General features: G+C 38.8%; 1 protein-coding gene across 6 annotated transcripts; it reads right to left on the bottom strand.

Annotated features, from left to right (window-relative positions):
• Positions 1 to 31,589: 31,589 nt before the first annotated feature.
• Positions 31,590 to 125,261, bottom strand: TSGA10 (testis specific 10). Of its 6 annotated transcripts, none has more exons than XM_088841653.1 (20): positions 124,837 to 124,995; positions 111,666 to 111,794; positions 100,239 to 100,454; positions 90,183 to 90,248; positions 88,908 to 89,075; positions 88,118 to 88,273; positions 84,605 to 84,775; positions 84,437 to 84,514; positions 83,335 to 83,486; positions 66,653 to 66,768; positions 63,678 to 63,832; positions 59,946 to 60,001; positions 58,679 to 58,847; positions 56,231 to 56,341; positions 54,155 to 54,340; positions 42,948 to 43,157; positions 39,942 to 40,144; positions 37,389 to 37,493; positions 37,078 to 37,227; positions 31,590 to 32,354 (listed from the first exon to the last, which is right to left on the bottom strand). In XM_088841653.1, exons 1-20 carry the CDS (start codon positions 124,978 to 124,980, stop codon positions 32,330 to 32,332), a joined length of 2,766 nt encoding a protein of 921 aa, XP_088697779.1. In that variant the 5' UTR covers positions 124,981 to 124,995; the 3' UTR covers positions 31,590 to 32,329. The 6 variants fall into 6 exon arrangements, with proteins under 6 accessions (XP_088697779.1, XP_088697778.1, XP_055255807.1 ...); XM_088841652.1 differs by lacking the exon at positions 124,837 to 124,995 and adding an exon at positions 125,250 to 125,261 and having other exon boundaries at positions 31,591 to 32,354; XM_055399832.2 differs by lacking the exon at positions 124,837 to 124,995 and adding an exon at positions 125,167 to 125,254 and having other exon boundaries at positions 31,591 to 32,354.
• Between the last annotated feature and the right edge of the window lie 403 nt (positions 125,262 to 125,664).

Genomic DNA, 125,664 nt, shown 5'->3' with positions numbered 1-125,664 from the left:
GGGCGACCCCGACGGTCCCGTGCACGAGGTGCCCCCGCTTCGCGCCCCTGCGGCCCCGACTGCACCCTCGCCCTCGGGGGTCACCTGAGGGCTCCGCTGCCCGACGGCGCTGGACCTGGGATGCTCATCATCCGCCTCGTCAGGCCGGCCACGGGCCGGAGGGAGGGCGCCGCCAGTGGGAATGGTGTGTTTGAATAAAACGAAAAGTTGTTTTCTATATAACCTTGTGTGTCCGGAGCGTCTCCAGGCTAATTAGGGAAGCTGCCGCCCTGTCGTGGGGTGAATCATTGTTGTGACACTGCAGATGGGGAGGAAAGGCTGCCAGCGGCCTCGCAGCCTCTCCCTACTTTCTTGTGGAGACGGGCCGGTCCAGGCAAGGAGATTGTCTTAGGAAACGTGCTGGCCTTGGGTGGTCGCTCAGCGGCGACCAGAGAGCTGGCCCTGAAGCCTGGGCCTGCCAGTCACACAGCCCCAGACGCCCCCGCCCCGGCCACGTGCCTGCAGAGCAGGGAGCTTAACCTCCAGGGAGGAAAGACCCACGTGAATTGTGACCCGCAGGGAACGGAGGCCGCTGCTGCCGACCCTTGAGAAGCTTCCATGCCAGCTAGAAGAGCCCATGCTAGCAGCACGTCGATTGATGGCCAACGGCTGAACCTTCAGCTCTGTTGGCGCCTTTATATGGGCACACCTGGAATCTGCACCACGTCTTAGGCGGTGGGTTTGGGGATTTTCCCTGGGGCACTGAAGACCCAAGAAGTCCGCGTTTGTACCGCTATGTGCAAAGAGCCATGGGAGAAGCTTGGAAGGGTCTCTCTCCACTCTTGGCTTTTACGGAGCAAAATCCCAAATAAAAGCATCAGAGGCAGGGTAAGGAGGTTAAGGGGCTTCCGAGGTGGCACAGTGGTAAAGAATCCACCTGCAATGCAGGAGACATGGGTTCGGTCCCTGGATCAGGTAGATCCCCTGGAGGAGGAAATGGTAACCCACTCCAGAATTCTTGCCTGGAGAATTTCGTGGACAGAGGAGCCTGGCGGGCTACATAAAACCCATGGGGTCATAAAGAGTTGGACACGCTGAAAGCGACTGAGCACCGCAGGGCACAGAAAGAAGTTAAAGACAGATCGCACTTACTTGAGCAGATAAAGAGAAGTTTACTTATGAAAATAAAATTTGTATAATCTCTTTGGACTAAGCCATTCTCTTAAAAACCCCTTTTGCTGTTAAGTGCTTTAAATTTCCTGTGTGGAAGGAATAAAAATATATTGTGAATCAGTCTATAGCCCCCCAATTTAATAACCTGCATTCACAATGGGTAGGTGAGTCATGAAGATAAGAAACAAGGACTCAGTTAGGGGGTGTGTGCTTTTTTCAGAATCCTCAAGCTGAACTGAACAACTACAAACAAACCTGCATCCCCTTCTCTTCTCTCCCACCTTGAGCCTCTGCTCCTTGCTGTCAAAAATCGCATTTATTTTGTTGTAACTCCTAAATATTTACTGACTCCATAAAGCGCCTTTCTAAGTAAGGATTTCATTTGTTTCTGTAGTATCTTAAACTTCTGGCTTTATTTGTGTGTGTTGTGGGTGGCTTTTGAAGTTCCTAGAGGTTTTGAGAGGACAAAACCGAAAGTTCTTGGTGATTAGTTAAGGCTAAGAAAGAACATGGTGTCAACACCCAAAATAGAAAGGGCAGGGGAACTTTGTGAACAGGCTAGAAAAATGGGAAAATATCAGGTTCTGGTAGAGCAAGCTTTAAAAGTGTTGAAAGGACGAACGCCCTCCCCATTCCTCAGCCCCCAGAGCTCCTCCAGTGCCATTCAAGGGAGTTCTTTTCCTCTGTAATGCCTCTTGGACCAAACCTTGAAGCCAGGTTGAGAAAAGGCTAAAATGTCAGTAACCATTTGCCAACGGTTTCAAGGAAACAGCCCCCACGTAGAGTTTTTGGAATCTTGCACAGACAACCAGAAAGCAAAGAGCAGAGGGTTGGTTTTGGGTTTTGTTTCTTTGTTTTTTCTGGAACTCCAGAAAAATCTTGCCCATCTATCCCTGAACGCTCCCTCCTGGGGAAGGAGAACCTCACTGATAAGGCAAAAGAAAGAGCTAAAGCTGTGCTACCTCAGGACTTCCCTGTGGTCCAGTGGTGAAGACTCTGTCTTCCAATGCAAGGGCGTGTGGGTTCGATCCCTGGTTGGGGAGCTATGATCCCACATGCCTCACAGTCAAAAAACCAAAACATAAAACAAAAACAATATGGTAACAAATTCAATAAAAAACTTCAAAAGTGGTCCATGTCAATCAGTGAATATATTGCATCTCACTCGGGAACGCATTTCTATCAAACGAGACCCACTATTACCCCATTTTACAGATGAGGCACTGCTGGCATCTCCCTGTTGTGGAGAAATGAGGTGGGTGCCCAAGGTCGGGCAGGAAGGAAGTGGCAGAGCCAGGATTTGAACCCACAGCCTGCAGTCCTGGCACTGAATAGGCTGCCTTTCTGCTGTGTGTGCTCAGTCGTTCAGTCGTGTCCGACTCTGCGACCCTGTGGACTGTAGCCCACCAGGCTCCTCTGTCTGTGGGATTTTCCAGCCAAGAATACTTGAGCAGGTTGCCATTTCCTCCTCCAGGGGATCTTCCTGACCCAGGGATCGAACTGGTGTCTCCTGCAGTGGCAGGAGGATTCTTTACCAGTGCGCCCCCTGGGAAACCCACCTTTCTACCAACAGCATCTAATGCTGCAACTGAAAATGCTTAAAAAAGAAAGGACATTCACACTTCCCCACTCTCAGGAAGAAGCATCTTTTGGGATCTCAGAAAGCAAGATTATTTAAGTCTAGTCTGCTCTCTACTGAATAATCACTTAGACCAGAGGGCTGTCACTGGTGGGATGGAGAAGGGGGTCCACCAGAGGCGCCAGGCTCAGTAGCCCAGGCTGGTACTGAGACACTCTTCTGCAGGAAACGGCTTCACCCCTGGCTTCTGCTCTGAGGTCTTCATAAAACACTCGTTCTGCCTGTTTCCCCTTGGGTTCCAAAAATACAGATCTCTATCTGGTCAGATGAGGATTGGAGTCAAGGACCAGCCAGGAGCCAACTAGCCAAAAAAGATGTCAACTTTCTCATGACACCAAGCCCATTGCCTGGGTGAGCCTTGATGACAGAAGTGGAATTGAACTGCCTCACCGTCCTCCTTCCTTGCCTGTATTCACAAGGCATCATCTGCCACCACACACCCAGTCAGGTACATTTTTGTCCACACAATCAAGCAGATTCATGCATTTGTGCATTTTCGCTCTAACTAGTGATTAACTATTTTTAAGACCAACACAAGAGTCACAATGCTCTGCCTTGAAATCACACCTTTATTTCAGTGGTTCTGAATGTTTTTTCATAAATGTATAAGACATTTTATTTTGTAAATTAGATGTCACGTTAAGAGACCAAGTAGGCTTATGTTCAGAACAAGTTCAAGGAATTCTGATTTTTTCCCTGATGGGATATTTTTTTCCTAATGTAGATACTATTTATCCTTTTGGAGAAGGCAATGGCAACCCACTCCAGTACTCTTGCCTGGAAAATCCCCTGGACGGAGGAGCCTAGTAGGTTGCTAAGAGTCAGGCACAACTGAGCGATTTCACTTTTACTTTTCACTTTCATGCACTGGAGAAGGAAATGGCAACCCACTCCAGTATTCTTGCCTGGAGAATCCCAGGGACAGAGGAGTCTGGTGGGCTGTTTGGCCAGTCCATTGATCTGTAGGAAGGTATTTCAGGTTTAGTGAGGTAGAGATATTTGATAATTCTGGCTTAGCATTAGCTAGGGCTGGAGGTTACACTTCTGCTAGAAATTTATCATGGATGATAAGTTTCATAAAATCTTACAGTCTCAGTTCAGTCGCTCAGTTGTGTCCGACTCTTTGCGACCCCATGAATCGCAGCACACCAGGCCTCCCTGTCCATCACCAACTCCCGGAGTACACTCAAACTCATATCCATCGAGTCGGTGATGCCATCCAGCCATCTCATCCTCTGTCGTCCCCTTCTCCTCCTACCCCCAATCCCTCCCAGCATCCAGGTCTTTTCCAGTGAGTCAACTCGTCACATGAGGTGGCCAAAGTATTGGAGTTTCAGCTTCAACATCAGTCATTCCAATGAACACCTAGGACTGATCTCCTTTAGGATGGACTGGTTGGATCTCCTTGCAGTCCAAGGGACTCTCAAGAGTCTTCTCCAACAACACAGTTCAAAAGCATCAATTCTTCGGCGATCAGCTTTCTTCACAGTCCAACTCTCACGTTCATACATGACCACTGGAAAAACCATAGCCTTGACTAGACAGACTTTGTTGGCAAAGTAATGTCTCTGCTTTTTAATATGATATCTAGGTTGGTCATAACTTTCCTTCCAAGGAGTAAGCGTCTTTTAATTTCATGGCTGCAATCAGCATCTGCAGTGATTTTGGAGCCCCAAAAAATAAAGTCTGACACTGTTTCCACTGTTTCCCCATCTATTTCCCATGAAGTGATGGGACCAGATGCCATGACGTTAAGTTTTCTGAATGTTGAGCTTTAAGCTAACTTTTTCACTCTCCTCCTTCACTTTCATCAAGAGGCTTTTGAGTTCCTCTTCACTTTCTGCCATAAGGGTGGTGTCCTCTGCATATCTGAGGTTATTGATACTTCTCCCGGCAATCTTGATTCCAGCTTGTGCTTCTTCCAGCCCAGCGTTCCTCATGATGTACTCTGCATATAAGTTAAATAAGTAGGGTGACAATATACAGCCTTGACGTACTCCTTTTCCTATTTGGAACCAGCCTGTTGTTCCATGTCCAGTTCTAACTGTTGCTTCCTGACCTGCATACAGGTTTCTCAAGAGGCAGGTCAGGTGGTCTGGTATTCCCATCTCTTTCAGAATTTTCCAGTTTATTGTGATCCACACAGTCAAAGGCTTTGGCATAGTCAATAAAGCAGAAATAGATGTTTTTCTGGAACTCTCTTGCCTTTTCGATGATCCAGGGGATGTTGGCAATTTGATCTCTGGTTCCTCTGCCTTTTCTAAAACCAGCTTGAACATCTGGAAGTTCATGGTTCACGTAAACAGTCTCAGGGTGGGCTAAATCTTGCCAGTGGTTTTTGCTGTTGTTGTTTGCAGGATTTGGTCTTGTTTTTATTTTCTGAGGTATAACTGACCTAAAGGACCCACATCTCTGTGTTTAGCTTGAATTTTCAGTTACATATCATTTCTCTCATGCAACCATCATCCACATCAAGATCTAGAACATTCTTAGCACCCTGGGACGCTCTCTTGTACCCTCTGCAGTCAGTGTACTCACCTCAGCTAACCACTATTTCACGTTCTGTTACCATAGATCTATTACCATAGTGACCTATGGCATTAAGGCTCATGAATAGGTATATGTAGACTGACACAGTATGTCTTCTTTTGTATCTGACTTCTGTAATTCAACATGATGTCTGTGAGATTCATCCATGTTGTATCAGTTCATTCCTTTTGCATTGCTGCACAGTACTCCACTGTATGGATATACCACAGCTTACCCATTCTACTCTTCTTAGGCATTTGGATTGTTTTCAAGCTTGGTATGTTATAATGAATCTGCTATTAACATTCTCATATATGTTTTGGTGGGCATAAGCACTCGGTTTTGCTGGTTATTATCCAAGAGTGGAATCATGGATCATAAGACATATGCAGGTTCAACTTTAGTACATACTACCAAACATTTTCCTGGAGTTGTTGGACCAATTCACATGACCATGATACACACGTTTCAGTTTCTCCACATCCTTGCATATATGGTATTGTCAATCTCTAATTTTAGTGATTCCAGTGTTGTAGTGGTATCCCATTGTGGTTTTAATTTTCATTGCTCTAATGACTAATGATGAGCATCTTTTTATTGGCTGTTTTGATATCCTATTTTTGAAGTGCTTATTCAAATCTTTGGCTCCTCTATCGGACTTTTACTTACATAGCAGTAGGAATTCTTTATATATTCTTGATATGATTCTTATATTGAAATTCAATTTTTATATTGAAAATGCTGTTGGCATTTTATTGGTTTTCCTTCCAATTTTTCTTTTATAAAAAGACACTGGGGTTAACCTGCAGACTCAGATGTCTCCTGCCTAGTTGAGATTAAGCCAAATACACAATTTTTCTTCATTTTTTCAGCTCTATCATAACACAAGTATCGTCCCATGTGATCATCAAGTGTTCATAAATTTACTTTTTAATAACTTACTGATATCCATTAGATAGATATGTCATCATTTATCTTACTATATCTCTCAACTGCATATTTTCCAGTTTGAAAGTATAATACAAAATTATCTGACGAATGCCTTGTCCATAATTTGTCTGTGTGTCCATAATTTCTCTGAATTTACATCTTTAGGAGAGATCCAGAGAGGAGTTCCTGAGTCCATGGCTGTGAATGGGTCGAAGGCACTACTGAGTCACAGGGTATGAAGGCTTCTTAGGCTGTAGGGTCTGAATGACACAATTGAACAGTACTTCCATCCATCCCTGGGCAGCAGCTTCTCCTGTTCTTCAGAGCAATAGCTCTTACTGCTCTCATGCACCACCCATCACACTCTTCCAAACAAATGGCTCTGCTTCTTTATTCCATAGAAAATTAGAGTTACCAGGCATAGAAGTAAGTCTGCTAAGCAGCTGACCTTAACGTGGGGAGATTTTCCTGGATGATCTGGGTGGGCCCAGTATCATCACAAGGGTACTAAAAGGAAGGAGGGAGGCAGTGAAGACCAGAGACATGGAGCCTGGGATGGTTTCAGCTCAATAGCGCTGACCTTGAAGGTGGAGGAGGGGGCCACAAGCCAAGAAAAGTGGGCTCAAGGCAAGGAAATGGATTCTCCCCTCATGGATTCAGAAAGAACAGAATCCTTCAGACACCTTTACTTTTTAGCTTAATGAGACAAACAGCAGATTTCAGACCTGTAAGGGCCTCCAGACCTATAAAATCATTGAACTGTGTTGTTTAAACCTCTAAGTCTGTGGCAGTCTGTTACTACAACAATAGGATACTAATACTCAATTTATTTTGGAATCCCCTCGTCTTTTTGCTGGAAAGTCTGTTTCTCCATGCCTACTCACTGGCACAGTCTAGAGAAGAGGTCCCATTAGACATGCATTGACTGAATCCTAGTTGCATAAGCTTAATATTTTTAAAATTTAAAAAATTGGGATCTAGTGTCCTGACCAGGGATTGAACCTGAGCACCTTGCATTGGGAGTGTGGAGTCTTAACACTGGACCACCAGGGAAGCTCCAAGCTTAATATTTTAAATGGAGGTTATCGTTCAAACTAGGATTCAGACTCTTAACTAAGGCTCTTCCATGCACTTTTTTGCGGGGAGGGGGCAAATGCGGAACACTGACAGTCTGAAATTTTGAAGCCTTGGGCAGTCATTTGAATACCATCAGCAATTTATTGGAGAAGGAAACAGCAACCCACTCCACTATTCTTGCCTGAGAAATCCCATGGACAGAGGAGCCTGGCGGGCTACAGTCCATGAGGTCATAAAGTCGGACACAACTGAGCAACTGAGCACACACAGACAGCAATCTATAGATCTTTCAGTGATGCCCACAACAGTATCTTCTGATAACTCAAAAATGCTTTTCATTTTAATTCACCCCAATTTTATAAGATTTATTTTAAATTATTCCCTCTTTTTTTAAAAAGTGTGTTCTCTTGTAACAGCTTCTAAAAATCATAGTTTTGTTGGTTTTTTATCAGTAGTTATGTTATTTTCCATGAAATTCTGCACTTTCATACTTAACCCTTACTCTAACCCCAAAAGAATTTCCTATCCAAAGATATCAGCTTTCTGGACTGGGGATGAAACTGGAAGATTATTTTGGAACCCCTCGTAGTACTGATGCTGTGTTTATATGGAATGATATTTTCCATAAGAAAAATGAGAACTTTAATTACTCTTAGAAAGAAGAAGTCTAAACCACTACTTTTCTTTTGGTTTTATCCCAGAGAAATAAAATAAGCATGTATCTGATTTATGTGCTGGCCCACATAGCTCCTTTTGCAAATGTGGCTTTAAACCAGCTAATCTTTTAAAAGTCTTTACACTGACTAATTTAGAAGCAAGGAGAACAAATGTGGGAGTATAAATGCAAGGCACTGAATAAGAGCGATCTTTCCTGCCAATGAACACACTGCTGTGTTTCTGAGTACCCAATGCAGTTCACGACTTTCATTTAGATGAAGCTTCCCTGGGGCTGGTCTTGCCTCCCCAGCACGATGTGCTACGTGACTAGAATTACAGTTTGGGAGATGAGATCTGTCCAGGATCTTAGTGATCAGACTCTTCAACCTCACGTTGTAGGGGACGAGAACAGCCCAAGGTTACATGCTGATGGCTGGACTTTGCTAAAGGCAGGTGTGTTAACAGCATCTGCTTACCTCTGCCTGATTGTGTAGCCTCCTGAATCTCTGGAAATCACCAGCAAAACTTGACAGAGAGCTTATCTTCTTGGTAGGACAAATGAGAGACACTCCTATTCATTTAATAGGAGCTTACTATTTGACAGTGGCATCTTATTCATTTGACAGATTGTAAATATAAATAAAGTATAAATAAATATGTAGAGGAGGTTTTTTACGTATTTTTTAAAATTTTTAACTGGAGGATAATTGCTTTAAATGTTGTTGGTTTCCGCCATACAACAACTCCAATCAGCCTTAAGTATACATATATCTCCTCCCTTCTGAATCTCCCTCCCACCCCTCTAGGCTGTTGCAGAGAACCGAGTTGAGCTCCCTGAGTTACACAGCAACTTCGCACTAGCTCTCTGTTTCACATGTGGTAATATATATATACGTCAATGCTACTCTCTCAAATTGTCGCACCCTCTCCTTCCCCCTGGGTGTTCATTGGAAGGACTGATGCTAAAGCTGAAACTCCAATACTTTGGCCACCTCATGCGATGAGTTGACTCACTGGAAAAGACTCTGATGCTGGGAAAGGTTGGGGGCGGGAAGAGAAGGGGACGACCGAGAATGAGATGGCTGGATGGCATCACCGACTCTGTGGACATGAGTTGAGTGAACTCCGGGAGTTGGTGATGGACAGGGAGGCCTGGCGTGCTGTGATTCATGGGGTCGCGGAGAGTTGGACACGACTGAGCGACTGAACTGAACTGAACTCCTTCCCCCGCTGTGTCCACAAGTCTGTCCTCTATGTCTGCGTCTCTATTCCTGCCCTGCAAATAGGTTCATCAGTACCATTCTTCTAGATTGCACATATACGCATTAATATACGATATTTGTTTTTCTCTTTCTGACTTACATCACTCTGTACAACAGGCTCTAGGTTCATCCACCATAGATTTTTTTTTTTAATTACAGAAAGATTTTCTAACTGTCACTGTTTGGGCAGGTCCTTATTTTTGCTTGAGTTAGAACAAAAACATGTTCATAAGGCAACCCTCTTCTGCTAACTGCCAGAGCAGCTCTTCTGTGGCTCCGTCAGTGAAATTATGACATTCAGGTGAAAGAATGAAGGGAGTGTTTCTATAGCAAATGGCAATACTAAAAATAGTGTCTGGAATGAAAACAGGATGAGGACTAATTTCTTCGTTGTTTCCATGGAAAAAGAGGAAAGTGGGAATGATGTATGGGCTTGCAAGGCCTTAGTGGATCTGAAGACTTTCTTCAAAGAATGGGAGGGCCTCTCTCTGACATGATAACTCTCTAGGCAGCTGCTCATCATTTCACTGCCAGCTCTACGATATCTTGCTATTCTGCATGTCTGTGAATCTGATTTATTTCATGTATATTTGCAAGTTTTATTGATTGTATTTTACTTTGTTTTTTGTTTTTTTAAGGCTGCACCATGCAGCATGTGGGATCTTAGTTCCCCAACCAGGGATTGAACCTGTGCCCCTTGTATTGGGAGCACAGAGTTTTAACCACTGGACCACCAGGAAAGTCCCTATTGACTGTATTTTTTTTTTATCTAGTTGCTATGGTTTGATCCATGTTGCTTCTATGCCTGCTTCAGTCATGTCTGACTCTTTTCGACTTCATGGACTGTAGCCCACAAGGCTCCTCTGTCCATGGGATTCTCCAGGCAAGAATACTGGAGTGGGTTGCCATTTCCTATTCCAGGGGATCTTCCTGACCCAGGGATCGAAACTGCATCTCTTACGTCTCCCGCATTGGCAGGCGGGTTCTTCACCACTAGTGCCTCTTGGGAAGCCCCATACAAAGTGGTACAAGGGTGCGTTTTCCTGTGGCTTATCTTCCCTTGTGACCTGAGAGCAGACTTCACTAAACTAACACATTTCTGCTCACTCACCACAAACAGATTATGATGGAGAGAAAACCCGCAATGAAGGTCAGTCATGAGCCACTGTGAACCTCTCAGAAGATGCTCTGCTATTCTGTGAGCTGAGCCGTGATGCACAAGGAACACATTCAGGAGTCCGTGCTCCAAAGACATTTCAAAGTTGTGAATTTTATATCAACCCAGGTGACTTCATAGCTCAGTTTTTTAAAGTTCATTCTGAATTTCTACAAAACTACAGAAGTCAAGACAGCGTGGTGCTGGCAATGGACAGGAATATATATTGAGGGAACAGAACTGATAGTACAGAAATAAACACTCATGGTTAATTTATTTTTGACAACAATGCTGAGATGATTCAATGAGAAAAAAATAGTCTTTTCAACACATGTTGCTAAACAACTGGGTATTCATATGCCAAAGAATGGATTTAGATTCTTTCCTCATATCATACACAAAAATTACCTTGCGTGAATCAAGACTAAAACTGTAAAACTCTTTAGCAGAAAACACACAGTTAAATCTTGGTGACCTTGATTTACGAACTGATCTCTTATATATGACACCAGAAGTCACAAGTGATAAAAGAGAAGTTGGAATTCATCACAAATTATAAACTTTCATGTTTCAAAGTATACCATCAACAAAGTAAAAAGTGATAAATGTTACTTTTAAGTAAATTCTACTTAAAAGTAAATATGTAAAAAATATTTAAAACTATGTTTTACTCTTTGTACCATATTGTACAGAAACCACTATAGCAGACATGTTTTAATAGAACTATATGAATGCATATACAGCAGGCTTATTTAGTTCCTGGATACAAAACATCACATAAATATTGCATAAAAGGATCTTGAGGAAGTATTGGCCACTAAGCAGCTGGACCACTGAATTTTGCTTCCAAAAATACCTCTTCATCTCAGAATTTCATAACATACCATAGACATCACCAGAATCTCTCTTCAGTAAACTGACATTAGAATCCCAATAAATTTAGAAAAATAGAAAAGCAACCAAAATATTTGCAAATTATATATTTGATAAAAGATTTGCATGCAGAATATTAAAAGAACTCATAACTCACTATCTTAAAAAACAAGCCCATTAAAAGTGGGCACAAGATTTAAACAGTCATTTCTTTATATGAATGGCTAATAAATATATTAAAAGACGTTCAACATGATTATTCATTGGGGAAATGCAAATCAAAGCCACTTCACATGCACAAGAATGGGTATAATAGGGACTTCCCTGTTGGTCCAGTGGTTAAGAACCTGCCTGGCAGGCACATGGGTTCAACACTAGCCCAGGAAGATCCCACCTGCCAGGCAACGAAGCCCGTACAACAGGGCCCATGCAACACAACTACTGAAGCCCGAGCTCTGGAGCTCGCAAGACCCAACTGCTGAAGCCCACGTGCCTAGAGTCTGTGCTCTGCAACAAGAGAAGCCACCACAATGAGAAGCCCACACAGCTCAGCTAGAGAGAAGCCCCTGCTCGCTGCAACTAGGGAGAGCCCACACACAGCAACGAAGACCCAGCACACCCGAAAATAAATTATCTTTTTAATAAAAAGAATGGGTATAATAAAAAAACTCTAGATCTTTGGTAATTAAGAAATAATCCATGGGTCAAAGTGGAATCACAATGGAAGTTGGAAATTATTTTTAACCAGTCATTAATGAAAATATGACATATCAAAACTTATGCACCTAAATACTTTGTCTTAGTAGAAAAGTATTACTTGCCCAAAACACTTACATGAGAAAAGAAGAAAGACTGAAAACCTGATTTCAGCATCCCTCCTCAAAAATCTAGGCAGAATATTAGCAAATGATACTGAAAATGGAAAATAGAAAAAAAGAGAAATTAATGAAATAGAAAACAAAAAACACAGTAGAAAGGATTTACAAAACCAAAAATTGAGATTCTTTGAAAAGATTAATAAAATTGATATATTCCTGGTGACACTGAAAAAAATGACAGAAGGCAAAAATAGTCAATATTAGGAACAAAAAAGGGGATCTGTAGATCCTGTTATATTAAAGAGATATATGAACAATACTGGGCTTCCCAGGTGGTGCGGTGGTAAAGCATCCACCTGCCAATGTAGGAGTCACAAGAGATGTGGATTTGATCCCTGGGTGGGGAAGATCCCCTAGAGGAGGAATTGGCAACCCATTCCAGTATTCCAGCCTGGAAAATCCACGGGAGAGAAGCGTGTCGAGCTACAGTCCACGGGGTCGCAAAGTCAGACATGACTCAGCAACTGAGCACACAAATGCACACATGAAAAATTTTATGTCTAAAAATGTGTCTAAATTAAATGGTCAAATTCCTATTAAAGGAATTCAAATACCTAACACCAACTTAAGAAGAATGATATCTGAAGAGTCCTATTACTATTAAAGATGCATTTGTAATTGAAAACCTTCCCACAATGGAAACTACAGGCTCAGATGCTTTCACCAATGTAATTCTACTGAACATTTAAGGAAGAAATCACTTCACTCTTATCTCTTCCTGAAAGTTCCTAATTTATTCTTTGAGCCTGGCTTAATCTTAATATCCAAATCTGACAAGGCCATTATAAGGATGAAATTTTACACAACTCAACTTCATTCAGTTTTATCAAATTAAATATTAACAAACCAAATCTAGCTGTATATAAAAAGGTTCCATGTGAAAACCAAGTTGATTACATGGTTAAATTAACTTCTGAAACTCAATCAACATAATAAAGGAGAAAGTGATATGATAATCAAAATATTTTTACAGATACAGAAAAACATTTGATAGATTTCAACATCCATTCAAGGATTAAATCTCTTAAATTAGGAACTGCAGTTAACTTTGTTAATCTGATAAATAGTATCTTTGAAGAAAAAAAAAAGGACATTAACCCACAGAAAGTATCATGCTCAATGGTGAAATGCTGAAAAGTTTTCCTCTGTGATTATAAAGACAAAGATATCCATTATCATCACTTCTATTCAGCTTCATATAGGTGGTCTTAGCCAGTGTACTCGATCAGGAAAAATTAAATGTAAAGAATTATGACAGAATAAAAATTTTTCCACAGATGATATGATTGAATATATATGAAGTCCTAAAGAATTTACCACTAAATTATCAGAATGAGTAAATGACTTTTAGCAAGGTTGCTAAATACAAGTATAAGGTCAAAATGCAAAATCCAAATGAATTTTATGTCAGCAAGAAGTTAAAAATTAAACATTTAAAATGACACATACTCATGTATAAAAGCATCAAAAATTAAAATGCCTAGTGACAAATAATTAAAAATTAGTGTATGAACCTCTTAACACAGAAAACTATGAAATATTACCAAGAAAATAAATAAATAGAAGAACATATATTCATGGACTAGAAGACTCAGTATTAGAAAGATGTCTATTCTCCCAAATGTATCCATAATTTGATGTAGTAGGTTAAAAATCATAACATATTTTATATGGAATGTCACTAAATGATTTTTAAATTACATGGAAATGTGAAAGAAAAAGTCAAGATACTTTTGAAGAACAACAATATGATAGGACCTGCTCTAGTGGGTATCGGGACTTTTTTGTAAAGATACAATAATTATAAAAATGAGATGTTTGTCAGGTAGAAAAACAGACCCGTGGAGTCGTATAGAGAGCCCAAAACAAAGACACACACATTTAGGCACTTCAGAGGACAAGGTGGTAACAGAAAGACAGTCTTTTCAATGCGCAGTGCTGAGTTAACTGGAAATCTACATGAAGTTTTAAAAAATCTCAATACTTAAACCTCAATTCTACATAAAAATCAATTCCAGATATCTAAAACTAACAAGAAAATAATGTTTATAGATGAAAATATGAAACACCAGTATAACCTTAAGGTAGGAAAATTTTCTTAAAACAGGGCAGAAAAAATGCATATCCATAGAGGAAATTATTGATAAGTTGGACATTATTAAAATTTTTTAAAGTTTATTAAAAGATACCATTGAGTGAGTGAAAAAAACAAGTCTTAGTGGAAGGTTATTTGGAACACATATATGGGCTTGTTTCCAGAATATATCAGTTCAGTTCAGTCGCTCAGTCGTGTCCGACTCTCCGCGACCCCATGAATCACAGCACGCCAGGCCTCCCTGTCCATCACCAACTCCTGGAGTTCACTCAAACTCATGTCCATCGAGTCGGTGATGCCATCCAGCCATCTCATTCTCTGTCATCCCCGTCTCCTCCCGCCCCCAATCCCTCCCAGCATCAGAGTCTTTTCCAGTGAGTCAACTCGTCGCATGAGGTGGCCAAAGTACTGCAGTTTCAGCTTTAACATCAGTCCTTCCAATGAACACCCAGGATTGATCTCCTTTAGAATGGACTGGTTGTATATCCTTGCAGAATATATAGAGAACTGTAAATTAATAAGATAGAAAACCCAACAGAAAAGTAAGTAAAACCAGTTGGGTATAAGCATCTGAAAAGGGGTTCAACCACATTAAGTCACTAGGGAATCTGAATCACAGCCACAGTGATGTAACATTTTATATCCACTGCTGTTGCTGCTAAGTTGCTTCAGTCGTGTCTGACTCTCTTGTGACTCCATGTACTGTAACCCACCAGGCTCCTCTGTCCATTGGATTCTCCAGGCAAGAATACTGGAGTGGGTTGCCATGCCCTCCTCCAGGGGATCTTCCTGACCCAGGGATCGAACCCGAATCTTATGTCTCCTGCGTTGGCAGGCATGTTCTTTATCACTAGCGCCACTTGGGGACCCCTTTATACCCACCACCATGACAAAAAATAAAAAGATGGATACTACCAAGCTTGTGGAGCACTGTGAATTCCCTTGGTCTGTTGGTGGGTGTGTAAATTAGTGCAATTACCTTGAATAAGTTTGGCATTATTTACTAAGGTGAACATACTCATACTCTTAAACCCAGTAATTCCACTTCTAAATGTATCATATGTGCACCAAGAGATATGTACATACCTGTTCACATAGTAGCATTCTTTTTTTTCTAATTTGTTTTGTATTGCTATTTTTTTGAACTTTTAATCTTGTACTAGGGTATACCTAATTAACAATGTCGTGACAGTTTCAGGGGAACAGCAAAGGGACTCAGCCATACATATTCATGGATTCATTCTCCTCCAACTCCCCTCCCATCCAGGCTGCCAAATAACATTAAGCAGAGCTCCAAGTAGGTCCTTGTTTATCCATTTTAAATACAGGAGTGTATACATGACCATCCCAAACTCCCTAACTATCCCTTCCCCTCAGGCAACTGTAAGTTCACTTTCTAAGTCTATGAGTCTGTTTCTGTTTTGTAAATAACTTCACTTGTATAATTTCTCTTTAGATTCTGCATATAAGGGATGTCATACGGTATTTCTCCTTCTCTGACTTCCTTCACTCAGTATGACACTCTCTGTGACTATTCATGTTGCTGCTGCTGCTGCTGCTAAGTCACTTCAGTCGTGTCCGACTCTGTGTGACCCCCTAGACGGAAGCCCACCAGGCTCCCCCTTCCCTGGGATTCTCCAGGCAAGAACACTGGAGTGGGCTGCCATTTCCTTCTCCATTACTCCCCATACTAGGCATTATTTCATTCTTTTTAATAGCTGAGTAATATTCCATTGTATATATGTGCCACATCTAAGATTTTTTTTGATGTTGACAATTGTTAAAGTCTTTTATTGAATTTGTTACAATATTGCTTCTGCTTTATGTTTTGGTTTTTTGGCCTTAAGGTATGTGGGATCTTAGTTCCCTGATCAGGGACTAATACCCACTGCATTGGAAGGTGAAGTCTGAACCATTGGACCTCCAGGTTAGTCCCCAGCATCATTCTTAAGAGCCCCAATTAGGAAGCAATCCATATATCTCTACCAGAGAATGCATAAATAACTTGTGTCATATCTGTACAATGGAATAATACACAACAAAGAAAATGAAATAATACATACACTAGGATTCCATTTATACCGGTCTCCAAATATGCTATACTAAACTAGGAGTCTTTGACATCAGGACCCTGGTTATTTGGTGAGAAAGGAAGAGCGACTGGGATAGGGCATCATAGAAACTGCTAAGATGCTGATGCACTCTGGATCTTGACCCAGCCAGGCAGGGACTTTATGGGTATTTTTTCATTGTCCTTTTCTATATGGTTATATTTATAGCCAAAAATGCACTCTATGAAGTATTGCTAAGATTTTAATTTAGAGTTTTCTAATAAGGAAATACAGAAAATTAGAAATCAAATACTTCTTCCCTCATCCCTATTCAGCAGGCCCCAACCTTTTTTGCACCAAGGACCAGTTTCATGGAAGACAATTTTTCCCATGGACCGGGGTGGGGGTGTTGGTGGGGGGATAGTTTTGGGATTAAACTTTTACATTACATTACTTGTGCACTTTATTTCTATTATTATTAATCAGCTCCACCTCAGATCATCAGGCATTAGATCCCAGAAGTTGGGGACCCCTGATGTAGGTGACATTTTCTAACCTTTCTAAGTATATCTGACATTATCAGATACTAGACTTATGATCCTATAAGATCATGGTCACAAAGACATTGTTTGCCAGAAAAGGAAAAAGTCCTACTTCTCATTGTAGAATTCAGAGATGTCTGCTCCATTTTACCCCAGAGAGTTCTGAAACAATAAGCAACAAAGAGAATAGCACAGAGAAGCACCCAGAGAGATGACAGTCTTCCCAGTTTGGTTCTGATGATGTGGCAACTCCTCAAATAGGCGATTCCTATACATTCTCATCAGAACTAACCTGCATAAATCTTCCATTCATGGCTACAAAGGGAGATACTGTTCTTTTGCTTCATGTATGAATGAACCACTTGCCCCAGTGAAGGTGTTTATTTCAAAACCTTTGAAGGCTAACCTACTGCAAGATGGGAGCTTGGTGAAGCCTGAAGTTATTTATCTTTGATCTACTTGCAGAAAACCCTTGTCTCGGAACAATTCAAACTTCACAAATGACTGAGGTGTGTAGGTAAGCAGGGGGATTTGAAAGATGCTGAGAGGGTGCAATAATCAAATAGCAGTCACTGTAATTCAATCAAGGTACAGAACTGGAAGAAAAAAAAATCTTTTTCTTTTACATGGACCAAATGTAAAATTCTAACCATAACACAGCTTAGAACTTTTTAACATATGGAAGGGGACTTCCCTGATGGTCCGGGGGTTAAAGCTTTGCCTTCCAATGCGGGTGCTGCAGGTTCGACTTCTGGTCAGGAAGATATGATCCCAGATACCTCATGGCCAAAAACCCCAAACACAGAACAGAAACACGGGGAAAGTTCTTGCAAGAGGAAACTGAAAGTTGTGGGTTTATGTGGACACATACTATATAAATTTATGTGAGTTCATACAGAAAACCAAAACTTTCAATTACTTATTATAAAAAGTATTCACTTGTCTGTGGAGCTACTAAAGGTTTTGTGTTTTTTTTTAAGGCATTCAATATAGCTTTTTTTCTAATAGAGGCAATCAAATCCTTGCATCAGTGCCTACAAAACCTAGGATGAACTGTCTGGTTCTGTACAGAAGATCTGAAAATATCACAGACTTGTTTTATCATGGATTAACTTGATTACTGAATCGTACAACCCTGAGCTACTAAGGAAGAGTTCCTGAATTGTTTCCTGTCTGTGACCATCTTCTTCAGATCTGCCTTCAGCACTCACTTCTGCCAAGACCCACTGTCTGCTTTTTTCTGAGGAAATTACTAAATAAGTAACTACATTAGATGGGCTTCCCTGGTGGCTCAGTGGTAAAGAATCTGCCTGCCAATGCAGGAGACGCAGGTTCAATCCCTGGATCGGGAAGATCCCCTGGAGTAGGAAATGGCAACCCACTCCGGTATTCTTGCCTGGGAAATCCCATGGACAGAGGAGCCTAGAGGGCTGTAGTCCATAGGATCACAAAGAGTCAGACACGACTTAGTGACTGAACAACAACTACATACATGTACCTAAGCTATGTTTTGTTGAGCTAGAAAATTTTCAAAGGTGGAAAGAAATAAGCCATGTTTCAAAAATGTAAATGCAGTTGAAAAGAATCCCTCAGCTGAGCAGAGTCTTTACCGGCCATTTGGCAGAAGTTCGGGAAATGCATGAAGGTTGCCTGCACTGCAGCTCAATTCCAGTGAGCTCTCAGAGTTACAGGGAAGTTCTGAGGTAAACCTTTCACCCTCATGAATGTAAAAAATAGGTTTCGCTCATTTGTTCATTCGGCAAATATTTATTGAACATCTCACTTCGCTTCACTTTCACTGCTAGATCAGAGTCACTGGTACTTGAGTCTGAACTGGCGAAAAAATGTTGCAACAGTACAATGAAAGAAAAACAGGAAGAACTATATGAAAGTGAATACCAAACTAGACTTACACTTAAATACAGATAAAAACACTTTCTTTAGAAAACAAGATGACCACGAGGCACATCCCTGGTTCTCTCCATCACTCTCCTTAGTAGTGAGCCAAATAGGTCTGTCTGTCTGGAGCAAGGGTCCCCAAATTCTGGGATCTAATGCCTGATCATCTGAGGTGCAGCTGATGTAATAATAAAAATAAAGTGCACTGTAAAGGTAACGTGCTTGAATTAACCCGAAACCATCCCTCTCTCTGGTCTGAGGAAAAACTGTCTTCCATGAAACCTGTCCCTGGTGCCAAAAATGTTGGGGACTACTAGTCCAGAGACTGTTATCCTGCATTACAGACAAGCACAGATGGAGTCAATTAGCTTCCCTCGAGCCAGGCTAACTTCAAATTGCCTTGACTTTGATGGAAATATCATTAAAGAAACTCTCTCTTTAATAGCAATCCTTGACATTCCATAGCCTGTTAAGAAAACTGAGGAAGCAGAAGAGATTTCTGTCTTATTGAGGAGTCTGAAGTCTTCTAATTCAGAATATTGTAAAATGGCCTCTTTATTATATCAGATGCCATAGCCTAAGAGATGATGCAAATGCCTTAATAATTACTGTAATGTCTGTTTCCTACCAAGATAAAACTGGTTCAAGTCCAGTTCAACAAAACACATATAAAGAGGCAGCAAGCAGAAGACAGAATTTTTCCTTAAATCTAAAAGAGGATGCTGTATTTTGTCCTAATAGATAACAGTTCATGTTACCATGCATATAATTAACATTACCTCCAAAAGCAAAATAAACATAAAAATTCTTAATTTCCTGAGGGGCAAAAGTGAAATATTTTATATTTTCTTGTTTGTTGAGGCTTTATGAAATTTGGTCTTCTTTTTACACTTAAATGCACAAGTGTGAGATGTAAAATTTCCTGGAAGTACAGCAACAAGAAATTTAAAACATAGAAAGCTTTTGCACAGCAAAGGAAACCATTAGCAAAATGGAAAGGCAACCTACCAAATGGGAAAAAATATTTGCAAATCATATGTCTAACAAGGGGTCAGTATGAAAAATACATAAATAACCCATACAACTTAACAGTAAAAAAAAAAAATCAGATTAAAAAAACAGGCAGACCTGAATAGACACTTTTTCCAGAGAAGACATACAAATAGCCAACAAGTACATGAAAGTATGCTCAACATCACTAATTATCAGGCAAATACAAATCAAAACTACAATGGGATATCATCTCATACCTGTGAGAATAGCTTTTATCAAAAAGACTAGCAATAACAAGTGTTAGAGAGGATGCGAAGAAAAGGGAAGGAATGTGTACTGTTGGTGAGAATGTAAATTGGTGCAGATACTAAAATTAAGAATAGAATTAGCATATGACTCAGCAATTCCATTTCTGGGTATTTATCTAAAGGGATGAAAATGCTAACTTGAACCCCCATGTTCATTTCAGCATTATTTACAGTAGCCAAATATGGAAACAACCTAAGTGTCCATTGATGGATGAATGGATAAAGATGTTGTGGTATATATCTAAAATGGAATATTATTCAACCATAAAAAGAAAGAAATCTGGCCATTTGCAACAATATGGATAGACCTTGAGTACGTTATGCTAAGTGAAATAAATCAGAGGAAGACAAATACTGCATGGTTTCACTTACATGTGGAATCTAAAACAAAACAAAAGAGTTCATAGATACAGAGAACAGATTGGTGGTTGCCAAAGGTGGGGAGCAAGGGAAGGGGTGGGCAAAATAAATGAACAGGGTCAAAGAGGACAAACTTTCAGTTATAAAATAAATAAGTCATGGGGGTGTAATGTACAGCATGGTGACTGTAGTTAATAATACTGGACTACATATTTGAAAGTTGCTAAGAGACTAAAGAGACTAAATCTTAAAAGTTCTGATCATAAAAGAAATTTTAGTAATTATGTATGGTGGTGGATGTTAACTAGACTCACTGTGGTAATCATTTCACAAAGTATACAAATAATGAATCATCATATTGCACACCTGAAACTAATACAATGCTATAATCAATTATATCTAAATTTTTAAAAAGAGACGTAGGTTTCTCCCCAGCATTAAATTACAGACTTGTAGAAAGAGAAGGGACTCATCAAGGACACCAGGAGTGTGTTTCCAGCTGAAAAGCTGACCTTTCCCATAAGAAGAGCTTCCCCAAGCATCAGAGGCCTCTAGAACTTCTTTAATTGGCTTCACTGGCGCCTTGTCTGACTGTCTCTGCCACACCTCTGCCCAACTTAACGGAAAATAACAACAATAAGCTCTCCTCAAAGAAAGGAACTCCTATTATTCACGAATCTGGGTTCTTTTTTGTGTGTGTACCCATCTAACACTTGTTCCTTGGAAGAAAAGCTATGACAAACCTAGAGAGCATATTAAAAAGCAGAGACACTGCTTTGCCAATAAAGGTCCATATAGTCAAAGCTATGGTTTCTTCAGTAGTCATGTATGGATGTGAGAGTTGGACCATAAGGAAAGCCGAGCACTGAAGAACTGATGCTTTTGAACTGTGGTGTTGGAGAAGACTCTTGAGAGTCCCTTGGACTGCAAGGAGATCCAACCAGTCCATCCTAAAGGAAATCAGTCCTGAATATTCATTGGAAGGACTGATGCTGAAGCTGAAACTCCAGTACTTTGGCCACATGATGTGAAGAACTGACTCATTGGAAACGACCCTGATGCTGGGAAAGATTGAAGGCAGGAGAAGGGGATGACAGAGAATGAGATGGTTGGATGGCATCATCAATTTGATGGACATGAGTTTGAGTAAGCTCCAGGAATTGGTGATGGACAGGGAAGCCTGGCATGCTGCAGTCCATGGGGTTGCAAAGAGTCGGACACAACTGAGCAACTGAACTGAACTGAGCACATGTACTTGTCAAAGGCCTAACACTTTACTCCTCATCAAGAGCTGAAACTCACCATCATCTCATTCCTCTATTTTTATTAGTGAAAGTGAAAGTCACTCAGTTGTGTCCGACTCTTTGTGACCCCACGGACTTTACAGTCCTTGGAATTCTCCAGGACAGAATACTGGAGTGGGTAGCCTTTCCCTTCTCCAGGGGATCTTTGCAATCCAGGGATCAAACTCAGGTCTCCTGCATTGCAAGTGGATTCTTTATCATCTGAGCCACCAGGGAAGCCCAAGAATACTGGAGTGGTTGGCCTATCCCTTCTCCAGCGAATATTCCTGACCCAGAAATCGAACCTCTGCCTGCAGAGAAGGGCCTCCTTCTCTGCAGGCAGATTCTTTACCAACCGAGCTATCAGGGATGTAGCAAAATACCCTTTTCATAAAAAAAAAAGAAGTAAAAAAATCTACTTTGAAAGATTCTGAAGGTTTATCATTAAAAATAGAACTCCCATAAGATCCAGGGATTCTACTTCTGGGAATATATCCAGATGAAAACATTAACTTGAAAAGATTTTGGAACCATGTTCACAGCAGCATTATTTGCAATAGTTAAGACAAGGAAGCAACCTATGTGTCCATGAATGGATGAATGGATAAAGAAGTGTGGCATGCATATACAATGGAATATCACTCAATCATAAAAAATAAGCAAATTCTACCATTTTCGAAAATGGATCTTGAAGGCACTGTGCTAACTGAAAAAAGTCAGAGAAAGACAAATGCTGAATGATCTCACTTATATGTAGAATATAAAAAACATCAAAACAAACAAACAAAAACCCTCCAACCCTCACCCCCAACAAATTTATAGAAAAAAAGAGGTCAGATTTGCAGTTACCAGAGGCTAGGGTTGGGGGAAGGGGGATTGAAGAAAGGTAACCAAAAGGTATAAACTTTTAGCTACTAGATTAGTTCAGTTCAGTTCAGCCGTTCAGTCGTATCTGATTCTTTACGACCCCATGGAGTGCAGAACACCAGGCTTCCCTGTCCGTCACCAACTCCCAGAGCTTACTCAAACTCATGTCCATCGAATTGGTGATGCTATCCAACCATCTCATCCTCTGTCATCCTCTTTTCTTCCTGCCTTCAATCTTTCCCAGCATCAGATCAGGTAGCCAAAGTACTGGAGTTTCAGCTTCAGCATCCGTCCTTTCAGTGAATATTCAGGACTGATTTCCTTTAGAATTGACTGGTTTGACCTCCTTGCAGTCCAAAGGACTCTCAAGAGTCTTATCCAACACCACAGTTCAAAAGCATCCATTCTTCGGTGCTCAGCTTTCTTTATAGTCCAACTCTCACATCCATACATGACTACTGGAAAAATCATAGCTTTGACTATATGGACCTTTGTTGGCAAAGTAATGTCTCTGCTTTTCAATATGCTGTCTAGGTTGGTCATAGCTTTTCTTCCAAGGAGCAAGCGTCTTTTAATTTCATGGCTGCAGTCACCATCTGCAATGATTTTGGAGCCAAAAAAATAAAGTCCATCACTATTTCCATTGTTTCCCCATCTATTTACCATGAGGTGATGGGACTGGATGCCATGATTTTAATTTTCTGAATGTTGAGTTTAAGCCAGCTTTTTCACTCTCCTCTTTCACTTTCATCAAGGGGCTCTTTAGTTCTTCTTTGCTTTCTGCCATAAGGGTGGTGTTATCTGCATATCTGAGGTTATTGATATTTCTCCCAGCAATCTTGATTCTAGCTTGTGCTTCATCCAGCCCCGGATTTTGCATGATGCACTCTGCATAGAAGTTAAATAAGCAGGGTGACAATATACAGCCTTGACGTACTCCTTTCCCAATTTGGAAACAGTCTGTTGTCCCATGTCTGGTTCTAACTGTTACTTCTTGACCTGCATACAGGTTTCTCAGGAGGTAGGTCAGGTGGTCTAGTATTCCCATCTTTTAAGAATTTTCCAGAGTTTGTTGTGATCCACACGGTCAAAGGCTTTGGCATAGTCAATGAAGCTGAAGTAGATGTTTTTCTGGAACTCTCTTGCTTTTTCGATGATCCAACAGATGTTGGACCAGATAAACACACACTAATGATGGAATGTACAACCATGATGACCTTAGTGGACACTCCTACATGATTTATAGGAAAGTTGTTAAGAGAGTACATCTCAAAAGTTCTCACAGGGAGATAATTTTTCTTTTTACTGAGGTGAAAGTGAAAGTGGCTCAGTCGTGCCCGACTCTTTGCAACCCCATGGACTGTCCATGGAATTCTCTAGGCCAGAATACTGGAGTGGGTAGCCTTTCCTTTCTCCAGGGGATCTTCCCGACCCAGGAATCGAACCAGGGTCTCCTGTATTGCAGGTGGATTCTTTACCAACTGAGCTATCAGGGAAGCCCATTTACTGAGGTGAGGGGTGTTAACTAAGCCTATTTTGGTAATTATTTCACAATACATGGAATATATGTAAATCAAACCATCACACTGTACACCTCAAACTTTTATAGTGATTATGTCAATTATTGCTCAATAAAACTGGACAAAAATACTTTGGAATAAATTTTTCAAAAGGAGTGCAAAACACTGAAAACTGCAAAACACTGTCAAAAGAAATTAAAGAAGGCTTAAATAAGCAGAAAGGTATCCATATCACTTATCACATATTCATGGGTCAGAAGATTGTTAAGATGGCCATACACCCCAGAGTGATCTATAAGTTCAATGCACTTCCTATCAAAAGGTACCCTTTTCTGCAGGTGTTGAAAAACTGATCCTAAAATTCATATGGAAGTAAAAGCAACTTAAAGTAACTAAAGCCGTCTTTAAAAAAAAGAACAACTAAATTGTAGGACTCAAACTTCCTGGTTTCAAAATTGATTAGTAACTGAGGCAGGGTGGTGCTGGCATAAAGAGAGACATATAGGTCAGCAGAATAGAAGAGTCCAAAAATAAACCTTCATATTTATGGTTAACTTATTTTCATCAGGATGCAAAGGCAATTTGAAGGGGAAAGGTCTTTATAACAAATGATGCCCAGATAACTGAATATCCATAAGCAAAAGAATGAATCTAAATGCCTTCTTCACACTGCACATAAAAATGTGCACACACAAAAATGTGCACACACACTGCACACAAAAATACTTAATAATACAACTAGAGAAGGAAATGGAAATCCACTCCAGTATTCTTGCCAGGGGAATCCCATGGACAGAGGAGCCTGGTGGGCTACAGTCCATGAGGTCGCAAAAGAGTTGGACATGACTCAGCAACTAAACAACAACATAGAACTCACCTTAAGAACTGAAGCTATAAAACTCTTAGAAGAAAACATAGGAATCAATATTCAAGACTTGAGTTAGGCAGATCTTCTTAGATACAACACCAAAAAGTACATCTAACAAAAGGAAATAAATAGATAAAGTGGACTTGATCAATTAAAAGCTAGCATTACAAGTGATACCATCAAGAGAGTGAAAAGAGAGCCAACAGAAGGTGAGAAATAATTACAAACCATACATCTGATAAGGGTCTGATATCTAGAATACATAAAGAAAACTTATAATAAAAAGATAACCCAATTAATAAGTGAGCAGAGGATCTGAATAGACATTTCTCCAAAGAAGACATACAAATGACCAATAAACACAAGAAAAGATATTCAGTATCAGTAGCCATTAGGGAAATGTAAGTCAAAACAATACCACTTCATAATGGCTATTAAAAATAAAGGCTGATAATAACAAGCATTGGTGAGGATACGGAGAAATTGCAACTCTTATACATTGCCAATGGAAATGTAAAATAGCACAGCTGCTTGGAAAACAGATTAGTAGTTCCTAAATTACTATATGAACTAGGAAGTTCTCTCCTACCTATGAGGTGGTATGTGTATATGCTCAGTGTGTCCAACTCTCTGTGACCCAGTGGACTGCAGCATGCTAGGCTCCACTGTCCATGGGATTTTCCAGGCAAGACTATTAGAGTGGGTTGCCATTTACTACTCCAGGGAATCTTCCAGACCCAGGGATCAAATCCATGTCTCCTGCACTGGCAGGCGGATTCTTCATCGCTAGCGCCACCTAGAAAGACACCTATGAGGTTAGAAAACACATATTCACACAAATACTTACACATGAATGTTCATTCTGCTATTCATAATAGCTAAAAGGTAGAAGCAATCTAAGTGCTCATCAACTCACGAATGGATAATAAGATACGGTATATTCATGCAATGGAACATAATTTGGCAATAAAAATTAAAGAAAAACCAATACCTGCTATAACACAAAAAGCCCTTGAAAACATGCTGTGTGAAAGAAGCCAAACACAAAAGACTGTGTGTTGTATGGTTTCTTTTATGTGAAATGCCCATGATAGGCAAATCAGAGAAGCAGAAAGATGAGAAGTAAGGTTGCCTAAGGCAGGGGGTTTAGTGTGTAGAAAGCAATGGGGGAACAGGTATGGTGCTTCTTTTTGGGTGACAAAAATTTTCTAAAATTAGATTGTGACAATGGGGGCACACTGTGAACATACTGAAAACCATCAAACTATATCCTTTATAAACAGGTGAAATGTATGGCAGGCGAATTATACCTCAATAAGGCCGTTAAAAGGAAGGATAAAGGGAGGGAAAGAGGAGGGCTGGAGGAACTGGAGGTTTGACTCAAAGGAAATGTTCCGAGGGACAGGAACAAAGTGTGCATATTCTCAGCACTAGAGGACACCACAGACAAACAGATCATGATGTGTAAAAATAATGGAAAGAACGTTAAATGATAATTAAAGTGCTGTAAATGTATAACAGGTGTGTGTTCCGCTTTATATCTCTAGCACTTTGGAGCAATGTAGGTTGTTTTGGAAAATTAGTTTTGGCATACTGATTAATCTTATCTTGTTCAAAATTTAGAGCTATGATACTGCTTCTGTGAACCATCCTAGCATTTATTAAGCACCCACTTACATTTTCAGCATGGTTACAGATGGAAAAACACAAAAACGGGATCCCAGTATTGTATTTGGTGAAACAAAGCAAAGGTACCCGAAGTGGGAACCTAGCTAAATACAATTTCAGCCATTCAACATATGTTTAAAGACTACGTATGACGTGCAAAGGACTGTTTTGAGTAGGAGAAGCCTGGGGATAAAAATTAAAATTGGTGAAACTATGTTCCCGTCCTTAAAATATTCAAAGTCTATTAGAAATGAAAACAAGTATACAAATAGGTATGATACAAGGCATTATGTGAAAAATACCTTAAAAGATAAACATTTTAATGGGAGGTCAGAGAAGGGCAAACTAATTTAGGGCTAATGGGATTAGAGAAGATTTCAAACGCCTTCCAGCTACTGATGTTTCTCACTTTCTCTCTTAAACAAAGGAGAACAAAAACTTTAATATTTATGTATTTTAATTTTTATCAAAATTACAAGAGATTCAGATAGTTCCCCAATGTTATTAAGAAGAGACTCCAGCCAGCCTCATTTCTATCCCTGCATTTTTCTCTCCCAGAGGCAACCAGTTTTACCTCTTTTAGCTGATTGCTTCCTTTTCTTTAAATAATATACTTATATCACTATATCTTGGCTGTACAGTTTTAGGTGTTACATTAACTTACAACTACAAAAGAGAATTTGCTTTATTTATTTCCAAGGCCTTTATGACACATTGCTTCTTTCCCATTCCTTCACCCACCATTGATTAATTTTGTAATTTTGCCTAGATTTATATTTCAGTGTTTACATTATTAAAACTGTGACCTACTATTTATAATTGAGCCATCTGGTAAGCCATGACTAATCTTATCCTTCCTAAACTGCTTTTCCTTTTCCATATCTTTTCATTTGTTTGATCTCTACTACCATACCTGCTGAGGACTAATAAATCTCTTTCTCTAGCCAAGTTTTCTCTCTTGATACTGAGGCCTACAGATTTCTTTTTTAATTCAACAACATCATAAAAACATCAACTAACCACCTACTGTATGTCTGGCATTCAACTGACACTAAGCACTTTGGATGTACTGGCTCAGTTAAACCACATGATTCTATTTTTATATTCAGTCCAGTTCAGTCACTCAGTTGTGTCCAACTCTTTGTCTCCATGGACTGTAGCATGCCAGGCCTCCCTGTCCATCACTAACTCCCGGAGTTTACCCAAACTCATGTTCACTGAGTCGGTGAGACATCCAACCATCTCATCCTCTGTCATCCCCTTCTCCTCCTGCCCTCAATCTTTCCCAACATCAGGGTCTTCTTTTCAAATGAGTCAGCTCTTCGCATCAGGTGGCCAAAGTATTGGAGTTTCAGCTTCTGCATCAGTCCTTCCAATGAACACTCAGGACTGATCTCCTTTAGGATGAACTGGTTGGATCTCCTTGCAGTTCAAGGGTCTCTCAAGAGTCTTCTCCAACACCACAGTTCAAAAGCATCAATTCTTCACTGCTCAGCTTTCTTTATAGTCCAACTCTCCCATCCATACATGACCACTGGAAAAACCATAGCCTTGACTACATAGATCTTTGTTGGCAAAGTAATGTCTCTGCTTTTTAACATGCTGTCTAGGTTGGTTATAACTTTCCTTTCAAGGAATAAGCGTCTTTTAATTTCATGGCTGCAGTCACCATCTGCAGTGATTTTGGAGCCCCCCAAAATTAAGTCAGCCACTGTTTCCACTGTTTCCCCATCTATTTGCCATGAAGTGATGGGACCGGATGCCATGATCTTCATTTTCTGAATGTTGAGCTTTAAGCCAACTTTTTCACTCTCCTCTTTCACTTTCATCAAGGGACTCTTTAGTTCTTCTTCGATTTCTGCCATAAGGGTGGTGTCATCTGTGTATCTGAGGTTATTGATATTTCTCCCAGCAATCTTGATTCCAGCTTGTGCTTCTTCCAGCCCAGCATTTCTCATTATGTACTCTGCATATAAGTTAAATAAGCAGGGTGACAATATACAGCCTTGACGTACTCCTTTTCCTATTTGGAACCAGTCTGTTGTTCCATGTTCAGTTCTAACTGTTGCTTCCTGACCTGCATACAGATTTCTCAAGAGGCAGGTCAGGTGGTCTGGTATTCCCATCTCTTTCAGAATGTTCCACAGTTTATTATGATCCACACAGTCAAAGACTTTGGCATAGTCATAAAAGCAGAAATAGATGTTTTTCTTGAATTCTCTTGCTTTTTCGATGATCGAGCGGATGTTGGCAATTTGATCTCTGGTCCCTCTGCCTTTTCTAAAACCAGCTTGAACATCTGGAAGTTCATGGTTAACATATTGCTGAAGCCTGGCTTGGAGAATTTTGAGCATTATTTTACTAGCGTGTGAGATGAATGCAATTGTGCGGCAGTTTGAGCATTCTTTGGCATTGCCCTTCTTTGGGATTGGAATGAAAACTGATATTAGGTACTATTATAAATACACCTTTTACAGATATGGAAAATAAAGTATAGAAAGTGCTAACTTGTCCAACTACACAGTTATGTAAAGTCAAGCAGTGGGACTCAAGAACTATGACCATAACCACCTAAAATTCACCTTCTTTCAGTAAATGTATGTTAACTGGAAGCCACCTTTAGTCAGGCACGGTTTGCACCATGACTACTAAATCAAATTATTCTTTCCTTTATGGAGCTCACAGTCCAATGGTATGACACACAAACAAGATGATACAATAAGAATGCAATGGAGCACATGCATTCCTTAATGCATTAATAGTAAATAGAATAATACATAGAAATCAGACAAGACATAAAAAGACTTTCACTTTTAGAAACAAATATTTACTAAACACATATCAGTGCCAGGCTCTGTACTTGGTGTTAAGGACACAATGTTAAGACAAGAATTTTCCAGGCTGGGAGGGGAACAGGAAAGAGAAAAAGGAGTGATTCAGAGTGATCCACAGCATGTGCAAAGGCCAAGAGATAAAAGAGCACAAACTGCACAAACTGTTACCAAAAGCAATTGAGAAAAACTGTAATACATAATGTTACGTGGGGGATGGCGAGGTATGAAGTAGAAGAGATTAAAAACCCCAACAAATCAGAGAGGTCTGTATAAAATGTTAAAGAGCTTGGACTATAGTCTAATGATAAATTTGGTACTCATAGTGTGTATGTGTGGAGAGGGAAGTGATCATATATGTGTTTTTAAACTCTTTGATTACAGTGTGTAGAATGGACTAGATGGAAGTATGACTGAAAGCATACCTGTTTTTTGTTGTTGAGTTGTAAAAATTCTTTATATGCTTTGGAGAGGACATCCTTATCAGATACATGATTTGCAAATATTTGCTCAAATTACTTGGGTTGCCTTTTACTTTCTTGATACTGTCCTTTGATGGAGAGGTTTTGAAATTCTGATTAAATCCAATTTATCTGTATTTGGTGTTGTTCATCATTTAAATCATATTTAAGAAACCACTGCGAAATACAAAGTCATGAAGATTTGCTTCAATATTTTCTTCAAAGGGTTCTATAACTTTAGCACTTGCAATTCCATATGAGTTTTAGAATTTGCTTTTCCATTTCTGCAAAAATAATAGGTTTGGGGGAATATTTCTTAAGGATATTAAGCCTTCCAATCCATGAATGCAGGATGTCTTTCCACTTATCTAGGTCTTAATTTCTTTCAGTAATGTTGTAAAGTAGGAAGTGACCTTTAGGTTTACTGTGTGGAGTGAGAAGGAAAGGGAGTGACCTGGGATGGCATTTGGACTTTCAGGCATCTATCACACTGGCTGATGTGGCATTCCACCATGGGAAATGAGGGTAGAGACTGCTAGGAGGAAACATTGCTGAGTTGAGTTTAAGCTATTCAGACTCAGTGCCTATGAGACATTTAACTCAGAGGGTATTAATTAATCAGATATTTAATCCTCTTTTAAAACACCCTTACTTCAGCAAAAGTGGATATTTTGTATGAAACATGGCATTTCAAAACTGAAAGCTCTTTTCCAGGAGACTTCTTTGTTATCAAGAAAAAATATGTTTGATATAGCTTTTGTATTGTGTATTTTATTGCATTTTTTGCATTGCATCTTTACCATATCAATAGGTAATCATATGTTTACCTCAAGCAATTAGAATCTCATTTAAAACAAAGAATGTTTTTAAATATTACCATAAGAAATAATCTTTTCTTTGAATTTTAACACAGAATACAGTTAATGTTTCCCTACCTTTGGATAACATTGGCCCCTTTATACTCACTGTATAATTTTCCTTTTAAGTATTCTGCAATTGATGGCACAAGTCAAGTACAGTATACTTTTCATCAAGCATGGCAACATCTTCTTTCTTCTGTCATGCCCCCATTCCTCACACTGCCCTCTCCACATAAAATCTGTGTTAAGTGCACACAACAGATTGATACTGAGCTCCTTGTCAGCTCTTTTAGGAGGTGGAGAGACTAAAATGACTGCTGTGATGACCCAGTGCTTTGCTACCTAGCAAAGGTTAATTTTGCATATTCACTGGTACATTATTTAATACTAGTAAGAACAACTTTTTGCATATTATTCTACACAATGTTTATAAAAGGACATCTTTTTAATTATTCAATTTTAAAAACCAATCTATAATGACTGTCCTGAAGTAGAGGAGTAAAACTCAAGGTTTCTAAAAATCAAAGTAAAGTGAGTATATAGCATGAATTTACGGTGAAACAGAGTGCTACCGAATAAACAAAACCTAAATCAGGGCTCTGTCCTGCATTACTGCAGTCATCATGAGTAGTGACTATATAAAATGAGAAACTGTCTACATCATATGAATACTATTAATGACAGGACTTTTTTTTATTAAAATGGCAAGAGTACAAATAACTTATATTAGTAAAATATGATAGTGTTCAGACTATAATATCAACATGAAATCGAAGTCTATGGACAGAAAAGGTAAGAGATTTCAGAGACTTTGGGGGAAAAAAGGAAACATCACTGAACTTGTTATGCTACATTATAGACAGCTGCCACAGGCAAAAATAAATAAATAAAATGGCAATTAAGTTGATTGCAGTATTTTAATATTTTAAAGGAAAACGTATGAAAAATACAGATTTTTTAAAAATAATCTTACATTCTTGACAGAGATAGTATTACCTACCTTTCTAAAAATGGTAGGGGTAAACAATTATAGAAAATGTATGGTAATTAATGGTACAACACTAAGGATTTAAAAACCCTGACACACGCCTACTATACTGCTTTGGAGTCAGAGTATGGCCTGGAATTCATGTCAGGTTGGCTCCAAAATGGAATGTGGGGTCCCAGGCCAGGAGTGGTAAACTGCACCTCTTTTGGCACAATTTGTCCAGCCATGAAAGCATAAATCACAAAGGAAAAAAAAAATCAGTTTTGTTAAAACACTTTGCCCTCTTTTTATAAGCTTCTTTATTTACTCCGGATAGTTAACACAACAGTCGTCAATAGTGAAGTAAGCAGATTTTACACTCACTATTACTGTATAGATAGAAAGGGCCATATACATTTTTGTGTTTATAAGTCATCTCAGATCACTGCGATATGGCATGGCACATGAAAACAGAGATTCAGAGGCGTTAATAAATTCATTTAACATTGTCAAGCATTCAAAAGATAAATGCAATCATATAGCAAAAAAAAATCAGTTTGAAACTTTGACCTCTCCCAAGGATGTGAAGAATCTTTCCACATGTCAGAAATCTCTATAGCAAAGATTCCTATAAGACAGAAAAAAGGTATGTAGATTAATATTTTAACTCAATGATTTTATGATGTATTAAAAAATGTATTTTAGTGTTACTTTGGCAATACTTGGAATTTTTTCCCCTCAGCTTCTGTGAAGGAAGTCAGATATAATGTACTTTATCACCCAGTTTTCAGAAGCTGTGAATCATCCATATCATGCAATAATATGGACTCAACAATAAAAAGGAAACAACTATTGACTTTATACACCAACCTGGATAGATCTCACGGGCTTTGTGCTAAGAGAGAAGAGTCACTCTCACAAAATTACATCCTGTGTGTGATTCCGTTTACACAACACTCTCAAAAAGACAGTATTACAGAGATAGAGAAGAAAGTAGAGTTTGCTTGGGGATAGGGAGGACGGGAGGATGTCACCATGTAAGCGTATCGTGAAGGAATGAGCTCCTTGGGGCTGATGGGACATTTCAGAACCTTGACTGCGGTATTGTTCTATGTGTGGTATGTAAAAAAAAAACAACAAAACTGCACATACACTAGCAAAAACTGAATAAAGTGTATCAGCTAGTTAGCTACAGCAACATCAATTTCGTGGTTTGTAAGACATGGCCACTGGGGAAGTTGTTGGAGGATATGTGGGACCCTCTGTACTATTTTTGCGTCTGCCTGTGAGACTAATCATTTCAAAATAGAGAGTAAAACAGAGCAAAACAAAACTGTGCTACAGCCACACAAGGGAATACTGTTCAGCAGTTAAAAGCAATATCCAGTAATATCTGATATATACAACAGCCTGGATAAACCTCTAATATATAAATCTAATATTTTACCCAGTGGCTGGGTAAAAGTCAGCCACCGCAGACTATGTACCACATGATTCCATTTATATGGCAACCTGAAAAGCCACATTATAGGAACAGGAAACAGACCAGCTGTTGGGAAAAGTAAATTAAGTACATTGACTGTTGTCTAGATGATGATGTTCAGTCACTAAGTTGTGTTCAACTCTTTTGACCCCCATGGACTGTAACCTGTCAGGCTCCTCTGTTCATGAGATTTTCCCAGACAAGAATACTGGAGTGGACTGCCATTTCCTTCTCCAGGGGATCTTTCCGACTCAGGCAGGAATGAATCTGAGTCTCCTGCATTCACAGGTAGATTCTTTACTGCTGAGCCACCAGGGAAGCCCATGTCTAGATATTAGATGGTGGTCAAAAGGTACCATTAAAACGAACAGCAAAAGCTTAAAAATTTTAAAAGGGATACTTTAAGGACACTATTAAAAGTATTAATAGAAAGGTAGCCATTATAATAAGACACAAAACTTCCTGAATATCAAAAGAAATGGTTACAAGCAAAGAAGGATAACCAAATAGAGAAAGAATTAGAGCAAACATCACATAGTAAACAGTTATCATAACATAATATGACAGAGTTGAGACCAAATTTAACAGTTATATCAATAATGCTAAAGAGCTTAACTCACCTATTTAAAAAAAAAGAATTTCAAAATGGTTCATAAAGTCAAACTCAAAGCCATACTATCTAAAGAGAGACATTTAAAATGCAGAGATTCAAAAAGAGAGATGGACAAAGATTTACCAGGCAAGTGGACCCAATAAGGAAATAGGAGTTGTAACTCTAATACCAGACAAAGTAGACGTCAAGTCCTTCCTCCTTCCAAAAAAATTAAGTGCATCAGAAAATAACACTTTGTAAAAGCCACATTCACAGTGAAGATATGACAATTCAGAATATCTATGCAACAGATAAAACAGCAAACCACCTATATAAAACAAAATTTATAGGAGATATAAGAAGAAATAAAAACATACCAATAATAGGAAATTTTAAAATGCCATTCTTATAAAACAAGTCAAGTGAACAAAAATTAAATGACATTATAAAAGAACAAAGTAAAATTAAAAAGGTAAATCTTCTGGATATATTACACTATATTCTGATAAGAAAGAATATATCTTCTCAAGTGTACATGAACTATTCACAAAACTTGAACATGTAGTAAAGTATAAAGAAAACATCAGTAGTTTCCATAAAATAGAAATATTACAAATAATATACATAATAACACTGAGAATTAAAAATGAAACCAAACCAAACTAAAAACTCTTCTCACTGAAAATTAAAAGATTTTCTATCAAATAACTCTTGGGTAAAAATGAAAATACAAACAAAGATTAAAGAAATTCTGAAAAATAATGATCACAAAAATACTATATATCAGAATCTGTGGGATATATTTAAAGCAGTAATCATAGAAAAATTCATAACCCTGAATATCTACATTGATAAAAGTTAAAGAATGGTAATAAGTGAATTAAATTTCTAACTCAAAAACCTAGGGGAAAAAAATCAAAGTAAATGAAAAAATAGCACAAGGAAGGAACTATTGTAAATAAAAACAGAAATTAATAAGGTAGAGAAAGAAAATAGATTAAATCAATAAATCAAAATGCTTCTTTGAAGCAAGGAACTAAGTAAACAAACCACAGGCTAAGGTAATCAACAAACAAAAGGGAGAAGCACATATATACAAATAAGAAATGACAACAGGATATAACTACTGACACAGAAGAAATTTAAAAGTTTATAAGATATTGCATTGATTACTTCTGTGCAAATAAAGCTGAAAACCTAGAGTTAAAAGCCTGGATAATTTTTAGACAAACAGATATAGCTTAAAAAGACTAATTTCCAAAGAAGAAATAGAAAAAGTTACCAAGGAAGTACACCCCACAAAAAAAGAGCCAAGGCTCTTTAGAAATCAGATAATCCCCAACTGTATAACTTGTTTCAAATTACAGAAAACAAAAACTTCCAAATTATTTTTTTTAGAAGCAGATATAACATTGATATCTAAACTTAACAGAAAAAGCACAAAGAGATAAGTACAGGTCAATATCAGTTATGAATATTGATATGCAAATCTAAAATAAATAAAATATTACCGAACACTAAGAAAATAATAGACTATGACCAATTTCTTATGTATGTCAGAAATTCAAACATGGTTCAGTAGTTGAAAAATCAATTAATATATCCACATATTAATGGCTCTAAAGAGAAAAACCATATCTTCATAGATGCTAAAAAAAGTCCTTGACAAAAACACTGTTTCCTAATTTAAAAAAATCTTGAAAAAAATAGGAATAAGTGGTATTTCCTCAATACCATAAAATATATAAACTTGAATCATAAAACTAGTACCTTAATTAACAGGGAAAAATAAAAGGTAGAATTAAAACAGGAATTTCACTTTTGCCACGACTATCTGTCATTATTCTGATGATACTAGCAAATGCTATTAACCAGAGAATATAATTCAAGAGATAAAAATAGGAAAAGAAGAAATAAATATCTCTTTCTGCAGATGACATGATAGTATACCTAGAAACCCCTAAAGAATTAATAACAAAACTTAATGAAATGAAAGATAACATGCTAGAAAATTAACACGCAAAAGTAGCATCATTTGAAAATATAATATATGGAGGAAACTCCATTTACAATAGTAACAAAAAAGTAATAAAAAATATTCAGGAGTGAATTTTACAAGAAATATTCAAAACCTATATAAAGAAAAACTACAAGCAATTCCTTAAAGGCACAAAGCAAATTTGAACAATGGAAAGACATCTCTTCTTGGTTAGGACATCTCAGCATAATAAAGAAAAATGAAAGTAAATTGATACAAATGAATCTACCGTTATTTTAAATGTATACCATCACCATAGTGAGAGTGAAAAAAATCCAAGTAATTTACGAACACAGTATTTGACTATATGCCCCCAAGACTTTGGAAAGGTCATGTATGGGACAGGAAGGAAGAATTGCAAATAGATTTTGAACTTTTTTCTGAGTTGGCCTGTTTATTGTAGTGACATAGATGAAGAAATCTTGAAAGTACTTTAGATGGACTCTGGGATTGAGCGAAGGAATAACTGTGTTACCACTGTTGAGTGAATATTTTGATGCTGACCAGGCCTCTCACTGGAGAAAAAAGGGTGTCATAGGAACACAGCAACGAAGGAGGCAAGGGAGAAACCTATGATGGTCCCAGCTGGAGGTACTGGCTATTGTTTAAAAACGTCTGTTGCAGGGAGTGGGTGGGTAGGAGGAAGGCAAGAGAGAAAGGGAGGAGAGAGCGCAGGAGAAAGAACGCGTGAGACAGCTCATACTGCCTCACAGACACAGAAAACGCAAACGGAGTAAAATTCTTATAACAGTGAGCAGGGAGAAAAGGAGTACAGATGTGCTTTGCATTGTTTTATTTTTAACTTCTTGTAAGTTTGAAATTATTTCTAAATAAAGATGTTTTTACAAAATCTCTGGCATTTAGGAATATAGCTAAAATACTTTCCTTTGAAAAATTAGCCTATTACTTTCCGAGAGCATATGTATTTTTGGTGCCACAATAACTAGCCAATAGTTTGTTAATGAAAGTATATAAAAATGTACGTTATAGAAATTAACGAAAATCAGATTTTTAAAATATAATTTATGTAAACTTTTGATAAAATAGACATCTTTCTTTAACATATTTATATGACACTAATTATCAAAATACTTTTTTTATGTCAACATATCCAATTATGTAGTGATGTTTAAATAGCACTATTAATGGTAGATGGTTACTGAGTTTCCTTACTCCCTCAAATATTCAGTGCTTATTGCTATATGGTTCCCCAAAGGATGGATCTTTAAACCACTTACTCTTCTAATGATCGATCTAGGCCTCGGTCAGGAGATCGATGGTGAGTACGTTCTGGTGAGTGACATTTTGTATTTGGCTTTATTGTGGAACTCAAATGATAAGCATTACTTGAGTAATTCTGGCGGCGGAGTTCTTGCACAGCCCTCTCCCTAAAGCAAAATAGGGACACTTTAGCTGAACTTTTATATCTAGCAACATTATTAACACTGTTGTAAAACTGCAGTTCAAATCATACTTTAAAATCTAATCACCATGAAATAACCAGTCTGTTCTTATCCCAGAAACAGGCTTTCCAGGCTGCTGAACTTACCTTTCAAAGCGCTCCGTCCCTAGCTGTCTCTTTGTAATGTCCAAGTCGGCTTCCAGTTGTGTCACGACGTTCCTGAACTGGGCCACATCCCTACTCTGGATGGCCCTGTGTAGAGAATGTGAATGATGGTTGATTAAAGGTAGAATACCAAAGTATTCCTAAGGTACCTAAAACCATGTTGGCCATGGTTTCTCAGCTGAAGCCAAGCAACACTCTGGTTTTTACAGATGTATCAGTGCATCAAAAATATGTCAATTTCATACAAATAAAATAAATTAAAATAAAATATGCCAATTTTAGATGCAGTAAAATGTGCAAAGTAGTCTACTAAAAGCCCTTTAAGCTGTCTCAGCCCCATTCAATTAATTAAACTTCATTTTCCCTATTTTTAGATATGGTAATACTATTATCTACCTATATTATCAATTCGCTGCAGATCATTTTTACAATTTACTTCATGGTATGATGTGCATATTCCAATGCATGTAACACTGTAATTCACGAACACCATGATGAATATGCAGTGGGCGCATATCAGTTCAGTTCAGTTCAGTCGCTCAGTCGTGTCCGACTCTCCGCGACCCCATGAATCACAGCACACCAGGCCTCCCTGTCCATCACCAACTCCCGGAGTTCACTCAAACTCATGTCCACAGAGTCGGTGATGCCATCCAGCCATCTCATTCTCTGTCGTCCCCTTCTCCTCACGCCCCCAATCCTTCCCAGCATCAGAGTCTTTTCCCGTGAGTCAACTCTTCGCATGAGGTGGCCAAAGTATTGGAGTTTCAGTCCTTCCAATGAACACCCAGGACTGATCTCCTTTAGAATGGACTGGTTGGATCTCCTTGCAGTCCAAGGGACTCTCAAGAGTCTTCTCCAGCACCACAGTTCAAAAGCATCAATTCTTCGGTGATCAGCTTTCTTCACAGTCCAACTCTCACATCCATACATGACCACTGGAAAAACCATAGCCTTGACTAAAAGGACCTTTGTTGGCAAAGTAATGTCTCTGCTTTTTAATATACTATCTAGGTTGGTCATATATATGTATATCTAATTGACCAACTGCCTTATAAATGTGTGTAATGAAATTTGATATATCCAACTGTTAAAGACAAAATCTCTTCAGTTTAACAGGATCTTCCTTAGTGCTAAATAAACAATGCCTCCAAAACTCTGTGATAAGCATACTACCATGAGGAAGATAATGACAGACGTGACTGCTCTTGCCAGAACACTCTCTCCTCTCTGCTGGCTTTCAGGACTGCACTACGGACTGCTGGAATCTAAACTCTAGAGACTAGGAACACAAGAGTTTTTCAAGCTTACCAGTTCTAGGTGACACTACTCACCAGCCAGTCTAAACCAGAGTGTACCCCCTTAAGGTGGGAGTTTTGGCATACTTCACTGAGGCAGTTTCCACCTATGGCTTGAGGAAATGATCCTACAGAACTGGATCATTCTGAAGGTCCAGTCCAAAGCCCAGCTGCAGTGACTGAAAAGAGTGAATCAGTTACAGCTGCCACAACCTAAAAACAGTCTCTGAAGGAAACCAGCCCTGGTTTTGCAGCCTGTGCTCAGTCAAGGGCTCCCACAAGTGGCCAATTCCTGAGACCATGATTCCTGTCCTTCCCCACGTCCCCTACTCAGATGGGAGGGCAGAGCTGAGGCTAGATGAAAAGGTTTTACAGACGGGATGGATAAGAACAGAGGCTAAGGGTCCCCATCAGGTTTTGTGACAGGTGACAAAGGTGATAAAATAGCTACTATGCAGGCAGGGTGGCTTCCCTGGTGGGTCAGATGATAAAGAATCCACTTGCAATGCAGAAGACTGGGGTTTGATCCCTGGGTCGGAAAGATCCCCTGCAGAAGGGAATGGCAACCCACTCCAGTGTTCTTGCCTGGAGAATTCCATGGACAGAGGAGCCTGGTGGGCTATAGTCCATGAAGTCCCAAAGAGTCAGACACGACTGAGCGACTAAGCACATACAGCACACACACATGCAGGCAGGCATTTCTATCTAATCCTCCAGTGGTGTAATAAGGTGCTAACAGTACTGGGAATTCTTTTTTTCTTTAAGTCACAATCAGTGCCCTGGGGGAAGTCTCCAGCATTCAGTGAGTGCAGTAGTGCTTCCAGGTACCCAGTACTGAGGGAAATACCATGTGACAAATGAAAAGACTGGGTAGCAATACCAAGCAGGTCCATAAAGAGAAAAATCTTTCTGGTTTCAGAAGTGCTTTTTTTCTAATCTGGTTATAATATTTCCCAAAGGCAATATGTTAGATCAGTAGATGTTCTATTACACCCAAACTCCATTGGAAACAATCAACACAAAGATGGTTACATTTAAATTTAGATGCATTAGAGACACATAATAGAAATAGGTACTAAATCTCAGACAAATCAAAACATTTTGAGTCCTCAGTTTAATTAATAGCAAACTATGACATTAAATGGTCTAAATTCTGGCTTTAAAATTCCACTAACCTATAAAGTACTGAAAACTTAAAAAATACGACTTAATGTTATCATACTGCTAATCAACTCACATTTTGTTTTCTGCCAAACAAAGGTGTTCTTTGAGAAGCTGAATTTCAGATTCTTTTTCCTGAAGTGCTATCTGAGACTGATATTCTTTGTCTCTATTGGCCACCAGCAAAGCTTCTAGATTCTGCATGGAGATTCTCTCATTTGTCATCTGACTCCTGAGGAGTTCTATTTCAGAACGAGCAGAATCCAACTCATTCTCCATCTGCACAATGATAGGAAGATATCTATACTTATTCCCACTTGTTCACTTAACTCATGTATTATCAGAGACTCATAAAATTTCTCTGTTATGAACGGACAACCACGTTTAATTTCTAGATTTGAAATTGTGTCCTTCTTAGCAGATACATGCACACACACAGTATCACTTCCTAACTCTCTGATAGTATCAGAAGGTTCATTAATTTAAGAGTTATTAATCCCAAACGTCAAACAATTTCCATGGCCAGCTTTGATATTTCTTATAATATATTTTGGCAAGAATGACATGGTCGTATCTGTGACTACTGCTTTGTCTCAAGTTGGGTGAGTTACAAATGCCTGACTTCCTGATTTAATGACACCATACTTCATGATTAAGAAAGATCTTAACTTTTTAGACTAGATACAATTAAAAATGATGTCTGACCATAGCAAAAACAAAGAGTAATCGCACATTCCCTCTCTTGTATAGTCCGATGGAACACTTCACTTTTTGAAGGTTATCTTGAGCCTAAAATACATTCTATAAGCCAAATGCTTCTCCAAAAGGAGGGAAACCAGACATCATTATTTAGGAAAAAAAATTCTTTATCTCATAATACACATTATAATAAATTATATATATATTTAAAAATTTAATGTAAAAATCTGAGAAAAGAAAGTTTAATAAAAATGAATTATTAGGAGATGGGCAGGCAGGTAGGGTAAGAACTTTTTAGACTAGATACAATTAAAAATGATGTCTGACCATAGCAAAAACAAACATATCTATAGTCATTATAAACAACCAAAATTTGTGAGAGAGAAAAAAAAGACGAAAATAACTCAGTAAATAGTTAATATCTTACTAATAAAAGGAATATGAACTAATTCATAAGAAATATGAACTAATGATATGAACAGAAAATTTACAAAATATAGCTAGCTCATTAGTAAACATAGAGAATAATATATTTTATATTGATAATCAAAGAAACATAACTTAAAGCAAAATGGTATTTCTAATCCAGGATTTCTTAACCTTGACCCTACTGAGCTTTTGTGCTGGGTAACTGTTTGGTATAGGGAGCTGCCCTGTGCCTTACAGGATGCTAAGCGGCATCCCTGGCCTCTACTTACTAGAGGTCTACAGCACCCCCCAACCCTGGTGTGACAATCAAAAATACCTTCAGACGTTGCTAAATAATCAGAGTTAAAAACCTCTTTCGGTTGAACCAATGCTGCAGTTTATTAAATTGGCAAATGTCTTAATGTGTGTCGGTTAACATTAAAATAGGCAATGCTGGCAGGAATACAAAGTAGAGCATCACTTTTTTTGGCAGCAGCTTCATTGGGATGTAATTCACATACCATACAACTCGCCCATTTAAATGGTACAAGTCAATGGTTTTTAGTATACTGGGTTGACCAAGATCACCTTACGGAAAAACTCAAACTTTTTGGCCAACACAGTATTAACAGAGCTATGTGATCATGCCGCATTCTCACAGTTCATTGTTAGAACATTTTCATCATCCCAAAATGGAACCCAGTACACATTAGCAAGTCACTCCCTTACCTCTGCCCCAGCACTCAGTTCAGTTCAGTTCAGTCGCTCAGTCGTGTCCAACTCTTTGCGACCCCATGAATCACAGCACTCCAGGCCTCCCTGTCCACTAGCCCTAGGCAATAACTCATCTATTTGCTATGATCTCCCTTATTTTGGACACTTCACATAAATGGAAACATACTCTGTGTGTCTTACATGACTGACTTCCTTCACTTTGTGTAATGTTTTCAAGAGTTGTCCATGTTTTAGCAGCTACTGCCAAATAATATTCCCTTGCATAGATGTAGGAATATTTGAGTTATTTACACTTCTTGGCAATTATGAAGAATGCTGCGAAGGACAATTGTGTATCTGTTTTTACATGGAACTTCTTACAGATGCCAACAAGACACATCATTCTCAAATGCACCATACCCTCCTAACAAGCAGTAGGCTAACAAAATAAGGAGTTCAACACGGTGTGATAATAACAGAAATGTAAACATAGCCAAAATGTGTTGATACTTCAATTATACTGTGCAACTTTAACATACAGCCTTTCAGGACTCAGGTCCCATCTAGTCTCTTGGGCGTGCTACACTGGCCACTGCAAATGACTGACTGTTCACTCCAGGGTTTACTTATACCTCCATACCACTGCCTAAGCTATTCCCTCACTCCTTTTGAGTTCAGGAGTACACCCTTATGAACCCCTCTCTGACACCCACAGGACAATGGGAATTTCCTCTCTGAAACCTTGAGTATTTCTTATTAGTATCTCATTCACCCCAAATTATTTGTATGTCACTACCAGGAGGTCTTTGAGGGAGGGGGACTGTACCTTTTGAGCATTATATTCACATGGCAAGCATGATGGCAGGCATCAGGCACATGGTAGATAAAATCAAGTGAATTACAGTTGAAAAGAACTCAGCCAAATAGTAAATTTAGCTTAAAACAATATCATTAAAATTATAATTTAGCTAGATAGACCTCAACCTCATGGTTCTTTGCTGACTGGTAATGTCAGTGTGTTTTATCACTTTTTTGACTAAAAGTAAATGCAGAGCACACAAAGGAAGAGTCTCTGTTATGGTCTTGAATGGTTTGGAACACAACAGAAATTAATATCCTGGACTTTAAAAATAAAATCTAAAGTTGAAAGACATACCTTTGCTGCAGCATTTTATTTAAAAAAAAGTTTGTTTTTCTAAAATTACAAAAATTTTACAGTGATAGCATTATTAAAAGAACCATTTAAAAATGTATGACGTACCATTTCTATCTCTTGATCTTTAGCAACCAGCTGTCGATTAAGAAGTTCTTTGCTTGAGTCAAGTTTAATGCAAAGTTCCCTGGTGGAAGACAAATCTGCAAGGGCAGACACTTTTTCAAACTGAACCTTCTGAAGTTCCTCTTCCATCTTTACAACAGACTTATGTAAAGTAGCAATCTGGGACTTGTAAGACCGTTCTGCATTTAAGTGCTGCAAGGACAAATTATTATATATTTTTTAACATGGGAAAAACCCACAACACGGAAAACAAAGTGAAGGAAATTTTTTAATGACAGTGCATTTAGATTACAAGGAACTTTCTCTCTCTCTCTTTTTTTTTGCCTTGCCAAACAGCATGTGGGATCTTAATTCCCCAACCTGGGATCAAACCTGTACCACCTGCAATGGAAGCATGTAGCCTTAACCATGGGACAGGGAATGGTAAAGGACATTCCATGAAATGGTAAAGGACAGAGAAGTCCCTTATAAACTACAGTTGTAATAGATGGTAAGAGTATGTACAAAACATTCTGGGAAATAAATTCCGGTTTCAAATTTTCATATACAAAATCCATGAGTAAAGTGGTCAGCTGATCATTCTTTTTAATGTACTGAGAAGACAACTGACAAGTCTCAGCCCCAAAGCTATTTGAGATATATATATATCTTTGTAGTTCTGTCTATATTTGCCACAGTTACAATTATTCTATAATGTAAATATTGTTGCTATTAAAGATAAAACATTAGCCACTGTTTCATTCACCATGCCTACTTTTCCATTCTTGAATGACATGCTGATATGGATCATAATATCATAAAATGAGGACTGATAACTCTCTAACACTTACTAATACCTCTGAGGGAAATAGACTGGGTAACTATAAATTAAGGATATATCCATATTATAGAAAATGAGAGCATGTTTTAAACAGTGTAATATGAGATTCAAGTTCTATAAATGCTTTCAAATATTCAAGATAATTTCCCCACCACCACTTTTTTTTCCTCAGAAAAAGTTCTTATGTAAGTCCACCGCCACCTACAGAGAAGTATTTGCTATTATATAAGGCTAAGAGAACTAAGAGGCAAGCAAAGAAACTTTTTGGCTTTTATAAGCATTTTCACAAGTACAATGCACAAAAAACTGCTCCTGGAATAAGTTATCTGGCCAAAATTCACTCCTCTCTTTCTCCTTCCCTTCCTTCCTCACTCATACAATTATTCACATTCTTCAAACAAACTTCTATCCATCCATCCACCCCACTCATCCACCTATCCATCCATTCCATACATACTTCTTGTGTATATTCTATGTTCCAACAATGTGCCTAGATGCATAGCCAATGGTAATGGTCTTTGTTCTCAGGAGGCTTCCAGACTATGGGGGAATCATGGTCAATAAAATAATCATAAAGATGAATATGTAGATACAGACTAGGCAAACATTTCTAGAGAAAAAAACTACTACACAGGGAAGTGACCTAGACTGAGAGGATCAGGGAAGTCAAGAAAGCCTTCTCTGAGTCAATGACACTTAGATCTGAAAAGCAAATGATACACAATATGTGAGGGGAAGGTGGCTTTTCAAATTGGAGAATGCCAAGTGTGAAGCAAGAGCAGAGAGAAGGCTCCTATGTCTCGAGCTCAGAGACCACAGAAAAGAGTGAAAAGAGACACAGTTGAAAACACATACAACTTACAAAACAGAGCCTGGTAGCCCAGGTATCAACAAAATTTAGGTCTTTACTTCTACTGAAAGATCTTACAGAGGAGGTTATGTGATCAGTTTCATGTTTTGAAAAGAATGTATGGAATGTTTCATATTCTAGTAAAATTGCTGATTAAGCTAAGAGGAAAATCTTCTGGATAAAATAGAATAAAAAATTAATTTTGCAATTTATAGCTGAACTTGTAGGTAAGAAAGAGAAATTCTCACATGCCAAAAACAAATAAAATGAGTCAAGGTCAGCTGGTAACAAATGTGCCAAAGCTGGGGACAAAGTTTAAGCCTGTGAAAGTGAAAAATTCTTAATGACCACCCTGGTGATTCATTGTTCAGTTGCTAAGTCATGGCCAACTCTGCGACCCCGTGGACTATAGCACACCAGGCTTCCCTGTCCTTTATCATCTCCTGGAGTTTGCTCAGATTCATGTCCATTGAGTCAGTGATGCAATCTAACCATCTCATTTTCTGCCACCCTCTTCTTCTGCCTTCAACCTTTCCCAGCATCAGGGTCTTTTCCAATGAGTCAGCTGTTTGCATTAGGTGGCCAAAGTATTGGAGCTTCACCATCAGTCCTTCCAATGAATATTCAGGGTTGATTGCCTTGAGGATTGACTGGTTGGATCTCCTTGCAGTCCAAGGGACTCTCAAGATTCAGCACCACAGTTCGAAAGCATCAATTCTTTAGCTCTCAGCCTTCTTTATGGTCCACATCTCACATCCATACATGACTACGGGAAAAACCATAGCTTTGATTATTCGGACCTTTGTTGGCAAAGTGATGTTTTTGCTTTTTAATGTGCTGTCTAGATTTGTCATAGCTTTCCTTCCAGGGAGCAAGCGTCTTTGAATTTCATGGCTGCAGTCACCATCCACAGTGATTGTAGAACCAAATAAAATAAAATCTACCACTGTTTCCATTTTCCCCCCTCTATTTGTCATGAAGTGATGGGACCGGATGCCATGATCTCAGTTTTTTGAAAGTTGAGTTTTAAGTCAGCTTTTTCACTCTCCTCTTTCACCCTCATTAAGAAACTCTTTACTGTAGATCACCCTGGACTGGGCATTTAATAGAGAATCTGGAAGGGTCACACCTTAGGGGTGAGGCTAAACTAGTCTTACAGGAAAGGCTACTTTAGATCTGCCCTACCAAAGCTTAAAAACAATCTTGAAAGTATTAGTTAATCTTCAAGTAAGTTAAGGGCCTGCCAAAACAAATCCAACATTTTCTAAAGGAAGACAACAAAATCTAACATTCAACAAAGTAAAACCCACAACGTCCAGCATTCAGTTTAAAAATATATATATCAGATATGTAAAGATACAGGAAAAGTGATCCACAAGCATCAAAATTAGTTAATGTAAACAGATGCAAAATGACAAAAGATTATATTAGCAGACAAGGGCCTTTAAACAGCTATTATCTAGACAAGAGGGATTAACAGGGTCTGAATTACCCTGTTGCCAAAAACAAGTAGAAAAATGAACAAAATATAGGAGGGAAAAAATCTGTTTTCAGACAACAGATAAAAGGTAGCAAAGAACTATGATCTCTTGGAAGGAAAACAAATAAGACAAACCAGATACCCCATGTCTAAGGTCAGCAGCAGCAACTGTGCTTCACTGGACCAGCCATGTGGAGATACCCCATGTCCAAGGTCAGTGAAACCCCAGTAAGATGGTAAGCACTGGAGCGGCTGTGAGGAGATACCCTACATCCAAGGACAAAGGAGAAGCCCCAGCAACATGGTAGGAGGGGCGAATTCGCATTTAGAATCAAACCCCATTCCCGCCAGAGACACTCAGAGGGCTCAAATCAACCTGTGCGCACCAGGACCCAGGGACCCCACAGAGACTGAGAAAGAACTGTGTTTGAGCGTCTCCTGAGGAGGTGCGGGTTGGCGGTGGTCTGCTGCAGGGACAGGGGCACTGGATGCAGCAGACTTGGGTATGGCATAAGCCCTCTTGGAGGAGGTCACCATTAACCCCACCATAGAGCTGCCGGAACTTACACAGGACTGGGAAACAGACTCTCAGAGGGCACAACAGAACCTTCTGCACCAGGACCCAGGAGAAAGGAGCAGTGACCCCACAAGAGGCTGACCCAGACTTGCCAGGGGTGTCCGGGAGTCTCCAGTGGAGGCGTGGGTCAGTGGAGGCCTGCTGCAGGGTGGGGGCGCTGAGTGCAGCAGTACATGCATGGAATCTTTTGAGGGAGGTCACCATTATCTTCATTACCTCCACCATAGTTTGGCCCCAGGTAAATAGCAGGGAGGGAACACAGATCCACCCTTCAACAGAAAACTGGATTAAAGAGTTACTGAGCATGGCCCTGCCCATCAGAACAAGACCCAGTTTCCCCCTCAGTCAGTCTCTCCCATCAGGAAGCTTCCATAAGCCTCTTATCCTTCTCCATTAGAAGACAGACAGACTAAAAACCACAACCACAGAAAACTAACCAATCTAATCACAAGGACCACAGCCTTGTCTAACTCAATGAAACTATGAGCCATGCTGTGTAGGGCCACCCAAGACGGACGGGTCATGGTGGAGAGGACTGACAAAATGTGGTCAATTGGAGAAGGGAATGGCAAACCACTTCAGTATTCTTGTCTTGAAAACCCCATAAACAGTAGGAAAAGGCAAAAATATAGGACACTGAAAGATGAATTCCCCAGGTCGGTAGGTGCCCAATATGCTACTGGAGATCAGTGGAGAAATAACTCCAGAAAGAATGAAGAGACGGAGCCAAAGCAAAAACAACACCCAGTTGTGGATGTGACTGGTGATAGAAGCAAGGTCCAATGCTGTAAAGAGCGATATTGCATAGGAACCTGGAATGTTAGGTCCATGAATCAAGGCAAATTGGCAGTGGTCAAACAGGAGATGGCAAGAGTGAACGTCGACATTTTATCAATCAGTGAACTAAAACAGACTGCAATGGGTGAATTTAACTCAGATGACCTACTGTGGGCAGGAATCCCTTAGAAGACATGGAACAGCCATCACAGTCAACAAGAGAGTCCGAAATGCAGTACTTGGATCCAACGTCCAAAACGACAGAATGATCTCTGTTCATTTCCAAGGCAAACCACTCAATATCACGGTAATCCAAGTCTATGCCCCGACTAGTAATGCTGAAGAAGCTGAAGTTGAGCAGTTCTATGAAGACCTACAAGACCTTCTAGAACTAACACCCCAAAAAAGATGTCCTTTTCATTATAGGGAACTGGAATGCAAAAGTAGGTAGTCAAGAAACACCTGGAGTAACAGGAAAATTTTGCCTTGGAGTCCAGAATGAAGCAGGGCAAAGGTTAATAGTGTTTGGCCAAGAGAACACACTGGTCATAGCAAACACTCTCTTCCAACAACACAAGAGAAGACTCTACACATGGACATCACCAGATGGTCAACACCAAAATCAGACCGATTATATTCTTTGCAGCCAAAGATGGAGAAGCTCTATACAGTCAGCAAAAACAAGACTGGGAGATGACTGTGGCTCAGATCATGAACTCCTTATTGCCAAATTCAGACTTAAATTGAAGAAAGTAGGGAAAAGCACTGACATTCAGGTATGACATAAATCCCTAACGATTACACAGTGGAAGCAACAGATTCAAGGGACTAGATCTGATAGACAGAGTGCCTGAAGAGCTATGGATGGAGATTCATGACACTGTACAGGAGACAGGGATCAAGACCATCGCCAAGAAAAAGAAATGCTAACAAGCAAAATGGCTGTCTAAAGAGGCCTTACAAATAGCTGTGAAAAAGAAGAGAAGCGAAAAGCAAAGGAGAAAAGGAAAGATAAACCCATTTGAATGCAGATTTCCAAAGAGTGGCAAGGAGAGATAAGAAAGCCTTCTTCAGTGATCAGTGCAAAGAAATAGAGAAAAACAAGAATGGGAAAGACGAGAGATCTCTTCAAGAAAATTAGAGATACCAAGGGAACATTTCATGCAAAGATGGGCTCAATAAAGGACAGAAATGGTATGGACCTAACAGAAGCAGAAGATATTAAGAAGAGGTGGCAAGAATACAAGAAGAACTGTACAAAAAAGTTCTTCATGACCCAGATAATCATGATGGTATGATCACTCACCTAGAGCCAGACATCCTGGAATGTAAAGTCAAGTGGGCCTTAGGAAGCATCACTACGAACAAAGCTAATGGAGGTGATGGAATTCCAGTTGAGCTATTTCAAGTCCTAAAAGATAATGCTCTGAAAGTGCTGCACTCAATATGCCAGCAAATTTGGAAAACTCAGCAGTGGCCACAGGACTGGAAAAGGTCAGTTTTCATTCCAATCCCAAAGAAAGGAAATGCCAAAGAATGCTCAAACTACTGCTCGTGCACTCATCTCACACGCTAGTAAAGCAATGCTCAAATTCTCCAGGCCAGGCTTCAATGATATGTGAACCGTGAACTTCCAGATGTTCAACTGGTTTTAGAAAAAGGCAGAGGAACCAGAGATCAAATTGCCAGCATCTGCTGGATCATCAAAAAAGCAAGAGAGTTCCAGAAAGACATCTATTTCTGCTTTATTGACTATGCCAAAGTCTTTGACTGTTTGGATCACCATAAACTGTGGAAAATTCTGAAAGAGATTGGAATACCAGACTACCTGACCTACCTCCTGAGAAATCTGTATGCAGGTAAGGAAGCAACAGTTAGGAAAAGGAGTAAGTCAAGGCTATATATTGTCACCCTGCTTATTTAACTTATATGCAGAGTACATCATGAGAAACGCTGGGCTGGGTGAAGTACAAGCTGGAATCAAGATTGCTGGGAGAAATATCAATAACCTCAGATAAACAGATGACACCACCCTTATGGCAGAAAGTGAAGAGGAACTAAAGAGCCTCTTGATGAAAGTGAAAGAGGAGAGTGAAAAAGTTGGTTTAAAGCTCAACATTCAGAAAACAAAGACCATGGCATCCAATCCCATTACTTCATGGCAAATAGATGAGGAAACAGTGGAAACAGTTTCAGACTTTATTATTTTTTTTGGCTCCAAAATCACTGCAGATGGTGATTGCAGCCACGAAATTAAAAAATGCTTACTCCTTGGAAGAAAAGTTATGACCAACCTAGGCAGCATATTAAAAAGCAGAGACATTACTTTGCCAACAAAGGTCTATGTAGTCAAGGGCTATGGTTTTTCCAGTAGTCATGTATGGATGGGAGAGTTAGACTTTAAAGAAAGCTGAGCACCGAAGAATTGATGCTTTTGAACTATGGTGTTGAAGACTCTTGAGAGTCCCTTGGACTGCAAGGAGATCCAACCAGTACATCCTAAAGGAGATCAGTCCTGGGTGTTCATTGGAAGGATTGATGTTGAAACTGAAACTCCAATACTTTGGCCACCTGATGCGAAAAGTTGACTCACTGGAAATGACCCTGATGCTAGAAAAGATTGAAGGTGGGAGGAGAAGGAGATGACAGAGGATGAGATGGATGTCATCACCGACTCAATGGGTATAAGTTTGGGTCAATTCCAGGAGTTGGTGATGGACAGGGAGGCCTGACGTGCTGCAGTTGATGGGGTCACAAAGAGTCGGACAGTACTGAGCGACTGAACTGAATTGAACTAAACTGATGGTGGTCATGGGCTTCCCTGGTGGCTGACACGATAAAGAATCTGCCTGCAATGCAGGAGACCTAGGTTCAATCCCTAGGTTGTGTTGTTAGTAGATTTTCCTTGGAAGAAAAGTTGAAAAAAGATTTTCAAGTAAGTAACATAATATATGTGAAACTCATAACTACACAAGTAAAGGAAGGACATTAGAGACAGGATGAGTGAAGGTAAAATAATATCTCTTATTTTTCTTATTTTTAACTAATTTACTAGATAACAGTGGGTTCAACACAATAGCAACAATTTATTCAGTGATTATAGCTCATGGATAAGTAAAATGATGGACAGTAATGTTATAAAGCATGGGAGAGAAGAATTTCAAATAAAGACACCTGCACTATTCCTGCAGTCATATAGTGCTATTTAAAAATGCATACTTAGTCATAAGTGTATACTGAAAATTGTATGGTAATCACTTAAAAAGTTTTAAAAAAGAAGTATATTGATATGTTAATTTAGGAGATAAAATATAATCATAAAAGATGCTCAACTAAAACCAGAAAAGCAATAAATGAGGGAAAGACAAAAAAGAAACATAAAACAAGGACAGTGAATAGAAAAGTCACAAATATGATAATTATTAACCCAGCTATATCTATAATCATTCCAAATGTGAATGGACTTATATATACAGGATGTCAGAATGGGGAAAAACAAAACTCAACTGTATGTATTTATAAGAAACTCACTTCAATATAAAGATGCAAACAGAAATCAAAGGAAGGCTGGAGAAGTTAGATTAATTTTAAACAAAGCTGATTCAGAGCAAGGAAACTTACCAGAGATAAAGAGGAGACATTAAATAATGATAAAAAGCTTAATTCACCAAACATAACAACCCATAATGTGTATGCACCTAACAACACAGTATGTCAACACACATAAAGGAAGAAATGATATCATGGCAAGGAGAGACACATAAGTCTACAATTACAGCTAGAGACTATATCATGCTTCTATCAGTAATTGTCTGATCCAGCAGGCAGAAAATAAGTAAATATACAGTTAAACTGGACAGCACCAATCGCTGGAATTGACAGTTCTAGAAACTTCTTTCAACAATAGCAGAATACACATTCTTCTAAAGCTCATATGGAATATTCTCCAAGTAGACTACACATGGGCTACATAACATACATTAACAATTTTTTAAAATATTTTCTTTGATGTGGACCATTTTTAAAGTCTTTATTGAACTTGTGACAATATTGATGCTTTTTTTTTTAATGCTTTAGTTTTTTGGCCCTGAACCATGTGGGATCTGAGCTCTTAAAACAGAGACTGAGTCCACACTCCCTGCACTTTGGAAGGTGAAGTCCCAACCACTGGACTGTCAGGAAAGTCCCAGCCTAACAAATTTTAAAAAATATAAATCATACTAAGTATGCTCTCCAACCGCAGTGAAACTGAATTGTTAATCAATAACAGAAAGATAACTGGAAAATCCCCAAATATGTGGAGATTAAACAACACACTTCTAAATAACACACAGCTCAGAAAAGAAATCTCAAGAGAAATATTTTGATATTTTTAACTAAAGTAAAATATAACTTATCAAAATTAGTGGCATGCAGTGAAAGCAGTAGTTAAAGGAAATTTGTAGCAGTGAATACATTTATTAGAAAAGAAGAAAGATCTAAAGTCAATAACCTAAGCTTCCACCTTAGGAAACTGGAAAAAGACGCAAATTGAAAGGAGGGAGAAGAAAAGAAAAAAATAAGAGAAGAAATCTACGAAATTTAAAATAGGAAGTTAAAACTGGACAGCTACATGTAAAAGAATGAAATTAGAACACTTCTTAACACCATAGACAAAAGTAAACTCAAGATGGATTAAAGACCTAAATGTAAGGCCAGATACTATAAAACTCTTGGTGGAAAACACAGAACACTCTTTGACATAAATTGCAGCAAGATCTTTTTCAATCCACCTTCTAGAATAGTGAAAATAAAAACACAAGTAAACAAGTAGTATCTAAATAAACTTAAAAGCTTTTGCACAGCAATGGAACCATGAACAAAACAAAAAGACAACCCTCAGAATGGGAGGAAATACTTGCAAATGAAGCAACCAACAAAGTATTAATCTCCAAAATATAGAAGTTAATGCAGCTCAATATTAAACAAAAAAAGACAATTAACCCAATCAAAATATGGGAGGAAGATCTAAACAGACATTTTCCCACAGACATACAGATGGCTAAAAAGCACATGAAAAAGACGTTCAACATCACTAATTATTCCGTTCCGTCCGTTCCGTCGCTCAGTCATGTCCGACTCTTTGTGACCCGTGGACTCGGCTTCTCCGTCCATGGGATTCTCCAAGCAAGAATACTGGAGTGGGTTACCATTTCCTTCTCCAGGGGATCTTCCCGACCCAGGGATCGAACCCGGGTCTCCCGCATTGGAGGCAGACGCTTTAACCTCTGAGCCACCAGGGAAGCAGGAGATGCATATCAAAACTACAATGAGGTATCACCTCAGACCTGTCAGAATAGCCATCATCAAAAAAATCGATAAACAATAAATGCTGTAGAGAGTGCAGAGAAAAAGGAGCCCTCCTACACTGTTGGCAGGAATGTCTCAATAAATTGGTACAGCCACTATAAAAACAGTTTGGGTGTTCCTTTAAAAACTAAAAATAGAGCTACCATATGATCCAGCAATCCCACTCCTGGGCATATATCCAGATAAAATCATAATTCCAAAAGATACATGCACCCCAGGGTTCACTGCAGCACTATTTACAGTAACCAGGACATGGGAGCAACCTAAATGTCCACTGACAGAGGAATGGATAAAGAAGTGGCACGTGTATTACAGCGGAGTACTACTCGGCTATAAAGAAGAACACGTCTGAGTTAGTTCTAATGAGGCGGATGAACCTAGAGCCTATTACAGAGCAAAGTAAGTCAGAAAGAGAAAAACAAATGTATATTAACACACATATGTGGAATCTGAAAAAAAAACTGGTATAGACAATCTTATTTACAAAGCAGAAACAGAGACACAGATGTAAAGAAAACAACATATGTACCAAGGGGGGAAAGGCGGGTAGGATGAACTGGGAGATTTGGATTGAGACATATACACTATTGATACTGTTTATAAAACAGATGACTAATGAGAACCCACTGCACAGCACAGGGAACTCTACTCAGTGCTCTGTGGTGGCCTAAATGGGAAGGAAATCCATAGAAGAGGGGATCCATGTATACATATGACTGATTCACTTTGCTGTGCAGTAGAAACTAACACAACATTGTGAAGCAACTACACCCTAATACATTTTTTTAAAAAACAAACCCCCCAAAACTCAAAGCACACAAAACATTATACATCATTTGTGGGTGATTGGTATGTAGATAAAGTACAAACATATGTAAGAGAGTTATACAACTAACGTGAAAGTTCTGCACACCAACCACAAGAGCAGGGGAGGAAAAGGATGCGGAGCTGGGGCTGCAATGTTTTGTTTCTTTAAATAAAGACACTTTATTTAAATGATAAATATTTTCTTTATAAATACGGCAAAATGTTAGCGTTCTTCAACCTTGGACATGGGCTTATGTGGGCCTTTTATATTACTTTTGGGGAGGCCACTGTTTTTGTATGCTTGAAATAGTTTCTAATTTTTTAAAACGCTAAAGATTATTCTGTTAAAAGTTGCAGGTTAGGTAAGAGATTAGAGAACCAGTGTGGAGAACAGTTAACAGACAGACTACAATTTATAGTCTACTTAGACAACCTAAGTGTTTGTTATACACTTAATTTATGGAGAGCCAAACAAAACTCTTTTAAATATGATGCAGGAGGTACAACAAGCATATTTTCCCAAACTTACCTGCTCGACCTCTCTATTGAGAGCATCTACTTTTTCTTTTAATCTGTTCCCCTCTGCCTCAGCAGTGATAAGTTCTAATTTGAGGGTATTGTTATCTGCCTCTGCTTGACGGGCCTTATTTTCCCAGTTTTCAGCATCTTCATTGGCTTTTCGGAGTTGGTCCATCATTTGCCTGTTCTCAGATTCCTAGAAAGCACATCTTAGGTGTTACTTTAAAAGAGTAAAATGTTAAACATATGATGCAAATTAAACATTATTTGCCAGGTCACTAGGAATTTACTTGTCAAGAGGATCATCTATAGCATAACCTCAAGGAATCCTGTCTATACTCTCAGTTTAGAAAATTGGTCACTCAATAATTAACAAAAGGTATTGGGCCCAGGATCTGCCCTGGTTCCTGAGTCACACACACTCTAGTAAGGTTATGGTTTTACTTTTATCTTCCAGACCTCAATGAATATGTTTTTACATTTGCTGTTGTTTAAACAAAACTCCTCATTGCCTCTTTTCCCTATGTATCTGCTTGCTGACTACTTGCTGGTCTGGTTTCTGAGTTTCAGCCTTGACCTGACCTTTTGTATCTATGTATTCCGGGGTTCTGGTTGCTCTTTTGGGTGGAATTGTGACTACAGAGCTTCTGACCGCTTGCATATCTTAAGCATCAGCTTCTGATAATTCTCTGGGTTTGTTGTATTTCCTATCTGGTTCCTGCCTTTCATTCATAACTCAAGCCTTAATCTTCTCCACCATAGGCTGTTCTGTGACTCACTTTTGCTCTCTGTTCTAACTTGCCTGAAGTTGCTCAGAAGTAAAATATGAAACCTATGCTGATAAACACGTAATGCATATACATTCAAGTATATACTGGGCGTACAATATAGAACCATGTTGTTAGAACCTATGAATTGGCTACCAGGGAAGCCCACATAAATATACATGCATGTATATACTGAGTGTACAATAAGAAACACATTGTTAGACCCTATAGACTGACTAAAGTAGGAGCTTATTTCTAAAAGAAACAATATACTATGGTGAGTAATAATCATGAAGCTACTTTTAAAAAATATATTTTAAAAAAATTATTTTAATAGTATGGTTTGACTAACTCATTCTAAAAATTTATAATTCTGGAAATTAATTAAAAAGACTCTAGATCTCTTTCTCTCCTACTTGTTAGTAAACAGTTCAGAAACACCAGGCTAAATTTATTGCCAAAATTATAATAAACAACACCTCTAATTGTATAAGACTTTCAAATCAAGATTTAAGTTCTCACAAATATGATTAATCATGAGATTGGTTGAAATTCAGTTAATATTGCCACCTTGTGGTCTAATGTGTACCTTGACCAATATGAAGGATCTGTGCCAAGTCTGTTGATTAACAAGTTAACATACTAATCTACTGTATTGGCTTTTAAGATTCAGATATTCCCAATGTGCCAGTAGGAATCAGATGTGTGTTTCCTATTACTGTACTAAAAATAACAGTTGTGTACAGAGTATGTGCTTGGAAGGTACATGGTACAGTATACATAAACTGGATTTACTCACATCAATTTTTACCCTCTTTAACTTTCTGTAGCACTTACTGTATATCAATCTTTTAAAACTGCCCTACAGCATTATGTCAACTGGTTACTATCAGAGAAATTGAGAAGAGAGCCGTTGCCCTCTGGCCCTAAGAAATAGATCACAGCAGAGTGATCAATTCTGATTTGCTACACAATCAGGTGAAGAAGCCTCTTTTGTCAAAGGTTTGTAATTGTCAATTACCATTTCCAAATATAAGTGAGCCCATGTTGATGCTGGCCCCTTGTCCTCTATCCAGTTAGGAGGGTTCTGTTTATCTAAAATGGCTAAGTGGCAAAACAAAAGGGGTGCATTCTTGAGTTACCTTTCTGGATATTGTTGACATTCTAAATATATAGTTAACACACAACTGTCAACATTAGAATATGCTATGCACTAAAGAAATGCAGTTGATGCAGCCATTCCTATGAGCGCAATCAATCAATAGCTCTCATGAAAATTCAGCTGTCTTGGGCCAAAGGGAAAATAAATATATACGTACTTCAGACTTTAATATATTCTTCAGTTTATTAACCTCCAGATTAGTGTCTTGAACTTTCTGTTTAATGTCACTAAGTTCATTATGAGTATCATTCAATTTTTTAGACAGGGCCTATGAGAAAAAGACAGATTTTACAAAAAAATAAAAATTGTTCTACATCAAAACCACCATAAATATTTAAATATTTATAAGATGATAAATAAAATTAATATACTTAATACATAAATCTCATATAAAGACAGTAAGAAAACACAGGAGTCCAAACAGTAAGTGGACAAAGAACCCAAACACAATTCATAAAAAAGGAACCACAAATGGATAATACTTAAAGTTAAAATTTACTAGCAATCAAAGATATGGCAAGGAATGTACATTTTTATGCACTGCTAGAATAAATGTAAATTTGAGGAAAGCAAATCTGTGATATTCTACCTGGTAATGTATTGAGGCATTTTTAAAAGCTCATAAAAACAAGAAAGGCAAATATGTTGCTTTTTGTTAAAGGTAAGAGATGGGTACATGGGTATTCACTATACTCATGTCTACTCAGAAGGTTTCTTAATTTAAAAATGACACCTCATAAGGGTTTGATTCCATTTGAAAGCAAATCTATAAAATCTAATGAAAAAGAATGTCTACTAAGGAATTATTTGCTATGTGACAATATTTATTCATTAGGTGAATGATGCAATAAATAATAGTATCCACCTAGTGATAAAACCACACAGAATATTATGCATCCATGAAAAATGTTTGGAAAAATTTTTAATAACAGAGAAATATGTTAGTGCATATTTGAAAAAATCAGGATTAAACACTAAAAACATCTCAGTTTGTTTAAAATCGGGGTATTGAGCAAGAAATTATTTTAAGGTTTCTGTTTTCCAAATCTTCTATGATATGGGTTTTTTTAACAGCTTGCAGTCCACAGAGGGGTCTACCTTCTACATTTGGGCCCTATGACCCAAACATAGGAAAAATTTACTCTTGAACATTTGTATATTGTTATGGCAATAATTTTCTTCTGATTATAAAACATATTTATTAAGGTGTAACAAACAACTATGATGTTATAGGAAGCTAATAACAGTTACAAAATATTTATCAAGTGATAATGCTAGATGCTTTAAGTTCTGGCAAGGTATATTCTCCTCTACTCTCCACTTTTACAGTTGATATGCTCACACAGCCAGGAGGGGGGACTTGCACTCATGTGAGTCTTAAATACGTCACTCTGTCGTCTTCTCATGTAGAACAAAGCATGAGGCAAAGTGGTATGTGGTTTTATCTCAGCTACATTAAAAAGTTCATGTAAAAGACAGTATAAAAATTTTAAACTATACTGAAAATCAGTAAAAAAAAAATATTAACACCGTATAACTGCATGGTAAAGATGAAAGCTTTTCATCTAATTTTCATAAATATTAGTTACAGTTAGCTTTAGCCTATTTGCTTTAGTTGTAAATAAAGCACACAAAAGTAGATTCTATAATTCACATCTCTTGTTTTTACTGCTATTAACTTTAAAAAATTATTTATTTTAAAAGTTTTAGACTTATAGAAAAGTTATTAAAATAGTATAGAGAGTGCCCATATAGGCTATACTCAGTTTTCTCTATTATTAACATCTTATATTAGCATACTACATGTCACAATTCATGAACCAATGTTGATAATTATTAACTGAAGTCCGTATTTTATTCCTGTTCCTTCCATTTTTATGGAATGTCCTTTTTCTGTTCCAGGACCCCAGTGTTCATTAACTTTTGAACAAACTACTTTAACACCTCAAACAACTTTTTAATAATTAACAAAGCTTGGCATCTTTATATCTGATTAACAGTTTAAAACTACAGACTTTGATGATGCAAACCAAACACATTGAGAGTGACAGCAAAGTGAAGGAAATCATTTGTATTGAAGAATTTCAATGGGGAAAGAAAGTTTTCAAGGAAAATTTTCTAATGATAAAATTAAAAGTGATACTGGTAATGAGAGCTCTTGATAAAACTGAACTGTACTGGCTTAGAGAGGAACTAATTATAAGAGAAATTTTCCTAAAAAGAATCATAGTTCTAAAGAGGACCAAATAACGTAGCATGGTCAATATACTCATATTAAGAGTAATAGTCCATCAAATAAACCTACTCTTTTCTTAACCATTTCTGAAGGTGATCTTCATTGGCTAGTTTTTCCAATATTTATCCTTCACTAAGGAAGTACTTCCTAAGATTTAATACAAATGTTACACCCCTGTTCTCTCTTCTCTCTCATATTTAACCGCATGTTTGAAAATTTCATTTAGAAACCACATGGCATATTCTGTGTAATAAAGATTTTTAAATGGCTAGTTCCAAAGCCTGAGCTTTTCTATGAAATGAAACGAGGGCTGTGGCTCAGAAGAAACATATCCTTCTCAGAGAAAGAGGATTCTAGGAACAAGTATACCTGGTTTTCTTGTTTAGCTTTAGCAAACTGTTCTTGGAGATTGTCATTCTCATGAGCCAAGATGTCCCTCTCCCTGGCTATTTGAGCCAGCTCATCATTTGTCTCATCCAACTGTCGGCGCATTCTAGAAATGTCTTGTTCACACATAATGAGGGCCTCAGTAGACTGTCTATTCCACAAATCAGGCAGTACATGAGAAGAGACATTTTACCGAAACAGAATAACAAATTTTCATGAGACAGAAGATAGCATGCAAACATTTAAAGAGTTTTAAACACATTTAAATTTCCAGGAATAAATACTGCAAAGATAGTGTGTTGAAGTTTCTCTGTGTTGCCAACACTACACTACAAAAAAGACGCCAAATAAATACACACAGTAGTCAACGATTTGTTACAGATTCAAAACCTCTGATGCTCAAGTATAAGAAAGTCATCACCCTACCTCTAGATGCTAGATGCTCCTCTTCCTCTGCCCTTGTAAAAATAAGCGGTTCTCAGGGCTTAACCCTTAGCCTCCTGATTCTTCTCCTGCCAGCCCTTCTTTCTCTCTGACAGTTCCTATTCATATCCGAGGCTCCCAACCCTATCTACACTCAGGCAACTCTGAAATGATCACCCCTGCCTCAGCCTCTTCCTTACACTCTAGACTCTAATATTTGACTGCTTACTAGACATACCTACAAGAAGGTCTTGGAAACTCTTCAAAGTCAAAGAAAAATCTTTTTCCATATAGGTTCATCATGTCTAGTATTCATCACTAGTATCTGGCATTTTCCTAGATTCTTTCCCTCACAAACACCGCAACCCTGTCTGTCCCTCAACCTCCCAAGCCCAGTCTCTCATCACCTATTCAGCCTGTGTAATCTCTCTGACAAAAAAAATCTCACCAGCCGTTAGTGATTTCTCACTGCCTACAGGCTCATCTGTCTGTATCACAGGTCTCTGCCTGCCTGCCTAGTCTTTCCTTCATTTCTCCCCTTTTGCTTTGGGTTCCAACATATTCACCTACTCGTCATTCTGGAGACTTCTGAACCCCACCTGTGGTTTTCTATGGCTCTTTGCTATTCTATCTTGAATGCTCTTCTCTTTCCTATCTTTGGCAAACACCAGATCTTCCCTTTACTTTCTCAAACAGACTCAGGCCTCCTTTCAACATTAGAGAGCTAGCATCTTATACATAACACTAAGCCCCTTGTTTCTTTGTACCTAACATAGTACTTTGCCCCCCAAAAAGTGATCAAATCTTTCTTGAGTAAGTGATTTACCTTGATGCCTGTTCCATCTCAGCAATGATATTCTTCATGCCTGAAATGGTCTTTTCCTTGAAAAATAATATAAGTATTAAATACAAAATTATCTTAAACTGTTATTTCTGTTAAAAGTGAATATATCAGAAGAATTTCCCACCTCCTTTTTGATTTACAGTTGTTTTTAAACACTTGTATTCTATTCTTCTTTGCTATGCTTTAAAACTAATGCTTAATATATCAGTGTGAGTATCTGTACTGGATAAAAACAATTGATTGTGCTCCTCAAAACAAAGACTATACTTAGGTGTATTGATATGAGATCATCACATCAAATACCATTAGAAGATGTTTTGTGCAGTCACCCAGCAACATAAGAACCCCTTAAGCACCCTGGTTTTGGAGGAAACCCAATGATTTGGCACTGGGTTCTCTACTGGAAATAGGACTGATTTACTTCCTTACTTCTTGTTATAAAACCCAGCAAAGTGAATCATGTAAAACTAAATTTAGTTATTAAGAATAATGACCATGACAAAGTACACCGTATATATATCAGTCATCAACATCACCTTGAAAAAGCTGTTACAGTGGGATTACTTATAGCAGTATACTATTAATTTTAGGTCTAAGCTAGTAAGCAGGCCTAGAGCAAAAGTGTAAGAGATAAATTATTTCTATTTTTCTTTTTCAAGGGTGTGGAGAGGAAGTAGAATTAGTGGAATCAATCAAGACTGAGATGAGGAGGAATATCCTAATACCATCAATACCATTTCCAGATGTCCTCCTTTAAAAACTGGCTGATCCTGAACTAGTAACGGATACTATTCATGGATACTTAGCACTAACATAAGTCCTTAAAAAGTAGGAAAATTATTCTTCCACTAAATAACCAGATTTCACTTTGCCTTTTAAATTTTCAAATCCTAGTAACCAAGTAACAAGATGAAAATTAAACCTCTATTTCCCAACCAGTGCTGATCCTATCATCAGAGACAAGTGTGTGTGTGAGAGAGAGAGAGAGAGAGAGAGATCCTCCTGTACTCATGTGTTCCTCTCTAGGGTATTTTTAGCTCTGGTTTCCCATTCTGCTTTCTGACAGAATGGCACAGATTCCATATCTGGCAATAGTGGATACTGAAGTATGGTTAAAATATCCATTAGCAAAACTGTTAAACCCCTTAAAGAATTACAGCCAATGGAGGAAAAACTCCAAGAGAAAACACTGCTTACTATGGAATATTTACAAATGCTTTGGAAATAGAACTTAACACACTTCTAAATAAATTTTGAAAAGCTAACTGAATTTCTAATATTTCTGACAGCTGTTACTTGGTTAAGATATAAACATGGCTTATAAGCCTAAAAAGATTTCTCTTTTATCAACAGAAATTCTTGAAAGATTCTCTAAAAATACTGCAAAAGTATTCAGGGCAGACAAAATTACTGTATAGAATCCAATAACATATCCTCCTAGCCTATTTTTCTCTTAATGTGACCCTAATAGTACCATTTCTTAAAATTTATATCATTATCAACTTGATAATCCTTGTACAATCTCAATGTATTTGTCCAATCAGAGACATAGGTTCAAGTTAATAGTTAAAAATTCAACCTGGACAGGGTGGTCATAAATCTACTCAGAAAAAAGAAACAAACTAAAATTTTATACAAATAATTCTGACTTTTATGATTCAAAAGTCTGTGAACTTGCTATTGAATTTTCTAACTTTAACTGGTATCAAGTAGTAGAACAACTTTTAAAAAAACAATATGATTACCAGAAAAAAATTCACTTTATTCACTATAATACAGACTTTTTCATAGTAATTACTTTTCCAATGTAATCTCTATATTAAACTAACAAAACTACTATCTTTCACTGAAAGGTATTATAAATTCAGCTCTGAAATATCATTGTATAGAACATTTCCTCTTTTGAATGTGTAACACTGTTTTCCCTTCATAGGATGGATGTGTTTACATTCATAATCCTATATAATACTCAATTTTGAAACAGACTTGCAACTCAATATTCTTTGTGAAGAAGAAGATAATATTAGTACAGTTAGCAGAATGGAAGACATGAAATTAGTTAATCAGACGTTTCCAGTTAAGCCAAACTTTACTACCTCATGTACTTTGATAACTCCAATTATGCTCATGATATCCAAATCTATTAACTTCAATTTTCTCTGCAAACCTTAAAATCCAAGATTCAACTCATGTCACAAAGGCATGTTGATAACCTTCCTTACTAAGCTTGCTCTGTGTCTTGTGTTTCCTACTTCACGCACAGAAGTGGTCATTTGGCTCCTAAATCAGAAAGCACATCCTGTCAGTCTTACTTCCTAAACAGAGTTATCTGTTTCTCTCATGGACACTGTCACTTGCTAATACAGTTATCACTTTACTCCTAACTAGCATCCTGTCACTACCCTCATTTCCCTACAACCCACTTTTCACATGGATTAACAAGTGACAAGATAATGCTTTAAAGATCTAACTGTAACATGTCATTTACATGATTTCAATGATCCTCTACATCCATGATGATGGTATCTAAACTCAACATCTCATGCATTTTCGATTTGTTGCTTACCTATCCTGTCTTCTCTTTTACCACCCCCCCCCCACCATGGCCCCGTACCCTCCTCCTTGCACTCTGCTCTCTGGGCATACTGAACTATCAAGAAACCTCACCCAACCCTCTGATGACAGCCGCTGGGCTCCCATGTAAGTTGCTCTACCTGTCTGGATCACTCCTTTCCCTAAACCTTTTCCTGGCTAATTTCTAGTCATCCTTCAGGGTAGTATAAGCACCATCACTGTGTGGAAGGCTTCCGAGATGTTCTTCCTCCCCTAATCCAACCCCTGGCCTGAATCAATGTTTCTGCCAAACTTCACTCATACATTGTGCATGTGCCATTATGGGACTTAGAATATTCCATCATAACAGCATCTTTCTGTATCTTGCTTTGAATTATGCCATAGGCCTTTGGAAGGTATGCCCACTCAGCCCCAATTTCTAACATAATACCTGGTACATGTCAATAAATGTTTGTTGAATGGATGGATGGATGGACGAGTGAATGGATTAGTTCTCTTAGAAGGAAAGATCCTCTAAGTTAGTTAGTGCCCTTAGAGAGGGGAAAGACCCTATGCCAGTGATGCTGCCTCTGCTTAAGACATTTGTAGAAACAGTTTAGGAATTGTCTTCAGAATCAGTTTATGAGCTAGAAAGGGGGTCAATATTTCAAAACACCTTTATTTGTCATTGTTTGAACAACAAAACTGTGGAATGAAGTTTATCACCCAACTTTTTCACCAGTTCCATATGATCCACTCTCAAAGGCTGAAGATGATGGAAAAACACGCTCCTAATTTTGAATATAAACTTCAATATATTTAATGAAATGTATTGCCTCCCAAGGTAGCTACTTGAAAATATAAGTTCTGGTGTGCTTTTAAAAAGAAATCAGTCTCACTGCTTTTTTAAAATTATGCTTTACATTTTGAGATGTTTGAATTAGTTATTGTTCATAAAAGTTGATCAGAAATTGATGAGAGAAAAATTTTTAAATATTAGCTAGTGAATTTGAACACATATTTCCTAAGACTATCTCGAAATATTTCAAAATCAGGTTTTAAAGTTTCACCTCTCTTAGGAAAAAAAAATGGGAAAATCCTATTATTTTATTCAGGTTCAAATTCAAACATTTCTTTTAAATCACAGTTCTCAAAACATACTTTCATTGCCAAACTCTCTCCAAGGGATGCGATATTCTCAGATTTTTTATCCAAACACGCTTGCAGGCACTCCTTTTCTTTAGCCAAATCATTGAGGGTTGCACCGAGGATGCTGATCTCTTCTCGCTGGGCAATACTTTGTCTTGTAAAATTATCTAAATATGTAATCATAAAGGCATTGTTTTAAACAAGATGACATTTTTTCCAGTTCAAGCAGAGTGAAGTACTTTTCAAAGTAAATTCTCCTATGTTATATTCAATGACTAAAGATAAAATACTCTATCCCAAATTTTAAAATGGCTTTTGTTGTTAGTGATTAAAACTGAAGATTAATCATCCTAAATGATTTATAAATGAAAAGGCACAATTAACACATTTGAATTAGAACAGCAAAGGAAAGTTCTATATAACACGTTCTCAAAGTAGAATGTGTGGTGGGAGAGGGGAAGGTGCGTGGAGGAAGTACATGGAATGTTGATTTTTTTTTCTCTTCTAATTTCACCTTCCTTTAGCTTCGAATCACTGTTGCATATCAATTGGTAACTACCAGATCTTAAAAATATATTCAGTTAAGTCATCATCGGAGTCAAATATCTTCTAATATTCTGATTTTTTTTCTACAGTACTGTTATAAACATTCCTAGAAAAAAATCATCCCAGGAAGTCTGATTTGCTTTGTAAGTATCCTGGAATGCCACTGTCAGTGTTGAAGTCCTGTATAATTGGAATAGAAAAGTGGTTTTCAAATGGTGGTTTCTCAACCAGAACCATCAGCATCACCTGGGAACTTGTGAGAAATACAAATCCTTAGGTCCCATCCTAGACCTACTGAATTAGCAATTCTGAGTGGGCAGAGCAATTTATATTTCCACAAGCACCCTGAGAAAGATACAAAAGCCCTAGCATATCCTCCTCTGAGGAGCCTGACTCCAGTGAGCTTAGTTCTCCGCAGTTTGAGGAGCACTGGTCTAGACCATCTTGACCCAAAGAAACTCAGTGTGACTAGACCTCTAGTTAACGACTGCCAGGGGCCACCCAGTGCAGCACTGAGAGTGGAATTCCATGCCACAGAGGGTGATGTATACAAGAGGGATGTACCCTGTCTCTTTTCCAGGCAAACCTCTTGTTTTGGGTGTTCTATCTGAGTTCATGCCCATTGGCAGAAAACAAACTCAAAGCCAGTTCTAGGATCTCCTAGCTTAAAAGAGCCAACCCCACACTCCATTTATGCTACCACCCCTTTTTCCTGCTGCTCTTAACAGCCAGACCTCTGTTTGACTTCTGTTCTCTCCTGTCACCACCATCTCATTTCCCCATCATTCCTCAGACTACTCCCACCTTTCACATCCAGCACTACAATTCAAACTTTTGGGGGACCCATGTTTCCAAAACCTCCAATGTGTCAATACAATCAATATTTTTTCATTCTCATCTTATTTTGCTTCTTGAAAGTATCTGGCAATTGATCACATCCTCCTTTCTAAAACATATTATCTCTCGGCTCCCCAAAGGACACTCACTTCTGGGTTTTCTTCCTACTTCTTTGGCTTCTTCTTCCTCAGTCCTGGATCCTCTTTTCCTCCTTCTCTACATTTTCCCTAGGTGATCTTATGGTTTTAAAATATCATTTACATGCTGATGTGTCCTAAATGTATATCTTTAGCTTAGATTTCTCTTCTGAGATATTAACTTATCTATTTACCTACTTACCCTATATTTTTACTTGAACTTAAAATCCAAAAATGAGTTCTTCAATATTCTCCTTTTATATTTTCTTCGAATACTTTCTACCTCAGGAAAAAGCACCCCACCCACCTAATTGCTTATGTCAGATATTTTTGATCTGCATAATAGCAAACCTTAAAAATCTTACTCAGTTTTAAAATGAGCACTTTTACTGTCCTGACCAAAATTTTAATTTAAAGTTATAAGAAGATTAAGTTATGACCATATTTTCATAAAGAACACTGGTAAGAAACAATGACAAGAGACTTCATAAAAATAATCTTTTCTATAAACTCAAATGAACTGTAGATATATCCAAATCTATGTATCAGTTCAGTTCAGTTCAGTTCAGTCGCTCAGTCATGTCCGACTCTTTGTGACCCCATGAATCACAGCACACCAGGTCTCCCTGTCCATCACCAACTCCCAGAGTTCACCCAAACTCATGTCCATTGAGTCGGTGATACCATCCAGCCATCTCATTCTCTGTCATCCCCTTCTCCTCCCTCCCCCAACCCCTCCCAGCATCAGAGTCTTTTCCAGTGAGTCAACTCTTCGCATGAGGTGACCAAAGTATTGGAGTTTCAGCTTTAGCATCAGTCCTTCCAACGAGCACCCAGGATTGATCCCCTTTAGAATGGACTGGTTGGATCTCCTTGCAGTCCAAGGGACTCTCAAGAGTCTTCTCCAGCACCACAGTTCAAAAGCATCAATTCTTCGGCGATCAGCTTTCTTCACAGTCCAACTCTCACATCCATACATGACCAATGGAAAAACCATAGCCTTGACTAGATGGACCTTTGTTGGCAAAGTAATGTCTCTGCTTTTTAATATACTATCTAGGTTGGTCATAACTTTCCTTCCAAGGAGTAAGAGTCTTTTAAATCTATGTATACTTTCTACCAAAAACAGTATATATGTAATACATTTCATTACAACAGCTATGCTATGGGCATGACATAATATAAAAGCTTATAAATTTAAAATTGATCATCATAAATTTACAAAGTACTGTTGCTTTGTTTAGCTATTCATTCATTTAAAAATATGAAGCCGTGTCTAAGTATTTATAGATCTAAGTTTAAGTAAAATATTTTACTATCAAAGAAAAATATACTTTCTCATGATTTTTGACTAAAAACTTTTAACTTAAGGGTCTATTTCTAAGTCTCTCTATGTTATAATTGAAGAGAAGAAAACTTTTTTTTCCAGACTTAAAAAACAAAAAGGAACGTCAGTAAAAAACTCACCAATTTTTTCATCCAAGCACATAATTTTCTCCTGAGTAAGCTGTAGCTCATATTTTTTCTTAGCAAGGTGTCGCTGAGTATCAGAAAGATCTTTCTCTGTGTTTTCATATAAAAGTCTGTAAACATTTTAATAATAAAACTAATTCTGAAATTTTATGTTTTATCAACTTTTTAGTGTATTTATATCTAAGAACTTTTAAGGAAACTAATGCACATTTTTTCTTCTTAGTACTTTCATTATAAAAACACACTATAGGAGGTTTGAAATATAAAGGGTAAAAGGGGATCCTCAATCTTCCACTGTAACATAAACAACTTTAGTATTCATTAGTATTGTTTTGCTTTGCATAAAGTTACCATAATCTAAATTCAAACGAGTTCAGATTTGTTTCACCTACACTCAATCTTTAACATTTTTCAGTCTTATAATTTAGCCCTTCAAATTATCATTTTCTGCTGAAAAACTTTATATGAGCAATAGCCATTTGCTTTTAAGTAAATATAACCATTTACTTAAGTACTCCCCTACTATTAGACATTTGAGTTCATTTCAGGTTTTCATGAGTATAAATAAATCTATAATGAACAGTATCTCACTGAGTCCACAAACACTAAGTATGTAGCAGGCATTATGGTGAACTAGATGGGCAGGGACCCTGCTCTCATGCAATTCATAGTCAATAAACAAATAAGTAGTCAGACTATAATTTCTGAAAATATGGAAGCTAGATAATCTGGAAGTCCTCTCACCACAAAACACACATACTAAACAAGATGTAAGACGCATCCTTTAAAATGTATAGCAAAACCCAGAACAATCCGTAAGAGAAGACGCTCGGTGCCAAATCAGAGTAATAAGACTATGAACTGATGTTATATTAGATATGGTTGGGGTTTACCTGTCTCAGTAACCTAGAGTCTTGTCTTTTAACTCAGAAACAGAAGATGAGGCCACAGAAATGTCTACAACACAAGTTTTAGAAATAAGATCCCCCACATAAAGCCACTAAGAGCTACACTATTAGTGGAGAGGCCAGACTAGAGGAATCAGCTTGCCAAACACTGCTAAGGCAGGGTAACAAAAATAACTAAACATCTTTGTTGGGAAATCTCAACCTCAAGATAAGAAATCAAAATAAAATCTGGTTCTAGGATGGTAATATAATCTAGAAAACTTGGTGGAAATACACACAAAAGTTTTCTGGAGGGACATGACTTCAACTCAGGCACAAACTAAACCCCAGACAAGGGTCTGTTGAAAATAAGCTCACAAACCAACACAACATTGTAATTATCTTTCAATTAAAAATACATTTTAAAAAAATGAGCTCACAATTCATCTTAAAAACATACTAAGAAACAACCCAAACTTAGTGGGAGTCAAAAGACACACAAACTAAATTAGATCTCAAAGAACTTCAGATTATAGCCTTATTAAACAGAAATTTTAAAATAATTTTAAATACTAATACATAAAAAGTGTAATAAAAATTCATAATAAAAAAAGCTAGCAGATTTTAAAAAGAACCAAAGAGAACTTCAGGAAATTAAACTAAAAGCATTGAAATAAAAATTTTAAAAGGACATCAAATAACAAGTTTAAGAACAAAATAGATACAGCTAAAGAGACAATTAGTAAGCTAGGGAAAAAAAGCCAGATCAGGGAAAATTATCTGTAATAGAGCACAGATAAAAAGAACAAATACAAAGGAAAGTTTAGGAGACATAAACAACAGAATAAGAAGGTCCAGTATGCACCTAATAGGGATTCCAGGAAAGAACAAACAAGATATTCAAAGAAACAATGGCTCATATAACATATGAAATCTTACACTAAAGAAATATCAATGAAAAACATGAAAACCAACTTTGCTGCTGTTGCTGCTAAGTCGCTTCAGTCATGTCCGACTCTGTGCGACCCCATAGACGGCAGCCCACCAGGCTCCCCCGTCCCTGGGATTCTCCAGGCAAGAATACTGGAGTGGGTTGCCGTTTCCTCCTCCGATGCATGCATGTATGCTACATCGTTTCAGTCGTGTCTGACTCTGTGTGACCTCATGCACAGGACCACCAGGCTCCTCTGTCCACAGAGTTCTCTAGGCAAGAACACTGGAGTGGGTTGCCATTTCCTTCTCCAAAACCAGCTTTAAGGGAATGTAAATCATGGGTAGAACAAAAAACAAATATGTATCTAGTAAATGGGGGAGGGGGAGGGTAAAAGGACTTAAAGGGAGACAAGATTTCTATATCAACAATGCAATAAAAAACTAGGCAGAATATCTAAATAGACACTTCTCTGAAGAAGACATACAGATGACCAACAGGTACATGAAAAGATGCTCAACACTGCTAATTATTAGAGAAATGCAAATCAAAACTACGACCAGGCATCATGTCAAACCAGTCAGAATGGCCATTACCATAAAGTCTACAAATAATTAATGCTGGAGAGGGTGTGGAGAAAGATGAATCCTATTATATTGTTGCTGCTGCTGCTAAGTCACTTCAGTCGTGTCCAACTCTACGCGACCCCATAGACAGCAGCCTACCAGGCTCCTCCATCCCTGGGATTCTCCAGGCAAGAACACTGGAGTGGGTTGCCATTTCCTTCTCCAATGAATGAAAGTGAAAAGTGAAAGTAAAGTCACTCAGCTGTGTCCGACTCTTTGTGACCCCATTGACTGCAGCCCACCAGGCTCCTCCGTCCATGTGATTTTCCAGACAAGAGTACTGGAGTGGGGTGCCAGTGCCTTCTCCATTGTTGGTGGGATGTAAATTGGTATACATTCTCTATGGAAAACAGTATGGAGGTTCCTAAAAAAACTAAAAATAGGGCTACTGAGCTACTATACGATCCAATAATCCCACTCCTAGGCATATACCCAGAGAAAATCATACTTTGAAAAGATACCTGCATTGCAATGTTCACTGCAACACTATTTACAATAGCCAGGACACGGAAGCAGCCTAAATGTCCAGCAATAGACAAAGATGTGGTGTATATATATACAATGGAATATTACTCAGTCATAAAAAAGACTAAAATAGTGTCATTTGCAGCAATACGAATGGACCCAGAGATTATCATACTAAGTGAAGTAAGTCAGAGAAAGAAAAATATCATCTGATATCACTTACATGTGGAATCTAAAAAATGACACAAATGGACGTATTTAACAAAACAGAAAGAGACTCACAGACATAGAAAATAAGCTTAGGATTACCAAAGGGGAAAGATGGGTGGGATAAGGTACATTAGGAGGCTAGGATTAAATATACACACCACTATATATAAAACTGGTAACCAATAAAGACCTACTGAATAGCACAGGGAACTATACTCAATATTCTGCAATAACCTATAAGAGAAAGGAATCTGAAAAGGAATATATATTTATGTAACTGAGTCATTATGCTGTATACGTGAAACTAACACAGTATTGTAAATCAACCATACTTTAATAAAAATATTCTTGAAAATACATGCTAATATAAGAGCCATAAATATAATAAGTATCAATTCATATGATAATTAATGAGTCCTGGAAAGACAGGCAGAGGATGTGACAAAACCTTCCGGTGTACACTGTGGCCATCCTTGTCCTGTTAAACTATATTGAAGCTGCATATTTTCCAAAATAGCCATAAGATCCCTGTATAATTCAAGAATACATCTAATAGGAAAATGGAAAACTACACGCACAATCAGAAGCCTTCAAATCAGAATTTTAGATCACTGACCCATAAACCCACACCGAAAACAGACATTCAAGAAACAGAAACTTCAGAAATAAAGCTGGTAGCTTCTTTTGCAGACTCTTTTAACAGGCTCACCAATGTCAGAAAACTCATTCACGATATGTTTAGGAGGTTTTTATACCAAACCCCAAAGGGGCTTAGGTTATAAACTACCTGATGTACTTTTTTTGAATGGTTATTGTGGAGCTTAAACCCAACTCCTCTGTGCACCCTCAGGAGGTGTTAAAAATCAGGGCTCTGGCATAGCATGCGACTGTCCTGATTTCTCTTTAGGGTCTTATTCTCAAAACAAATTCCCATTTGGTTCTCAAACTGCACTCTCCATTACTGCTCAGTTGTACACACTTTGCCTAGTTCTAAGGAAACACTCACTCAGAGACACTCAAAATAAAGATAATTGTTTATAATTAAGCAGATTCTCCAGAGAAACTCAAACTAGTGAAACAGAAAATTCTACAGATGACAGCACTCATAAACCAAGCAACAATGTATAGTGATGGCTTCTTATAGTTTCCATTCAGCATTTTACCAAATAATATTACGAGAAAGTTTGATAGCAGAGACTGAAACTTATGCTTTGCTCCCTCAGAATGCCTCTAAGACTTAAAATTCAAAATGAGAAATCTGTACCTATTATAAAACTCAGTTTACAGAATAGAATGCTTCCTTCACAAAATGACATAATCAGAACCAAATGACAGATTTTTAGAGTAATTTTGGAAAATGTCTTGACAGGTAATTTGTCTGGCCAGAAATCAGATAGTGAAGGTTCTCAGTATGACATTAATATGGGATCTGACATACAGTTGCCATCTCTAGCTCAGAGACCTATTATAGATTTTGGCTGCTTCCAAATTTGGGCAATTATGATTAAAGCTGCTACAAAAACTATGTGTAGGTTTTTGTGTGTACATAACGTTTTCAACTCCTTTGGCAAATATCAATAAGCATGACTGGTGGATCATACGAAAAGTGTACGTTTAATTTTGTATGAAACTGCCAAATAGCTTTACAAAGTGACTGTACCACTTTTAATTCCCATCAGCTCCTGTTGATCTACATTCTTACCAGTATTTGTTGTGCTTCCAATTTTGGCCATTCTAATAGCTATGTTTTAATATCCTGTTTTAATTTGCATTCCCAGATGATATATGATGTGTTGCATCTTTTTATACACTTATTTGATATCTCTATAACTTCTTTGATGAGATGTTTGTTAAGGTCTTTGGCCCATTCTAAGTGGGTTGCTGCAAAATTCAAAAAATCCTCATTGCAAAATTCAGACTTAAATTGAAGAAAGTCGGAAAAACCACTAGACCATTCAGGTATGACCTAAATCAAATCCCTTACGATTATACAGTGCAAGTGACAAAGAGATTCAAGATATTAGATCTGATAGAGTGCCTGAAGAACTATGGCCTGAGGTTTGTGACATTGTATAGGAAGCAGTGATCAAGACCATTTCCAGGAAAAAAGAAATGCAAAAAGGCAAAAATGGTTATCTCAGGAGGCCTTACAAATAGCTAAGAAAAGAAGAGAAGCGAAAGGCAAAGGAGAAAAGGAAAGATATACCTATTTGATGTAGAGTTCCAAAGAATAGCAAGGAGAGATAAGAAAGCCTTCCTCAGTGATCAATGCAAAGAAACAAAGGAAAACAATAGAATGGGAAAAACAAGAGATCTCTTCAAGAAAATTAGTGATTCCAAGGGAACATTTCATGCAAAGATGGGCTCAATAAAGGAGAGAAACAGTATGGACCTAACAGAAGAAGATAATAATAAGAGGTGGCAAGAACACACAGAAGAACTATACAAAAAAGATCTTAATGACTCAGATAATCACGATGGTGTGTTCACTCACCTAGAGCCAGATATCCTGGAATGTAAAGTCAAGTGGGCCTTAGAAAGCATCACTACGAACAAAGCTAGTGGAGGTGATGGAATTCAGTTGAGTTATTTCAAATCCTAAAACATGCTGCTGTGAAAGTGCTGCACTCAATATGCTAGCAAATTTGGAAAACACAGCAGTGGCCACATGTCAGGGAATGTTTAACAGGAGGATTCCTATGTACTGTTTCTCACAAGTCCTTTGTTTCTTTTCAAGTGGAGTAAGCAAGCTTCTCCCAGGAACTGGGGTCATTGTGTGAGACAGGCTGGGATCTCCTCTAGTAAACATTCTCTTTATGACAAAACTGCTTAGTCTCTTCCCCCTTTTCCTTGAGATATGGATTGTCTTCTGACCTTGTGACCATTATTAACCCCTGGTTTCCTTGGTAACGGTTACTGTACATTTGGTTTTCTGATCTTTATCATTGTTGAAAGAAATTTGTTGTACCACAGCCTTTATATACTCACAGAGAAATCATTAAAGTACCTTTGCTCCATCAGAGCTTGGGTCCCCGTGTCTTTCTTTCCTTCTTTCTTTCTCTCTCTTCTTGGCTGATTCCTTAGAGCATAGAGACCCATCTTGCCCACTCTCCTGCCCAGGCTTCTAAGACTCTCTCGAGAAGGTGCCCTGTGCCTTCACTCCCCCTCGAGAGGGCGCCTGGTGCCTTCGTGGGAGACGCAAGTCCTGTGCCAAGGACTTTATTGGTTTTCTGCGTAAACTACGGAGTGTCAGCCTCTTTCTCTCTTTCACTCTTATCATCGTCTCCGGACCACCAGGTCCCTGGTCCACAAAGGACCCCAACAGTCACAGGACTGGAAAAGGTCAGTTTTCATTCCAATCCCAAAGAATGTCTAGACTACCGCACAATTGCACTTATCTCACACACCAGCAAAGTAATACTCAAAATTCTCCAAGCCAGGTTTCAACAGTACGTGAACAGTGAACTTCCAGATGTTAAAGTTGGATTTAGAAGAGGCAGAGGAACCAGAGATCAAATTGCCAACATCTGTTGGATCATTGAAAAAGCAAGAGAGTTTCAGAAAAACATCTATTCCTGGTTTATTGACTACGCCAAAGCTTTTGACTGTGTGGATCACAAGAAACTGTGAAAAATTCTGAAAGAGATGGGAATACCAGACCACCTGACCTGCCTCCTAAGAAATCTGTATGCAGGTCAAGAACTGACAGTTAGAACCAGAACAGACTGGTTCCAAATTGGGAGAGGAATAGGTCAAGGCTGTATATGGTCACCCTGCTTATTTAACTTATATGCAGAGTACATCATGCAAAACACCAGACTGGATGAAGTACAAGCTGGAACCAAGATTGCTGGGAGAAATATCAATAACCTCAGATACGCAGATGACACCACCCTTATGGCAGAAAGCGAAGAAGAACTAAAGAGCTTCTTGATGAAGGTGAAAGAGGAGAGTGAAAAAGTTGGTTTAAAACTCAAAATTCAAAAACCTAAGATCATGGCATCCGGTCCCATCACTTCATGACAAATAGATGGGGAAGAAATGGAAACAGTGGGAGACTTCATTTTTTAGACTCCAAAATCACTGCAGATGATGACTGCAGCCATGAAATTAAAAGATGCTTGCTCCTTGGAGAAAAAGTTATGACCAACCTAGATAGCATTTCGAAAAGCAGAGACATTACTTTGCCAACAAAGGTCTGTCCAGTCAAAGCTATGATTTTTCCAATAGTCATGTATGGATGTGAGAACCAGACTATAAAGAAAGCTGAGAGCCGAAGAATTGATGCTTTTGAACTGTGGTGTTGGAGAAGACTCTTGAGAGTCCCTTGGACTGCAAGGAGATCAAACCAGTCAATCCTAAAGGAAATCAGCCCTGAACATTCACTGGAAGGACTGATGCTGAAGCTGAAACTCCAATACTTTGGCCACCTGATGTGAAAAACTGACTCACTGGAAATGACCTTGATGCTGGAAAAGATAGAAGGCAGGAGAAGGGGACAAGAGAGGATGAGATGGTTGGATGGCATCATCAACTCAATGGACGTGAGTTTGAGCAAGCTCCAGGAGTTGGTGATGAACAACCAACTGAGTGGATGAACTGAAGTGAGTTGTTTCTTATTGCTGAGTTTTTTAAAAGTCCTAAATATAATTTTGATGTGTGTTTTAGTTTCTCAGTCGTGTCTGACTCTTTGTGACCCCATGGACTGTAGTCCACCAGTTCCTCTGTCCATGGGATTCACCAGGCAAGAATACTGCAGTGGGTTGCTATTTCCTTCTCCAGGGGATCTTCCAGATCCAGGAATCAAACCTGAGACTCCTGCATTGCAGGCAGATGCTTTACCATCTGAGCTATAACCTATCTATTACTAAGGTACAATTGATGTATAATATTATATATTTCACGTGTATAATGTAGTGATTCACAATTTTTAAAGGTTATATGCCACATATATCTGACTTATTTCACTGAGCATAATACCCTCAACGTCCATTCATGTTGTTGCAAATGGCAAAATTTCGTTTTTATGGCTGAGTAGTATTCCATTGTATGTGTGTATATATATGTATATACACATACATTTATACACCCATCTTCTTTATTCACTTGTCTGTTGATGAGTAACATTTAGGTTGTTTCCATATATTGGCAATTGTAAATAATGATTCTATGCACAATGGGTTGCATGGATCTTTTCAAATTAGTATTTTTGTTTTATTCAGATAAATACCCAGGAGTGGAATTGCTGGGTCATATGGTAGTTCTATTTTTAATTTTTTGAGAAACCTCCATACTGTTTTCCATAGTGGCTACATCAATTTCCATTCCCATTAGCAGTATACAAGGGTTCCCTTTTCTCCACATCCCGGCCCATTTGTTATTTGTGGTCTTTCCTGATGATACTCACTCTAACATGTATGAGGTGGTATCTCACTGTGGTTTTAATATGCATTTCTCTAATGTTTAACATTGTTGAACACTTTTTCATGTGCCTGTTAGCCATCTGTATGTCTTCTTTGGAAAAATATCCATTAAGTTCTTCTGCCCATTTTTAATTGAGTTGCTTGTCTTTTTAAAGTTAAGTTGTGGATAGCAGTTCTTTATCAGAGGTGTCTTCAGGAAACACTGTCTTCCTGTCTGTGGCTTGTCTTCTCATATACTTGATATCGTGTTGAGCAGAGTATTAAGCCTTCAATTTTTTTTTCCATTTTTGTTTTTATTGGAGGCTCAGGTGGCACATGACAGTTCATAACATGGCTTCAGAGGTGGGGGGAGCAGGGAAACAAAAAATAAACTGGGGTGGGAAAGAAAAGCAACCAGGAAGAGGGAAGATCTGGCTGGCTCCTTCTCAGCCTGATTTAGGGGAGGGAGTTGGTGCCTCTGAAAAATAATGATGGATCCCTTCTTTCAACCCTTAGAAGGGGAGAGAGAAAAAAAAAAAGCAAAAGGCTGTTGCTTTGGCTCTCCTGAGTCTCAAGGAAAGGGGGGAAAAGCCAGTGTTTTGATGTCATGAATTATGGGAAAGAGCAGAGGGAGGTGCTGGGAAGGATACAGGTAAGTTGGAAAAAAATGGCAGATACCAGATGGTGATTCTGGGTGTCCTTTGAGTTAGAATCACTCCAGTATGGTGGCTGGGGGGGTCTCCATTGTTGATGGGTGCTGAGGTCTCTGGGGTGGCGGGCTGCTTGGGTCCCGGGACTGCTGCCATCTCTGAAGGAAGTAGGGGCGTTTCATGGGCACTGGGCTCAGGTCGAAAGCCATCAACGGGGCCTTGGCTGGGCTTGGTCTCACCATCCCCACCTTCTGTGGTGGGCTGCTGGGGTGGCCTGGGGTGGAAAGGCCCTCAGTACCTGGGTCAGAATCTGGGTGGGGGTATCCACTCATCCCCCTGCTGCTGGTCTCCCTCCAACGGGGCAGTCTCTTTGGGTTCTATGCCATCCGTGCCCTCTGTGGGCTGCTGCTGGTTGGGGGCTGAGAGCCTCACACAAGAAGAAGGGTTGGTGGGCTCCATCGTCTGGGCCACTTCCCGGAGTCTTTGGCACGCTCCCTTTTGCTGTCTGGCTCTGTTCTGCCCGATCGAGCCTCTTAAGTGTTCAATTTTAATGAAGTAAAGTCTGTCAATTATTTCTTTCATGGATTGTGCCTTCAGTGTTATATCTAAGAAGTAACCACCATCCCCAAGGTCATCTGGTATGCTTCTAAATGTTGAACTCTGGTCCATGTCTGTTGCAGCTGCAGATGCCAGAGGTGTTAAACGTCTCCATTGTCCCATTTCTGTTTCTCTTCTTGACTGTAGGCTTCCCTACATCCTCCTCTTCAGGCCTGTTTTCCTCAATTAACTAAAAAGAATCTGCCTGCAACGCAGGCGACCTGGGTGGTGAAGATTCCCTGGAGAAGGAAATGGCAACCCACTCCAGTATTCGTGCCTGGAAAATCCCAAGGACAGAGGAGCCTGGTGGGCTATAGTCCATGGGGTTGCAAAACTCGGACACGACTAAGTGACTAACACTTTCACTTTCTTTCACTTTATCTGATAAAAACATGACCCTAAATATATAAAGAAATCTTGAAGTTCAACACCAAATGGATAAACAATTGAAAAATTGGGCTAAAGATCTCAACAGACACCTCACCAAAAATACACAGATGGCAAACAACAATACGAGAAGAGGTTCCACATTATTTGTGATTAGAGAATTGCATATTATGACAAGACATCACTACACACCTATTTTAATGCCTAAAATACAGAAACCTGACAATAATAAATGCTGACAGAAAGTCTCCTTCATTCCTTTTGATGGAAATGCAAAATGGTATACTCACTTTGAAAGAGAATTTGGTAGTTTCTTACAAAGTTAAATGCAGTTTTACTATATGATTCAGCAATTGTGCTCCTAGGTATTTACTGAACTGATCTAAAAAATTCTGTTCTGGGAATTCTCTGGCAGCCCAGTGGTTAGGACTCTTGCATTTTCACTGCTGAAGGCACAAGTTCAACACCTAGTCAGGGAACTAAGGTCCTGCAAACTATGAAAAGCCAAAATAAAAATTTAAACAAAAAAAATAAAAACTTCTGTCCACACAAAGACCTGCACATGACAGTGTATAGCAGCTTTATTCACAATTGCTAAAAACTAGAAGCAACCAAGATGACTCTCAAGAGGTGCATGGATAAACATACTGTGGTACATACATATGATAGAATATTATTCAATAAGAAAAAAATGAACTATCAAGGTATGAAAAGCACAGGGATGAACCTTAAATGCACATTACTAACTGAAAGAAGCCAGTGTGAAAAGACTATGTACTGTATGATTTCAATTATATGACATTCTGGAAAAGGCAAACATTACCTCAGCCAGGCAACTGAAGTCAAAATCAACAGTGATAAATCATATCGATAAGATGTACTCATGACATCTGAATATTTGTGTACTCAAAAATGGCACCTTACCGCTGTGACCTTTCTCTCAAAAACATAACCCAGTCTAACCACAAGAAAGTCATCAGACAAACCCCAACTGAGAGACATTCCACAAAATACCTGATCAGTATTCCTCAAAACTGTCATCAAAAACAAGGAAAGTCTGAGACTTTCATAGCCGAGAGAAGCCTAAGGAGACAACTAAATGTAATATGGTGTCCTGTATGGGATCTGGATCAGAAAAAGGGCATTATGGAAAAACTAACGATACCTGAATAAATTACAGACTTTAGTTTATTAGAGTGTATCAATACTGATCGGCTAATTTTAACAAATGAACCATACTAATGTTATTAACAGAGGAAACTGAGTGTGAGGTATGTAGGAACTCTGCACTATCTTCACAAATTTTCTGTAAATCTAAAACTGTTCTATAATACGAAGTTTTATTTTTTAAAATCTGTATTTTCATATATAAGCAATAAGCAATCAGAAATTAAAATTCTAAAATTCCATTTACAGCAGTATCAAAAAGCAAAAAATATTTAGGGATAAATTGACAAAAATAATGCAAGATCTATACACTGAAAATTATAAAACATTATGAGAAAAATTGAAGATCTAAATAAATAAATGGACAGGAGTTCCCTGGTAAAGGTCCAGTGATTAGGACTTGCTGCTTTCATTGAAGTGGCCCAGATTCGATCCCTGGTCCAGGAACTAAGATCCCGTGAGCCACTAAGCATGGTCAAAAACAAAAGAAAGAAATGGAGAGTATTCATGAGTAGGGGTTTTTCACCAATTCCAAATTCCCAAGGCTTTTCTGTTTATACTATGAAGCTGATTCTAAAATTAAATAAAAATGCAAGGAACCAGAATATCCAAAACAACTTTAAGAAAGAACAAAGTTAGAGGACTAACACCACCTAATTTGAGGACTAAAAAAAGTAATCAGGAAATGTTATACTGGCATCAAGACATATAAATAGATCCATCAAACAAAATAGATAATCAAGAAATAGACCTTTACATATATGGACAACTGACATTCTACAAAGCTACAAAACAATTTAGTGAAAAAAAGGAAAGCTTTTCAACAAATGGTGCTGGAACAATTGGATATTCATATGCAAAAAAAGTGAACTTTGAACTACACCTTCTATTATATGCAAAAATTAACTTGACATGGATCATAGATTTAAATGTAAGAACTAAAACTATAAAACTGCTAGAAGAAAATCCAGGAGAAAAATCTCACCTTAGGCTTGATAATAATTTCTTTAAAAGAATACAAAGGCTGGAAATAAATTTTTAAAAAGCAGTAAGTTTCTCTTAATCAGAAATATTTCCTCTTTAAAAGAAGCTTCAGTTCAGTTCAGTCGCTCAGTCGTGTCCGACTCTTTGCGATCTCATGAATCACAGCATGCTAGGCCTCCCTGTCCATCACCAACTCCTGGAGTTCACTCAAACTCATGTCCATCAAGTCGGTGATGCCATCCAGCCATCTCATTCTCTGTCATCCCCTTCTCCTCCTGCCCCCAATCCTTCCCAGCATCAGAGTCTTTTCCAGTGAGGCAACTCGTCGCATGAGGTGGCCAAAGTATTGGAGTTTCAGCTTTAGTATCAGTCCTTCCAATGAATACCCAGGACTGATCTCCTTTAGAATGGACTGGTTGGATCTCCTTGTAGTCCAAGGGACTCTCAAGAGTCTTCTCCAACACCACAGTTCAAAAGCATTAATTCTTCAGCAATCAGCTTTCTTCACAGTGCAACTCTCACATCCATACATGACCACGGGAAAAACCATAGCCTTGACTAGACGGACCTTGATTGGCAAAGTAATGTCTCTGCTTTTTAATATACTATCTAGGTTGGTCATAACTTTCCTTCCAAGGAGTAAGCGTCTTTTAATTTCATGGCTGCAATCAGCATCCACAGTGATTTTGGAGCCCCAAAAAATAAAGTCTGACACTGTTTCCACTGTTTCCCCATCTATTTCCCATGAAGTGATGGGACCAGATGCCATGATCTTTGTTTTCTGAATGTTGAGCTTCAAACCAACCTTTTCACTCTCCTCTTTCACTTTCATCAAGAGGCTTTTTAGTTTCTCTTCACTTTCTGCCATAAGGGTGGTGATATCTGCATATCTGAGGTTATTGATATTTCTCCCGGCAATCTTGATTCCAGCTTGTGCTTCTTCCAGCCCAGTGTTCCTCATGATGCACCCTGCATATAAGTTAAATAAGCAGGATGACAATCAACAACCTTGACATACTCCTTTTTCTATTTCGAACCAGTCTGTTGTTCCATGTCCAGTTCTAACTGTTGCTTCCTGACCTGCATACAGGTTTCTCAAGGGGCAGGTCAGGTGGTCTGGTATCCCCATCTCTTTCAGAATTTTCCACAGTTTATTGTGATCCACACGGTCAAAGGCTTTGCTTAGGAAAATAAAAAGGCAAGCCAGAGACTGGGAAAAAAGAATTTATATCCAGAATATAGAAAGGATTTTTACAACTTGTTAATACATACAACTCAATACAAGTTTGCAAAAGTTTTGAACAGACACTAAAGAAGATATATGTTTGGCACAAAATTACATGAACAGATGCTCAAAATCACTAGTTATTACAGAAGGCAAATCAAAACCACAGTACATACCTATTAGGAGGGCTAAAACTATAAAGATAGCGTGTATGAAGTACTGACGAGGGTATGTAACAACTGGCACACTCATACACTGCTGGTGAAAACACAGAATCAAATAGTACAACCACTTTGAAAACAGTTTAATGGCTTTTTCAGAAGTTAAACACACCTCCATCATATGACTCAGTCACTCTAGTCTCAGGTATTTACCCAAGGGAAGTAAAAGTACACATCCATATAAAGACTCATATGTGTATGCTCATAATGGCTTTCATTATAGCTCTAAGTTGGAAACAACAGAAATGTTTAAGTGGTATATCCATACAATGGAATACTACTCAGCAATAAAAAGGAATAAACTACTGATTATATGTGACAACATGGATAAATCTCAAAATAATTATGCTGAGTGAAAGTAGCCCTATAAAAGAATATATACTGCATGATTTTACTTAATATAATGACATTTTAGAAAATCTGAATATGGACAGGGCCTCTATTTTGAGTGTGGTGACAGCCTTACAGGTATGAACAAATGTCAAAACTTGCCAGACTGAACACTTTAAGGATGTGCAATTTTTACTATATGTATGTCAATTATACTTTAATAATACTGTTAAAAGAAAACAAATGTACACAAAACCCTCAAAATTATGATATATTTATCTTTTAGAATATTTTTAATAAACCACTAAAATGCTTTCAAAGAACTTCCAACTACATGCGAAAATATTTATGGTATGGGATTAAGTGAAATTGGCCAAATATATAACTTAATATAGGATGATATCAATTACATAGAAAGCTTATATACAGACATAAACACTTCTGACTAGAAAAACAAATCTATATTGCTGCATTTTCCCTGGACTATGGAATCATGGGTGATTTAAATTTCTTGGAAACTTTTTCTCTATTTTTCAAGGTTTTCTTTGTTGTTGTTCTTATTTTATTATTATTTTTATTTTACCTGAACCTGCAATATGCTTTCAAGCAAGAGAGTAAAAAATAAATGAAGGGCAAGGTGAAAAGACAGCCTTCAGAATGGGAGAAAAGAATAGCAAATGAAGCAACTGACAAAGAATTAATCTCAAAAATACAAAAGCAGCTCATGAAGTTCAATTCCATGAAGTTCAATTCCAGAAAAACAAACGACCCAATCAAAAAATGGGCCAAAGAACTAAACAGATATTTCTCCAAAGAAGACAAATCAAAGAAGACATCCAAAGAACAAACTCATGAAAAGATGCTCAACATCACTCATTATCAGAGAAATGCAAATCAAAACCACAGTGAAGTACTTTCTCATGCCAATCAGAATGGCTGCTATCAAAAAGTCTATAAACAATAAACGCTGGAGAGGGTGTGGAGAAAAGGGAACCCTCTCACACTGTTGGGAATGCAAACTTGTATAGCCACTATGGAGAAGAGTGTGGAGATTCCTTAAAAAACTGGAAATAGAACTCCCATACGACCCAGAAATCCCACTGCTGGGCACACACACCGAGGAAACCAGAATTGAAAGTGACACGTGTACCCCAATGTTCATTGCAGCACTTTTATAATAGCCAGGACATGGAAACAACCTAGATGTCCACCTGCAGACGAATGGATAAGAAAGCCGTGATACATATACACAATGGAATATTACTCAGCTATTAAAAAGAATGCGTTTTAATCAGTTCTAATGAGGTGAATGAAACTGGAGCCTATTATACAGAGTGAAGTAAGTCAGAAAAACACCAATACAGTATATTAATGCATATATATGGAATTTAGAAAGATGGTAATGACGACCCTATATGTGAGACAGAAAAAGAGACAGAGATGTAAAGAACAGACTTGTGGACTCTGTGGAAGAAGGCAAGGGTGGGATGATTTGAGAGAATACCATTGAAACATGTATATTACCATATGTGATATAGACCACCAGTCCAGGTTCGATGCATGAGATAGGGCGCTCAGGGCTGGTGCACCGGGATGACCCTGAGGGATGGGCTGGGGAGGGAAGTGGGAGGGGGGTTCAGATGGGGAACACAAGTACACCCATGGCTGATTCATGTCAATGTATGGCAAAAACCACCACAATACTGTAAAGTAATTACCCTCCAATTAAAATAAATAAATTAATTATAAATAAATAAATGAAGGGAAAGAATTTGAGTAATTCTCTGTCCTGACAAGTGATTCCAATGCATCAATATGTACCACAGACCCATGAAAGACCAAAGAGGTGACTTTGGGAATCTGTATATGAACCAAGTATTATCTGTAGACTAAATAATGTATTTCACACTCTTATGAACTATTATTTTTCATATGTTCATAGATACACTGAAATTCAACCTGAGTGAATGTGTAGAATTTCTATTTCTCACATCAATAAACACTACAAGTAAAACCACTAACACGGAGGTCTTTAAAAACTTGTTCCCCTACACCACTGTCTGTAGGTTGCTTTAACTGGAACTTCTCCTGCTACAGAGCAGTATATAGGAACAGCTAAACGCAGTAAGTGGCATTCAGTTAACAGAAGTTCCGTTACATGTTCTTATTTCTTTGTTATGGCTTTTATTGTATATTAAACCACCCATTTTCTATTGTCAACCTGTGCTTTTTGTTTTCTTATACTGTTCAGATCCCAGAACATAATTTAAGTTATAAGGTAAATTAAACAGTGAAAGGCCAAGGTCAAATATACTCTTTACCCAGAAGGGCTTTGTAAAAGCTATTTCAGCTAAATACTGAAGCTTTCTGCAAATACAAGATTAAAATTACTAGAAGTTTGATTCCTATAAGTGTGGCATTCCCAGTCTGTCAGTCTGTGACTGACCTTTAGGAAAATCATTTAAAGTGTGCTGAGGTGTCCACTACTGTCTCATAATAATCCTTTCAAAAATTAAAGTCACCAAATAACTTATCACCCTAAAATATCCTTCAAAAAGCAGAGCTATTATTTATAGTATGGTTATTGACTTTACCTCAAAGAATTATTCTCTGCTTTTTGTCTGCCAAGTTCACTTTCAGTATCCATTGCCTTTCTTGCTAGTGATTTCATTTCTTTTTCCACAGTGGTTATGGTTTCCTTCATCAAAGTCATATTTGACATTTGTTCCATACGTTCATCATCAAGCTATGCAAGCAGAATGACAAGGTTACTGCCATCACTAAAAACATCTCAGTAATCTTTCAAGAGAGACATTCCGTCTTTGTACAAACTGGTATATGAGATGATCAGATTAGATCTGAACCTTGTGGGAGGCTACAAGAACAAGGTACTGTAGAGTAGGAACTTGGGCAAGCTGCCACACAGCTTATCCATGAAGCCTATCACAGTAGATGCACATTTTCAATCTGGTTCAGCTGGACTATAGCACACATAGCCTATTCGCAAGAAGCTTTCTTATTTTTTGCTCAATATGAACAAGTTATGCATACAAACTGGGATTATGAAAAAAACTGTTTTTTGCTGTCTACTCCGTCGATTTTTTTTTTAAAAAATCAAACTCATTATAACAACATAAAACAGATGAATTTAGAAATATAGTCAATTAAAGTTGGTAACGGAAAGCTGAATTCCCTTAATTCTGTTTATATAGCCATAATATCGCCAATATATATGGACAGCATCTCAAAGCCTTAACCAGTAACAAGGTGATGCTTCACAATTAAATTCAGTTTAAATATATTTTTCTCATTGGTTTTCATTTTGTTATACTTTTCTCTACCCTAGCCACTCTTTAGGAAGAATAAGCCAGTTTCTCTGTCCCTGGCAATGCTATCTTTAATGAAACAGGGAGATGAAAAAGTGTTAAAATCACTGAGAATGCATTCCTAATGGTTTTTCTTTATAGAACATACACAAAAAGCATACAGAACCTAACACAAAAAAGACTTTACTCACATTTTTTAGAAGAAAATAAAAAATGAGAAAGTGACAATTTACAGCATATATACCACCTTAAACATCCTCGGATTGCAAATGTTATCTGAGAAAACCAACTTTTCAGAACACAGAAAAAGGGGAAAGTGGGGAGCCATTAACAGTTTATAGCCCAAAGTGCAAAATTGACTTTTCTTTACGTTATGAACTGTACACTCCAGCTCCTCTATCCTTTGTTCCAAGTGAGCCTTTTCATTAAACGCTGTCTCTTGGGCAATCTGTTTAAAAAACAAAAACAAAACAAAGGTGCTCTTAATGTTGCTGTTTTGCATTTCACAGATCCTCATAGAGATAAAATTCTTTCGAACCTTTAGCCTCTCCCTCAGACTATCTCGTTCTGTGGTCATTCTTCGCAAATCAGTGAAGGCCACATCTCTCTCAGTCTCCACCCGCCGGAGGATAGCATGTGCTGTTGTTGATTTAGGAGACTTACAGCTTTTCATCATTTCTCGTCGAAGTCGGGCAATTTCTTCCTGTGCCTATTATTTAAATACATACATAGACTTCTGTTTAACAAGCTTTAGGACAGAAATAAAGACAGCTATCTTCTATCCATCCAGATAAAATGCAAGCCTATATTAATTAATGTGCATGCAGCAGGATAATGATATAATTCGTTAATGAATTTACACAAATGAATGCAAATGACGCCCCAAATGTAAATGAGTATCTACAAACAGAAGTTTGGTTTACACTATCTTTGCCAAAAATTAAAACAAATTAATTTGGAGGCAGTTAATGCAAGAGCAGGAGGAGAAGGGGACGACGGAGAATGAGATGGCTGGATGGCATCACCGACTCTGTGGACATGAGTTTGAGTGAACTCCGGGAGTTGGTGATGGACAGGGAGGCCTGGCGTGCTGTGATTCATGGGGTCGCGGAGAGTCGGACACGACTGAGCGACTGAACTGAACTGAATGCAAGAGAGTGTTGTACTAAGAAGTACCTACAACATATATCATCCATTTTGTGATAAATTTGAAATCAGCACAATTTAGGCAGAACACTGGTTTAATATTATCACAGTGTTCCAGTATTTCTCTACAAAAATGTATGTGCTATTTCCATGTCTTGACTACTTTCACCCCGACAGAAAGGCCCACTGATCCTTACTGATAACCCAACCTATGCTTCACACACTTGTTCAACAACTATCCTTGGGTTTTAAGTCTATTCCATATCTGCAGGTGATTTCATATCCTACTTTGCTACTTTCATCCTTTATTTTCCTTCCTCTTGATTTTGTTCACTATCTATTCAACTAGTATCTAAGTCTCAGAAGAAGATATATTACTTCCCAATTTCCATAGGTAAGCCTTGACCAAACTCCTGGACCTCATTTTCTGAAGTGTCTTTTAAGATACCCCTAAGGCAATGGCAAGCCACTCCAGTACTCTTGCCTAGAAAATCCCATAGATGGAGGAGCCTGGTGGGCTGCAGTCCGTGGGGTCGCTAAGGGTCGGACACGACTGAGCGACTTCAGTTTCACTTTTCACTTTCACACATTGGAGAAGGAAATGGCAACCCACTCCAGTATTCTTGCCTGGAGAATCCCAGGGACGGGGGAGCCTGGTGGGCTTCTGTCTATGAGGTCACACAGAGTCGGACACGACTGAAGTGACGCAGCAGAAGCAGCAGCAATTCAATTTTAATCATTTGTCTCACTTTAAATACCACCCTCTCTACTGGCTCTTTTTCTGCTTCTTCAACCATGCACAAAGCTCCCATATCTTGAAAAACTGTCACTTAATCCTACTGTCCCATTTATCATCATTTGTCTCTTTTTCCTTTGACAGTTTTTTTTTAAGTGTCATTGTTTGTACACCCTGCCTGTTCCTTATCACCCACTCTCTTACCCCAGTCTAACCTGGCTCCCACAACCACCACTCTATGGAATTTCAAGTACTTGTGTCTCTATAAATCAATTACACTGTAACACAGCCAAATCCTAAAGGAAATCAACCCTAAATATTCATTGGAAGGACTGATGCTGCAGCTGAAGCTCCAATACTTTGGCCTCCTGACGCGAAGAGCCTACTCACTGGGAAAGTCCCTGATGCTGGGGAAAATTGAAGGCAGAAGGAGAAGGGGACAACAGAAGATGAGATGGTTGAATCAGATGGCATCACTGATTCAATGGACATGAGTTTGAACAGACTCGGGGAGATAGTGAAACACAGGGGAGCCTGGCGTGCTGCAGTCCATGGGGTTGCAAAAAGTTGGACAAAACTGAGCGACTCAATAACAGGAACAAACTCATTCTCTTGTTTGTTATCTATTGGGGCTGTTGCACTACGACAACAGAGCTGAATAGCTGTCAGAGGTCACAAAGCCTGCAGGGCCCAAGCTGCTTTTTACCCGGGCCTTCACGGAAAAAGTTTGAAAACTTCTGCTCTAGTACAATCCACCTCTCAAGCCTTGCCCCCACCTCACTCCACGGACATACACCTTTTGTTCTAGTCATAAATGGATTCATTCACGGACTGTTTTTCCTGCCTTTACCCTTTGTTTCAGGTCATTCCTTTAGTTTGAATGTTCCTTCTTACCCCTTTCAAGATAAGAGAAACCCCATCTTTCCTTCAGGACTTAAACTCTGTATAGTCCAGCAAAGATCTTAATTGCCATAACTAAAAAATACCCATCTCTTCTATTTCTTATAATATCTTCTAGACTACTTATGCTAAAATAACAAAAAATAGATACAACACAATATACTTATCTTCCTAACTAGAATGTAAACATGGGAAACAGTATCTTATTTTTTCTATCTTTTAGAGTAACAAGCCCAGAACCTTACACTTAGTAGCTGCAATTCTTAATAAAATTTGATATTTTTGAAAAGATTATGTTGGTGATATATGGGGTTTAATTGAGTAAAGAAGCTATTTGTTTAATAAGGGTTATACAATGGTAAGCTAAAAATACAAATTGTATGGCAATTCCTAAAGTGATTAACAGTACACCACAAGTGATATGTTAATATTTTTTAACCTCCAAATCCAAATCTTTTCACCTTGAACTCACTGTATCCAGTTACTTAACATTTTTCTCATTTCTTATTCCAAAAATCAGGCTATTTCTATGCATGCATATCATCTTTCTAGGATATGAGGATAACATGTGTGTGTACACATACACAAATACTTCATATTTCACTAAGAACATCATAAGAACAAAGGTAATTCCCAAATGTTAGATTAATTTGATTAATAGATTTAAGTATTCTCACAGAACTTAAAGAATTTACCCATCTCTAAGAATTAAATTGGAGAAGGCAATGGCAAGCCACTCCAGTACTCTTGCCTAGAAAATCGCATGGACAGAGGAGCCTGGTGGGCTGCAGTCCATGGAGTCGCTACTAGTCGGACACGACTGAGCGACTTCACTTTCACCTTCACACATTGGAGAGGGAAATGGCAACCCACTCCAGTGTTCTTGCCTGGAGAATCCCAGGGACGGCGGAGCCTGGTCGGCTGCAGTCTATGGGGTCGCACAGAGTCGGACACGACTGAGGTGACTTGGCGGCAGCAGCAGCAGCAGGAATTAAATGCTGGCTTCCCAGGTGGGATGAATGGTAAAGAACCCACCTGCCAACGCAGGAGACATAAGAGACATGGGTTCGATCCCAGGTCAGGGAGATCCCCTGGAGGAGGGAATTGCAACCCACTCCAGTATTCTTGCCTGGAGAATCCCATGGACAGAGGGGCATAGTGGGCTACTGTCCATAGGGTCACAAAGAGTTGGACACAACTAAAGTGACTGAGCACATACAAACTGAATGCTAGTATTTACATATTTCGTTTACATATAAATAAGTTTACCTGCTCATACAGAAGAAAGGTCTTGTCTCTCTCAGATGTGAGAACCTTGACATTACCCTGAATTTCTGCCAAATGACGCTCATATTTTTCCAGCATGCATTTGAGTTCTTCACGGTCTCTTGTTGTCTTCAAAAGCTCTACATCACAGTTTGTACCCTACAATTATTACATAAGAAATCTGAATAAACAACAAGGTCCTTCTGTATACCACAGGTAAACTACATTCAATATCCTATGATAAGCCATAATGGAAAAGAGTATGAAAAAGAAAATATGTATGCATAACTGAGTTACTTTGCTGTACAGAGTGAAATTAAACACAACATTGTAAATCAACTATATTTCAGTAAAATTTTTATTTAAAAAATGTGAAATTCTTCTTTGATATGTGTTACTAATACAGTCCATGGGGTCGCAAGGAGTCGGACACAACTGAGCAACTAACACACACACACATAGAAAAGTCCTACTGATGGCAGCACACAACTTCTGGTTAAGCAAACGTGATTATATAATGAAATAAAAAGTTTAAAAATCACTTCTCTTTTAAACAACACCATCCCAATTGCTCGACATTTGTCTGATTACCCCCCAACCACTACTAACGCTGGGGATAAAGGACCAATTTTGATGGTCCATGGTGCCACCAAAGAGCTCCATCTCCCATTCTCCTTGAGACACCAATTCATGCCAAATTAAAACAAATTATTTCCAGATTATGTGACTCAAAAAATAAAATCCACTGCTTCAGCAACAAATTCCAAAACATTTACAAGTTTCCAAAACCTACCCGAGAAGATGGAGATGGGCGTCGTGGGCTTTTAGATCTACTTCTGATCATCTTTCTCAAATGTTGAGCTTCACTTTTGTAGTAATCTCTGTCTGCTTCTAAAGTTCTGACAAAGGAATCAAGTCTGGAAGGAGATTTATTTTGTGCTTTTTCAGTCTCTAAAATTATCTTGCCAAGGAGGAAAAAATTAGGCCATTATTTCAAGCTAAACTATATCATCATTTTCTAAATGAAAGTTGAAAGCAAACAGGATCCTTAAAAATAATAAATTTGGTATTTTGAAATACTTTAAAAAATAATAATTCAGCAATACTTTTTAAAAAGCAGTTATAAAAAAAATTAAAAGCAGTTAGATACTTTTCTTTTCCAGGATTTCTGAATGTACTGTATTTTTATTTCACTGAAAATGTCCCTATGTTGACGTAATAATTTTGAAGGAAAAATAGTAAAGAAATTTCAGAGGCCAGAATTGTTTCTTATAAGAGATCTAGTTACAAGTTCTAGCAATAAAATTAATCTGCTTAGAGAAACTTGTATGCTACTATTAAAGCATCTATTTATAGTTTCAAGGTTTATTCAATAATTGTTCAACAAATAAATTAATTGAATGTTGGATTAATTTAATAAATTTACTGAGCAAAATAAACTAATTGAATAAATTAAATGAATGCTGGATATTCTATGTTTGTATATACTTTCAAGTGCATTTCCATTCACTTTAATATATTTAGAAGCATTTGTTTTACAACATTTATTTACCAATACTTTATTGGGATAAAAGTACAGACATACTTTTAGATAGGGTGTTTCACATATTTTAAATGACAACATTAAAATGCCTAAACAGAGCGACTTTCATTTCACATTATTACAGAGAACGTATTACTCAGAACTAAGTAACAACATTTGACTTTAAAATATTTATTATTAATATGGATAAAAGTTAATGTGTAAACAAATACAGCTTACATTTTAAGAATTAAATTACTCACAGACATCATTTTAATCAAGTAACAGTTAAGGACATTAATAAAACCAAGCAAAAGTTCTCTCCAGCTCTAAGAAAGGACGGACTAAGGAAAGGGAGCAAGAACAGCATCACTCTTACAGAAGGGAGGACCCCTGTCCACCAGGGAGAGTGCTGATTTTAGAAAACCAAACACTTTTTATTTTTCACAAATTACATGAGAGCCAAAATACATGTATAACTTTTTGCAGTCCTACTAACAGAATAAAAGTGATTTTTTAACATTTATTTATGAAAAATATACTTACAGATCTAAGCCTTCTTATTGTACCTTCCAATGCTATTATATTATTTTGCTGGCAAATGAGTTCAATCTGAAAAACAAGCCAGAAAAAAATGCTATTTAGGTGGAAAATGTCTAAATTGCTTCTGTTGGAAAGAGAGCATCAGAAACAGAGGCCACTTAAAAACATGCAGACAGTAAATATTTTATGAGAGAAAAGATACTTTATTCCTTTATATTTACCTACTTTTGATGGTAAAAGAACCTAGAATGAAATGAAGCGATTCCTTTAGATTATCTAATGTTTTGTATAAAACACTAATTGATTTCATTTTGAAAAACTACTCCTCATAAACTGAAAGAAAATGTTAATATGAAAATGTTAATAATTATAATTCTGAAGATGAGAATAAGGAAGACAAAAGAATGACTAGAATGAAGTTTGTTGCGTGCTGTGATTCATGGGGTCGCGGAGAGTCCCCTGAGCGACTGAACTGAACTGAACTGAACTGAAAGCCCACTTGACTTCACATTCCAGGATGTCTGGCTCTAGGTGAGTGATCACACCATCGTGATTATCTTGGTCATGAAGATCTTTTTTGTACAGTTCTTCTGTGCATTCTTGCCACCTCTTCTTAATATCCTCTGCTTCTGTTAGGTCCATACCATTTCTGTCCTTTATTAAGCCCATCTTTACATGAAATGTTCCCTTGCTATCTCTAATTTTCTTGAAGAGATCTCTAGTGTTTCCCATTCTGTTGTTTTCCTCTATTTCTTTGCATTGACCCCTGAGGAAGGCTTTTTAATCTCTCCTTGCTCTCCTTTGGAACTCTGCATTCAGATGCTTAAATCGTTCCTTTTCTCCTTTGCTTTTCGCTTCTCTTCTTTTCACAGCTATTTGTAAGGCCTCCCCAGACAGCCATTTTGCTTTTTTTGCATTTCTTTTCCATGGGGATGGTCTTGATCCCTGTCTCCAGTACAATGTCACGAACCTCTGTCCATAGTTCACCAGGCACTCTATCCGATCTAGTCCCTTAAATCTATTTCTCACTTCCACTGTATAATCATAAGGGATTTGATTTAGGTCATACCTGAATGGTCTAGTGGTTTACCCTACTTTCTTCACCTAGAGCCAGACATCCTGGAATGTGAAGTCAAGTGGACCTTAGAAAGCTTCACTACGAACAAAACTAGTGGAGGTGATGGAATTCTAGTTGAGCTTTTTCAAATCCTGAAAGATGATGCTGTGAAAGTGCTGCACTCAATATGTCAGCAAATTTGGAAAACTCAGCAGAGGCCACAGGACTGGAAAAGGTCAGTTTTCATTCCAATCCCAAAGAAAGGCAATGCCAAAGAATGCTCAAACTACCTCACAATTGCACTCATCTCACACGCAACCCACTCCAGTATTCTTGCATGGAGAATCCCAGGGACCGGGGAGCCTGGTGGGCTGCTAAGGGGTCGCACAGAGTCAGACACCACTGAAGCGACTTAGCCGCAGCAGCAGCAGCACACGCTAGTAAAGTAATGCTCAAAATTCTCCAAGCCAGACTTCAGTAATACATGAACCATGAACTTCCACACGTTCAAGCTAGTTTTAGAAAAGGCAGAGGAACCAGAGATCAAATTACCAACATCCGCTGAATCATTGAAAAAGTAAGAGAGTTCCAGAAAAACATCTATTTCTGCTTTATTGACTATGCCAAAGCCTCTGACTGTGTGGATCACAATAAACTGTGGAACATTCTGAAAGAGATGGGAATACCAGACCACCTAACCTGCCTCTTGAGAAACCTGTATGCAGGTCAGGAAGCAATAGTTAGAACTGGACATGGAACAACAGACTGGTTCCAAATAGGAAAAGCGAGTATGTCAAAGCTGTATATTGTCACCCTGCTTATTTAACTTATATGCAGAGTACATCATGAGGAACGCTGGGCTAGAAGAAGCACAAGCTGGAATCAAGATTGCCGGGAGAAATATCAATAACCTCAGATATGCAGATGACACCACTCTTATGGCAGGAAGTGAAGAGGAATTAAAAAGCCTCTTGATGAAAGTGAAAGAGGAGAGTGAAAAGGTTGGTTTGAAGCTCAGCATTCAGAAAACAAAGATCATGGCATCTGGTCCCATCACTTCATGGGAAATAGATGGGGAAACAGTGGAAACAGTGTCAGACTTTATTTTTGGGGGCTCCAAAATCACTGTGGATGCTGATTGCACCCATGAAATTAAAAGACGCTTGCTCCTTGGAAGGAAAGTTATGACCAACCTAGATAGTATATTAAAAAGCAGAGACATTACTTTGCCAACAAGGGTCTGTCTAGTCAAGGCTATGGTTTTTCCAGTGGTGGTGTATGGATGTGAGAGTTGGACTGTGAAGAAGCTGATCGCCGAAGAATTGATGCTTTTGAACTGTGGTGCTGGAGAAGACTCTTGAGAGTCCCTTGGACTGCAAGGAGATACAACCAGTCCATCCTAAAGGAGACTAGTCCTGGGTATTCATTGGAAGGACTGATGCTAAAGCTGAAACTCCAATACTTTGGCCACCTCATGTGATGAGTTGACTCATTGGAAAACACTTTGATGCTGGGAGGGATTGGGGGCAGGAGGAGAAGGGGACGACAGACAACGAGATGACTGGATGGCATCACCGACTCGAGGGACATGAGTTTGAGTGAACTCCGGGAGTTGGTGATGGACAGGGAGGCCTGGCATGCTGCGATTCATGGGGTCACAAAGAGTCAGACACGACTGGGCGACTAGACTGAACTGAACTGAAGTGAGAATGAAGTTTAGAAAGTCAGAAATGATTACTCTTTCCTGTGAACTCTTTTAATAGCTTAATTCAATCCAACCAACAAACTACTTTTTGTTATCAGTTTTATGACACTGTCTTAACAGCCCTGTAGTCATATATTTAGTCTATGACTAGATTGTACATTCCTAGGGACTAGTGATTATGTTTTTATGCAAAGCTGTAAATCTCTGCATAACCTCCTCCTTTGTCATTCCAAACTAAAACGTTTCCCGTTAAAATTTGAATTTTCTGTAATTATTGCTTCTCTTTTATTCTTTAGACCAAAGTTCTAAGATTTCTCCAGCAGTTATATTTTAGTTTATGAAATACTAAAGGGTTAGTTATAGTATGGAATATAACTCAAGTACAGTTTGGATAAGCTTATATATAATTTTGAATAATTTTCAATGCTTTAATTTTTACTACTATCTAGACACTAAAACGATATGGATCTATTCTGAATTATGTGTAAGTTCAGTCGCTCGGTCGTGCTCAACTTTTTGTGACCCCATGCACTGCAGCACGCCAGGCTTCCCTGTCCATCACCAACTCCTGGAGCTTGCTCAAACTCATGTTCATTGAGTCAGTGATGCCATCCAACCATCTCATCCTCTGTCATCCCCTTCTCCTCCTGCCTTCAGTCTTTCCCAGAATCAGGGCCTTTTCCAATGAGTCAGCTCTTCGCATTAGGTGGCCAAAGTACTGGAGCTTCAGCATCAGTCCTTCCAATGAATATTCGGGACTGATTTTCTTTAGGATGGACTGGTTTGATCTCCCTGCAGTCCAAGGGACTCTCAAGAATCTTCTCCAACACCACAGTTCAAAAGCAACAATTCTTTGGCACTCAGCTTTCTTTATGGTCCAACTCTCACATCCATACATGACTACTGGAAAAACCATAGCTTTGACTAGATGGAACTTTGTTGGCATAGGTCTATCTATGTGTAAAGGTGTCCATAAAAATTAAGTTTAAAACTCACACTGCCAAAAATTTATCCAGTATGACACATTCTGATAAAAAATGAATTTATACATAGATATCCCAAATACAGATGGAATACAATCAATAGTATGTAAACAGAGCAAGATAGATTATGTCTAGGTACAGTAAGGTGTGATTATGGTACATACTATTTTCTTCATTATACTCTTCTATTTTAAAAAAATGTATTACTTTTATCAAGATAAAAAATGTAATGTTTATTCCACTCTGAAAAAAATTTTATAACTGGCCCAAATCAAAAGATGCTACTGCCTTCATTTACTTGAGAATTGTTTAATGAGGATCTTACTGTGTGTCTGATTGTCTCATACGCTGGTTATAGCATGGAATAAAACAGGAACCTCTACCCTCATGGAGCTAACATTCTAGTTTAAAAGAGAAAAATAAAAGACAATAGGTAAAATATATATCAGACAGTGATTATGTCATTCAAGAAAAAATTTAATGAGCACTCACACCTGCTCTATACTTAAGATTTTTTAAAAGGGAATGAAATAGACAATCATCCTTGCCTTTGGACACCTTATAGTCTAGTTGGTAGATGACAAAAAATAAACCTAAAAAATAAATTATACAGCACATTAGAAAAAAGGAGAAATATTCTTAAGGATATTGGGAGTGTTTACTAAGAATAGAATTTAAAATGGGGTGATCAGGGACATCCACACTGAGGGAGTCAACCATTGAAAAATCGAAGAAAAATATTCCAGACAAAGCATACAGCTATAGCAAAAGGGAAAAGATTGCTAAATCAAGGAACAGTAAGGAGGTCAGTGTGGTTACAGCAGAGGGAAGGAGGAAGGAGGAAAGTGCTAGAGAAAGATGAAGCCAGGGAGGGAGTGTGTGTGTGTGTGTGTGTGTGTGGCAGAGGGAGGGAGGAAGGAGGCAAGTGCTAGAGAAAGATGAAGCCAGGGAGGGAGTGTGTGTGTGTGTGTGTGTGTGTGTGTGGCAGAGGGAGGGAGGAAGGAGGAAAGTGCTAGAGAAAGATGAAGCCAGGGAGGGAGTGTGTGTGTGTGTGTGAGTGTGTGTGTGTGTGAGTGTGTGTGTGTGTGTGAGTGTGTGTGTGTGTGGCTGGGGGCGCGGGTTAGAAGCATACACAGGCTTTATGCTTGGTCTTCCACATGGTAGGCTCTAAAGTATTTTTGACTGAATCACATATGCTGCTGCTGAGTCATTTCAGTCGTGTCCGACTCTGTGTGACCCCACAGACGGAAGCCCACCAGGCTCCCCCGTCCCTGGGATTCTCCAGGCAAGAACACTGGAGTGGGTTGCCATTTCCTTCTCCAAATCACATATAAAGTAACAGTAATGACAAGAGTTACCAGAGGTCCAGTCTAATAATGGCCCTATGTTAATTAAAAATACAAACTATGACAAAACTAGTGATGATAAAATTGCAGTTCTGTTTCTTCACGTTTCAGAAACTAACGTTCAACACTCTGGGAAACACTGCATTAAGTCATGAATGATAAACAACTCAAGGTGAAAAGATAAAAGGAGACTTATGGTCGTGGTAGCTTTAAAATATGTCTCAAAGTTCTGATCCTCTTGCCTTCAAAAAATGGAGCTTAATTCCCCTCCCCTTAAGTGTTGTCTATACTTGGGGACTCTTCTAATGAACAAGATACGTTGGAGTGACAGCATGTAAATTTTGAGACTGGAAACTCCTCCTTTTTGTTTCTTTTGGATCACTGTGGCAGAGAGAAGCCAGCTGCCACAAAGAATATATCAAACAACCTAGGGAGAGGTCCACCTGGCAAGGAACTAAGTGAAAAGTGAAACTGTTAGTCGTTCAGTTGTATTCGACTCTTTGTGACCCTGTGGACTGTAGCCCACCAGGTTCCTCTGTCCATGGCAGGAATTCTGGAATGGGTTGCCATTCCCTTCTCCACGGGATCTTTCAGACCCAGGGACCTAACCCCAGTCTCCTGCATTGCAGTTGGATTCTTTACCACTGAGCCACCAGGGAAGCCCTAGGAACTAAGTTTCCTGTCAAAAGCCAAGAGTCATCTGAATAAGGCATCTTAAAAGCAAATCAACCAGTACCCAGTCAAGCCATGACTGCAGCCCGGCCATCATCTTGATTACAGTTTCCTGAGAAATGGTGAATCAGAACTACTCAGCTAAGTTGCACTGGAAACTGTGAGATGTAAATATCTGTTTGAAGTCATTAAAGTTCAACAGTAATTTGTTACATGGCTATAGATAATATAATAGGCCTCCCTGTCCTTCACTATTTCCTGGAGTTTGGTCAAACTCATACCATTGAATCGGTCGTGCTATCCAATAATGGTCTCATTTTTAATTAAAAATATAAATTGTATGAAGAAACAAAACATTTCATTTTTTAATTTATTTTTTAAGATTTTTTAAAATGTGTACCATTTTAAAATTCTTTACTGAATTTGTTACAATACTGCTTCTGTTTTGTGTTTTGGTTTTTTGGCCCCAAGGCATATGGGGTCTTAGCTCCCGGACCAGGGATTGAACCTGCAACCCCTGCATTGGAAGGTAAAGTGTTAACCACTGGACCACGGGAAGTCCCTCAAAACATTTTAAAGAAATAAATGATGGAAGAAGTTACTCAGTGGACTTTAAAAACATGGCTAAAAGTAAACTCTTCTGAGTAAATAAATTTAATACTATCTCAGTTCTAGACAAACTAACAGTAGCTTTAGCCTCAGACTCTACTTCCACATACCTAAAGCACCATCTTTTAACAGTATAGGAACCCAAACATTCTCATCTCTCAGATTAGAAATTCTCATTTCAAGTCTCCTCTCACAAATCAGATAAAGACTCTCTCCCCAGGGACTGGATGCCTAAACTGTACACCCAGTGACTTGATGATGACAACATGCACTGGGGTTCAAATTTCCAGCAGAGGTCATGCATTTTTTCTAATCTACATTCTACATGGAAATTTGCTTACTGAGGATGGTGCTTTCATTTCAGGATCTTTCACCAACAAAAAGGACCTATTTCCATTTTGTCCTCTCTCTGTTAACTTTTTAATACTTTCCCTGTATCAACAATGTTATCTCTTCCCTAAAACTGCAGCCTACCTCTTCTACAAATAGCTTTCCAATTCTCAAGTACACCAGACTTTCCACATTATACATATATGGATATCTCTTTCCTAGAAACATTCTCTTCTGAGATGGATAGAATTTCCATTTACAAATTTAATATTTTCAGTTTTAGGTAAATCCAAGATCTTTTATTTTAGATGTTTTCCATTCCTGAAATTCTCCCTTTCTGATAGCAGAAGGTTCATCTGAAAGGGGACTCTCTCTTTAGAACACAGACTCTTAAGAAACAACCCTTTAAAATCAATACTTCAAAACTAGGCATTCTCCTTATAGAAGAATTTGGCCAACTAGGCTTCCCACAGTCTGGGAAGGAGTGCTGTTAATTTTAAACTTGAAGAAGAAAACAAGAAAGATATAATTAAACATCAATTCAGTGTTTTTTGATAATTTTTATAATTAAGACTGAACTCAATTTACCATTAAACTGTGAATGAAGGATAACTATTATTTTAAAAGAAACAATACAAAAAAAGAATTTATTAATAATGTTTAAAATAGTTAGCTAAGCTACATTTAGTTTTTTGGCCACGTGGCATGTGAGAACTTAGTTCCCCCACCAGGGGTCAAACCCATGCCCCCAGCTTGGAAGCTAGGAGTATTAACCACTGGACCGCCAGGGAAGTCCTAAGTTACTTTTAAATATCCTCCAAAGACTTCAGAAGCAACCATTATAAGATAAATTGCAAATTAAAGACAAATCAAATCATTCTTATCTACTCTCTCAAGTAGTTCTTCTAAGGACCTCCACCAGGCAACACTATTAAAGAAGATTGTGTAATAAACTTCATGTATTTGAGTATTCCATTATTCAGACTTTTCACTACTACAGACTTACTTATCCTTTACACATTCTAAGTAAGTGAGGTTACTGCAGATAAGCAAATACAAGCCTAGTATTCATAACTAGTTCTTATGTTTCAAATTACTATAATAAATAATGTCTTCAATAACTTACATTTGCAGCTTGATCATTTATTTAATTAAGTTCTTTATCATATGCTACCAAGAATACATTATAAGGATGTTCAAGAATTAACATGCAACAACAATTAGCTTTGGGAAACTATCTTCTCACAGATACAATTTATTAATTCAGTAATTAATAAAATCAATCACATGTTTTCACTTAAAAATTCAATAGGTTGGTTTTTGGCTTTGAGACATACTCTGTGTCTTGCCTATAAATTATTAGACAGCAAAAAGAAGTGAAACTTTCATTTTATAACACTGCTTAAATTCCTAGCTTCTAAAGGTCATGGTAGGGTACCAAAATTTAATCAAGAAATGAAATGTTTATGAAAATATCATGGGACTTCCCTGGTGGTCCAGGGGTTGAAAATCTGTCTGCCAACGCAGAGGATGCAGGTTCGACCCCTATTTGGGGAAGTAAGATCCCACACGCCACAGGGCAACTAAGCCCACACACTGCAACTACTGACCCCATGTGCTCTAGAACCCATGCTCCAGAATAAGAGAAGCCCGTGTACCACAGCGAAGACCCAGCAAGGTCACAGTTTAAAAATAATAAATAAATAAACAAATTCTTTTATGTAAAAAAAAATCATAAAGCTACAGTTATTAAAATAGTATGGTAGTGGCATAGAAAATGACAAACGAATCAATAACACCAAAAAGTCCAGAAACATATCTATGCACATATAAGAATTTAGTGGCTGTTAAAACGGCACTTCAAATCAGTGAGACTGAAGAAAGGATTAGTCAACCCTACCTCATACTAGAACAAAAAGAAATTCCAGAAGGATTAAAACTTTAAATATATATATTAAAACTCTTAAAACTGTAGAAGATATTCTTGCTGTTTTTGAGGTGAGAAGGCCTTCCCAAACAAGAATGAAAACTAGGTGGAGATTTTCAGAGGAATATTTTTAGGGCAGGGAAATTACTCTGTTTTATACTATAATGGTAGATACATGTCATTTTATATTTGCTCAAATTGTAGACTGTACAACATCAAGAGTGAAACCGGAAGCAAACCGTGGACTCTGGGTAATCATGCTGTCAATTCATTATCAACTGTGACAAATATACCACTTTGCTGGGGGATGCTGATAATGGGGGACAGTAGGCATATGTGGGGCAAGGAGTATATGGGGAATCTCTCTACCCTCTGCTTCATTTTGCTCTGAACCTAAAACTGCTCTAAAAACACAAAATATATTCAAATGTTTTAAAAAGGGAGTGGGAACTCAAAAACATCAAAGATCAAAACTCAGAAGTCAGTCAAGACTGACAAATCTGACCACATATAAACTTAAAACTGTAGTTTAAAAAAAAAAATCTTTTTTTTAAGTGTGAAATAAATTTCGTGTGTGTGTGTGTGTGTGTGAAAACAAAAAAGAAGAATGGAAATATACATATCTATTTGTTGGCAGATACCTCTGCAGAAGATAAAAGATTAAGGAGAAAGAGAAACTCTTCTCCATATAGAACATCCCCACTGCTTAAAGTTTTTACTGTGACTACACATTACTTGGGCTTCCCAGGTGGCAACCCACTCCAATATTCTTGCCTGGTAAATCCCATGGACAGAGGAGCCTGGAGGGCTACAGTCCACGGGGTCGCAAAGAGTCAAGACACAACTGAGCATGAGCACATATTACTTAGGAAATTTTTTAAGCAAGTTTTTTTAAAGAAATAAAATATGAAGCGCAATATAATTTAATCCTTAGAACAGACAATTAATTACAATGTCAAATCTAAAAAACCTTGAGATGATATAAATGAGTATGTCACTTTTCCTACTGCATTAATAATTTTGGTGTTGTTTAATCATTAAGTTGTGTCCAGCTCTTTTTTTGACCCCATGGACTGTAGCCCGCCAGGCTCTTCTGTCCATGGGATTCTCCAGGCAAGAATACTGGAGAGGGTTGTCTTTCCAGGGGATCTTCTCAACCCATGGATTGAACCTGCGTCTCCTGCATTGGCAGACGGATTCTTCACCACTGGGCCACCAAGGAAGCCAGAATTAATAACTGCATGATGTTTAAACAGAACTAAAATCCTGATCAGTAATCAGCTGGAGGTTAACTAGACTTGTTATGGTGATTATTTTGCAATACATATAAATATTAATTCACTATGTTGTACCCTTGAAACTAACATAATGTAATATGTCTATTATACCTCAATTTAAAAAAAAAACCTGACTAGTGATAAATCTAGTACCTTTGCTTCTTCAAGTTCTTTGTCAGCGGTATCCACCACAAAATTTTTTTCTTTTTCTAGTTGCTCTGCTAGTTGGTCAATTTTAATCAATTCTTGACAAAGATGCTCATTGTGGCTGGTTAAATCATCTACTTGACTGCTTACCACCTCCTTACTATCCAAGAGTTTCTTAACATATTCTTCCAAGCCATGATTTGTCTGTTTGAGATCTTCAATCTGTTGTAATGAGAAAGAAAATAATCACATTAAAAGATTTCCTTAGCTTCCCTCTGAGGAGAACAACTAGGTGACTGGATTCAGGAAAGGAGGTTTGCTTCCCTGGCAGGGAAACTTAACTATGTATCTTTTTTCTGAATTTCACACCATGTGACTATATACCTATCTTAAAAATATATACTAAATAAATATTTTAAGGTTTATATAGGTATAACGCTCAAGACAATTTTCAGCTTAGAAACAAAAAAACTTACTGTTGATTTTTTAGAAAAATTGCCAAATACTTGTATCTGCAGACAAGGAACCAGTCTTGAAATAATTATTATTATATTATTATCATTAAAATCACCAATTAGGCATTCTTTAGAATTAAATTTCTAATTATTGTTATCAAAACATGTTAACTCTTTAGAAAAATCCTTTTGAACATATCAGTAACTTACTTGACTAAGCTAAATACTGATACCAAATCAATCAAGTATTTGCTGACTAAAGTGGAGGACCACAGCTTCCTTTCCCAGCCCACTAGCAAACCATCAACGGATGAAGAAAAGGGCCTTTTCTATCACGAAGGTATCCAAATGCCTTTAAAGGAAAAAAAATACATTAGACTCATTGAATAAGGATAATATGTTAAGAATTTTGTTAAATTCAAAAGATACAAAGATAGGTTAAGTATCTGCTCAAGGAGAATGGATTGTTTACTTAAGAAAACACATATACAGTATGTAAATGCCATAAAAGAAATATCGGAGATAAAGTGGTGGCTGCTGCTGCTAAGTCACTTCAGTCGTGTTCGACTCTGTGTGACCCCATAGACGGAAACTCACCAGGCTCTCCCGTCCCTGGGATTCTCCAGGCAAGAACACTGGAGTGGGTTGCCATTTCCTTCTCCAGTGTGTGAAAGTGAAAAGTGAAAGTGAAGTCACTCAGTCGTGTCCGACCCTTAGCGACCCTACAGACTGCAGCCTACCAGGCTCCTCCATCTATGGGATTTTCTAGGCGACAGTACTGGAGTGGCTTGCCATTGCCTTCTCCGAAAGTGGTGGCACAAAGGTCCTTTTCCACAAGATCTGTCTTGTATATTTAACAACTATTTACTGAGTATCTACTATGTCCAGGCACTGTGTTGGTGTAAGATGTAAAGAGAAGAAAAAACAAATTTGGTCTTTAAAGAGCATCTAAAAAGCAGCAGCAGAATTGCTAAACCCCTTATCTAACATTATTCTTGGCTCTAGCACTATTTTTTTTTTGTTATAACCGTGCCCTTTTCAAACAACTAGAGACAGCTCTTTCCAAACCATCGAAATCAACAAAGTTTTCTTTAAAAAATAAACTGTAATATTTGTCACATATATAAGGAAGTATCCTAAAGGTCATGAGTTACATATAATTAAGTGTAGTACAATGACATTTATTATGCTCAAGAAGAAAAGAAAAGTCAATATTTTAACCCAACTCTCACTTTGGTATTCTTGCCTGGGAAATCTCATGGACAGAGGGGCCTGGTGGGCTATAGTCCATGGGGTTGCAAAGAGTCAGACACAACTGAGCAACTAAACAACAATAAAACAAGGCACCTTAACCTGTGAGATTTATATGTAAAGAATTTAAGTTGTCAAACCCATGAAATGAGAAAAAATGTGAAGAAAAAAATTTTTTTAAAAGCAAAAAGGTAACTGTAAATGCACTTATTTGTTTAGTTGAGCTTTTATTACAACCAGGCTGAATGGCAGCAATACCTCCTACTCTCTTCTTTTTTGGTCTTCTCCCACCTACAGCTAAAAATTATTGAAAATGCAAATTTGAGGTAATTCCTGTAGCCTTATGGTGCTTCATTACACTGAGAATGAGACGAACAAATTCCATTTGTGATCCAAGGCCTACTGCCCATAAAGCCCTTTCCACCATCTTCAATATACACCTAACTTCTAGACAGGCTGTAAGGAACAGTCTCACACAAACTCTACTTAATGCACTGTGGTGACCTGAACAGGAAGGAAGTCCAAAAGGGAGGAGATACATGTATACGGATGGCTGATTCATTTTGCTATACAGTAGAGACTAACACAACATTGTAAAGTAACTATACTCCAATAAAAATTAATTAAAAAAATAAACAATCTCGTTAAACTGATTTAAAACCTCTATTAGGGAATTTATTGAAAAAGTGCTATATACTATGTTATAGAACCCTCTTTGTAAGAATCCTCAGGGATACAGAATGGATAAATAATAAGGCCCTACTGTATAGACTAGGGAAATATATTCAATATTCTGTAATAGACCATAATGGAAAAGAGTCACTTTGCTGTGCACATCAGAAGCTAACAGATTATAAATCAACTATATTTCAGTAAATTAAAAACAGACAGAACCCTCGGGGATCACTTGGCTCAGGTCTCCAGTTTCAGGAAAAAATGTACTTCTTTGTATACCTGGTTTGTTTTTATCCTTTGGATCATAAATTATTTAACTACAATTTCTTTGTTGCCTTTGCCTCTAGGAACTGTAAAACAACCTGAAGCTCACCTTTAGTAACTAGTACAGAAACCATGCAATGATATCCTGTTGGCTCTTCTCATCCATGATGGAACTAAGTTTCTTTCCTTTCCCCTGCTTTCATTACCTACTTCATTACTAGTATTTTTCTTAAAATATAGGATGTGGGATCATCAAACAAACTTCAGTTTGTCTGTCTTTTTGTCTCTGTTCACGGCTTCTATAGTGCCATGTCTCTGAGCAACAAGAACAAGCTAAACCTGTTTGCTAACCTTCTACTGCCCCAGGAGAGATGACAGGTTTCTCTCCTCTGGAGAGGAGAAACCTGTAACCTCTTACATATATAAAAAGCTTCTTATATAGTTTTATCTTAGTATTTTTATAAGATGTATTATAATCATGTCTTTACTTCCCTGACCCTTCCACTAAATTCTAAATAACTTTAAAGGGCTCATGTTTCTAATTTCTGGATCAACATACCTCTCATTTCTGTATCATTTATATCTAGCTTATAATGCCAAATTATTACTTAGCATTATTTAGCTAACCACTATTTAGCATTGTAAATAAATAAATACTCCCCTCGCCTCAACATTAAGCCCTACTTTTACTTAATCCCAAGACACAGAGACTGAGAGGAGGAGGTGAGAAAGGACATGGGCTTCTGGATTGAGGCAGCCAGCCAGGTTTAAAGCTTGCTGGAGTTCTTCACCAGTCACTTGACCTCAGGCAATTTACCAGATTTTCCTGATCCTAAAAGATGCATCTGATTTCAGAAAAAAACAAATGAAGCCTCCTAAATCTCATCTGTTAAATGGGGAGAATACCTATAATTTGCAGGGAAAGTTAGAGAGATCTAAAAGTTCAAGTAAAATTGCTGGCAGATAACAGGTAATCAAACAAAAGTTTTTATTAAAAAAAAAACTTTTTATTTTTAAATAACTAAAAGTTCACAGGAAGCTGCAAAGGTAGTAGAGACATTCATGTGCCTTTAATCCAGTTTTTCCAATAGTTACATCTTAAATAATAACAGCACGATATCAAACCCAGAGATTTGACACTGGAACGATGTGTGTCTATTGGTCTATATCATTTTATAATGTGTAAGCTGCTGTAACTACCACCTCCGTAAGATACAGAACTATTCCATCTCCACAAAGATCACCCTCCCAACTCCTTTACAGTCACAGCCATTCCCTCCTCACCCTTAAATGTCAACAATCATAAATGTCAACAATCATTAATCTCTATCATTTTGTCATTTGGTAAATGCAACATAAACAAATGCTGGCAAAATTCCATATAGTGAAAGCTATGGTTTTTCCAGTAGTAATGTACGGATGTGAGAGTTGGACCATTAAGAAGGCTGAGTGCCGAAGAATTGATGCTTTTGAACTACGGTGCTGGAGAAGACTCTTAATAGTCCCTTGGACTGCAAGGAGATTAATCCAGTCAATCCAAAAGGAAATCAATCCTGAATATTCATTGGAAGGATTGATGCTGAAACTGAAGCTCCATTATTTCAGTCACCTGATGTGAAGAGCCGACACACTGGAAAAGACCCTGACGCTAGGAAAGAGTGAGGGCAGGAGGAGGGAGGGGCAACAGAGGATGAGATGGTTGGATGGCATCACCGACTCAATCGACACGAGTTTGAGCAAACTCCAGGAACAGTGAAGAACAGGGAAGCCTGGCGCACTGCAGTCCCTGGGGTTGGACACAACTTAGCAACCACAACATAACATAAACAGAGTCATGTGATACAGATCACAATATGTTATCTGTTGACACTGGTCTTTTCACTTAAAACAGTGCCCTTGATATCTAAATTGCTATGTGGAGCAACAGTTCTGAGTCATTGCTGAATAATATTTCACAGCATGGATTACCGTGGTTTGTTTAATCATTCACCAATTAAGCAAAATTTTAGATGTTTCCAGTTAGGGACTATAACAAATAAAGCTGTTATGAACAACTGTATATAGGTTTTTGAGTGAACATAATTTTCATTTCTCTGGAATAAATTCCCAAGAGAAAAATTTCTGAGTTGTATGATAAAAGTACATTTAGTGTTTTAAGAACTAAACTATTTCCAAAGTGGCTGTACCATTCCCCATTGCCATCAGGAATATATGAGTGATCCTCATCTTTGCCAGCTTCTGGTATTGTCACTGTTTTTTATTTTAACTGCTCTCAACAGTATGCTTTGTTTTATCATCATGGTCTTAATTTGTGTTTCCCTGTTAGAAAAGATGAACATCTTTTTGTCTGTCTACAATATTTCATTCTGTGAAATATATCTTCATATCCTTTGTTCATTTTCTACTTGGATTGTTTGCTTTTTTTAACCTGTTGAGTTTTGAGAGTTCTCCACATATGTTCTCGATACAAGTCCTTTAACAGAAACAGGGATTGTGGCTTATCTTTGCATCCTATTAACAGGGTCTTTTGCAGAGCAAAGGGCTTAACTCTTGATGAAATTCAAATCATCAACTTTTTCTTTTATGAATCATACTTCTGCTGTCATGTCTAAGAACTCTTCAGCAAGTCCAAGATCCTGAAGATTTTTTCCTGTTATGTTTTAAAAGTTTCATAGTTTTTGTTTTACATTTGATCCACTTTGAGTTAATTTTTGTGTAAGGTGTGAGGTTTAGGTCTAGGCTGATTTTTTTCCCTAAAAGATATCCAACAACTTTTGTTGAAAAGACTCCCTTTCTTCATTAGACTGCATTTGTACCTCTACCAAAAATCATCTGGCTGTACTTGTGTAAGGCTATTTCTGGATTCTCTATTCTGTATCATTGATCTGTGTCTATTACTCTAGCAATACCATACAATCGTGATTATCGTAGCCATATATTAAGTTTTATTTTTTTTTTAATTTATTTTTTTATTGGAAGCAAATTATTTTACAATATTATATTGGTTGGTTTTGCCGTACATTGACATGAATTCGCCCCGGGTGTACATGAGTTCCCCCTCCTGAACCCCTCTCCCACCTCCCTCCTTCCTTTATCCTCCCTCTGGGTCATCCCCGCACACCAGCCCTGAGCATCCTGTAACATATTAAGTTTTAAAATCAAGGAGAATGACTCTTTCCACTTTGTTCTTTTTCAAAATTATTTTTTCCTGGGATTTTGATGGGAATCACACTAAATCTGTATGTCAATTTGGAAAGAATTGATATCTTTATTAGGTTGAGGCTTCCAATCCCTGAACATTTGTTTAGATCTACTTTGATTTCTCTTATTAACATTTCACAGTTTTCAGAATGTAAGTGCATACTTATTTTGCTAGATTTATATCCAAAGATTCCATTTTCTATTTGAGTGATTGTAAATGGTATTGCACTCTTATTTCCATAACTTAATTATAATAAACAAATATACAATGTTTGTCTTGTATTCTGACCTTTTGAACTCATTTATTAGTTTCAGTTTCTACATTGTAGATTTTATAAGATTTTCCAGGAAGAAGATCACGTCATCTGTAAACAGGGAAAGTTTTATTTCTTCATTCGGGTCTGAATGCCTTTCAAGCTAGGTATATCATTATATTTGAAGTGAGTTTCTCACAGACAGCATAAAGCTAGGTCGTGTTTTTTTTTAATCTACTGTGACGGTTTCTATCTTTTAATTGGTGTATTTAGATTACATATATTTAATGTATTTATTTTTATGCTAAGATTCAAGTGTGATTTTTTTTGTTTTCTGTTTTTTTTTTTAATTTTTATTTTACCTGCTTTCCTCTGAGTTACTTGAACATTTTTTAGAATTCCATTTTGATTTATACACAGCAATTTTCAGTATACTTTTGTAGAGATTGTTAGTTGCTGCTCTAGGTGTTTCATTTATATTCATAAGCTATCACAGCCTATGGGCTTTCCAGGTGGTACAACTGGTAAAGAATCCACCTACCAATTCAAGAGACATGAGTTCGATCCCCAGGTAGGGAAGACTCCCTGGAGTAGGAAATGGCAACCCAATCCAGTATTCTTGCCTGGAAAATTCCATGGACAGAGGAGCCTGGTGGGCTACAGTCCATGGGGCTGCAAAGAATCAGATATAACTGAGTGACTGAGGATACATCACAGCCTACATTTTACTAGTTCAAGTGAAGTGAAAATTATTACCTCCCTTTATGTCCCCTACCCTCCTCTATTAATAAAATAATTGTCTTAAATATTCCCTTTGCATGCATTGAGAAAGACATTTGACAGACATAATTCAGAAAAGTAGAAAAGGAAATTCTATCAAAGCTACCCATATTTTTGCTCTATAGATTGTTCTTCCTTCCCTCTTGTTCTTCCAAGACTACACCTTTTATCACTTCCTTCTTCATTAGAGAAATTTCTTTAGCTATTCTTTTAGGGTAGCTTTGCTGGCAACAAACTCAGTTTTCTTCATCTGAAAACATCTTAATTTTCCCTTCATTTGTGAAGGGTACTTCTCTAAATACAGAATATGTAGTAGATTGACAGTTCTTTTCTTCCAGCACTGGAAAAAATGTTGTGCCACTTCCTTCTGATATCCATGTTTTCAGATTTGCAGTCATTTAAATTGGTGCTCCCCTACAAATTATGAATTATTTGTCTCATTCCTCTCAGGATGCTTTCTGTCTTACTTTTCAGTTTGAATATGAAGTGTCTCAGGGTAGATTTCTTTGGGAGACCCCTCGTAGGTTTTCACTCACCTTCTTTCAAATTTGGGGAATATTTAGCCATTATCTCTTCAAATATTTTCTCAGCCCCACCTTCTCTTGCCTCTCTTTCTGGGACTCCAAGCATCCAAGTGCAGAGCGTCTCTTGCAGGCCCACCTGTCCCGAGGTTTTGCTCACGCTCTCCCCAACCTATCTTCTCTCTGTGGCTCACGCCAGGCAATTTCCCGTTTCCACTTTCAGGCTCAGTGACTCATTCTTCTCTTCTCCATGCTTTTATTTGTTGAGCTTTTAATTTCAGTCACTGTACTTTTAAAACTTTTTGTGTGGTAAAATAGAACATCCCCAAATTTACCACTTCAACCATTTTTAACTGTAAAATTCAGTAGCATTAAGTACATTCACAACATAGTGCAACCATCCCATATCTAATTCCCAGAACTTTTTCATCATCATAAACAGAAACTGTACCCAATAAATAATCGCCTATGAATCTGTCTAACTCTTGTAAGTAGAATCATACAATATTTGCCCTGTCCGTTCTCCATTCTGTCACTCAGTCGTGTCCAACTCTTTGCGACCCCGTGGACTGTAGCCTATCAGGCTTCTCCGTCCATGGGATTCTCCAGGCAAGAATACTGGAGTGGGTTACCGTTTCCTTCTCCAGGGGATCTTCCCGACCCAGGGATCGAACTCGGGTCTCCCACATTGGCAGCAGACGCTTTAACCTCTGAGCCACCAGGGAAGCCCAGTACCTTCTTTCAATTAGCACACCGTTTTCAGGGCTCATCCATCTTGTTGTCTCCCATCTGAATTAAGGCTGAATAAAGTTCCGTTGCTTGTATATACCTCACTTTGTTTATGCATTCATCTGTCAATGGACATCTGGGTTTTTTCCGCATTTTGGCTATCGTGAACTTTGGAATAGAAGTACCTGTTTGAGTCCCTGCTTTTAATCATTTGAGGATATTCCTGGGAGTGGAATAGCTGGATCACAGGAATTCTCAAACATTTTTCTTAAACCATTTTACATTAGCAATGCATAAATAACTCCAGATTCTCCACATTCTCATCAATATTTGTTATTTTTTGCTTTTTGATAATAGCTAGTGAGTGAGTGAGTGAAGTCGCTCAGTCGTGTCCGACTCTTTACAGCCCCATGGACCATAGCCCACCAGGATCCTCGGTCCATGGGATTTTCCAGGCATGAATACTGGAGTGGGTTGCCATTTCCTTCTCCAGGGGATCTTCCCGACCCAGGGATGGAACCCCGCACTGTAGGTAAATGCTTTACCGTCTGAGCAACCAATAGCTAGTGGTCCCAATTGGTGTGAAGTGATATCTCATTGTGATTTTGATTTGCATTTCCTTAATGACTGTGATGCTGATCATCTTTTCATATGCTTATTGGCCATTTGTATCTCTTCTCTGGAGAAACACCAACTCAAGTCTTTTGCCCATTTTTGAACTGATTTGTTTTGGGTTTTCTTGTTGAGTTGTAGGAGTTCTTTATATACTCTAGATATTAACTCCTTATCAGATACATAATTTGGAAATCTTTTCTCCCATGTGTTTTTTTTTTTTTTTAACAGACCTTACTTTTTTTTAGAGCAGTTTTAGTCTTACAGAAAAATTGACCAGTAAGTCCAGGAGTTTCCACACACCCTTTCTCCCCTCTCCCACTCACCCCAATTTCCCCTTATTTACATCTTGTTTTAGTGTGGTACATTGGTTACAAGTGATGAACCAACATTATAAATTATTATTAACTAAAGTCCAGAGTTTAATTAGGGTTCACTCCTTGGGTTGTAGATTCTGTGGGTTTTTACAAGACATGTAGCTATTGTTACTGTATTATACACAATATATACTGCCCTAAAAATCCACTGGGCTCCATTCACCCCTCCCTCCAAACCCCTGACAACTAGTGACCTTCTAATGTCTTTGCTTTGTCTTTCCCAGATGGTCCTTAAGTCGGAGTCAGAGTACATCATCTTTTCAGATGGGCTTTTAAAACCTCGCAACATCCTTTCAAGGTTCCTTCATGTCTTTTTATGGCTTGATAGTGCACTTCTCTTTATCAATGAATAATGCTCTACTGTGTACCACAGTTTATCTATTCACCTATTGAAGAACATCTAGTTTGCTGCCAAAATTCCACTTGGCTCTATTAATACTTTATAGCTTTTGTTTCTTTGATGAGATTTTTCTGTTTGTTTCAAGCATGCTAAAAATTGCCTGTTAAAGCATTTATTTGAGGGCTAATTTAAAATCTTTGTCGGATAACTGTTATATCTGATTCATCTCTGCATTGGTGTCTCTTCATTGTCTTTTCTCACAGAGGTTGAGAGCATCCTGATTTGGGGGATAAGGAGTGATTTTATCTTTTATTGAGGTCTGGTAGTCTAACACACCAACTCGTGTCTTTAAGGAGGCTTCCTGTGACACTCTGCTCCAGCAGGAAAAGAGGGACACTGCCTTGTTACTGTGGACAGGAGCGGAAGTCCAATCTCTCCACAAGGCCTTGGGTAACACCCAGGAAACGTGGGGCTTCTTGTGACTGCTAGGCAGGGATGAGAATTCAGACCTTGGCTGATACCACCAGAGTGAGCAGGAACAGAGGCATCTTACTACTGCTCCCATGTACTCCCCACTGCCACTGTGGGTGGGTGGACTTGTTACTGCTGCAGGGTGGTAAAGGTTCTGACTCTGCATTAGGTCACCTCTGATATCACCCCAGCAAACAGAAAAAGGAAGCATCTCTTACTACCAGGTGGCAGTGGACTTCTAGGCTCCCCACATGGTCTCTGCTGACAATGTGGGGTTGGGGACTTCCTTACTGCCTGATGGACGCTAAAGTCTTGGTTCCCCACTCAGCCTTCTTTGATACAACACTGGTGGGAGGGGGCCTTGTGGGGCAGGGAGGCAGGGGATGAGGCAAGGTGGGCTCCTTGTTATAGTATGAAAAGGGTGGATGTCTAGGCTCTTTATTCAGCCTTTGATGGCAGGAATGGGGCTAGATTTCTCCTTGGTATTTGCTAAGCGTGGGCAGTTCTTATCTAAGAACTAGATTGTCCATTTCCTAGTCCTTTGGCTAGGAGGGATGGCTTTTCTGAGACCTTTTTTAATCTGCATCCCTTATTTCTGGTTGCCAATTTTTCCAGTACTCTGCCTGGGATACCTGGAGCACAAAGAAAAACCAGAAACTTCCTACCGCGTCCTAACATTCACTGTGCACTGAGATCCCTAGCAAGTCTTCCTTCTGCTCACCTGTCAGTGTTTTTAGGTTTGCTTCACACATAATATTCAGGGTTTTAGCTGTACTTAGTGGAAAAAGTAAGGAAAAGCAAGTCTACTCCATTTTCCTAGAAGAGGAAGTTTCTTTTAACAGCCTTGTTGGCTGGGAAAAATGGTAAGGAATCTATCTGCAATGCAGGAGACCCAGGTTCAATCTCTGGGTCAGGAAGATCCCTTGGAGAAGGAAATGGCAACCCACTCCAGTTTCTTGTCTGGAGAACTCCATATACAGAGGGGCCTGGTGGGCCACAGTCCATGGGGTTGCAAAGAGTTGGCCACGACTAAGTGACTGACAATTTTCACTTCATTAATAGCTATTCCACAGGTCAGACACCAGGAGACCAGAAACAGTACTGAACTTGGGAGTTCACAGAACTGGAATCAAATTCTAGCTAAATTGGGAGTTCAGGGAAATCCAAGCTCTGTCACTCATTAGTCAAATATAATAAATCTTTAACCTCTCAGAACTTTAGCTTCCACATCTGTAAAATGGAAGTGACACCACAGTCTTACAAGGTCAGAATGATGAAGTAAGATGATGTACTCAAAAGCATCTGATCTGATACCTGGCACACAGTCTGTACTTACTTACTCTGAACCTGTGTGTTTTCAAGATGGTTAAGATAAAAGTGGAATGATTTTAGACCCATGCAATTTAAACGAGTACTGAATGAGAATTTATTCTCTATCTTATTTTAATATAGGCCCTCATCCCAAATTAACTTAGGGACACATGCACAGAAACTAAGTGTAACCTGTAATTTCAGTGTAGAGATGATTCTGTCTTGATTTTGCACTTCTTGCTCTAGCTGGAGAATATTCTGGTATTTTTCAGCTTCAGAAACTGGAGCCCCTAGACCAAAATCATGTTCTTTGGTGGTAACCTGGTGGAAAGAATGAGAATAATACAGGGACAATTAGGTTTAAAACAGCCATGTGATTTCCCAAAACAATTAAAATTTTGAAAATTAGTAACATTCAATTAAAAAATGTTTTTAACCTTGTTCCACCAGGTAAAAGGACTTCATCAAGTTTCAGTTTCTTAAAACTTTACATTACCAAACTTTTTCCATGTGTTTTCTATATATGGAACTACAATCTTGAACACAATTTTTAAAAAAGACATACCCCACTGTATCTAAGGAAACAGGCTGCTGCTGCTAAGTCGCGTCAGTCGTGTCTGAATCTGTGCGGCCCCATAGACGGCAGCCCACCAGGCTCCCCCGTCCCCAGGATTCTCCAGGCAAGAACACTGGAGTGGGTTGCCATTTCCTTCGGGTCAGCAGCAAATTATGTGGTCAACTTCCAGGTCTATAATATTCAGCAGCCACTAGCTACCTGTTCATTGCTGTTTTTGTGTATTAACAAAAATATTTGCTACCCATATCACAAATGGCTAACTTCCCTAATATATAAATAATATATAAATAATTCCTATAAATAAAAAAAGGAAAAGGAATACTCTAATATAATATAAAACTGGCCACGAATAAGGGGCTTCCAGGTGGCTCAGTGGAAAAGAATCCACCTGCAATGCAGGAGACCCTGGTTTGGTCCCTGTGTCGGGAAGATCCCCTGGAGGAGGAAATGGCATCCCACTCCAGTATTTTTACCTGGGAAATCCCATGGACAGAGGAGCCTGGCAGGCTACAGTTCATGGGGTCGAAAAGAGTTGGACACGACTGAGCATGTACCCATGTACCTGGATATTTCACAGAAATGACTTAGAAATACATTTCAAGATATTTGATCTCACTGTTTAGAGGGATACAAATTAAAACAACACTGAAATACCATTTTTTAACCACTGCATTGGCAAAGATCATAAAGTTGGTTATATAACTTAGCATTCTTAAATATCACTAGTAGCAGTGTAAATTGATACAATATTTATGGAAACAACTGGGTAAAATCTAGCAACATTACAAATGCACATAGATTCTGTACAAATAATTCCATTTCTAGGAATTTTTCTACATACATATTTGCACATTGGCAAAATAACAAGTGTTAAAGATTTTCCACTTTAGCCTACTACACATGGGATTTCCCACGTGGCACTAGTGGTAAAGAATCCGCCTGCCAACCCAGGAGACATAAGAGACATGGGTTCGATCCCTGGGTCAGAAAGATCCCCTGGAGGAGGGTATGGCAACCCACTCCAGTATTCTTGCCTGGAGAATCCCATGGACAGAGAAGCCTGGCAGGCCACAGTCCATAGGGTCACACAGAGTCAGGCAGACACCACTGAAGCGACTTGGAACGCACACACGCATACTATACATACTACTCTGCACTGTGCTTTTTTTCACTTGACTATGTATCTTAGAACCTGTGTAATTACAGAAATAATCTGTTCTCTCAATCAAGGGTGCTATTATGTTAAGAGAGAATTTGCTACAAGCAAAGCATCACAGATGCTGTGTCCAGAGCCTAGTTCTTGGGAAATTACAGGATCAGTGTCCCCAGTCACTGACCTTGTGTCACACCCTGTGCAAACCAGCCCGCAGCAGTCTGATACGTTTATTTCCCTTTTTCCCTTTCTCTAACCAAGACACAAATCTGCTTTTTCTGTTCCCCAGTCCAGCAGTTCCTGCCTGTCCTAGAACATAAGCATTAGATTTCACACAGCATTTCTAATTATGAACTGTTTTAGGCCTTCATGGGTTAGGCTGAAATCCTAACCACCACTTCTTACATAGTTTCTGTTGAAAAACATATTCCTAGTTATAAACATGCAACTTAGTATAACAATCAAATGACTCCTCACTACTTTTCAAATTTTAGTAAACGTGAATTGGGAATCTTGCTAAAATGCAGATTCTTTTTTTTTTTTTTTTAATTCACAGTTGCTCTGAAATATTGCATTTCAAGAAACTGCTCAGCGGGAATTCTCTGGTGATCCAGTGGTTGCTGCTGCTGCTGCTGCTAAGTCACTTCAGTCGTGTCCGACTCTGTGTGACCCCATAGACGGAAGCCCACCAGGCTCCCCCATCCCTGGGATTCTCCAGGCAAGAACACTGGAGTGGGTTGCCATTTCCTTCTCCAATGTGTGAAAGTGAAAAGTGAAAGTGAAGTCGCTCAGTCGTGTCCGACCCAGTGGTTAGGACTGCTTATTTCCAAGCAGGGGGCCGGGATTCAATCCTGTCCAGGGAACTAAGATCCTGCAAGCCCACAAGTTGCATGACTGAAAAATAAAAATAAAGTAAATAAAACATGAAAAAGAAAAAGCTTCTCGTACAGATGAACCTATTTGTAAAGCAGAAACAGAGACACGGGCCTAGAGAACAAACGTATAGACAGCAAAGGGGGAAATGAGGGGTAGGATGAATTGGGAGACTGGGACTGACTTATATACACTGGGGTTTCCCTGGTGGCTCAGCTGGTAAAGAATCTGCCTGCAGTGCAGGAGACCTGGGTTCTATCCCTAGGTCGGGAAGATCCCCTGGAGAAGAAAACGGCAACCCATTTCAGTATTCTTACCTGGAAAATCCTATGGACAGAGAAGCCTGGCGGGCTACAGTCCATAGAGTCATAAGAGTCGGACATGACTTAGCAAGTAAACCATACATACACTATTGATCCCATGAATAAGATAGATAACTGAGAACCCACTGTATGGCACAGGAAACTGTATTCAATGCTCTGTGGTGACAAAGAGGGGATATATATACATTTGGCTGATTCACGTTGCTGTACAGCAGAAACTAACAGAACACTGTAAAGCAACTATACTCCGATAAAAACTTAAAAAAAAAAAAAAAGTGGCGTGAGAACTCTTAGTCACACTAAGTGAGATTTAATTCCCTGACCAGGGATCGAACCTGGGTCCCCTGCGTTGGAAGCATGAAGTCTTAGCCACAGGACTGTCTGGGATGCCCCTATATTATCTTCTGTTCATGAGTCATGCGCTCACCCTTTTCTCCACCAAAGTAAAGAAACTTCTAAGGGTTGAATTCCAAATTCACCAGGAGGTTTTCTCTGTCTTCTCTGTCAAACAGTGATCACCTCTTCACTGAGACATCCAAGATACTGGTAATACAACAATTTATGTAGCTATGCATTTTCTGTGGTCTTCCTCACATAGTTATTAGTACCTTTCAGTTTGTTTAGTTGAGTTGCTCATTCATGTCCGACTCTTTGCAACCCCATGGACTGTAGCACGCCAGGCCTTCCTGTCCATCACCAACTCCCGAAGTTTACTCAAACTCATGTTCACTGAGTTGGTGATGGCATCCAACCATCTCGTTCTTTGCTGTTCCCTTCTCCTCCCGCTTTCAATCTTTCCCAGCATCAGGGTCTTTTCTAGTGAGTCAGTTCTTCGCATCAGGGGGCCAAAGAATTGGGAGTTTCAGCTTCAACATCAGTCCTTCCATGAATATTCAGGACTGATTTGCTTGAGGCTGTACTGGTTGGATCTCCTTGCAGTCCAAGGGACTCTCAAGAGTCTTCTACAACACCACAGTTCAAAAGCATCAATTCTTCAGCGATCAGCTTTCTTTATAGTCCAACTCTTACATCCATACATGACTACTAGAAAAACCATAGCCTTGACTATACGGACCTTTGTTGGGAAAGTAATATCTCTGCTTTTTAATATGCTGTCTAGGTTGGTCATAACTTTTCTTCCAAGGAGTAAGCGTCTTTTAATTTCATGGCTGCAATCACAATCTGCAGTGATTTTGGAGCCCAAAAAAATAAAGTCTGACACTGTTTCCATTGTTTCTCCATCTATTTGCCATGAAGTGATGGAACCAGACGCCATGATCTTAATTTTCTGAATGTTGAGTTTTAAGCCAACTTTTTCACTCTCCTCTTTCACTTTCATCAAGAGGCTCTTTAGTTCTTCTTCACTTTCTGCCATAAGGGTGGTGTCATCTGCATATCTGAGGTTCCTGATATTTCTCCCGGCAATCTTGATCCCAGCATTTCTCATGATGCATATAAGTTAAATAAGCAAGGTGACAATATACAGCTTTGACGTACTCCTTTTCCTATTTGGAACCAGTCTGTTGTTCCATGCCCAGTTCTAACTGTTGCTTCCCAACCGCATACAAGTTTCTCAAGAGGCAGGACAGGTGGTCTGGTATTCCCATCTCTTTCAGAATGTTCCACAGTTTATTGTGATCCACACAGTCAAAGGCTTTGGCATAGTCAATGAAGCAGAAATAGATGTTTTTCTGGAACTCTTTGGCTTTTTAGATGATCTAGCGGATGTTGGCAATTTGATCTCTGGTGCCTCTGTCCTTTTCTAAAACCAGCTTGAACATCTGAAAGTTCATGGTTCACGTATTGTTGAAGCCTGGCTTGGAGAATTTTGAGCATTACTTTACTAGCGTGTGAGATGAGTGCAACTGTGTGGTAGTTTGAGCATTCTTTGGCATTGCCTTTCTTTGGGACTGGAATTAAAACCTGTTCCAGTTCTGTGGCCACTGCTGAGTTTTCCAAATTTGCTGACATATTGAGTGCAGAACTTTCACAGCATCATCTTTCAGGATTTGAAATAGCTCAACTGGAATTACATCACCTCCACTAGCTTTGTTCATAGTCATGCTTCCTAAGGCCCACTTGACTTCACATTCCAGGATGTCTTGCTCTAGGTGAGTGATCACACCATCATGATTATCTGGGTCGTGAAGATCTTTTTTATACAGTTCTTCTGTGCATTCTTGCCACCTCTTCTTAATATCTTCTGCTTCTGTTAGGTCCATACCATTTCTGTCCTTTATTGAGTCCATCTCTGCATGAAATGTTCCCTTGGCATCTCTGATTTTGTTGAGGAGATCTCTAGTCTTTCCCATTTTATTGTTTTCCTCTATTTCTTTGCACTGACTACTGAGGAAGGCTTTCTTATCTCTCCTTGCCATTTTTTGGAACTCTGCATTTAAATGGGTTTATCTTTCCTTTTCTTCTTTGCTTTTCGCTTCTCTTCTTTTCTCAGCTATTTATAAGGCCTCCTCGGACAGCTGTTTTGCTTTTTTGCATTTCTTTTTCTTGGGGATGGTCTTGATCCCTGTCTCCTGTACAATGTCACGAACCTCCATCCATAGTTCATCAGGCACTCTATCAGATCTAGTCCCTTAAATCTATTTCTCACTTCCACTGTATAATCATAAGGGATTTGATTAGTATCTTAAGAACAAGCAATATGCTAGAGCTCTCTGTATGCCCACAAAATCTGCACTGAGTTCTTCCGATAACAGGAAGGTGTCAATACAAGTTTGTAGATCTTGATAATGAAGCAGTGTACTCAAGAAGACAAAAGGGAACTTTCCCAGGGTGGAAGGGCGGAACTGGGAGTTGGGACTGACATGTATACACAACTATGTACAAAATATCAATAGATGACTAATGAGAACCAATTGTACAGCACAGGGAACTCTACTCAGTGCTCTGCGGTGGCCTAAATGGGAAGGAAATCTAAAAAAGAAGGGATATATGTATACATATGACTGATTCACTTTGCTGTACAGCAAGAAACACAACACTGCAAAGCAACTATACTCCAATAAAAATTAATTTAAAAAAAGGAAGCTTCCCTCTTCTTTTGGTTAGATGAACAGTCAAGTTTACTGTCAGTCAGGTCTAGAAATTAAAAGTATAGAGGCCAAGAGTTTACCTGACAATTGTGAGCCATCATATTAGAGTTGCTGCTTTCCCAGCACTAGCTTTGAAAGCAATAAAGAGGGAGAGAAATCGGTCTATCTGAAATGGCCATGCCTGGCCTGCCAGTTTTTCCACCTCGGGACACCTGAATATCTTCCACCTTCCCATGACCTCTGGATGGAAGAGAGGTAAATAAAGTACAGAGTACTCTGAGAGCAGCAACTGTCACCCCAGCTAGAATCACAACCCTTCTCACTGGGGAAGCAGCGCAGCACAGCCGTTAGGAGCATGCTCTGCAGCATCAGTCTGCTTTGGTTCATAATGTCAGTTCTGCCGCTTCCCAGCTGCACGACCGTGGGCAAATTACTCCTCTGGCCCCAGCTTCCTTATCTCCAAAATAGGGATGACAGTGACTTCCCTGCTGGTTCAGTGGCTAAGACTCTGTGCTCCCAATGCAGTGGGAGTGGGTTCAATCCCTGGAGAGGGAACTAGATCCCCCATGCCGCAACTAACAGTTCACATGTTGCACCGAAAGACTCCGCATGCCACAGCTAAGACCCAAACCAGCCAAATAAACAAATAAATATCTAAAGAATAAAATAAAATAGTAATGATAACAGTAGTTGCTTCACAGAGTTGTTGTGAGGATTTATTTTATGTAAAGCACTTAGAATAGGGCTTGGCAATAAATAATAACTACTAAATACTGCTGTTATTTACAGTTGTTATATAAGTTGTTATTTACAATTACTATTATTAATACTTTCTCTCCCCACTCAACTTATTTACTTGGCCATCATTTCCTACTGATCTCTTCACTAAAATCTCTCTCAAACGCCTGCCTTCCATCATGACTATCACCGTTTCCGTTCATACTATCAGGCTGGGACCTTTATTCACTTACAAATTCACTTATTCACAAACAAATTTATAAACAGCCTGAGGCTCAGCTGGTAAAGAATCTATCTGCAACGTGGGAGACCTGGGTTTGATCCCTGGGTTGGAAAGATCCCTTGGAGATGGGAAAGGCTACTCACTCCAGCATTCTGGCATGGAGAATTCCATGGAGTGTATAGTCCATGGGGTTGCAAAAAGTTGGACACGACTGAACGACTTTCACTTTCAGGAAAGGATGAACTATATTAGATTTGGGGGCTAGACAGATGGAAAACAAAAACTTACAATTTCAACCCACAATGAATCTAGAGAATCCAGAACAAATAAATTGGAAATTACAGTACAGCATAATTAGTATCATCAGAGAGAAATGCACAAACATGTACACAAGGGAATGAAAAGTGAAAGTCGCTCAGTCGTGTCCGATTCTTTTAGACCCCATGGACTATACAGTATTCTCCAGGCCAGAATACTTCTCCAGGGGATCTTCCCAACCCAGGGATCAAATCCAGGTCTCCCGCATTGCAGGTGGATTCTTTACCAACTGAGCTATCAGGGAAGACTATGCAAGGCGATATTTCTGACTCCTGGTGGTTCAGACAGTAAAGAATCTGCCTGCGGTGCAGGAGACCCAGGTTCAATTCCTGGATCGCGACGATCCCCTGGAGAAGGAAATGGCTACTCATTCCAGTATTCTTGCCTGGAGAATTCAATGGACAGAGGAACATGGGTTGCAAAGAATCGGACATGACTGAATGACTAACACTTTCACTTTTTCACTTTCCCCCAAAAGACTCAGCACGTGTTTTCCACTTTCCCTCCAACTATGAATGTATTCCTACTGAAGCTCTTAACACAGTGTGCTGGGTTTACTGGATGCCCACTGTCACCCCAACTTCAGCATGTGAAGACAGGCCTCTTAACTTCCCCACCTGCGCTCCTGCTCTCAACCCTGCCTCCACCATGTTCCTTCCTGGTCTTTCCTGTGTCAAATGGCACTGTCATCTGTACAGTGACTGAGGTAAAAAACCAAGGAGTTGTCCTTGTTTCCTTTTTCCCTGAACCTCATCAAACCCACCAACAAGCCCTTTTGGATGTATCTCCAAAATATATCCTCAATTCATCCACTTCGGTACATTTTAATTATTGCCTCCTTATTGGTTCAAATCAGCATTACCTCCCATATGGATTACTGAAGTAGTCTCCTAACCGATCTTTTTGCTTCTACTGTTGCTCCCTGCGACCTGTTTTCCAAACTAAAATAAAAACAATCACTTCAAAATAATTAGATCCTGCTCAAAAACACCCCAATGGCTCCCCACTGTAATCAGAATCAAAACCAAACTTTTTACGGTCTGACTGATCTGGCCACTGCCTTCACATGCCAGAATAGAGCTCCTACTCTCCTGTTTGTTCACCCACCAGCTTTATTGGTTTTCCTCCTGTTCCTCTACCACGCCAATCTCTTTCCACTTCGGGGCCTCCTCCCTTGATTTCCCTCTGTTGAGAACATTTTCTTCCCAAGCCCTTTGCATGAATGGCTACTTCTTACCCTCAGCTCTTCAGCTCAAATATTCAAAGGGCCTTTCCTGATGTCTTTTACCTAAAGTACCCTCTCTCCTATTTACTCTCCCATTAGGTTACTCACACTTAACACGATTTGAAATTATATCATTTATACCTTCATTTGTTCACTGTCTGTCACCCTCTACCAGAATTAAGCTCCAAGTATTCTAGGCACTTGTCTGGTCACTGTTACATCCCCAGTGTCTAGAGGAATACCTAGCACAAAGTTGGTACTCAAAAAAACCATTCCCAAATAATAAATTTTGATGATTCAATAAGGTAGCTTCAACGGCAGGAGGACTGACAAATGAAGGAGTAGTAAAGAAAAAGAAATAGGAAATGTAGACTTCTTTTACAAAGTGTGATTGTGAGAAAAGAGGTAGAGAAAGGGTGAAGGGCCAGCGCAAGGGGAGAAAAACTTGTTTTTTAATTTCCTATATGTCAAGGACCCCTTTTAGGAATAAGCAAACCCTGGGTCCTAGGACTTCCCATGTGGCATGAGTGGTAAAGAACTTGCCTGCCACTGCAGGAGACTTAAGAGATGCAGGTTTGACCCCTGGATTGGGAAGATCCCCTGGAGAAGGGCATGGTAACCTACTTCAGTATTCTTGCCTGGAGAATCCCATGGACAGAGGACCCTGGCGGGCTACAGTCCATGCAGTCGCAAAGAGTTGGACATGACTGAAGCAACTTAGCATGCACCTGAGTCCTGACCTCAGGAAAATGCAAACACATACAAAAGTTTACAAACCATTCCAGGGGGTTCAAGAATTCCCCAAAGTTCTTGTACTCCAGGATAAGAATTCTTACAGTATAAACACAATGAAGATTCCTAAGATATGGGTTAATGAAGAAAGGCCACTGAGTTAATAAGAGGAAACCAGATAAGGAGTGTGCACTGTCTTTTGAGACAAAACAGAAAAAATCAAGGTCAAATGAAGATTTAAATAAGAAGTGGTAGAAATTTGAAGTTCCTGCCTGGCAGAATTTTAATTTTTCAGTGATACAGGAGTTGAGATCACATGTTAAAAAGTATCATCAGGGGCTTCGCTGGTGACTCAGTGGTAAAGAATCCACCCGCCAACGCAGGAGACATGGGTTCAATCCCTGGTCTGAAGAGAGTCCCACGTGCCATAAAGCAACCAAGCCTGTGCACCACCACTGCTGAGCCAGTGCTCTAGAGCCCAGGAACCGCAACCACTGAGCCCACGTGCTGTGACGACTAGGAGCCGGTGCACCCCAGAGCCTGGGCTCCACAAAGAGAGAGGCCCTCACACAACTAAAGAGTAGCCCCTAATCGCAGCAACTAGAGAAAAGCCCACAAAGCAACGAAGACCCAGCACAGCCAAAAGTAAATTAAAAAACAAATAAAATTTAAAAATAAATAAAATCAGTTGCATTTAAAATGTATTCATCAGCGTTGAGCAAAATATCAGGCATATAATATGTGTTCAACAAAAGTCTATTAAATATTTTGATTGAATAATTGAAAACACTGGAGTTATCCTATATGGGATTCTGAAATCTGGTTCCACAAAAGGTCAACTCATTTTCTTTGAAGAAAATTGTCTCCAAAAGTTTAGGTTGAAAGACATTTTGAGGTAAGAAGGAATAGCTTCACTAACAGAGAAGGACACAGAAAACCACATAAAATTTTATGAATAATTTTGAGGGAGATTCTGTATTTATAATAAAAATAAGTGAATAGATGTTTTAGGCATTCACTTCAAATGAAATAGTAAGGTCACTTGATAACTTTTCTTAAATAGAAATAATCTCTACAGTCATTCCATCCAAGCCCAAGCTCCTCATTTCTCTCCAATCCAGACCTTACTGTAAAGAAATAACCCACTTTTTTTAAGGAGCTTAAAACAGTGGCCTTAGGAGAAGTATCATTTATCATTTCCTCTTGTTGTCAAGAGGCTTTTCTGAACCAAAAGAATTTAATAACGCAAATTGATGTTAACAACATAACAAAGACAAACAGAACTACCTTGCTTTGTTTGCTGTTCAGTTGCTAAGTCATGTCTGACTCTGCGACTCATGGACTGTGACCAGCCAGATGCCTCTGCCCATGGGATTCTCCACGCAAGAATACTGGAGTGGGTTGCCATTTCCTTCTGCAGAGGATCTTTCCAACACAGGGAGCAAACCCACATCTCCTGCATTGGCAGGCGGGCTCTTTACCACTGAGCCACCAAGGAAGCCCACCTTACTAACTGCTGCTGCTGCTAAGTAGCTTCAGTTGTGTCCGACTCTGTGTGACCCCATAGACGGCAGCCCACCAGGCTCCCCCATCCCTGGGATTCTCCAGGCAATAACACTGGAGTGGGTTGCCATTTCCTTCTCCAATGCATAAAAGTGAGAAGTGAAAGTGAAGTCGCTCAGTCATGTCCGAATCTTAGCGACCCCATGGACCGCAGCCTAGCAGGCTCCTCCGTCCATGGGATTTTCCAGGCAAGAGTACTGGAGTGGGTTGCCATTGCCTTCTCCAACCTTACTAACTAGCTCACTTCAAAAGATTATCATGGGTACACGTGTAAGAAAATTCACAGCAGTGCTGTTCATATTACCAAAAACTGTAGAAACTGTAGTGTTCACCATTGTGGTATACCCTTACAATGGAACAGCAAGCAACAAACTAATTACAACCGATAACTAGAATCAACCTTAAAAACAATGTTGAGCAATGAAGCAAAATACAAAGGAGAACTTAGTACAATTCCATGTACACAAAGTTCAAAACGAGCCAAGCTAGAAAGAGCAACTTCACATACAATGACAGTGAAAATCTAAGGAAAAGCAAGAAGTGGCTACCACAGAAGTCATGACAGGGGCTACATCTGGGGACATGGAGGCATGTATGCTGGGAAAAGGGAATGAATAATAACACACCTGCTCCAGGACTTCCCTGGTGGTCCAGTGACTAAGAGTGTGTATTCCCAATGGAGGAGACCTGGGTTTGATCCCTGGTAGGGGAACTATACTCTTGCCTGGAAAATCCCATGGACGGCAGAGCCTGGTGGGCTGCAGTCCATGGGGTCGCTAAGAGTCAGACACGACTGAGCGACTTCACTTTCACTGTTCACTTTCATGCATTGGAGAAGGAAATGGCAACCCACTCCAGTGTTCTTGCCTGGAGAATCCCAGGGACCGGGGAGCCTGGCAGGAGGCCGTCCATGGGGTCACACAGAGTCGGACACGACTGAAGTGTGACTTAGCAGCAGCAGCAGCGGGCAGCAGAGGAACTATATCTCATATGCTGCAACTAAAACCCGTCAAAGTCAAATAAATAATAAAGAAACAAATATTTTAAACATAACACTTGCTCTAACCACTTCTAACTGGAGTACTTTAAAAGCAAATTATCCTGAAACAAACTGAAAGAGACTGAGAATGTCTACTTCAGAGGAGTCATAAGCAGTGACTTTTTCGGAAGGTAAACAAGATTTATTTTGGAAGTTGCCATTAAATAATGCTAAAGTGTATATTGTTTAAAATAAATATTTCATAAATGTACCTTCCTAGTTATTACCCACTGCTGCTGCTGCTAAGTCACTTCAGTCGTGTCCGACTCTGTGCGACCCCATAGACGGCAGCCCACCAGGCTCCTCCGTCCCCGGGATTCTCCAGGCAAGAACACTGGAGTGGGTTGCCATTTCCTTCTCCAATGTGTGAAAGTGAACAGTGAAAGTGAAGTCGCTCAGTCATGTCTGACTCCTTGCGACCCCATGGACTGCAGCCTACCAGGCTCCTCCATCCATGGGATTTTCTAGGCAAGAGTACTAGAGTGGCTTGCCATTGCCTTCTCCCACTAATTAAGACTAAATGGTCTAGTTACTTGATCAATTCAAATACGAACAAAAAATCAGTTTTATCCTGGAGGCAGACTTGAATAATGGGACACTTTTCTTTCATAGTTCTGTTGTTCTTCAGTCTCTCATTCGTGTCCCACTCTTTGAGACCCCATGAACAGTAGCACAACAGGCATCACTATCCTAAACTATAATAGATTAGTTATGTCCTAAACTGTAATTAATAGATTAGTGATAACTATTAGTTCATAGTTATAACTAATCTGTTTTCTTATAATTTCAACCCTATTATTATTCTATTTATTTCCTTACGGGTTAAAGAAAAAAGTTTATTTTAAATTCTGAAAACCACTAGAGGAAATTTAAAACAACGAATATCCTGAGATATAATGACCTAGACTGGAAGAAGGAAAACACATACAAGGATACTGTCATCTATGCAATGTTTCCGGAAATCGCTATCCTTGATTTTACTTAAAGAATAAAAAAAGTGTATTCCTTTGTGTGTTTAGGTATCATGTCCATGATCGCAGCAAAGTTATTCAATTTTAATCTCAAACTCTTTTTCAAAGGAAAGCCAGCTTACCCTGCCTTTCTTGTGTATAATTTCTACTGTAATTATACGAGATTTTTCGTGCAAATGCCTACGTAATCTCGGCCCTTCACGTCCCAAAGTCTATAAAGTGGCTCAGAAATGAGAAGCTGGGAGTCACGTAGACCCTGGTTGAACCCCCAAATCTCTGACTTCCAAATTCCTCAGCGCCACTACAGAGCGTTTCTAAACAGAACAGTCCCCCACCAACCAAGCGGAAAGCAGCGGAGGGAAGCGAAGCGGTCACCATAGGAACATAAGCTCAACCCTAAGCTCCCGAGAAACGACAACACGCGCAAAGTTTGTTCCGGGAGGGTTTCCCTGGACCGCAACTCTGCCCGCTACCTCCCTCCACGGCGGAGCCAGCAGCCAAAATCCATCTCGGGGTCGCCCACAGACCCTAGTCCCCGCCACACCCGCCCCCTGCAGCTGACCCAGGAGATGCTTCGCCCCAACGCGGCGCATCCCCGTGCTTCTACCTGGGGCGGCGGGTCCCTCCCCGGGCTTTCTGGCCCGCCGTCCTCCCCGGAGATCATCCCGGCGACTACCAGGACTCGGTCTCCGCCTGGGATCCAGTTCCCTCGAGGTCTCCATCCTCCGCCCCCTCCTCCTCCCTTCCCACCCCAAATCGATTGGCCCCGCCCCGGCGGGCGGTGGGAGGCGGGACCGAGCAGGAGAGAGGCCGGACCGGGCAGGAGGGAGGCGGGACCCGGAGGGAAGGAGGCGGGGGCGGTTAGCGCCGGCCGGCGTCGCCGTCGGCCCCGCCCTCACGCTCTGTACCTGAGGGGGCTCGTCCTCCACCTCCCCGGCGCCTTCACTCCGCTTCCGTCCCGCGCGCCCCAAGTCCCTGTGCGCACGCGTACCTGGCTCGACCCTCCCTCTCGCGGGGACTACAAGCCGTGCGCGCGCACACACGCACGTAGCGTCTCGTACGTCTGCCTGTCTGCCTTACAGGGCGCCCTGGAAAGTCTTCCTGGTCCATCCGCGCCGCGCAGGCGCAAGCCCACGCAGCGCCTAGACGACCCTCCAGAGCGTCCCGTCTCCTAGTAACCAGCCTCCACCCACTTTTCCAAGACTTTTTCCCTACTTCCTGTGGGTGGCCACCTTAACTGGATATAGTGCGCATGCGCAGAGCTCTATTTTTCCTCCGGCTGTTTTCCCTTAACTCTGGGATACCTGCTGCTTTACTGCCGCTTTTGTGTGCTATTTTCCCAGGGATCGGTCACCATTCTGGACGGATCAGTGAATTCGTTACTCCGCAGAGTTGCCTTTGGGCGC

This window comes from Moschus berezovskii, chromosome 11, assembly GCF_049115385.1.
Source record: "Moschus berezovskii isolate FMDL1 chromosome 11, NW_MosBer_1.0, whole genome shotgun sequence".
Lineage (NCBI taxonomy): Eukaryota > Metazoa > Chordata > Mammalia > Artiodactyla > Moschidae > Moschus > Moschus berezovskii.
The sequence above is the reverse complement of the archived record's forward strand: the minus strand, read 5'-3'. Positions and strand labels throughout refer to the sequence as shown.

What these genes read in the sequence shown, in the direction of transcription:
- TSGA10 (XM_088841653.1), bottom strand. Translation starts at nt 124,980, where the DNA reads ATGGAGACCTCGAGGGAACTGGATCCCAGGCGGAGACCGAGTCCTGGT. An exon ending in CAATAAGAAGGCTTAGATCT is followed by an intron (nt 89,076 to 90,182) that starts GTAAGTATATTT and finishes CTCCTTGGCAAG; the next exon opens with ATAATTTTAGAGACTGAAAA. An exon ending in AGAATATATTAAAGTCTGAA is followed by an intron (nt 54,341 to 56,230) that starts GTACGTATATAT and finishes TGTGCTTTCTAG; the next exon opens with GAATCTGAGAACAGGCAAAT.